General features: G+C 37.4%; 1 protein-coding gene across 1 annotated transcript; it reads left to right on the plus strand.

The window, feature by feature from the left end:
- Positions 1–8,858: 8,858 nt before the first annotated feature.
- LOC114147374 (metabotropic glutamate receptor 7-like) lies at positions 8,859–118,930 on the plus strand. Its single transcript, XM_028021876.1, has 10 exons — positions 8,859–10,317; positions 55,642–55,858; positions 71,628–71,763; positions 72,399–72,553; positions 75,241–75,378; positions 78,464–78,664; positions 90,473–90,612; positions 99,145–100,080; positions 110,455–110,707; positions 116,454–118,930. The coding sequence occupies exons 1-10, from the start codon at positions 9,829–9,831 to the stop codon at positions 116,501–116,503; spliced, it is 2,715 nt and encodes a 904-aa protein (XP_027877677.1). The 5' UTR covers positions 8,859–9,828; the 3' UTR covers positions 116,504–118,930.
- The last annotated feature ends 2,966 nt before the right edge of the window (positions 118,931–121,896 follow it).

Consider the following 121,896-nt stretch of genomic DNA (forward strand, 5'->3'; position numbering starts at 1 on the left):
TGTGACCACAACACAAGGATTTATTAGTAGTTATTAGTTTTCTGTCACTCAGAAGTTGTTTCATGGAGTTTTAGTAACAAATGGGTCATCCTCTCACAGTTATAGGCTTCCTTGTTGAAAGTTTGATGAGAAGATCAATGTCAAATATTCATGCTTAACACTGAAAGCTAAATTAAAGCTTTTTCTCAGAACCTTCCACTTTTCTTATTTGATCCCCTCCAGTAAAGCTTCAGCAGAGAATACAGACACCAATCAATGTCAGGCTTAGACGGTTTAGCTTTAACCCTTTCCTCCTATGATGATTTATCAAACATTCCAAATTATTCCGGCTGAAAAATGTTTAACACATCTCAGACTGTGTAATTAACACACAGGAATGGGGTTTGTTCATGTATTTGCAGAGAAATGGCCCCAACCGAAGCAGTTATCCTTCAGGAAAATCCAATAAATGTGTCCTTCAGCTGGCAGAAGCCGGTTCGTCGCTGCATGTTTATTAACTCCTTGGCTGAGGTGGCTTACATAATTACTAGAAATATAAAAATCCTCAGGTTTCACTATACCACTCAGAGGAACTGTTTCCTTGTTGATTTTGCTGCAACAAATAATAATAAAAAAAAATGTTTTGACTAAAAAAAAATATTCTCATTATTATTTATACACCTTTGTACGCTATCAAATTGGGTCTTTCTGTAGTGAATCGCCACCTACCCAGAAACACCATTCTCTTATTCTGGTAATAAGCTAATGTAAAGATGTTTTTATAGGTTATGGTTGCCTGGCAACCTTGCCTTATTAGGTCTCTAGAAAGCTTCTTCACACAGAAAGACATTGCCCTGAACCCAAAATACCTATAGCTCGCTGTCTTTACACTTTGTTAATGATGGTCAATAATTAGTCTGAATTATTAATTCAGTTTTTTTTTCTTCTCTGAACTCTGCCAGGTGCTAAAATGCTCAGAGGTCTGAATGTACTGCATGGATTAGAGTAAATAACACCTTTCTACTCTTATGAACTACTCAAATCACTATTGTTCTACACCTACACCTATTCATTCATACCTGAAGTTGTATGCAACTTTTCATTCCTTGTATTGCCCAATATTGCTTGTGATATGTGAAGGGGGGAAAGCTGACACTCAAATCTTTTCAATTTTTAGGCAACAACTCTTTTAAACTATGCTTCAAAGCTTAGAGTCTTATGTACTGTATGCAGTGCTGTGGAGGAAAAAGTGAGAATAGACACAATAATCCCATTATAGAGAATTACTAAAGGTGAAACCTCCTATAAGCAGAACCTAACTATAAGACAAAGACATCTGAATGAGAGAACGTTAGCCTGAGGGCCTGAGCACCTATAGTCTCAGAACAAATGTCTTAGTGTCTTGGATCATTAAAAAGGACACATAAAAAATTTTTAAAGAGATGTTTGCTCAGCACTCCACTGCAAAAACACTGAGTAGGAAAAAACAAGACCCAAAGCCTGAAAGACTTGCATCAGTCTTTAACTGTGCTAATTGGGGGAGGTATTGTAACTCCTGCATAAGGCTTTTCTGCTTCACCTATTCCACAGATCAACGCTCCAAACACCACATGTCCAGCTGTTATGGCCCTTGGCATTATTTAGTTGAGAAGTGTATTTGGAATATAGGACATTTTTACCCATATTTACTCTAAAGAAGTGTTGAAAAGTTAGGTTTAACTGATCTGATCACATCTTTTGATGTGATCAGAAATCTTCCCTTACAGCCATAACAACTTTTCAAAGACATTTAGGCATCAATAAACATCTTTATGTCATGATTCTTTTACCTTTCACTTCTCAGCCGTGTTTACGTGCTCTTTCGATGTAAGGCAAAGTTCAAAGTCTTCTTTATGTCTTCTCAGTAACATTTTGCCTGAGGGGAGTAGGGCTTTTCAAACAAGTTGGACTTGGAGGGTTGCAGGAAAAGCGTAACAAAATCCCCACATGACCTTTCAAATAATGTGTCATTTTGATAAATGTGAAAGTAGAGGATTTTTAAAAAATGCATTGCAGAATGTCGTAATGCAAATCTACTGGAGTCAGATTTTGACACCTGCAAATAGCATGCTCTAGGAGTGCAGGGGGCACTGTTGAAGACCTTTTTTTTTTTTTCTCCAAAGAGTTTTTGTATTTTTTCCACAGTAGGCAGACAGGAAGGAGGTTAAGGAGACGGGGGAAGACATGCGGTAAAGGTCGTCGGGACCGGGAGTCGAACCCGCGACGTCTGCGTCGAGGACTAAGGCCTCCAAACGTGGGGCGTGCTAACCCCCTGCGCCACCACAGCACGCCCCTGACCTTCTTTAACTGTGTGGTGATATCAGTCAATTTCTTGTGTTTTCTTTTAGAGCAGCAGCTTATCAACAACTGAGAGGAAGCAGATAAACTCATGATGAAGGTCAACTCTGTCGTGGGACATGAAACTGCTGCATTCCTTTAGAGCTCCTTAAGTGACTGACTGCTGCATCCTAAGTGCACATAGAAGCGATATTGCAGATCCTTCCTGTAAGGAGCTGCGGCACTTTATAGCCATGATTGCGCTCAACGAGATCATTTTATGTTCTTGTTGAGCACAATTATATACTTGCTCTTTGAACAGTTTTGTTCAATACTTATAAGTAGTTTTTGTATGCAGAAATAAACAGGCATATGTAGTAATTTTTTAAAAATTATACAACTCAGTGGCACATTTCCTTGAATCTATTTTATTTTTTAGTAACTACACTGCATTTTCTCACACATTTAATTTATCCTTAATGTACAGTCTTTCTTACTTTCTGTGTATATTTTTACCTTGGTGTTAATCTACTTGCTTTGACTTGTCTGTCACTTTGCTGCAAGTAAGTCTCAATTTCCCCACTAAGGGATGTTGTAGAAAAAAAATAATTGCCAAGCAGTGTCAGGTGAAAATCAATTGGAAGATTATTGAAAGATTGGAAGGTTATCCAGCTTTCCTGTCACATTTCTATATGCCTCTGGGCAAGACACTTAACCCCAAGATGCCAACTAATCTGGGTATTGGTGTACCAATGTGTGTTTGTGAGGGTGAAAGTGAGGAAAAGCACTTTGATGATCAGTATGACTGGAAAGTTGCAATAGAAATTCAGTAATTTTTTCTTATCTGTAACAAGTAGATTTCAGTTGATTAATGGGATTTTTTTTCTTCTAAAATTTTAGTAGACTGTTAGATTTTTCAAGTTGATTCAATAAAAATAGATCCGTTCATTAATCAAATAAATTTTACTGACACGTTAAATCAATTTACATCTTGATGATCAATAAAATTGAGTTTTTAATCTTCACTACATGGCTCTACTGCTTATGTTGTTCACATTTCACTAACAAGACAGTAAGTAACTTGATTGAACACTAAAATTTACTTCTAGAAGAAACAAAACTCCATTTGGAGAAATGATGAACGTAAAATGATTTGTTTCATGACATAACAATGGTGAATGCAAGTTACCTAATGACCAACTAATAGAAGCAAGGTAACAGTACCGGAGAGATTTTCACAGGACCAGAATCCTTTATAAGAACTAAAAGATTCATAGCTGACTTGAAAATGTGCTACTCCACCTGCCAAAAGGTGTGTTGGTGGCAATCATTCATTTTATTACAGAATGGCTATTTCCGATGGAAATATATTTATTTATTCAAGCCTGCACGGTTTTTATAGATTACCTTCTTCTTTTCTCCCTTCACCCAGGACCATCATATAATCCCCACCTACACAGAAACAAGCCTAAGGAGGGGCTGCAGTGAGTCATTCACCAAGACTTGGGATAAAGTCTCCTCTATCACACCGAATCGGGAAAATACAAAAGATGCAAGAAAAAAAAAAATCCCAGCAGCAGAAACCACCCCTAATTAGCAGCCACATGGGGAAAGGTGTTTGCTTTCACAGTTAAATTTGTGGTTAGAGTCCTTCTGGCTAACCAACATGGCTGCACCTACTTATTATGTGTGTCCTGTGAAGCATGAAGTTAGTCATCAGTCCAAACAGCCAGCCACCTAGAAAGGGTATCTGGAACATTCCAAGACTGTGTGAGTGGGAGTTCAGCACCTTTGGTTCCTTTGCTGTCACATCTCATACCTCTGATCATTATTACTGCCACCCTGGCTCCCAGCCTGAAGCTGGCACTTGTGATATCTGTGATAAAGAAGCAGTTATGGCTGTCTCGGAGCCAACATTTTTCTTTGAATTTCCCATTTTAAGCCCCTGCATGTTCGTAAGGTGTCATATTTGTATAAACTATTATCTATGCAGGCCGCGTGGCCTTTAACTCATGACTTTCAAAGGTAAGAGGAAAAATATTTCCCCGATTACCCTGCTGTGCACTGCCGTTATGTATTCCAGTGGTCACTTGTCCATTATCTGTATATCTTTCACATTTCACAGTGTGAATGGGCACTCGGCTCAGAGAGACAGCTTTACAGAGACATAATTAGAAGGGAGAAGCTATGACAGATGGATTACAGTTGTAACTGAGAGTGTGGAGAGTCTATCGTCCTCACTGCAAAGCACCTGCTTTGTCTTCAGCATAAACAGCAGACGAGGTAGGAATTTGTCTTCTCATGCAGAATGCCTGTAGAATTACAATATAACCCCCCCCCCTTTACTCCTCGCCAGCCGTGACGCTGCTCACATTGATAAAGAAAAAAACTTGTATGATTTTATTATTCCGTAGCAGATGGTAGAAAGAAAGACACGAGGTCTTGTCTGCTCGGTGACCTTCATGTTGCTAATCTAACACTGCCCCTACATTGATCCAGCGTTAACCCCTTTGCCCGAACAGAATATGCATGACTCTGAGCAGGCTGGTGGCCCCTGCATGCTTTCGAACAAATCACCCCGACATGCAATTACCGCCTGCTCCAGAGTTATTTCTTTCCCGGTCATATGGCCACCCTTTCATCTGGCTCTGGAAATTAAACAGGTTTCCGGGTTAATTAATTTGACAGACAGAGCCCATTGTGCCAAGTGTCAGCCCAAAAGAAAACCTTATTGCCTCTTGTCCTGATGGTTGACTTTTTTATTGTTCTTTGATTCGTGCTTCTTTAATGGATCACGCAGTGGCAGCCCGGTAATTGATTTAAAAAAGACAGCATCGAGCACACATTTTAGCGAACGCTTCAAACAAAAGCTCTGTCTGCTTTCTAAGAGCCTATAATTTATCTGGCGGGCTGCGTTTCAGTGTTTCCACCTTCAGCATCTGCAAATCTTGAGTGTGTTTTTGTTGTTTGGTCAGCTGTGTGAAAATAAACCTCCTGCAGGATTCGTCCTCACACTTCCCTGAGACCTGCCTCCCTGTCCTTCTGCATGAGGTGAAATTGAATTTATCTGAATATCTGCGAGCACACGCATGACACACTGTCTACACAAAAGTGAGGTGGGAGAGTGTTAGAAGATCCAAACCGAAGTGTAATCTCAGTCTAAATCACGCAGTCTCCCAGGGGGAAAAGCCCTTCTTCCCAGGGTTAGTCAGTGAATTAAATCATGGTGAGGGCCCCATTTTTCAAAAGTAACCTTTCCGTTGACAGAATAAGTGGGAGTCGGCCTCTTACTGCACAGTCTGAGGAGTGAAATTAGTGTCGTGCATTGCGACGCCGTTCTCTCAGGGTGTCATTTGTGGAATCTGTTGCTGCATTTATTCTGCCCTGCCTGTCTCTATCATCGTGCTCGCGATGGAGGTGGCCATCTGCCTCACTCCTCGATTATATCCCTGATTCCTCCCTTCAGCGTTCTTCTTCTGAGCAGTTCCCACACCTTTAATGTATTTCTGATCTCACGAATGTGCACAAAATCTACATCCAAAAGCACCTTATCATGCCTGAGGCTGCACATGCACGATTAGCCTGTTGAAAAATATCCATGTACCAAGTGTGGCTAATGGAGATAAATACACTACTTGGCAGGATTAGTCTTGAATTAGTCTCTATTCAATTGGATTAATTAGAAAATGTGTCCATTCAGGGCTAGTTGTGTCATCAGGACAAGTTTCAGTTACAGCAACATTACTTGTTCTAATCTTTTAATTAAACAAAACAAAACAAACAAAAAAACTAATGAAACAAACATTTTCATAAAGAGGGATTCTATGCCTTGTAATCATTTTTGTGATACACCAATTCATAGTGACCGCTTTTAACCTGACCTAAATTCCCAGTCTGTAGAGAATTAAAAAGATGGAACCCAGAGCAAATGTGAATATAATGTAATGTTGATAGCAGCAGATCAGACAGGCAACAAGGTTCATCACTTGATGAAATGCCTACTTTGGAAGGTCAGGAGTTTAAGCCGCCTTTTCTAAGTGCAGAATTGCAAAGTCTGTTGGTCTTTCATTTTCTGGAACCTAATTAAACCCTTTAGAAAATGAATACATCTATATTTCCTATATTAACTGGGCATTATGTGCAGCTCAAACAAGAATGAACAAAATCTGTAAATATTTTAACTTCATATACAGTGGTATGTAAAAACATTCTTACATGTACATGCATAAAGTAGCATATAATTGGGAAATGTTAGAAGAGTTTTCAAAAATATTCACATAAAAATATGGAAAGTGTATTATTCTAATAATCAGTTTATATTTTTTAAAACATTTTGTTTATCATATTATGGAATTTAATTCTAGTTCTCATTTTTTTTCAAAAGTGTCCAATTATTTATAACTGTGTTATATACTTCTTAATCAATCTTTTTACAATGATACTGATGTCATGTTTTAACACCTGCCGCCTTGTAAATATATCTCTGTGTTGTAGCTGGTTTAAAAGCGGTCAGTTACTAAAGTTACTTGGAACTGAAAGCTTAAACATAACTATTGCACTTACCAAGTATATAATTAGCACTTTCTCACGTAACCCACTGAGCATGTACTCATTAGCAGAGCCTAACATTGATTATTGTTGCCATTCTGCATATTAGATTTACTTTGAGTAGCAAGAAGAAAGTACCTTTTTTAATTATTGCTTCAAATTGCCAAGTGAGTCCCTGGCTAATGCAAATTATCATAATCTGCTTTTGGTAAAACAACCATCTGTGCAATTAAATAGTTTGTTGATGGCAGTGTTCTGTCAGTGGGATGCGAGGCTTCCTTGCTCCTGGAGGTGTGGTTTGTTATTATCAGTGAGTGTGCCAACACCATGATGCATGTGTGCACAGAGGATAAGAAAAGTCTAAATGCCTCTGTTGAAATGCCAGGTTTTGGTGGTGAAAAAAATGATCACATGATAACTTATTTAGAACTTTCTCCTTTTTATCCTGTACAATTCAACCAAAAAACAAACAATTCTACTACAAGGGAAAATGTCAGGTATGGACACATACCCGGAAACCTATCCATCCATTCATCCGTCCATTCATCCGTGCATCTGCCCATCCGCTTATCTTTGCAGGGTCACCAAGGGGCTGATATGTCCAGAAGACATCCATCACAGTGTAACACAGAGACACACTGCCAAACATCATACCCACATTGTCATTTGGCGGTGGAAGCAGAATGGTCTGGGATTATATCCACAATGAAATACAAGTTAAAACATTAATCTTTGATAAAAAAAAAATAAAAAAAACCTTCAAGTTTTTGCTAGTGAAGATTAATTTTAGTTTTCAGCAAAACATTGAGTCCAAGTATACCCCCAAATCAACAAAAGAATAAATACATGAGAAAAAAAAAAGCTTGGAAGGGAGTAGCCTGGCCATTACCTTCCTGTGGAATACCACTTGAAAAGAAAAAAAAAAATCGGGCTTCCATCACAGTCTGTGCTTTCTCCCCTTGACTCGAATTGTCTCTGGTCGATTTTTGACCAGGCCAATCAGCGAACACAAGGTGAAGTTGTGACCAATGACATTGATTTTCTGCGATGTTTTAAAATTGTAGTCTGACTGGAGTTTTAACAATGGCAGTGGCGGAAGTAAACAAAGCCATTCAGTTCGCATTGGCCATGCTACCAAATATTAAATTAACTTCAACTTTGTTCAGCTTGGAACTTCTCCATTTGCAGTGGAGAATGGTTGTTTCCAGCGCGGGCAATCTCTGGTAAGTTTCTTACTGTTTGTCTTGGGCAAACTGTACCAACTGAATAAAATTTAAAACCTCAACACAGTCCATGCCTCGGTGAAGCAATCATTTCTCAACAGCTGAGAGTACAGACCCTGTGAACGAGCAATGTGTAGTACAAGGAACTGGTTTTTACCAGGCTAGGAATGGGCTAGAGTTCAAAACTAAACCCAAACCTGAAAAAAAACTGGTTAAGCACTTACAAATAAGTAGGATGCTCATTAAAAACCTTATAAAGATGCTGAATATGTTTTTAAAAAGTACCTTTATTGATTTCTCTTTGTTTTCAAGTTGGACTGTACAAAATGTTTGCCTCATTAAAGGTGAAAACTTTGTTAAAATGATACACAATGGTCTCGTTTTTTACACCACAAAAAAAAAAACAAAAAAAAAAAAACACTGGCATTTGAACAGAGGCTTGTAGAGTTTTTATCTCCACTGGGTGCATGTGTGTATTGGAGGGGTGTAGGTTGCAGAGGAGAGTCTTCAGAAGAAGGGTTGCCTAAGAGACCAGCCTGGAACCCCTCTTTCTCCTTCCTCCCTGTTTTAAAGGTGCATCAGTAATTAATCCAAAACTATTTCAGGAAAGGCACGTTCCTGTGAGTGGGGTGAAGCCCTTCATAAAACCTGCCGCTTCTCTGTGTTTTCTTAATGCCACCAATCTCGATTCCAAGCCTGCCATTGTCAACATCAAAAGAAAGGAAATGCTGAGTTTTTTTTTTCCCCCAGTGTGTGAGTGTGTGTGTGTGGGGGGGCTGCGTGTCTGTTTTTGAGGGAGCCTACACAGCGAAGCAGTGAGAGCCACTCGCGTTTTTTTCCTCATTATTTAAGCGTATATGCGATTTCTTTTCGTCGCCTTTCCCTTCTTAAGAGTCTGGAGACAACTTCCTGGAAACCTTGCTGTGTAGTGGTGCCAGTCCCCCTTCCTTCTCCCCCCCTCCTCCCCCACTGCCAGCTGAGTGACGTCTCGCATGGAGAGGAAAAAGGGGGGAGCTGAAAACTCGGCGCGCACACTGAAACCTCTCATTCATTTCGTCCTTAAATGCGACCGGTTGCAGAGACGGGGGGAAAAAAACAGCCTCGGATTTAATTAGCTGGGTTCTCTCAGTCCTCTGCTTAGTGATCGCTCATTTGCGCGGGTATTAATCTTTCTCTCTTTTTTGTCTTACTGTCTCTCTCTCGCTCTATCCAGTGCTCTCCCTTTCTTGCTCTCTCTGGAGGCTGTGGAGATGATTATGCACCCATGGGAGACAGACACCACAGCCGAGCCAAGCTTCCGTGCGCTTCCGTGGAGTTGTTATGGCCGGGAAGAATGTCACCCACTTCTGCCGGTGCACAAATTTCATTTTGAGCGCAGATTTTGAGAGATAATCACTGCCCCCCTTTTTTTCCCCACGGAATTTGCTTGAATTGCGATTGTTGAGGTATTTCAGATTTGAGCAGAGCGCGACTTGCCTGCGTTTCCAACAGCCAGTTAATCTTCGGAGTGTGATCACTGATACTGTCCGTCTAATGGATGGGGGGAGCTGAATTACTGTCGGGGTCTTCACTATTCAACAAGCTGCGCTGCTCGCTCCTCCTGGCTGCACAGCGATGGGCGCAGTTTGCCTGAGCCTTTCATTCCGTCTCGCTTCTTCGGCCCAGCTTGTTGAATCTCCACCTTGGTGACTAAAATGGAGATTTTCTAACAAACTTCAAAAATCATCATCAGTCGACTCCATCTTTCCTACAAAAGTTGAGCATGGCGCGTCCGGGTCTTTGCGTCTGGAGACTGTTTTGGCTCCTGAGCGCCTTGGCGGATTTTGCACTGCTCCAGGAGACCTACGCGCCACACTCCATACGGACACGGGGGCACTTGACCCTCGGCGGACTCTTCCCGGTGCACTCCAGGGGACCCGACGGCACGCCGTGCGGGGACCTGAAAAAGGAGAACGGCATCCAGCGCTTGGAGGCCATGATGTATGCGCTGGACCAGATCAACCAGGACGAGCAACTCTTACCCAACATCACCCTTGGCGCACGGGTGCTTGACACTTGCTCGAGGGATACGTACGCTCTGGAGCAGTCCTTAACTTTTGTGCAAGCCCTCATCACAAAGGACACTTCAGACGTGAGGTGCACGAACGGGGAGCCGCCGGTGTTCGTCAAGCCCGAGAAAGTGGTGGGAGTGATCGGAGCCTCGGCGAGCTCGGTGTCGATTATGGTTGCCAACATCCTACGCCTGTTTCAGGCAAGTCTCTGAGCAAGTTTATTTATTTATTTTTCTTGTGTGTGGCTTTCATGTTTTTATTATTTATTTCCCACTACTGTGAACAATCCCCTGGCATTTGTGCGCTTCAGGGGGGACAGAGGAAGTGGTGCGCCTACTCTTTCCCTATCTGAGAAGATTAAATAATAATAAAAAAGTGGATATACTTCCCCTGCATAAGTTTTCATTCATATTCTGATCGCGAATTCTGTCCACTTTATAAGTCGTGGGGATTCTAGAAGGGCAGGTGGTGTGAGTTTGGGGGGCTTTCCAAACCACTACACTGTGTGGATGCGACAGCTGAGTGTGCTGTTGCATGTCCCCGGTGGTGCTGAAAGAACAGCTCCCGTCTGTTCCAGTCTCACTCCAGAGTCTGGATGAGTGGGCATTGACAGCCTGACACAATCACACCCAAACTCAACTACCCCCCTCCTGAGAATAACAGGCCTATTTCATGTGATTGCACATGATTATAGGAGCCTCTTGTACAACAAGACTGCAGGCGGTTCTTTTTAGATATATATATATATATATATATATATATACTGTATATATATATATAAAAATTGTTTTAAAACTCAAAGACTAGATTACAGTTGAGTTGGCCTGCTTTTATCTCCACACGGCCTCGCTTTCAAACTGTTTTCAGCCTTATTGAACTAGATGACTGCAAGTCAAAGAGACTGAATGTTTTATCTTTTTAAAAAGGTGTTTGTGGTCACATCTCCTTATCTTGCTTACAGTCAGCTGCTGGTGCTGCATTCAAACAGGAAGCAGCAGCAGCAGGGCACCAATACGCCAAATTAAATATTTAAAGCACAGCTCCATGGTAAAATAACTAATTGCTTGAAACACAACATAGCTACTCTTGCAAGTGTGCAGAGTTGTGAGCAGTCTTTCCTGTGTGCATGGGGACAGTAGAGCAGGAGCTGGAGTGTTTGTGCTAATGATTTGCGGTTGCAGATTGCAACTCGCAGACTTGTCGTGCAGTGTTTTGTTTCAGTTCAATTAGACAGAGCATTGGCCTGACAGTAAGTATCAGTTAAACTGCAACTGGAAGACCATCAACATACTTAACAAGCTTTTAGCTCTTCCATATTTTTCCTTTTTACATGCGCATACAGAAAGCGCCACAAACATAATACTTAAACATAATTTATTTATTTATCGGCTATTTTGTGGGTTTTGAGGCTCAAGTGGCTGGACAGATGGACTCCACCACAGCTTTTAGTCTTGCTGCCACTTCACTTGTTAATATAGCATAGGAAATTTCCATGATAGTAGTTTGGTTAAAAAAAAAAACTAAAAAAAAAATACACACACACATTCAGTCGTTATTCTAACTTTATTTATTTAATGTATTGATGAGTGTTTGGTTGTTCTGTGCACATCAAATTTCTGCTCATTAATCTCTATGCAAGATCTGCAAAACAGATCACTCTCCAGTTCCCTTCAGTCTCTCCTCCTCCCACCAGTCGGACCCGCATGTCTGCGAGCGTCAAGGTGTCAGAGTATAGGTGTAGTTCATGCGCAATGTGGCTCTGAAGCTCGGCTGTCGTAATCAAGCTTGAGGAATCTTTGGAGTGACAGCAGTTGTCATGCAGCTTCATCCATCACTCCGTGCAATCCCCTTGCTTCCCCGAAACTGTTTCCAGAGAGCGAGACTTAATCATCATGCCAAAATTGCCACACCTGAACGATGAGAAATTAAGCATTCCTTTGAAAATATTCACCTTAGCATTACCCTGTTTTTAATAATTTAATGTACTAGCTGGAACTGGTAGAAATGCAACTTTCGGTGCAAGCCTATGTCGCAACTCAGTGCCTTGACAAACTATTTACACACCTTAAATATTCTTAGACTTTGACATTCTACAATCAATGTTTCTGTTTTGATTTTATGATGTCGACAAAGAAAGTTATTTAAAGTTATGAAAATGTAAATCTTGGTTGTAATTGATCAGTGCTTGTTTGCTGTATCCCCTTCATGACTTTTGACCAACAGCAAATTGAACTACTTATGCGTTTTTTAGACAGTGGATTTGTTTATGCCATTTTCTGTGAAGATCTTCTCATCTGTCAGTTTAGGTGGTCATGTCTTTTTGGTTTGCACTTTTGCCATACCTTTCCTGTTTTTGGATGGTGGAATTAACAATGAAACAGCTTGAAGTTTGAAGTTGACATCAAAAATGTTAAATATATTACTGGATATGAATCTTTTTGCATAGCTATAGTGATCAAATAAGAACTCCAGTCCCATTTCCCCTTCATTGTCTTTTGGAATTTGACAGGTTTCTGAACAAAATACAAATGTCCTCATCCCAAGCTGTAATTCATGAGCTATGAACAGATACATCCCCTTGCCCCCAAAAAACATTGATTTATTGAGAGAAAAGCTTTTTAGGTAAAATGTTTCACAGCAGCTAAGTCTAGATGCCGAAGCAGAGTGAGTACTCCTGAAGCCTAATGTCTGAAGTTGCCCTCCTAGCCTACTTACCTCATTGTTCTCTCTGAATATCAATAGGTCATTTGGTGTCTCACTCCTGTGATAAATGAATCATCAGGGAAGCTAAATAATGATCGCAGATTTTATTGCCAGATTCCAAATATCATGGCCCGTCTATTCAAGACATGAGTGGCTGCTGAACTGTTAATGCTGGGAAATTGACATGAGGGATAGATTTTTCTGAGGACCCAGGAGGGTTGATCAATACTGTTGCCATGGTGATGCCGATTTGCTGCTAAGATGTTTTTATTTCTGTGCCTTTCATGCTGCGTTGGAAATGAGAAGCAACAATGCCACACGAGGAAAAGAAATCAATCTGCAGAACTCAGGAATTGTTATCAGCAGCTATGATGTTTTGCACCTTTTCGGAAAAAAAGAAAATCGCCCATTCCCTTGTTTTCTGCTCTCGATCATAAGGAGAAGAAGGATGACAACGCAGTTCAAAGAACGAGGCAACTTTTGTCCATTTGTAAGTTTTAGCCTCTTGAATGAATCATAAAATAGATTTTTATCAAGATGACATTTAACATCAGGGAGTGCGGTCTGCTGTTCAGCATTGCATCTTTTCTGCTGAAGGCTGAGGGAAAAACCTTGTATTGAATCCAGGTGAACTCCGTCTTGTCCTCCTGTCAGGGGAAGCAGCCCCCTTAGAATAGCTGTCTAAGTGAGGCATTGATGTCCTCTGCTCTCATAGCACTGACAGGCTCCAGTCGGCTCTCCTTTTTCACAGAATCATCGCTGTGACTGATTTGAAGGAGATGGAAGACTTGCAGTGTGATCCATTCAGCTGACAGTGGAGGAGATGGACACCAGAGGAATAAGAAGGGCTCATTGTGTGCGGGGGTGCGTGTGTGTGTGTGTGTGTGTGTGAGTGACACTACAAGCTCCAAATATGACACTAAATACCAGAGGTTAAGTAAATCGGGTTTTCTGTGGACTTTTGCTTAAGGCAATTAGTCACAACCCTGCTATAATATTCAGCCAGATGATAAATGATAAAAAAACGCAGATGGTGTCAAATATGCAGGATTATGAGTAGGTAATCATGCATAAGTAGGCACATACTTATCGTGCAGAGCCTTGCAAAAAGCACATTTTCACATGTTGTCACCTTACAGCCAAAAGCTACTATGCTAAGATATGTTGTGTAATGTACTGTCATTTTATGTACCAGAGCAACACATTGCAGTCTAAAGCATGAAGTGAAAGGCGAAGGATATCTGTTTTTTGAAAAGTTTAACAAATGAAGGTTGGAATTAGGGTGAACATATGTATTCAGCCCTCCCGAGTCAATATATGTAATTTTAAAAAGCCACATTTTGGAGACTGATTTTTTTTTGTTCGGTCTGATTGCACACCCACAGCATAATGCTGCCATCATCATGTTTCACATTTGCAATGGAGTATTCAGAGTGTATGTGGTGTAACCTTTCCACTGTGCATAAAGTCTCATCTGACCAGATCAAGAAAATGTTTTTGGTCTCCTCTAGTCTGTGGAACATTTCAAACTGAAAATCATTAGGCTATCAATAATAATTGGATTTTTTTTTTTTTACTAGTTTTTCATGCAGATTTGTAAAGTGCATGACTAACTGTTATCCTGTTGGCAAAATCTTTTATCCACGTTGTGAATCTCAGCAGCTCCTGTGGAGTTACCAAAGACCCGTAGGCTTCCTCTCTGATTAATGCTTTCCTTGTCCTGGCTGTTTTCTCATGTGGATGGCCATGTTTCAGGCAGTTTTGTAGTTATGTTTAAAGCTTGGGATTTTTTTATAGCCTAACAATGTTCTAAGCTTCTCCACTGCTTTATCTCTTACCTGTCTGGAGTGTTCTTTCAAAATACACACCGATGGACTACATATCACTTGGTAACCTTCTGAGCATAGTTGGTTGCATTGAATTTTACTTGGCTTTATTTAGGGATACTGGATTAATAGAAGCTGAATATAAATGTACACCAAGTGTTTAAAAAATCACAAATACCTTTTTTGTCAGTATATCAAACAAAATCTCAATGAAACACATTGTACATTGCAGTTTTAATGCGACAGAGTGCGAAAAAGTTTTGAAAGACCTATACATGCTCACAAACTAATAAAATCGCTGAAGGACAGAAGACAAAAGGGTCCTGTGGACATTTAATAAACCAAATCACTGATTTCAGCTTTTGTGTTTTCTCTCCATATTTCCTAATGGGCTGCTTCTCGTGCCATTAAACACAGACTTGCCCGAGTACAGTTTAACTTTTACAACGCTGTAAAATATTGAAAGTAAAAGGAATTTTTTCTATTCACATTATTGTATATACCATTCAGTAGAAAAGTCTGTTGCCTTGCTATTGTGCACATGTCCCTGTGGGATATAAAGAAGTGGAACTGCAAATGTTTCTAACACTATTAGCTGGAACATACAAGAAATATTGTTTGGATATTTTTAAAAGCTCCCATAAGAAAATTCTGCACAAACTACCCTGTGGACTGATATTAAAGCCGTGTTGGGATATGAATGACTACAATAAGCTACCAAACAGGGCCAATCATGGCCAGGCACTCATTAACAGGGTGGTTTATTCAAGAAAATTAAAACATGAATCAAACTGTTCAGCCCATCTGTAGGGCAGAACAGTCAGATAAATAATGTATTGAGTTACATTTCTGGCTTCTTAAGGTCATAAAGTCCTCATGGTTATGAGAAGCAAATTATTCTTCATAGCATTTTAAAATAATCCTTTAACTTAGGTTCTTTTATATATCCAGCACACTTCTTTTATTTGCAGCAAAGAGCTACTCTGTTTAGTGCTCAGTTCAAGTCAAATATAGGTAAATGTTGCGTCAAAAAGCAATAAGTGAACACAAGAACAAGCAGGTGATTTTGTGTTTCAGTATTAAAGCTTCAACTCTTTTTAGGTGAGACAGAAAAAAGTTTAAACCTTGATACATTCTTGTATGAACACAGTTGTTAAAACCTGTGACACTATATCAGGTAAGACAACTAGGGTTCTATACTTTAACTATACTTTAAGGAATGAAATTAAAATAAATTTTATTCCAGAAGTACATATTTACTTTAGAAAATTTGCTTTTGAAAAATCTGACTGTTAATTTAGGTAGCTTTATTCACTAGTAAAAAATACTGCATAAATAATGCTACAGAAATAAATGGTTTTTTATAAAGTCACTGCTGTCATCAGATCTTTTAGCTCTTTGTCGGTCATTACTTTTGATAATCTAATTCTTCCTAAAGGTCAAAACTTAAGTTTGTAATTGCCCTTTTTCTGCCTCTACATCTCTCTGGATCCTTCTGTTCGCCCACTTTTCCTGTGTTGTTTCGGATCATTAACCTGTTGATAAATCCAGTGAAGAGTTATTTTCAGTAGTCTGGCAGAGCCCAACCATACATCTATTAAAATACCGCAGTATTTCAGAGAGTGAATAATGCAATACACTCTAACAACTTTCCTAGGGTTTTTGGAAGAAAATAGATCCACAGCATTTTTCCCTTCATACGCCACAGAGTTATAAAAGGTCTCTGACCTCATATTCATCCATGCACATCTACCTGTAGTCTTGTTTGACTAATAGTGAACATGGTTTTAAATCAAAGACCCTGTACCATTTAACATTTTGTGTTTGTTATGAAGACTTGGTCATCCCAAGATACAACTGTTTGCTGGAGCTCTGGAGTGTTTACATTTTTTTTTTTACCTTCTTTATCTTCCTGCTCACTGGTTTGAACCGTTAAAGATTGCTCTGATTGTAAGTGTAGATAGGGAATTATTTGTTCTTACCATTTCCTAACTCACAAGGATCAACACACATCTGTCTTATCTACATGACACGTTTTCCTGTCTTGCTATTGTAAAGAGAAGCTTAATTGAATTGCCCTCTATGTCACACTGCATTCACAGCCCCTAAAAAACAAACAGGAAAGAATTACAAAATAAAAGTTACCACTAACAGACTAGGCTAGATAGCTAGATAGACAGATTCATAATTCATCAGTTAGACAGGTGGTTTTATGCAGGTCCTGTTGACTTCATGTTCATAATAAATTAATATTTAACTTTTCCAAAATCTAAGATTTACCCATTAACCGGGTTAAACAGCTTCTATAGCTGCTCGATCTTGTTCAGCATGGTTGCATGGGGGTGGTGTGGCGGTTTAGTGGTTGCCAGTCCATCACAAAACACAACACTGCATAACACGTCAGTAATTTATGCATGCCATTTCATGCAAAGTGTTGTTTAGGAGACATTGCCTTCTTATTTATCTTGTACTCCTTTCAGAATTATTGGAAAATATAAGCAAACATATAACAAGCATTTGAATAGAAATCAGTGGGCCGTGTCATACAAAGTTGATATTTTAGGACACTATTACCTTCAGTTCAGTGACTCCTTCTACTGGTTATAATTTGAACCCTTTAGGTATTTTGACCAAAATAAACTTGAATTGTCAAAGAGGAGTTGACTCATACTCTGAAGTAAGTAATAAGGACGCCATGAGAAGTAGAGTTGCAAGTATGCTAACAATGGCATTCTATAAGATGACAGTAACACGCCTTTTGTTTGGAACTTAACGCTTAAACGCTTGTACTTTTGCAGCTCGATGTCCATGCAGTCATGGTGAGCTGCACAACATCAGCTCCTTCCCTCCCCCTTTCGTCCCTGGAATTACTTGTGTTCTTCAAGCATGCAGTTATACAAACAGGAAAACAAACAATCAATACTTACTTAAGGAAAGGTCACTACCACCTGCTCCTTCAAATTGGCTGGTGTATCGGTGAGTATTGCTGTTTTCTGAGGGCAGAGTTCAAACACATTGAACTTTTGAAGAAGTCAGCGAGGCGAGAACGGTTTATGTCCCGAAGCAAAAGCATTCTGGCTTAGAGGGTGAAATGCTCGAGGATGACTAGAGGACGCAGGTGAAAGACTTTTCTTTAGGAATATTTATTTGGATGCTAGGACACAAACACACTGCCTCAAGAACATTCTTGCATTTTATCACATTACAAACAAAAGCATTGATATATTTCATGAACCAAAGCAAAACAGCACCTTGTTTTCTAGAGTATTTACAAGTCTAAATCTGAAAATGGCCACATGCATTTATACTTGTCCACATACTCTGATACCCCTTCATAAAATCCAGTTATCACCTTATTAGTAAATATTATCTCTGTAATTTTATTTTCAACATAACTCAACTGTTCTATGTGGCCCTCAGAGGTTTGGTAGTGAAAAATGTCATATTTTGTAAGACATACATTAGCCAATCCCAACAGTTAATTTTATGTTTAAATTATATTTGGGAGTTTGAATTTTAGTGTTTCCTTAAGGAAAATCCAATGATAAAAAGTTGCAGCTATATATAGACTTATATGGACATATAGGCGAACAGCCTGAGCTGCTTGTGCAGTGTTAATAAAATGAATAAATTCAGCTGCTGTTAGACAAGTTGTCATTGCTGTTGACACAAAGCTGTTGGGTCAGCCGCCTGCTAAGATGAATTTGTGAACAAGTAATATTAATGTTATTCCCTATGGCCAGGGGGGGGCAGGGTTAGCTTTATTATGCAGCAAAGTAATAGCTTCCTATATGAAAAATATATTCTCTAACAAAAGAGAATACATTTGTATTCTGGTCTTCATTTTTTTTTTAACACAGGAGCTTGTTTATTGCTCTTTTGTGTGATTTTCAGCTAATAAATGCGGTTTTGCTGTCTTTAATAAGTACCATGCCTGACTTCTACATCAGTTCAGGGTTTTGGTTGGATAATCTCAACAATTCGACTCTCTAAAGGGTCATACTCTTTATTGTGCTGCATTTGAGATCACAACAAATGCTGCTATAAACTCACATTGAGGTCACAGCCCAACCACTCGGGACCGATCGTCTCAGTCGCTGTAAAATGTGACAAGAATATAGGAGTATCAGACTTCGTTGGAAGTTTTGTGCAGCTTTTTTTTTCTCTACTGAGCAGAAGGAGCCAGAGGAGAGGAAACCCCATTACGTCGGATCCTCTTACGGGGATGAGTGGAAAGGCACAAGGAGGTCTCTGCTTGCTGCTGCTTCTCCTCTCACTCATTCCTCTGAAAAGTAAAACTTGATTTGAAAACTTGGTTCTGCAGAAAGCCATCCAGTGTGGAGTGAAAGGCACCACCGCGGAGTCCATTGTAGTCCGTTCAAAAAGCATCATCTGTGACCTGCGCAACATTCAGTGCAGAGCATCGGTTTCAAAGCCTCTCATCTGTTGTGGGTTTATCTTCTGCATGACTAAATAACATCCAACTCTGTTTCTCAGCTCTTATGTAAGTACAAAAGGTCTGTAGAGATGAGTAAGAAGTTTGCCTTCTAAATATGATCTTCTCCTGGGTTTTTTTTTTTTTTTTTTTTTTTACAAGCACTTATCTCGTAGTCCCACAAATCTGCGTAAATGAGTCAAGTAAATTTGCTAAAAGGCTGCTTTTAGTGCTGCCTTTCAGTGTGTCTGGAGCTTCAAAACGCAACATTGAGTTTCCTTTCCTGTGCTTTGTTCTCTATTTCATCACTCTGAACACTTTCCACATCCACCTCTGAAATCACAAGGCACACTAGAAATTATACTGCACTTAAGACTAATATGGTGGATTTACTTGTCACAGAGAATTCCCTCTTGGGACATGAAAGAGAAAAGGCCACAAAGGTATGAAGAAAAGAGAAACACACGAGAATGTTTACCACATTTCTAAACAATATAAAAACCTTGAATGAAAAGTTTCAGACACACTTACGTCATGGGGTAAATATTCAGTCACACAAAAGTGGCTAAAGGAAGTGATGGGGGTAAATAAGTGAAATTAATTAATTTAAAATAAAAAAAATTAAAAATTTTTGCAACAGTATCCTGGAGCTTAAAAACAGGCCTGGTGTTTTTCATCAGTCAAACTTGTGTAAAGCATGATTGTTTTTAAAAAAAGACAGTTAGGTCTGGGCATACACTGCACAGTCACTGTTTTCAGCACCAACTTGAACTATACGACTATATTGCAGGGTTCAATAATTCACAGCTCACGAATCATGTCCTCACACCCTACGACCTGATGCTTGGATGTGACCTGACTGCTCACACTGTCCGTGCGTTCATCAAACGTAACCTTGAATTCACAGTTACAAAGAAGAAAAATAAAAATCTGGAAGTGAGGAGATGCCTGCCTGAGAATAAACGAATGCTCAACAAAAGCAAACATGCTTCCTTGGCACCCCTTGCCATTGTGTGCGGAGAAACTTCAACTTTAACGTCATTACAGTTAGCTACATTCCTTTACTGCAGTTAAGTGTTTGAAAACATCTTGCTGTATGCTAATTTGAGGGAGATGAGGGAATTTTAAAGTAAATATGGAAGGATAAATGCTTTGGGGGAAAAAAAACTTACTTATTTTTATGCATCTTTGAAGACTTCTGAAGTTCATAAATTCCAGTATTCAAATTTCTGCCTGTCCTTTTTGCTGACACGTGTACTTTTAGTCAAGCAACATTTAATAATAATAATATATCATATTAGGACTGGCGACCAGAATTTCAAACAGACTTGATTTTCATGCAGCCGAATGATTGCTGATTGGGAGCTGGTCGTGAGGTGTTAATCGCTTCTCGTTACACTCTGTAATTCACAATGCATGACAAATACTTTGGCTGAGGCTCCACCAGATAGCAAAAAGAAAGTCGTCTGCTACCGAGCCAAATGTCACATAGTGTATACCCAGCTTAAAGCTAAGTACTAAATACATGAATAATTCAGGGGTATCCAGACAATTTTACAATGTAGAGGTAGGACAACTGTTGGTAACTTTTGTGTCTAAAATTGAGTAATTTCTAGCTCCAAGCTAAAGTATCCCTAAAGCTTGAGTAGTTTCACATATTCACAGATTTCTGTGCAAATAAAAACCTCAAAATTTGCCTTGTATATTTATTCAGTCCCTCCTTACTCCGATACCTTTGAATGAAATCCAGTAAAAAAAAAATTTCAGGAGAAATCATCTAGTTAATGAATAGATTTCATCCGTGTGTCACTAAAAACTTTACTCTTGAGTTGAAACTATACTTTAAGTTGAAAAACTTGCTTGACTAAAAGTAAGCAGTATTTTATTAAAAATACTCAAGAACTGAGCAGCTGATGTCATGTTATCAGAAGAAAAAAAAAATACAAGTATGTGAAAATTCTGGAATTTTTAAATTACATCTTCATGAAATAACAAATGGGACACATTTCTCTATCTCATTCTTTTAGAAAAAAAAATAACTTTTGAAACCAATACAGTAACATATCTTAGTAACAAGAAACATGTATAAAGAGTCACTCACATGAGTCCCAAATGAAACGTCTTGGCCTACATGTACAATGTGTCAGAATTGTAAAGAAAGAAAGCTAAGTTTGCCACAAGCTATGTCACCCTGAACATCCATCCATCCATCCATCCATTTTCTGTTCACCCTTGTCCCTAATGGGGTCGGGAGGGTTGCTGGTGCCCATCTCCAGCTACGTTCCAGGCGGGAGGCGGGGTTCACCCTGGACAGGTCGCCAGTCTGTCGCATCCCAACACTATGATGAAATATGCTGGTGGCAGCATTATGCGATGAAACAGAAATGTGTCATTAACAGGATTTGAGACTGGGGGTGAGGTTTACCTCCCATCAGGATAATAAGTCTACACATACAGCTAGTACTAGGATGAAATGGTTAGATCAAGGCGTGCTATGTATTAGCACGGCACAGTTTTAGACTTCAACTTGACAAACTTGCCGCTGTATTCACTGCAAGTGAATATAAAAGGGTGGTTATATAAAGTATCAACATATGCATAATTTCCTTCCATATCACAAATTTGAAATGTGTAGGCTTGATGGCGAACTAATTAAAATACCACATCTCCACATACCACATGGCCTCATTAAAATACCATCAAGTTTGTGGTAGTAATGTCACTTAGTTTTGGAAGATACTGTAGGTATGTTCATAAGTTCATTGTCTGAATCTCTGCATCCCTCTGTACTAAACGAGGGAAAATAAATCTGGGAAGAGAAAGGTGAATGTGCTAAAAGCAGTTATTCATTCATGTTTTTAACCATGTGGTTTATTTGGGGGGAGTTGTTTCTTTCAGCGCTGTTCCTTCCAAGAGGAAAAATGCTGTTATCCTATCAGCCATGTAACATAAAAATATAAAATACAAGCAAAGCTTCTGGCTAAAATTGCAAAGTTCATTGAATTTGGTAATTAACTTCACGTTCATATGCTTAAAGTGTACTGCAATTTTCAGTCAACAAGTCCAACAAAGCATTTTCCTGCACTTGAAGGTGAAACTGATTGAAATGTAACCACAGATTTTTATTCTCTCATCAGCTCTCAGCTGAACACAACGGAGAGTCTAAATGTTCATCTGGATTTAGGCTTGCTGTCTATTGAGCTTTTTTTTTTCTCATGTCAAGACGCAACGGGACGCAGGTTGTCACAATAATTAACAGATGTTCAGCTTGATTGACTTGGCAATCGAACATTCAAGCTGACTTAAAAATCTAATTTTTGCCAGGGACCTGAATGCAGCAGAGCTAAGCCATGTTACAAGTCTTTAGTGCATTGGGATTGCTGAGGGAGGATGACATGATATTATGTTTGTCAGATAGGTGATTAACTACGGAAGAGGATTAGGGCCACTGAAAAAAAATAATTCTGACTTTTTTTGTGATGAGAGAAAAGTCTGAATTATTTTTTTTCTTAGTTACCCTAATTCTCTTCCATAGATTGACAATAGAAAAAAAGAGCTGTCATGAATTGCGGCGTGAGGTGGTGACAATAATGCAATGAACCCAGGTTGTAGATTAAAAATTATGAATTAGTAAACCAAAAAACACACTAATCCAGGCAGCACAGATGAGCTCACACTGGTAGCAACTGGTAACATCAAAGCAACACAACAGAACTGACAGACTGGTACGACAGCTTAGACTAGGACCCAACGAGGAACAAGGAACACAGGTGGGGTTAAATACACAGAGGGTAATCACAGAACAAGACACACCTGGGAACAATCAAGGGTAGACAGGACAACATGGAGACTCAAGACACAGAAAAACTCAAATCAACACAGAGAAAACCCAATCCTGACGAGAGCTATGAGATGCTACAAAAAAGAAACAGAATTTTGCTACTGGGGTTCATGTGAAACTCAAAAATAAGTTAAAAATATGTTAAATTGCAATTATACCACAATTTATGTTTGATTATAAAATTATTGCAAGAAAATGGCAAATGATTTGAATTATTTCATACAACAGATATTACAAGAACTGGTTCTGTATAAACATGCAAACCTTGAATTCAGCAAATTATTGAAAATAGTTTTTACAGAAAATTATAATTCATTTATTTTGAAAGAAAAATTGGAAACCATCTGATTGTATCTGGTATATCTATGTCATATTCAGAAATCTCCTTTTTTAAGACATTTATCGAGCAGCATATTGTTTGTTTTTGCTACCATCTCGTGTGCATATTTAGCAAATAAAGCTGTTAAAATAAATATTTTAAAAAAATGTTTAAAGAATCAAACAGCATAACTTTCTTTGTTATAGCACTAAGACCATTATGTAATTACTGTTGTCTGAGGGAGTTCATAAATGAAGGCTTATACTTGTAAACATATAAAACATCACTAATAGCAGCTTCCAGTGTAAAGAGTAAATTATGTTGTATTAGCAACTGATAAAGTGTTCAGTAAACATAAAAGGTCTAAAGCCCCTGAAAAAAAAAGAAATAGTTTGTTGCCTATGTGTGCGAAAGTGATGTTTGAGACAAAAACAACACTGTACCTCCACACCTCCCCCCTATAAAGGAGACATCAAAATCAGGAAAATAATGGCTTTACCAGATGAAGATTAAAGCTCAGAATACACTGAGCCATTTTAATAGCAATAAATGATGGTAGGTAGGAAGACATTCACAAGGTTTGTCTACATAATCAAATGACTTTCTACTTGGTACAAAATAATACGCGAGTCTTATAGGAATGCAAACATCTCCACTTGACTTTTTAACTACTGACATAATATTGGTTGAAGACAACAGTATAAACTGTGTAATCTATCAAGACACAATTGGGATGAAAGTCACAGCATTTGAACTGCAGGGGATGATTGACTGCGGCCATTTTCACTACTGTCCACCCTGAGGAGATTGTGAGATATTTATCCAAAAGTCAGTCATAGAAAAAAAACTGCCATGGAATCGCAGATGTCATTAGGATTCAACCACCCAGGACTGAGAATGTCTGCGCCAACTTTCATGGTTGTCAGGCTCAAAACCTCCATTGTCTCCATTACAGCCATGCTCATGTAGGAAAGCTAATGCAACAATACACTTAAGATGGTAAACTCTGTGTGGCATGTCTCACACATGAAATGAAGAGAAGGGGCAACTCTCACATAGATGTCTTGCTGTCCCTTGAGCTTTATGGCACGAGGCTCTGCCTCTACTTTAGGCTGATATGAGAACTAATGTAGGCATGAAGAGCAGCAAGAATGAGACAGAGACATGGCTGCGAGAGCTGCAAGAGAGTGAAACAAACTTACATTGTTCCTTCTGTTTGAGTGATTTTATATATTCTCAGTTTTCTCTGGTGGTTTCGAGTCATGCAAATATAAAGGCATCAGTTTGATGTTTCTCCCTTTTTCTGACTTGTACCAGTATTCGTATGTGTATCTACTGCCAACTACAAATATGGTTACAGCTTAATTAGCTACATCTTGTTTTGAAATTAATGTTTTTAGGGGTTTAGATTTGAATCCATGCCACTATAGAATGTTTATAAAATATGATGTAAGTGTAAAAATTATACAACTACGTACTGAAGCTGTCATATAAATGTGAGGGGAAAAGAAATACAGTTTCACTATAAAATGTAGTAACAAAAAATAAGAGTAATTGTTCAAAATGGTACTCTAGTGCTGCCCTACCAAAAGTAGTTTATATGATTAGTTACTCTTTGAAAGAAATGATAGATGGTTAATAAAATAGGAGAAAACAAATTAGACCAAACAAGTTCATGTTCCCCCCAAAAAATTGTGCTTGTGTGTGTCGTTCCACCACGTTGGGGTTCACTGTGCTTCATTTCTCAGAATATATAATAAACCGCCACCGGGACTCATTGTTGGTCCCTGTGTTGTGTTATTGCAGCAGGGCTTCAAGGCGCATCAGAACATTTTCAAACAACAGGCAGTAATATATAACCAATATATCAGCCAGTACAATGCGGGCCATGTACACGGAGGCTAAATTATTAAAGTGCAGCATGGGCCTCGGGTAGTTAAGCTAAAATACCTGTTGATTTTGCATTTGAAAATGAAAGAGCGCAACTTCAGAGTTTTATTAGCTTCAATTTCATTTTCTGTGAATTTCCCTCGAGAAAATGCTCGGCGAATGTTATTTTTTTCTTCCGTTTCTCTCTGGGAGGGTCGTGTGTGAGTGCAGTTAAGAGTTTTTGTGTCTTGTCTTTTAAGCTTGAAAAACTATTGTATGCCTCAACTGCCAGAGCATAGGCAAAAAAAAGAAAAGAAAAGAAAAATCAGCTGACAGGATTTCTGTGTTCAGATACAAATCCCATGGGATTTCAAGTGCTCTCTGAGAACAGCAGCATTCTGAATGTTGCATTGATTCCTAGGAAATCCTCAATCACAATTGACATTTTGCAAATTAGACAACCTCAGTCCTTTCACATAAGGTTGCTTAAACTGCCATTGACTGAGGGCCAAAAGCTATTGATGGCACAATATAATGTTTTTTAACTGCCTTATCGGTACCAAAGCACTCACATGTCGGCCCTAACAAGGCCAGGAAGATCGATGGAAGGTTGTTCATCAATGGATTTTGCACAGAGCAGTCACTCACCTTCTACCCGGTGGTTGAAAGCCAATCAGATTTGATACTTGCCTGCAAATTTCTGCAGTTGTCTGTAAGGCAAACTCAGCAATCTTGCATCATTCAGTCAAAAACTGTTTCACTGCAATACCACCCCTGAAAACAATTATTTAAAAAAATATATTATACAGTACCTTCAACTAGAAAAGGTGTGGAAATAAAGTCTTATATCATTGCAGTTGCATAATTTCACACTCCACACGCAAGAATGAGCACTGGAGGTTTTCTTTTTTTCTCTCTTAACGTCTTCGTCAAGCTGCAGTCTGTGGCTTACCTTCTGTAAACACTTGGTCCATGCCTGCACTAAATAAAAACATACTTAGAAGACGCTGTCCACTCCTATTACTTTCCTGTTGAAAACATTAGAGAAAACTCACATGTTGTACTCAAGTCAAATCTCCAGTTTTTATTGTGTACGTCTCTGTTTTGCGACTTCAGTTTGACTCAAGTTTCAGTCCTGGACTTGAGACTATGTCTCTGTTGTGGTAGCAAGCCACGTTTGCCATAGCTCTGGTTGTTTTAAACTTATTGATTAATGCTGTGACTGTAGATTTGAGTAGTTTTAGATTAGTTACTATATTCTGCAAATTATTGTCCTGAATAATGAAGATCAACACACATTTTTTGGATTTGGATGGTGTTCTCTTGTCTTTATGCTTTAGATTGTGACTAATAGAAGTGGACCTTTGTGTCTCGTGTTAACTATGCCCTGGAAATCAGGAAATATTGGTCACTAGATAAAAATTTCTTAACATTCTGATCAATAATCGAAGCATACAATATAATAATACTTAGGTTAGAACTATTGTATGGAAATTGTCAGGAGTCCACCAATGATTTTGTTCAAAGCAATTATTCCCAAAAGTAGGTCTATTTTTTTTCCTTCCACGGTATAAATGGTTAAGAAATGACTAATGTCTTATTATCGAAGCTTGTTCGTGTTTCGAGCCAGAACAATAATTAAAAAACTTTACAGCAACTGGAACTGGGACAAAAAAGGCTGAATGAGGACCCAAGTTCAGCCTGCCACGGAGGAGGATGGAAGAGGAGTTAAAAATATCCTTGAACCTTGCTGCTGCAATTTTTCTTTAATATTAGTGTGCTGGAATAAAAGAGGAATTCATCTGAAATTTGCTTATATTTACCAGGGGTTCTTGTAAATGTGGAGGCCACTTGATTTAAGTAGGCTAGCAATGTTTAGTTTAGAATTAACTTTTTTAGATTGATAGAAATAACATTTTTAGATTGATTGCAAAATACTAAAACAGACTCGGAGTACAAAGTAAATATGGGTTTTTTAGCAAATTACTGTGTATCACTATGTAAATCTAAAAACTCAGCTTTCCTAATTTTAACAAAAAAATTAACTTTAACTGACAAGCATAAATTTTGTCTCTTGAAGCATCAAATTAATTATTGTGAGACGTGAACAGCTGGTGTAAAATAAAAGACTTTCAGGACAAGCCTTAGAGACTGTATGTGAAAGACGGGATGTAATTGTCTGCACAGAGGATGTGAGCAGTAGCAGGCTGATTTGTTCAGCTCCTCAGGTGTTACACATCTGGCTTGCAGACAGTCGTTATTGACGGCGCGTTCCTCTCCTCCTTGCTTTAAATCTAACCACTAAAACTAAAAGCTCACACTGACGTAATCATGCACATGTAATTTGTTCACATTTGGTGTCTTCAGAGCTTGGTGTTAAAAATTAATACCCGAAAGGAGCAGCAACATAATCTTAACTTCCTCTTTGACTTTGACAATTATTGTATTATACTTGTGTGAATAGTGTGCAGTCAGATGACACTGACTCAGGTTTTTCTTTTTAATCAGCCTTTCAGTGGTTTGAAAGTGGCTTCAGCTGACATGATCCCTTTAATGGGCTGTTTTTTTAATTAAACTCATTTCATGGTCTGACAATAGAAAAGAAAATGTGAATAAGAGCAGCTTTATAGGCAGTTATACTGTTACTTAAAGCATATGAGAGCACAGAGACGAGAGGAAAAGCAAATAGATGCACAAAGCTGAATAGAAACCTGATATGAAGATTAGGCTGATTGACAAATGGAGTCATACCTATATAATTTAGGCCTATAAACAGTTTCTTCTTAATTTACTTTATTAAATGTGATATTTAGGTTTGAAAGCTTATATAGACAGGTGATCTGTATATAAGAACATCTTAAATCTGTGACAAAACAGTTTTTGTGCCCTCGTTATACAGAGTCGGGATTCACAGTCAGTATTTTTGTTCATTTATTTGTCAGGGACCTTACACAAGAACATTAATCTCATAAGAGAACAGATGTGTTGGATCAGATTAATCCGCTGGCTTATTTCCATCTGTGGTCCCATATCAGGTAAACAAAATACTCAGGAAATACATACACATGTAAAACAACGATAATAATTTAGCAAAAGACAAAAGGACACACTGCCAATCATGTTCCTACAATCAAGACAGGAAATTTATTTTATGTGGTTGATGTCTGTTTTCTGATTTTGTGAGAAATTAGATAGTGTGTTTAAAGAACTACCTATAGCTGTGCAGTAATACTTTTTGTGTTCATGTAACAACAGTATACTGAACAATCACATATTCATAGTTCAATTTTTGAACATTTTTTATATGTGTATTTTTCTGAGGAACGTTGCAACAGGGGAAGATGCAATATCATACAGCAGCCAATCCAGGAGGGCTGTTTATTTTTCTTGGTGGTGATTGGCTGTTTCCCCAAGAGAAGAAATAAGGAATACTATAGATCAATGGTACTTATGCTTTTTCAGCATGATACTTTAAAAATTACAAAGTCAAAATGATTTACCTGCTACAAAAATGCAAGACATATTTGAACATAAATATGTCTTGCATATTTCTAAATATGCAAGACATATTCCTTTATATGTTTCATTCCATATGAAAATGACATGTTTATGTCTTGTGTGATTTGTGACGGAGTGAGAATTGCCATGAATGCTTATTTCTTCTTCAGGTGACCAGAGTGGATCCCCACCTATTCGTGGTTCAGTATTTGCGCATTCACCTATTCATAGAGCATCTAAAATATTCAAAAAGAAATGCAGCTTGAGAAGCTAAAATACCTTTGTCCAATGCCACTTGACAGAATATTGACCGGCCTTTGCAAGGGAAACAATCCAGGAGCACAATTGATTTTCTTTGAGGCTTTTTGGCTGAGAGAAATAGCAGCAGGACTTAAAATAAGTAATATTATAGATGTTAGCCTCTATGTCATGCTAGTTACTAGGTCACATTTTGGAGTGTTTGAACTATCAAAACAGGCAGTTATAATTGCTTTTAGAGAAAATATCAAGTATTCATGGATAGTTCTGAACCTCCTAAATACTGGGAGTCCACTGTATAGCAAATATTGCTGCTCCTTATCTAATTTGAACATTTTGTTTGGAAAATCTTCAATTATTCTATGAGATTATGAATGTATTTATGCTAGCCTTACAGAGTCAGAGTACCATAAAGTACAATAAAAAAAGAATAATGTGGGTCTACACAAGTTAAACCACTGCATTTATTTTTCTTGAGGCATCTGCAATATTTAGACAAAAGCTGGAGCAGGGCTAAGATTCTGTAGTTGTGAACTTGTGACTGGGGTGATTGTGGTAACAGCAAGGATTTGAGGGATTTCTCAGAGGAGTTTGCATGCATCAACGTGACGCTTTCCTAAATTCCAAAATACGTCTGTGTGTTTGTGCTTGAAGGCTCATTAATTGTCTCCTTTCATTGCTGTACAGCTAGACGCGCATCTCACCTGAGATGATCCTTTCTGAAGTTTGACTTGAATGCATTTTAAGAAACCAAAGTGAATAAAAGTATGAAGAATCACAGGGTTCTCAAATCTTTTTCTGCTGGTGATAGATATACACTGGCAGGTTTACCACAGAGGCGTTGACACTTTTTTCTCCCACTCACACTATATTGTAGTGTAAATGCTTCATGTTCACATAATCCTTTGCTTTATTCAGCAAAGGATTTATTGAGAATTTTGCATTCTCAAAAAAGGTTTAGCATTTTTGAGAATGCAACTGAGAAATCTTCTATTCATGATTCAGATTCTCATTTACACATTGGGCTACGGATTGATGTTTGAAAGTACTCGCAAATGTTGAATCTCTCCTACATGTTCAGCTTTAAAGAATCAATGAGCCCTTGTTTTCATTTTGTGTAAATGTTCGTGGCATAGGCTTTGGGGCTGCTTCACTCATTTGACAGATTGTATTATTAGCAAAGTTTGGATTCACTTGAAACGTTTTTTTTTTGCAAAAGGTGTCTGTTTCTGCTCTTGTCGAAAACAAAAGATAAGCCTTCACTGGTGATGTGTGACAGTTCTATTGTACATCACTGGGCCTCTTCCCGTTTCGCCTGGTTAACTTGTCTGAGGGTAATTGTCTGATCTGGTGTCTGTTCCACATCTTTGATTCAGGCCCTGAGCTGCATGGTAGCGTGCAGTGCGCCTTTTTACACTTTGTCTCTCTGCGAGTGGAAGTTATGTGAAATACGTGTCACAAAAAAAGCATTCTACATAAATCTTTCTTGCTCCATTAGTCAAGACGCTGGCTTTTATGAATCATGATGTGAGTTTAAATGGGAGTCTATGTATACAGAATAGCCGTGTCTCGAAGACTGTGTCCACTTCTTCCAGAGTTGGCAGGTTGTTCGGTGCAACACTGGAAAATGCTTTTTGTGCTCACTGAGTGGGCAATTGTTCATTGTTCTGGCTTGGCTGTGGTGCTATGGTGTTGCTGACACGACTCCAAGGTCAAATGTCCTCAGTGATGCACTACACCTGCAGATGTGAGAAGAAAAGGTGTGTGTGGGCTGCAAGGGCAAAAGTGAACAGAAGATGCTTTTTAGCAGTGCATGGGAGATGGCACAGGAAGCCAAGTTTATTGTAGCACCATTCATACACAGGGAATTCAGTGGTTCACAGAAGAAATATCAAGAAAGAAAGATTTAATAATTTGCACACTACAAAATAAGAAAATGCTGATCTAATAAAATAAACCAATATGCTTTACTTTTTTAATAAAGCCACTGTAAACAACAATTTGTTGGAGGCAGTGCATTGCTATGGCAGTCACAAGTACGTTTTCAGTCCTGATTTGAGCAAGCCAAAAATGTTCTGCTCGTCTCAGGTTTTCAGGGAGTTGGTTACATTGATAGAGAGTTTATATACATCTCTAGTGAACTAAGAAGTCCACATAATCCACACAAGATAAGCAACTTTGGGCAAAAACCTTTCAGTGGCTAATAGATCAATAAAAACAATTTAGAACCCAGGCTCTTAGAAATAAATGTGGAAGAATCTCATACTCAGAATTATAGTATACCGTTCTGACGTGGACAGTATCAATTCTGAAAATATTGCTACTTTAAACTTCCACAGAATCAAATCAAATTTGCCATGAAAAACATTAATACCAGTTCACAATAACACAAGCGGATCCAACTAAGCAGATATTTAAAGATTTAAGTTAGACTTTCCATTTAGAGTTTCTTAATTTTAGAGAAGTTCAGTGACTCAGTGTTGATGCTAACTTATAAATGTCCTTTAACTTACAGTTTCCATAACTAAGGGAAAGTGAGAATTTTTGATAAATATCTACTATGGAAAATTTGTCATTTTTAACGAAACCCTATTTTATTTGTAATGATTAACATTTTAAAAACTTGTCTATTTTCCAGACATTAGCTCTGTACTGACTTGTTCAGCAGGACTATTTACTTTATAAGTGAAATGTTGAATTCAGACCTGATGCTGTCTTTATTCATGTGATTTACACCAGGAGTCTTTTGGGTGACAATTTAAAGTTTTTTTCTGTAGTAGACATTTAGTAGTTCAAAAAGTAACTAAATAATAATAAAAAATATACAATTACTAATAAAAACCAATTTACTCAAGATGAGAGCCATTATTTAAATCACTCTATGGTCTCTAGGTGCCATAACAACCAGCATTTCTTGTGAATTAATGTTAATTGCAAAGAGAGTGTGAATCCCTGCTTCACTTTGTTGCCGGTTATTAATTTCACTCATTCACTTGCTGTATCTAAAATTAAATGAGTCACTAGTACAGTGTTTTCAAAAGTTCAAGCTTTTCATCATTTCAAATTCTTCCTCATCTTTTATCTACTGATGTATTTAGTTAAATAATGAGTTTGCTGATCACTATTTTGTAATCAGTTTAATTAAAACTGGTGTGAAGAATGTTGCTTTTATTCATTTTTTTCATAATTATACATTCTTAAGAAAATATCTGGCACACTTAATTATCAGACAGCTTATTATTTCTAATTGGGAACAGAGCTGCTGCAAATGGTGGTAAGATTATGCTTGCATAAATATACACCTACACCAATGCTTGGTTGAAGGAAGCTTTGATTGAATTCCAGCAGTTAGTTTTCTTGGTTACATGTCCAACATCTAGTAAATATGATTAGTCTAAGTAAAGGAGAATGATTTTCCTGAGATTTGCTCCTTTGCATTCTTTAACTAAAGCCACACAGACCTTAAACCTTAAATTCTACAAAATATTCAAAGAGACAATCAAAACTTTTTATTATAGAGCACATATCAGTTAATTAATATTGGTGTTAAATGCAGCAAAACATGATGTGTGCAAAATTAAATGTTTCTTAAATCAATTTGTGGTGATGAAAAAAAAACAAAAAAACAGTGTAATTCCTGAAAATAATTAGTAAGATACAACTCAAAGTAAGTCACCATTTTAAATGACACAGGAAAGTACAACTTTATAAAAAACAGTTGGCTGCAATGTAACATGCTAATTTAATATCTACAGGGAACATTACGGTCATGAAATGATTCAAAACAAACCACAAAATGTAACAGTTGTCTTGGGGAGAAATATTTATTTTTCACTAAAATGCACCTGAATGAATTTGAAGCCTGGATTTAATAAGAAACGAAAACAAAACATCCAAAAAAGGGTGATTAAAATCAGAGTATTCAAATGTCAGCCACATTAGTCTAACACAAGTATTCTGCTTGGTCCCAAAACGTGGAAACTTTAAATGTTTGTAGAACATTTAGACAAACTATTTTCTTCATATTTGAAGTTGCTAAATGACTTGTTGGTAATTGACCAGGCATGTAAAGTCATGGTTGATGGCCAATATTTTCAAAACAGCAAATATCAACTTACTTTAATCCAGTAACTTGTTCATGTTACATGGAAGAAATGACATCTATAAAAATTCATTTGAAATTCAATGTTTTAGAAACATCCATCCATTTTCTGTACACCCTTGTCCCTAGCGGGGTTGGGAGGGCTGCTGGTGCCTATTTCCAGAGAATGTTTCGGGTGAGAAGCAGGGTCACCCTAGACAGGTTCCCAGTCTGTCGCAGGGCAACACAGAGACATACAGGACTGTGGGAGGAAGCCAGAGTACCCGGCGAGAACCCACGCATGCACAGGGAGAACATACAAACTCCATTCAGAAAGACCGCAGGCTGGGAATCAAACCCAGGACTGTCTTGCTGCAAAGCAACGGTTCTACCAATTGCGCCACTCTGCAGCCCAGTTTTAGAAACATTTATGTGAATTATCTAATTTGTTTGTGTGTTAGAACTACAAAGTCCGGCATATTTTATTAGGATTTTATTGGAATCACCACAAAGTAAAAGTGACAAAGAAGGAAAACAATTTGTGATATACTTATTTTATTTATTTTTTTTGGTAATATAGCAGTTTCTCAATCTTTTGAACTCTGCACTTAACTTTCAGTGTTTCTACAAAGCAATGATTCAGGGTTATACATTTATAGCACACTTTACAGATTTCTTAAATATTTTGACAACGATTTATTATTTTCCTTCTACTTCACAATCATGCTTTGATCCATCACTTAGAATCTTATGAAGTATACTGAAGCTTTGCTCTATTTCACTGCTATCCACAGCATAATGTACATATTACAGTAAAAAAAAGGAGGTTTCAAGAGACTTTTTTCACCCGACTCACCTTGACCTTCCAATGTATCAGAATGAATCAGTATTTTACATCGTAAACTCCTAGCATCAACTCACTGGCTCGTAAGATGAAGCAATATTGGGTTTCTGTCATCCTACTCAAAATGAAAGCATGGAGCCATGGCCCGACTCCCATCAGAATATTTAGTTCCTTGTAAGTCAGATGCAACCTGACATCCTGAGGCAGTTCTGGCTGTCCCCCTTATGACAGAAAAGGAAAGGTGACTGGGCTTTTGCCACTGGGAACCAGACTGCTGGAGGGAAGAAACTTTACTTCATTGACCTGAATTGTTCTTTGTAGAATGTGTACTTTCACGATAAAGGATACTTCATGTGAGGGATAGATGAGTTTCAGGTGAAGCAGACTCTGACGGCGGCTTTAAAGGGGGTGATATTTGTTCATAAAGGCAGAGTAGAAGGTCATTGTGCATGCATCACTAAAACAAAGGGTAATAACTTCCCTTAGTTGGCAATAAAACTCTTCAACTTGAACTCAGTATTGTCTGAAGCAGCTTTGCATTATCTTTACTCCTCAGTTTTGTGACTATTTAATTGGTTTGCTGATTCAGCCTTATGTTTTTTTTTTAATTTATTTATTTATTGTTTTTCCCTTTTCAATAATTTTAAACTATTACTAGGTTCACTGATAGTAATGATTTATGCAGTTTTGGCCAGAAATTTACAAACAATCATAATGGTCATGAATTTCATTAACAGAGGCCGTTTGGTGATTTATTTGAGCCATTCTGATGAAATGGTTATGAGACATACAAAGCTGAAATATGTGCATACACCCCAAATGATATTTACCTAAATGTCTCTTACAAAGTTGCACTTCGTAAGAGACGAAGTTAGTTTAGAAGTTAGACGAAGTTAGTTAGTTTGCTAGCCGATCACGACACCAAACTCGCCTCTTTGAAAGAAAAATTAAGTTTCTGGAATAATTCTGGCCTCAAATTATTACACAATATTTTGACCAAACCACCAGAAAACCAACAAATCAATTAAGTCCTGATAAGAATATTGGCAAAACTCCAGACAGATTTGTGACAAAAGTTTATTGATGTCAGCAAAATGTATGTGGTTTCACAGCAATATGCCAAGGTATATTGGACTAATATTAGTAGCAGTGTTTGTATTTTTCAATTAGAGAAATCCAAAATCAATTCAAGCTTTTGAATTGCAGTCGTTGTCTTGGTACTTAACCTCAAAAAATTTATTCTTCAAATAGATAATTAAAAACTAATTTGTTGTGACATTCATGAGAGGAAACCTTTCTCCAGCACTGTATACTCCACTCTGAGCAGCAGTTTAAGAAGCTCATTCTTCTTGTATTTTTTCAGCACAAAATACTAGCTCTGCATAAATTGTACTGCATAAATTGTACAGTACATTGAAACTGTGTTCATTTATCACAGCACATTTCCTACCGAAAAGAAATACTGCAGCATCAATGCACAATGTTTTGGTGAAGAAAAAAAATTTACCGCAGGGATTTCATCAGTTTTAGTGCCCTAAATAATCATGTGTGGGACATTTTGCAGAAAATTTGATTCATCTACACATTTACACCTTCACTGAATCACAGCTCAGGGTCTGATGGTTGCCTGGATGCATGCTACGAATGCAGGTGCTCACGGTAACATAAAATAATGTCGGATAGAGATTCAAGGCTGCACAGCACGCCATGCCGAAATAGTAGAGCTGCCTAATGCGCCTAATGCTCTGCTCTCATTCCTAACCCGTACATACTGTACGTCTCAAGTGCATGGCATCAGACACACTAACAGAAGGAATGGGATATCTGTGAAATTTCCCACTGCTGAGATGAGTCTGTAATTACATGGCCCCTGCTAAATAATTCTTTGTGAGGAGCCGAAAGGAAAGATAAAATTGAGGAGGCTCGCCCGCATTGTCTGCACTATTAGGAGAGAAATGGGCCTCTGGATGAGATTCTGTCTAGTCTGAAGAGAGAGCTGCACAGGGAGACCAAAGATAGTACAGTCATAGTCATTGGGATGCAGGTCAGGGTGCTGCAGGTGCACGGCTGACAATGAATGTGTCAAACCAAGCTCGATCCAGGTGTAGCTATAGAAAAAAATGTGCCGTACTTGCTCTTTGATAAATAATATGTCACCAGCATATTAGGGCTGGACAGGGTGAGACTCAGAGGAGTGAGGTAAAGATATAGCGTATGTTCCCAAACATGTGCATATACTTTGCCTTTTATGTATTTTTCTTCTCTTTCCAAGCACACAAAAATATATAGATTTCACTGTTGTTTTATTATTTCACATGCTTTTCCCTCCAGCGCTAAAATAATGTTGTTATGCAGGCTATAAAGATCACAAGGCTACGCAGTCCAGTACGCTTTGCGGACAAGAAAAATCAATACAGCTGGTTGTAATGTGAGATCCTGCAAATTTCAAGGAACACATTTGATAACACTTAGTCATAAACCTGCAGGGTATGTTGTAACCTTGCAGAGCTGAGTGTCTGTCACACCTGAAGAGCGCGCAGAGCGTATTCACGGTTATCTGCTGCTCTGCTGAACCACAGCGTTCAATGAACAAGCCATGCTTTGTGTGAGGGCTAATTCAAAAGAAGCTTTATGAAATCATTTAAAGAAGCACTGTGGCTTTACACAATAGTGCTCATGATTGACACCATAAAAGCTCTACTGTTATTTCAGCTTTAAACGCATGATCCTTAAGTCAGTGGGCTCCATTTGTGTTGTGTTTTTGTCACTGAAACACCTTTTACACTACACTACATAAATGCTGGGCCTGTCCTCAGTGCATGCTCTCCTCTGATGAAGCTTGGAGAGCTATTTGGCGTTGGGAAACAATTTGAAATACCAATAGAGCTGAAATAGCAGTCTGTTTACCAGATGGAAAGATGGAGGTCGGTCAGGTTCCCTTTTGTGAGCTATCCACACTTTCCTCCCACGCTCAGCTTTACTCCACTGTGTGGCTCTCCTGGTCAAATATCTGACTTGTGAGTCATACCTTGCCTCTGTACCCATGGAGAAGCCTGCTGGTTGTCTTAAAATACACTCTGACAGGGCAGCCATGCAAGAGCTTCCAGGGCCGACGTGGAGCACTGGAGCCGCCCAGGGGACCGGCATGGAGTGAGCGGCAGAGACGGAGGGTGAGGGATTCGGTTGGGAAAAACGACGAGTGGGCTGAAAGAGGGAGACGGTAGAAGGTTAGATAAAAGATTATAAAAGCCTAACGTTTGTGTCATGTAACACTGAGGGTAGCTCAGCAGTGTAGGCAACTCAGAAATGGATTGGTGTGATATTCGCATCAAGAAGATTCTGCAACAATAAACATCCAGAGCACCTGAACAAAAATTGAAAAATAAAATGTCAGGATAAAGGTGGAGAGAGGTGCTGCAGAAGGTAGCATTGCTGATTAAAGAAGGGAGAAAACAGGAGCTTGACTCCTGTTTTTTGTTTATTCTTCAAAAACCAAATTAAATAAAGTTATTTATGACTCTGGTTTTTTGCTTTCAAGGGCAGAAATGCTAAACAAGCTGTTTAAATAATGACAAGTGTTGCAAAACAGTTCTTGAATTTTTCACATTTTAAGACGTTACCACCACTAATTTTGTTGTATTATATTGGAATTCTATGTGATCGATAAAACACAACACACATACTTGTGTCTCATTGCTTTTTAAGACCAGATTTGTTGCAGGTGCAAGTGTTTTGGTATATACCGGTACATCTAAAGCAGGGGTGTCAAAGTCCAGTCCTCAAGGGGCGGTGTCCTGCAACGTTTAGATGTGCCTCTGCTGCACCACACCTGAATAGAATAATTAGGTCATTAGCAAGGCTTTGGAGAACTGATTTGCACAAGGAGGAGGTAATTAAGTCATTTCATTCCAGCGTTTTGTACCTGTGGAACATCTAAAAACTGCAGGACAGCGGCCCTTGAGGACTGGAGTTTGACACCTGTGATCTAAAGCTTTGCACATCTGAACAATGATTTTTTGGCCACCTTTCTTTTAGACAGACTGTTGTAAAAATGAATTTTAAAGTCCAACCAGAGATTGTCAATAGGACCAATTTAAAAATATGCTTTTAATCAAAAATATTCTGTTGTAGGTTTGACTAAATGTCTTAAGGTCATTTCCTGCTTGAAGGCAAGATCTTCCCATTTTCAAGTGTTATATTGTGGCTTATAGTTGAAAAAGTGAAATGAGGATGCGGCAAAATCAATCATATTTAATCATTAGAGTGATATTTATTTTTCTTAAGATTTGTTGTGGGCTAAAAAAGAATGTTTGCTTTCAGTTTGTTTTTTCAAGTGACGTGCATATACTATGCACCCATTATTGGAAGTAGGGGTGGGCATTTACAATTTATTGTGAAAAATAAGAATTTGGATGTGTTGTCATGATAAATTCCAATTATTAAGCTAGTAGAAGTAACAGGCTGTTGGGAAGAGCCAGTGGTTCATTGCAATAAAATGTGAAAATGTTAGCTCTCTCTGTGTTTTCAGCCAAAAATGTGATTAAGAGGAAAACAATGGAGTGAAAGAAAAGCTGAGCTGACTGATTATTGAGAAAATTCAGTGATTTTGTGACTTTTGATCAGATTTTCAGCGAGAATATTTGCATTCAGTCCTATTATGAAAACAACCCATAGAGCTGACATGCTAATAGGATAAGCAATTACCATGTTAGGAAGTTTTCTTTTAAACACTTGTCTATTTGTTGCAAATATGACTTCCGTGGTTGATGTCAATTAAAAAGAAGTAATGTTTTTTGTAATGCATTTAATGTTAGGAAATATGGTGCTAAATTAATGAAAAAACTATAAAAGAGGCCTTTTAGAGCTCTACATTACATGCAGTTATGATTACAAAATGCACAGAGAAAGGAGTTAGTGACTGGAATAGGGCAATTTTCAGCCTAATTAGCCATGAACCGTGCCCAGCTGGTTTGAAAATGTAAAATATGATCTTTTTCCAGGCAGTAGCAATGCACACTCACGCACTACCAGGTCACCGACAACAACACTGTTTGGCAGGGATGCTGTCTCTGAGTCAAGAAGACTTCGCTACTTAATGTATTAGTTAATTGTTTAAAATTAAACCAGATGTAAGAAAAATATGTTAAAAAGCCATTAAAAAGGCACTTATATTTTGTAAAACATGTAGAGACAAGTTTGTTGATCATTCAGTCTGGGACAATGAACAATGTGAGAAGAAGGAAGGCTTAACTTATCAGCATATTCTCTTTTTACCTGAACATGGTGCCTGTGGACATGTTGGTAGGCTTTTCTAAATGTGCCAGTTATTGTAAAGATCTTTAAGCAAATACACACAGAGAACTTTAGTCGTGTTAGCCAAATGACCTGAGCTAATTGTTCGGCAGCTCATCAGACTCTCGAAGTCTGCACCTGGTGTTTGTTCTCCAGTTGCTTGCTTGGTTGTTATGTGACTAGCTGCAACCTCCCCTCTAAAACTGCTTTTTGTTTGTTATTGCAGTTTTGCAGATTTTTTATGATGACATAAAATAAACAAAGTCAGAATATCACTTCTGCTAACCACAATAAACCAACGCTTAATGTTGATGCTCTGTTTCAAGAGGACTTTTTAAAAAATCAACCAAATATTCTGTAAAATAATATATTTAGGTATTTGTATACAAAAAATCTAATTATTGGATATGTGAGCTTATACATCATAAGTGTAACCCACAATTAGCAAACGACTTTTATTTTTGCGGGCCCACTTCCTGTGTTGCCCGAACGCTGCTAACTTATTTAAAGCCACGCCTCCAGTGCGCAGTAAAAGATCCTCACCTGTTCCACTGTGATTGTGGCTTGCTGTTGGCGTCTTCCTTAGGAATTCCTCAAAAAAATCTTTGAACATATTGATTTGATTGCTGGGTGAGTTTATTTGTTAACAGTGTTATTTGTTCTATGTGGTACTTCTGCTCAATTGCTCATTGGAGCGTTGTTTTATTAGAATCACTGGCATTGTTTACCTGGACCGTCACCAGGATTCTGTTAGTGCTGATTGTGGCTCAGTACGCCCCACTCTCTTCAAAAAGGTAACTTGTTGCTGAAGTTTGTGCGTATTCTGACACCTTTACATTGATGCCGAGGCACTGAAGTTTAAACTAAAATTGATCAGAACAGAATGTAGCTACACTTAAATTGATATTGCGCAGTATATTTATTTATTTATTTATTTATTTATTTTTCTTCCCTCACTCTGCTTGAGTATTTGACAATTAATTTATTTTATTTTTCTTGATTGATATTTTGGAAGTGCACTTTAACTTTAGTACTTTAAGTTTAAATTGATTAGTTGAAATATGATAGTTTTGTTTTATTTAAATTATGGTTAGTTTAACCTGATTGAAATGTCTGTTTAATTATTAGGAATCTAATTATTGCATTTGCATTTAGTATGCATAAACTAGATGTTTAAATTTAATAATTATTTCCTTTGTATTATATTTGTTTCTGATAAAACACTTAATGGGTTTTCTGACCTTTTAGGTCGGGTTTTTTTTTTCCACCTGTCGGATCAGATCCTCATCTGGATCGAAAGATGGCGAGCTAGGAATGGACTATGGACTTTATGATTTGGACAATCAATTTATTCTGAGTCAATTCTCATGTGTCTCATTGTGTTATTGTAATTGTATGTTTTTTTATTCAAATCACTTAATATATATTCACCAAAACTAAAAGCACTGCCTCCTGTGTTTTTTCACACCTCAGGCTCCTTAAAAGGCCACTCTTCCGATGCTGCTTATGTAGCCGCAGTTAGCTGCCTAGCCCATAACTGTTACATAAGCATTCAAATAATCTGTGCTGATTTTTTTTTTTGTCTCAAGGCATTCTATTTTCTAACGCTGTTGATGATGATAATAATATCTTGTGCTGTCATGGTCAAGATCTTTCTGCTTATTAAAGGGGGCCGTTACAGTTCAACTAGTTGGTTTTCATTCTGACCACAATCTAACCGAGATAGCTGTTTTTTCCTTTGCATTTGTCTTTACAGCCATCCCCCAATCTCTGAGGAATGCAACTCAATACCTATTTCTAATATATATTAAAAAAATGCAGCTTAGGAATCTGTAGTACGTGGGCGTAATAATGCTTGACATGCTACTGGATGGCGTTTGCAAGGTAGCTAATTTAGGAGTACCCTTTATTTTCCTTGATGCTGATTATTTGTACCCACCAAGATAATCAGTTCAAGACGGTGCCAAGCCGGTTTCCACTGTGTGTATTTATGCACATTGAGGTATTTGGTGTTTAAACTATTAAAATAACAGTGTTAACCCCTGCAAATACAAGGTGTCCACTGTATTTTGTAATTACAACTTTTCCTATGATTCAAAAATTTAACTCCTAAACAGTTGTAATTGTCATAAAGTCAAAATTACAAACCTTATACTGGTGTTGTTTGATATTTGTCTTAATGCTTGTTCACAGGAAAGTTGTTTTTTTTTTTTTATATACAAAACTTGAAAAGTTTGCCAACACACCTACTGGAGGGTTAGAAAGAATATTTTAACAGTCTTTTCATTTCTTTTAAAATTATTCTTAAAAATAATTTTGAATAAACAAAAATTGGTGCCAACCCATCTAAAAAACAGAGATAAGAAATCAATTACCAAATTCTTATGGATGTCACTGTTACTAACATATAAGTCTGCGCAGGCAGACTGTACTATCATATGTTTACATGTCTTTTTCTGCTTGAAGTTATTTAAGAAGGGGTCGCAGTCCATCTCTTTGTTAGACGTCTGAAGCACAAAGGCAGGTGATGTGGATGCCTGAATGCAGCCTGCATTGATGGTGATGGACCACGAACAGACAATGAGTTGAGCCAAGAAACGATGATTAACGTTTCCCCGTTTCAGCATTACAATTACCCAAAGCTCATGTCTGGCACCTGCCATCTATAGTGTGGATCAAAGTTAGGATTGCTGAGGGTAATCGCCTGGCCTGCTCTTGAATGTATCTGAGCTGACAGAATCGATGGAGGGAAAACACAGGGGTCTGTTATAGGGGACACTGCCTTATTGATTTACCAGCACAAAGTGCTGTGGCCGGTCTGAATAAAAATCTGCTGCTGAACTCTGAAGACGGCTGAAGGAAAAAGAGAGCGGTAATCTGCTTACTGACATTAATTGAGAATTTCAACCTGAGTGTTTAAGAGGAGAGATGACTAAGCGAGGTTGTGTAAAGGTTAAGATGTGTTCACAGTTAGTTGGAATGCCAGGTGAAGTTAATTAGAGAGCCATGGCCTTTTGGAGGGATTCTCATATTTAGCAGTGCGCAAGAGCCACAGGCAGCTCTAAATAAAGGTGAGAGACAGTAATGTTTGTGCTTTAACTGTGCCGTTCTGCTAATGTGAAGGTGATGATCTAGATGAGCTCAGAGCAAGTTTTGCACATTCAGCAGGATCTGTTCTCTCTCATTTGCCCCACGTAAAAATAAACGTCACCAGAGGAGCAGCGTGGAGCATATGGCAGAGCACAGCTCTCAGTCAGAATAACGGCAACCATCTATCCTTCTAGTCATCGGAGAAAAGAGAAAAGCTGTGGCTGTATGCTCAGTGTTGTGAAAAAAGCCTCTGCCTCCTTTCACATTTGTTTAATTTTGGCTTTTTTGCTACATCTAAATTTTTCAGATCAAAACAATGTTAATATCAGCTCTTTATCATGGGCAAGTAAAGAAACTGTGTTAACTTAAATCATCATCACACATTTGCATTAACTGGCAACAGGTCTTTAACATTTCTGTAGGAAAAGAGGAGTTTTGACCCAATCATCTTTGCAGAACTAGTTTTAATTCAACCACCCTGGAGAGTATTGTGGTTTTAATGGTCTGTTAAAGGCAAGCCTCTCTAAAACCAGCGTTATGCATCATTGACTTGATGGCACACTTTGGATCATTGTCTAGCTGCATAACCCAAGTGTACGTCAGCTTAAAGTCACAAACTGATGACAGGATATTCTCCTTCAGGATTTTATGCTAAAGAACAGAATTCAGGGTTAGATGTTTTCTGGTTTCTTTTGTTACTGCCTGGATAAGTTAGTGATATGCTCTAGGAGTAATTTTGGTAGATCTTCCTTTCATAGGAAGGTTGACCATTGCTTCTTGTTTTCTCTATTTGTAGATAGTGGCTCTCAATGTAGTTTGATGCAAATCTACAATCAGAAAATGACAGATCAATGTTTTCCCATCTGTTCTTGATTAATTGTAGCTCAATGTCTTCCGTTTTGAGACTTTTTATCCTACTTCACTGTCAGAGGAGTTTGTTTTAAGTGATTTCTAGATTCTATGGTTGTGTTGCCGGCCAGTGAAATGAATCGAATCTTGATTATGTTATTCATAATAAACATTTGAAATGAAAATAAGAAATCTGACAAAAAAGAAAACCAACAAAAATCTGTAAGAGTTGCAAAGACTTTTTTCATGGCACTATGCATAACATCTTTTAAATTTAACATCTTGGAATAAAGAAAACACTGATATGAGTGGACAGCATCATTGTCAAAATTTGTGCACTGAAAACCGGATGATGTCTTGGTTTCTGTCCAAGCCCCCAAAAGGGGACCCTTAGAAACATGACTCCAAATGAGCTGTGACTGGCAGGGTAGAAATGTTTCCCATGAAAGGCCGTAACTGGAGCGAGGGCAGCCAGGCAGTTTCTTCTTGCAGGAATCCCCGCACCTCTATTTGCTGCATGATTAGCTTCTAAGTATATCTTGACATCAGTCAGCTCCACTTGGCCGTTCGCAACATTTCGCCTCCTTGATGGGCGGAAATGACAGCAGGTTCTGACAGATTCAACTATAACCCCGTGCTGTTTGTGGCTGAACACCAGAACGAAGACTCAGAGCACCATCACAATGGCACACAAAATCACACACTGTAGGCATGACCCCACGAACTGACTATGGAGTTAGTTTGAAAGCAATTCTGGACACCCCAGCTAGGAAGAAATAAACATTTGCTTTGAAAAATATGCCTCTTTTCAGGAGATTTATTCAGAACTCTGCTGGCTGGCCTGGTAAAACACCAACAGTTGATATTCCATAAAAAAAGAGTAATATGGTTCTAAAAACAGGCCTATAAAGATACTGGGTAGCTATCAAATTTTACAACATTTCTGCTAAATCAAGGCTCTGTTGCATAGTTTGCATCAGACAGACATGGCTTTGTATCCAAACAGCAAAGCCATTTGTTAGTAGAGCAGAGGTAATGACTGTGTCCCTACATGCCACCTCGGGCTGAGCTTTGGTAATCTCTCTTTACCAGAGCGTGGCATAGCCAACACACCCGAGGAGGCAGGAAGGCAGGGTGGGGGGAAAATGACAGCTACCCCTCCCTCTCTCTCTGTCACTTTCTCCCCCTCTCTTCCTGTCCATCTGCGTCTCTCATTCTCACTCAGATTTTTCTTTTGTGAACGCTGTGTTTCATCAGTGTGCCCTCACGCAACCTGTGACTTTCGGCTTCTCTCCTCTGTTCCCCACCCATCTGTGGGTCTCATTCCCATCCGATTCTCTTCTGATGGGAAGGGCTGACGCTCGTCTCCCTCCGTTTCACTGCTTCCTTCCTTGTCATCTGTCTGTGCTCTGACACGCCCACACAGATGATCAGCAGACAATTACTGCCCAGAGAAGTCCTGAAGATGCCAATATCCCCCACGTCCCCCAAACCCAGACAATCTGCCCTTAGTTATTTGAGCCAATTTAAGCCAACGTTTTTCCACAGTTTTTTTTCTCCACATTTCTCCCTGTTTCTAATTAGAGCTGCACAATATATCGAATTGCAATTGTCGTGGCACTATCCTTGAGTGCAATATTGCAATCACAAAGAACAGCTTTGATGCAATATTTGTTAGGGTATTATATTTCAAGTGCTAGTTCAAGTGCTACAGTGATACAGGTTCAGAATAAATATGTATATACAATAGATCATTGAAAAACGTACTAATTTTACTAATTCATTTTAAAAAGGAAAAGTCATATATACACTTGAGGTTTTAATTTCTGTTTCTTTTGCTGGTTATGGCCTACAGCTTATGAATTTCAGAATTGTTCCATTGAGGCCTATAAAATCATGGGGGATGGCTACTTACTTGATAGTTAACAACCATTTGCATTCTCCACCTGGAGAGAAATCCACAAAGCATGTTAATGGAGAAGGAAAAATGTGGTACAAAAAGAGGAACAAGGATAATCACAGCATTGATCGGATTGCATAACAAAACCCATTCAATAGTTTGTGGAAGATTCACAAGGCAGTGAGAACAGCTGGAAGAGCATCCACATACAGATGCATCCAGGACATGAGCTAAAACTGCAGCATTCCTTGGGCTAAGTTTCCCTTCGACCAGAGTCAATATCAGAAGCATCTTACCTGTACTACAGAGAAAAGGGACTGACAGAACTTGATAGGCCAAAGTCCACTTTTTTGGTCAAAGTAATTTCTGTATTTTATTTGGAAATCAACAATTCATAATTCCATAATGCTTGAGGTTCAGTGTTTCCAAAGTCGGTGATGATGTGAGGAGCCATGTCATCTGTAGGTCCAATGTGTTTTATCAACACCAAAGTGAGTGCAGCCATCTACTGGGATGTTTTAGAACACTTCATGCTTTTCCCTATTGATAAGTTTTCATTGTCCAGCAGTATTTTCTGTCACTGCAGAAAGTACCAATAAATGTTTTATTGATGATGGCATTACAGTGCTTGCCTGGCCAGCAAAGTCACCTGATCTAAACTTATTGTAGCATATATTGTAGCATATGTGGCATTTCTCATCTTGTCTTGAGAAAGATGAGAAATGCCACAGTCAACCATTCATATGAGCTAAAGATCACTATCAAATCAATCTGAGCTTCCATAACCTCCCAGCAGAATCAAAGGCAAAACACTTCCATGCCACACTGCATTGATTCAGTAATTGATGCAAAATGTTTCCCAACCAAGTGCTGAGCACATGAGCATGGACATGCTTTTCAGTAGGACATAATTTTCAACTAAATTCATTGTTATTTGTCTTATGTAATGTTCGTATCTACTGACAATCAGAATTTGGGATCTTCATTAGTTATAAGCTTTAATAACCAAAATGAACAAACATAAACACCAGACATACTTTACTTTAGGTCAAACCACATAGTGCAATACGATATCACTGGTCAATCTATCCGCCAAATTCTTATATTTTTTTTGTGTTGTATTTATATTTACTTATATTCTTATATTCTTATTCCTTGCATAATTTAAGGTTTTTCTTGCATAATTTAAGGTTTTGGTTACTCACATTTGGTGTGTACCTTAGTATTTAATTTGTATTTTGTATTCTTTTGCACTTTTGCTTACTGTGTGTTATCTTTGTTTTTTGCCTGGAAGCTGCTGGTAACTTCAATTTCCTGAGGGAGTCTTCCCAAAGGATCAATAAAGTACAAGTCTAAGTCTAAGTCTAAGTCTCTGCAGCCAGAAAACTGTATCAACGTCATATTAACGTTTTTTAAAACATTATCGAAATAAGTTTACTTTTATTGATGTTCTACTTTATTAAGATACCTCTCATATATTTAGACTAACATGAATTCCTACACAAACAGGTGTGGCCCTTGTATATAAATGTCTGTTAAATTGTATCAAATGTGGGATAATTATTGACAATAATTCAGAGAATACTTTCTGGATGAAAGATCCCAGGAAATGGAAACCTTTCAGAAACACAGCAGCAGGAAGGGAAGCTTACTCAATGAAAAGTAAAGGATAGTTTGAGCATGACAAATATCAGATGTTTTCCCATAATTGTCATATCCCATACAGAACTCTTTACTTCTGTTATTTCTCTGCATTGATTTCTTTTTTCCTTCATCCATGTTTGTTTTCTCTGTTAGTTCAGTTATTTTTATCTGATCAGTCTTGTCATGTTTTACAGTACGAAACATAACAGATTAATTTCTTCCCCTGTTTGTCCTCCCTTGCTGCCTTGTGTCAGGCTATCATTTACTCCCCTTCCCCAGCTGCTAGTCATTTACCTCATTAAGCCTCCCTTCTTGGCTCTATTGGTTCCTCTCTCTTCCTCCTCAGTCCACCTCTGGAGTCTCATCTCACACCTGCAACCTGTTAGCTAATCAGCCCATTTCTTCGGTTCCAGTGTTCTCCCTCAAAGTATTTATACCCTTCTCCTGTTCACACTCCTTGCTGTTTTCTCCTGCTAATTCCTGTCACAGTCTGGTTAATTCCCTAACAATATTCTGCTTGCTTTTGTTCTGCTCTGGTTCCCTGCTACCCTGTAATTTTTGTAAGTTTTCAGCTTCATCTTTTTTAGTTAAACAACATTCACTATGATCCACAATCCCAGCTCCTGTCTGCATTATTTGTTGGTGACATTATTTGTCACCAACATAATGCATTTGTCACCAACAAATGCATTATGAAAATCATAGCACATCATCTGACTTGTTTTCATAGTAACTGTGGGTATATCTGAAGATAACATCCTGCTTCCCTTTTTTTCCCCAAAACAAACTAATTTACATAGTTTATTTTGGCTGGCAGCAACTAGTTTTTACAAAACAGCAGGAAACTGAATGCTACGTTATGTCAAGAAAATTGAGTCATGCTATAAAAAGCCAACATAGTAATTTTGAGATCAGGCTCACATAATTTTGAAAACGTGATGGGAGTCATACTGTAAACAGATTTAGCTTGACTTTTTCCTCACCATGAAAGACCTGAGAAGATCCCTGCAGGACCAAAGACAGATCTATCCCTCACTTTGTTCTACTATCACTCATGAGCAAGACAAGATGGCTGAACCCCTCTCTTTGACAAAAACAGAAGGGAGTTTGCCCACCTTGACCACAGCTACACCTGATCTAAGTCAGTTAGAGGAGCTGACTTAGATCAGAGAAAGGCCAAACTGCTCCTCCTAAATCTTGATTTCTGCAATCCTTCAGTAAAAGCAGCCATTGAACAACTGTTCTTTTGTTGATACAAAGACACTAACTTTTATATTAGCATATTGATGTATGGGTTAGGGTTAGACATAATGTTACAATTTAACGTTATCTAAGTATGGCAATACTGTAAATGCAGCAGTCGATTCTGCTTTGATGCATTCTGTTTAGAGAATCTGTAGAATTTCTGTGGATGGATATATTTTATCTGACTTAAAAAATAAACAGATTAATGGCAGAACATAGTTGTGTATTGGCAATGGGATCATAGCAAGTGACTCTCAGTTCCACAGCATGTGATTTATAACTCTCAATGTAGACACTCCTCCAAACATAAGGTGTCGCTGGAGAGAAAATCATAGGTTGTCATTTGGATTGTTGGTTTTCGTAGGCGCCCTATGCACTGGCTGTCAATCCTAAATCTGCTGTCTTGGGTTTTTGTCCTGACCCAGGCTATACTTCATGCCTTTATTTTCTCTGTGTGACACCCTGATTCATCTAGAATCTGTGAAATAAAAATTTATATGCACCTGTATCACCGTCGCAACACTTTTAAAATGACAAAATTCACAATTATGGCATAAAATGATTGTTTTTGTTACCCTATGACTAGCCAGCCTAGTGCAACATACTATCGTTCTCAATGCTGACAGCTTCTGCAACCAGAAGCAACAAAAGAAAATAGGGAAGCACTTCATTTCAGTCTTATCACTTGCACAAATTATTTTGAAACATTGATAGGAAATCTATTCGCTTCGGTTTATGCTTCCTTCATTATCAGCCTCTCTAAATCATTTAAATTAGCTGCTAACAGGTGCATATTTTGCTGATGGGTTTAACAATTAGTTGTGCAGCTGTGTAAAAAACAGCATTAAAAAGCTAAACTTTGCCATGCCTTATCTACCAAGAAAAAACAATCAGGCTCAGCTCATTCTTATATAATTCACTTAACTGTCAGAGAGAGAGGAAAGGAGAGAGAGGTGTGGATAAGTCAGATTCTAATCAGTTCAGTTAGTCAGCGTCTCCATGTATGATTAATTCAGCAGGTTTAATCCTCAGCATTTTCTCTATCACAATTGTTCTACCTGGAGGTCAAATTGATAATTAAAAAAAAGAACAGAACAGAAAAATAAAATTAATGTTTGCACTGCAAAATAAAGAGTGCAGATTCCTGGGGAATAGGGCATGGAGAAATCGCATTAACAGGGCACAGGCCTAGGACAAAGTAAGAAGACATTCCTTTCTTAATCGTTTCCCTGCAGCAAAAAGCTCCTGAGAGACAAATGTTCATGCAGCTTTGTGTCGCAGCTGTGGCTGAGGTAGGATGTGATACAACAAAACTTTAACACCTTTTAACTTCACTGTAGTACAACGGCAGGGCTGATAGATAGATCCCAAGCACATGTTCCGAATATGTGCTTCGCATTTCTGAAGGATACAGTCTTTTTAAATTCAAATCACTTCTGCTGTTGCGGCACTCTGCCGTCGTCCATCTTTGACCCAGTATGTGTAATCTACGCAGGGCTGAAGGGATTTGACTTGTTTTGCATTTTCACTTGTAAATTTGCTTGTTTGCAGCACTACTAATTGCTGTTTGCTGATTTTTATTTTGATTTTTTTTTCAGATTTTTTTTTTTTCTTTTCATCTTCTGTGACATGAAACTCAGTGAGTGATCTTGACCTCATTGTCCGCTTCTCAGTTTGTCAGCTTTGTGCAATTGACCCCTTTTCGGTTGTGGGTCAAAGCTATAACTCCCACTCTGTGAATTGAAGCAATCCCATCAGCATGTCACTGTCCTCATTCCAGTGTTTCTCCTGTGTCCAGCTGCTTTTGGTCTCTCTAACAGAAATGGATGGCATTCATACAGTGCTCAGATTAGACTCAAAGACAGGGTGCTGTGCCAGGTTGAAGAGAAAATGATCTCTTTGCTAGTATGTCCTCCGATCCAATAGAAGGTGACCATTTTTAACCCTGAAAGTAATGTAAAAGACACTGCTAACATGCGGGTAAAGGCGCCTATGTCAGATGAGATGAAATTCATTTTTTGAGCCTCCAAACATTTTGGGCAGAACACAAATTCTACATGTTATGTTGAATACAGCATCCATACAGTGAAACATGATGTTGGTACTATCATGCTGGATGGATTTCATAAGCAGAGACAAGGCAGCTGGCCAAATGTGATTAGAAGAAGAATACAGCTGAAAGTATAATCATGAAGAAAAAACTTGTCAGGAACTGCAAATTAGCCTCCAGCAAGTGTCCATCTTCCATACCAGGATTCTTCAACCTGTACAATCCACAAAGCCATCTCTGCCCTCAGAGTAGCTAAATATAACTCAGTTAGAGCCACAAATGTCACATGACCCTTTCAGAAAAATCTAACTTCTAATTTTTGATGAATATCTTCCATGGAAAATTAGTTGTCATTTGTGAAGAATCAACATTTTATTTCTAATTCCATGTTTTTAAATCAAGAAAACAAAACATTTGGCAAAAAGAGGATGCATGTGATGTTGGAAAATTTTGTAAATAAAAACTTTTCAACCTACAAGGAAAATATAAAAAAAAAGTGACTGACTTTTTACCACTATTCTCTTGTTGAAATTCAATGTTACTTTTCCATGAAAAAAAAGTAAAGCAGTTTAAAAACAGTTTGTAATTATATCTATGTTTAAAAATATCTGTGACTTCTGTGTTATTTTCAGCCTGAGTAATTAAGAGCCACTGTGGGAGGTTCAAAGAGCTACTTGTGGCTCTGGGGCTGCAGGTTGTAGACGGTTGTCTGAGAAGAACAGTCAGAGCTACAGTGAAATGGTTTAGATTGAAACATTGTCCTGTTTTAAAATGTCGAAGCCTAAACCTGATTTAGAACTGGCAAGACTTGAAAATATGTTCAACATATACAGCAATAAGATTGATCATTCTCTTTTTTTCATGAAATGATGAGTGAAAATGTCAGTCTCTTGTTGTGGAAGAAACAGCCCAAAAAACTTGCAGGTGCAGTTTAAACACAAAGTTGCAACTCTTGCAAAGTGTTGAGATGAAGTAGCTTATTCTGTATATTTATAGGAGGAGTTTTGCCTGGAAGGTTCTGACTGTATGCAGAAATCGATTTAAAACCAAAAAACATTGTGATTGTTTTAACAATATTTTGTATTGTCACTTTAATCAGTGTCGCAACAAATGCCATTGAAGAATAACTCCATGTTTTCTACCCCTACAAAACAATGCCCTGCAGGCATTAACAAGGCAGACATTGTAAAATCTAAAGTCTATGTTGATATTACATCTGAAACAGACCAATCCCAGTTTTACAAAGAGTAGATGAGCATAAAAATGAATTTAAAAATAAAGCTTAAAACTGAACAAAAGAAGAATCTAAAATAGGTAAAGGATAATGAACTGAACAGAACTGAACAGGAGGATGTGAGGCTAAGGGTGTCATTTTATGTCATTGTTTACATTAACTAGTATTTTGTTATGGATCTAAAAATATCCAGGTTCTCAATAAAGAGATACCAGAAGAGGAGTAAAACATTTGCACTTTGGAGTGGCATTTGGGAGTGTGGCTGCAGGATTCGTGATTAGTAGTAACATTTTTATGCAACTGTTCATCCATGTAATATGGTCTTACTGTGGAGTAGTTTGCAAGTGAGAAAAGCATGAGGCAGTTATTCACCTTTGAGAGAATATGTTCTGTATTTTACAAAGGTTAAGATGGCTGTTTTGCTGACTTGTGTTATTGAGATTGAGAATTTACTGGTCCCAGACTTTTCACTGGGATTCTTTGTATCGAGAAAATTTCATCCGAAATGACTGCATGACTGAAAGATTCTTCAGATTTTTTGAGACCACAAACAACTACTTGATCCAGATATTTTCAAGTGAAATAAGATTTTCTTTTTTTTTTTTTTTTTTTTGCTATCTGGGTCAAAAGATCTAACAGAACCAACATGGAACCAGCAGAAGAAATATTATGAGCACTGAATCAATGATGAAAAGAAACGAGGTCTGTTCTTGTGTATAAACTGAGATTTTTGTTTTCTTTTTAATCCAGCCTTAATTTCACACAAAATAAAATGGAAAAAAGAATGACTTAACTTTCCCTCAGAGATTTCCCATTTTTTTGGTGCGACACCCCCTGGTGGTGACGTTTATTTAGTGTTTTGTCGGATTTTTATATCCCTGGTTGGATGTTTAGCTAAATTAATGAAATTCAATGAGGTGTTACAAAGTTTGAGTATGTATGGCATACATCAATTAATATATCCCCCTCTATGTTTCCAGTGATACCAAGACATCACCCAAAATGTTATGATAATGCTGATTAAAAACAAAAAGCTGGAGTTTTATGCCATAATTTTTCCAGCCATTGAGACCATTCTGTTAATTTGTATAGCTTCAGAAAGTAGCTTCAGTAATTTTCTAGTGGGGCTCTTAACACAGACTAATTAAAGTACATGAGGGTTGGTTACCTGTGACGACTGATTTATTCTTTAACTGACTACCTTTTCCTAAGAGTGCCAATTGTACTGTGAGGATTGGTAATGATACATGTATCATTGCAGCCCTGCTTATTGGAAGTTGAAATCAGGTAGAATAGAAACGAAATTATGCATATGCACTGCCAGCTGAGCTTTGGTCAAGGATGTCAAGTTTATAAGAGTAAAGGCATTTTTATAATTGCAGGTGTGGCAGACTTTCATCTGAAATTGTTTTGATGGATGAGCAGTTAATTGTTATGGCTGTGATCTACTTCTTTCATGTCTGCATGAGTTTGTTTTTCTTGCTTGAAATTTAATGGACATTGATGTTTTTTTTTCCCCAGGTGGAACTTTGTCTCTTCAGGAAATATGCGTGTTTATCATTTCAACAATCACTCACAGCCGTGCGGCTTTTCCGAGTTTTAATCATCAGTGTGAAAGTTTCTGATTAATAATGCTGCGCAGTTGCAATTTTACACTTGATGGTGAGGCCTGCTCAAAGCGAAGGCGAGTCATGCGCTCCATAATAGCAACAAATTTTATGGCTGTCAATCCAATAAGGGACTAGGGTCTTGGAAGAGCACCTGCACACTATTAACAGGACAGGACATTAGGAAAAGTGACGACCATGCACTATTTTTTCACAGCTTCACTGAAAGAAGCGATTTTATATCCACTTGAGACTCATTTATTAACGTGGATGCCCACTAAACTAAACTGTAAGAGTTTGGTTGGCAAAAGAAATCTAATTATCCTGCTCATCCGAGGGATCAAATAGATCACATGAACTTGGTAACATCTGAAAATTTCCATGCAGTATGAAGGCTATGCAAATGGGCTCTGAACCAGTGGAGCAGGAACAAAACACCTTTTCTTAAAAATAACTATATATATGTACAGTACAGACCAAAAGTTTGGACACACCTTTCTAATTCAATGGGTTTTCTTTATTTTCATGACTATTTATAAGGCAAGAAATCCCACTTATTAACCTGACAGGGCACACCTATGAAGTGAAAACCATTTCAGGTGACTACCTCTTGAAGCTCATCAAGAAAATGCAGAGCAAAGCAGTAATCACAGCAAAAGGTTGCTACTTTGAAGAAACTAGAATATAAGGGGTATTTTCAGTTGTTTTACACTTTTTTGTTTAGTGCATATTTCCACATGTGTTATTCATAGTTTTGATGTCTTCAGTGTGAATCTACAATGTCAATAGTCGTGAAAATAAAGGAAACTCATTGAATTAAAAGGTGTGTCCAAACTTTTGGTCTGTACTGTATGTATATTATGCAATATACATTATATACATAGTGTTATTTTACAACATGTCTCTTCTCTGTATGAGCATAAGTGAGGTAAGTAGCAGAGGTGTAAAACTGAATTTTCCGCTCTTAACACAGATTAAGGTCTCATCAGGGGGTAACTCTGATGGAGCACTTAACTGTTCTGTGCTGCCAGTTCATAAAAAGTAATGCAAAGACATTTCCTGCTCATACAGTTGCATCTGAAATTATACATCCCTCATTGCAAATTGGATTTATTGGCAACATTTACAAAATAACCACAGCTTGCAACAAATTGACCTATTGATGTAGTGCATTACAACTAATGTTACAAGTGATTTCTACATGTTCTACATGTACAGTACACGAACACAAAATGGCCGTTTTAGTGACTACTGCAGTGAACTGATTCAGGACAAACATCTTTAGTACTTAGTAAAGTGCCCTTTTGCTTTTATGGCCTGCTGCAAATGGGATTCTTACCCAGGCAGACACCAGCTTCTGGCAGTGTTTCTGATGAATCCTGAACCAGTCCTTATGGGCAAAGGATTCCAGTTCATGAATAGGCTTTAGTATCCTTACTGTAACTTCCTACTTTTTGAATCCCACCAGGGATTTTCAATACAGTTCAAGAAAGGCAACTGTGCTGGCAATTGTAGAATATTCAAGGACTTCTTTTGAAATCCAGCCATGGGGCACTTTCAGATATACTGAAGATCATTTTCCTGTTTGAAGGTCCACTGATCCCCAAACTCCAGCTTCTGCAAAGGCAGCATGACATTTCCTCCCAGCATAGTTGACAGAATCCATTTCGCCCTCTTCATGCTGTGGGCTTCTGGTGCCAGAGAAAGCACAGCAGTCCCAAAGGATCACTGAGCCACCACCATGCATTACTGTTGGCGAGGGGTGTCCCTTTTAGCGTATGGTTCACTTGTCCTCCTCCTGACAGCAAATGCTTAAAAACACAGAAGAGAAACCCAAAAAGATTTGTACAGTTGTGAGCAACTTGGAGCCGACCTGCCCCCATGTATTTGGATAAGTTGTGTTGCACATCAGAGACTTTAAACATTTGCACTTTGCAGCAGTCTTTAAGTTGAAGACAATCTTGTGATATCTTTGTTGAAACATTCATCTTTTGCTGTGTGCAGAAATATTGGCAGTGGCTGTTTGAATTATTTTAGGTGCAACTGTAAAGTCATTCAAAAAATAGGATATGCGTAGCGTCAGATTAAATGTACATTTTGGAAACTGAGTGTAATGTTAAACATATTTTTTTGTTCTGCCCACATTTATATATACTTTTTTTGTCTGTAATATTCTCATTTTGAATGTAATGTTTTTATTAATAACAATAATTAACAGTCACAAAAGGATTGAAAACAAGAGTCTGTAGTTAATCTATATGTGTTTCACCGAGTGAAAACAAACTCTGAAAGGTTGGATGTTTTTTCAGTTATTTTGTTAATGTGACTCTCCTGCCCTCCACCATTCTGTTTGTTTTGTCTGCATGCATGGGTGTTTCCAGAATGGTTAAAAAAGATGTAAATAATATCTACTTATTTATTGGTTTTACCTTGAAGATGTTCTTACCTATCCATACAGCCAAAAGTTTAGTTCTCCTGCTTCCAATTTATGTCCCCAAAAGCAGCTTTGTAATTGGCATTCAGAGTGAATCAGCATTCTTATCTAACTCTCTCCAAGAAAGTCTGTTGCGCTGCACAGTTTCTTTAGCCTTTAAGTATATAGCTGACCCTGGCTGCATCTGTAAAATGAGGCAGTGTGCATTGTGGAACTGGAAGTGGAAAATACTTTTTCGTTCAACTGTGGGGATTTCCATGAGTGGTGAGCTGAGGTTATGGAGTATATAAATATCTGACTAAAAATACTAATCTGAGAATGCTTTAATAAAATGGGAAATAGTGCTGGCGCAGTACACCGCACAACAAACAGAAAGCAATTTTACACACAACCTTTGAAGAATGTGATTTCTCAGAGCAAGGACCATAGCAACTGCGGTGACGCTGCATCAGAGCAGCGAAATCACATCTAACAACCTTCCCCACCTGCTTATCTCGTCCTCTAGATCCCTCAAATCAGCTACGCGTCAACAGCACCGGAGCTGAGCGATGACAGGCGTTACGACTTCTTCTCACGTGTGGTTCCTCCAGACTCGTTCCAGGCCCAGGCCATGGTTGACATCATCCAAGCCTTAAACTGGACCTATGTCTCCACTGTTGCTTCAGAAGGCAGCTATGGGGAGAAGGGAGTGGAAGCTTTCACCCAGCTCTCCAAGGAAGCAGGTAAGCAATAGGCACTGCAGAAAATGAAATACTTATTCAGAAAATTTATTTTTTTGTTTTAAAAGTACATTTGCACTTTACTGACTCAGACTGAGGTTCCTGTTGGTCGTAAAATCTGTTTTGGGTGCATGAATTATTGATCTGTTTAGCTTCTGAGTGAGTTGTAGAGTGTTACTGGAAATGTAGATGGAGAAACATGTGGTACAGAAAATCTCTGTAATGAGAATTTCCCGTACTCATTTTACACTTTTTTCCCCCCCAAAATGAAGATACAGATGAGAAATGGAAGAGAGGAGGCAGAACAGTAAATGCTGGCTGATGGGAGTGTTTAGCTTTAAATTCTTCTTTCATGCTTCATTCGAAAACGTACATTGCCACATTTATTGGTGTCGCTGGTAAACATGTCTAGAAAACCTTAACATAAATGAATCTTTCATCACAATAACATAGTCTCACACTAATAGACAGAAAAAACAACATTTAGTTTAAGTACATTCACTGAAAGGCTAAAATATAAGAAATGATCAGAAATCAAGGTTTAAGTGTTGGTACCCCTACAACTGAAATATTTTTTTAAAGGAAAAAGATTTTTATTTCCAAAAACATACTCTAACAGAAACTATAAGCTTTAGTCAGATGAGACTTAAATTTAGGACATGCCATTAAAAAGTAGAGGCTATGTAGATAAAGCATATCCCACTGCTAAGCATTATGGGGGTTCTTTGATGCTCTTGTTCTTTCCGCAGCCTTGAGAAGCTTGCTGGAGCCCATGACAATAAAATCCCTTTTAAATTTGAGGAGATTTAACTTAAAAATCTGATGGACTCTATCAAAAATTGAAAATTGGATTTCCGCAGAACAATGACCCCAAACAGATAACCTACTGAACCCAGTAACAGATCATCAGACACAAAATCAGCAATTTTTCATGGCCATCTCAATGCTAGACTTGAACTGAAGCTCAACAGTTTTGTGCAGTGTAAAGTCATGACCGCGATCTCCACTTGTTTTCATCTGGTTCACTAAAGAGCCACACTGCTGCTTTAAAGCAGGCCATGACACTTAGACAAAATATTAGAAATGTATGTAAAAAGTTATAATATCAACATGTTGTTATGCATGTAAATAAGTACTGAGGTTTATCAAGAAATCAAGTGTTTATCATCTCCTGAAAAGAAAAAAAAAAATAGGCTCATGTAGTCACTTGATGCAGACATCAGTCACTCAGACGGTTTTGTTTATGTTTTTAATCTGTTTAATTTCCCTGTTAACTTTCTGTGTAAACCCTTCATTGGGTATCATCTCTAGGTGCCGTTCTAGAGCTTGTAGCCATCCCCAGGCCCCTCTGCGCAGTAAAGCAGTTCCCAGATCAGACTGTGTGGCGTTGTTTGGGGACATCAAATGTGCACTGTTAATTTGTAATTGTTTTTTTTTAAAGCAGACTTAATATAGTCACTCAACTTATCCTCACATTAGACAGTTTTCAATGTCCTATTCAGTAGTTATTACTCCGGATTCAACAATATAAAATAATTAATATATTACTAATTTGCAGTGACTTGCTGTGAACCTGTGCATGAAAACAGAATCATGCTGGCAGTCAATCATAAGAAAGAGCTTTTTCTTTTAGAAAAATGCATTAAACATGATCAAAAAGCCTTTAAACATTTGTTTCACTTGTCTAAATTTGCAGTAGAACAATAATAGAGATTTTCTAAGAGAAAATTATCCTGTTTGAGACTGAACAAGTTTATTGTTATGTTTAAAGAGGTTTGGAAGATAAGTGATTTGTATTCAGACGTTCACGTGTTTTTGTTCGGAAAGCAACCTGACAACTGTGCACACGCTCGACTCACCTGTTTTTTCCAAGCCGGTGTTGCCGACGGCATGTAGTTATGTCAGTCAACAGTTACTGCTATCGGCAGAATAAATTCTGCTTATACAGTTCGATGGGTCAGCTGGCTTCATCAAATCATATGGTTCAGAGGTCTTCAGACTGGAGTCTGCAGAGACTCTCCACAGTGGCTGCTGCAGTTTGTGTGCAACATGAAGCCAAAGATGCCTCATTACAAAGTATTGGATGATTAACCAAACATGTCCGGCGATGCTTTCTCTCACCTGCATGTCTGTGGATCCCAGTCTAATTCTTGCACATTTGCTAGGAGCAAGCTCTGTCTCTCTCTCTTTTTTTTTTAGTAGACCAACGTGAACAACCCTCAAAAATATGGAAAGCTAATGATATCTCACAGGCCCCCGATCAGAGGTCCAGCATGCATGAATATTTTATCTGTGTGCATTCATGTCCGGCGTGATCACTCACTAAAACTTTAAGAAGCTGTTTGCGGCTGTGTAATTTGCATCGACAGAGGGAGAGAGCATGGTGAAGGAAGACGGACACGAAGAAGGCAGTGTTGTAGCAAATTAGGAAAAGTCCGGATTGAAGGCTTGTTTTGTCTCAGTTCCTCTCACGTCCTGAAATAAACGCAGCTTCCATCAGCTGGGCTTCTCAGACACATTGCTGCTAATGTTTCATTCTTTCTTATGCAAAGACCAGTAAACAGAGCGATATAATTATGATTCCCAAACAACAACACAAGAGGTATGGCATTATGACTATGTTTTGCACTCCTCCTGCTAAAGCTCCAGCCGCCACATTATTTTGTATTCATACACAAATGAGAATTAGATGCTCTAAAGGAACATTTTCAGTACCCTAGGATTTATCTTTAATAAACACATTAACTATATAATAGGACAACAGTCACAGGATTCATTCAGTGGCAGGGGATATGCATTTGAAATGACTGAAATGGACTGAAGTGAATAAAAAAAAGCCATCTTTGTTATTATGGGAAGACAGCGCATTTATTTCAACATTTCTGTTGTAAATAAATGTAGAAGATAGAGCAGCATTGTTTGGTTGACACTACAGCATCCTTGCAAGCTCATCCGTAAGGCCCTGAGACATTTCTGCGCGGCTGCCCCGTTCTCTTGCGTCCAAATGTCAGATGCATTAGTAGGATTCTCGCTTCACCACTTCAAGGAGAACCATCTCGTGTACTAATGCAATATGGGTGCCCATTACCCCAAGCTGAGACTAGAGTGATGGTCAGCCTGTATTGATCTTTTCCATTTTTTCCCCTCCTTTTTATTTTATTTTTTCTCCACTGTCTCTTCTCACATTGTGCACCTTCCATCTGGCTCCAGGTGAATCTGGCAGAGATAAATCTTGTTTGTACTTTTCTGTGTCTGTCTGGATTCAGGCCAGAGCGATGGAGTTCAGTTTTTCCCATCAGGTACAAAAAATAAAAAAAAATAAAAAAAATAGCCTGCATTTGAGGAAAACCTCCCACAAAGTACAACTGTGGAATTGATTGCAGAACCTTGCCAACACTAAGCCTTTCTCAGATCTCTCCTTAACAATGACGAGAAAGGGATCTGCCTGAAAACATATTAGGCTCATATGCAGCAGTGGAGGGGAGAGGTATGACACATCTGGAAAATAGACCGCGATCCTTGGGCTGGGCCCTTCTGACATTGACGTGTCCCAGGCCATCAGTGGAAAAGGCAAGCAGAATATGAAAGGGCACCGAGATGTAGAACGTGAATATAGGCTGCATGTCAGCCCAATTTGATGTGCTCCCAAGTGTTCAGGCAGGCAGACCGGAGGGATTAAGTCTGCAGTTTGACTGTCGAGGTGATAAATATAATTGCAGCATTATGGACACCTTGGAGGTTCTGGTTTGGAGGGTACTAGTGAGTAGGCGGGAAAGCTGGATAGCTGAAACCATCAACTGCTCCTAATTTAAAGGGATTTGTATATTACCAAGCGAAATGGGAGTGCCGGGTCTCTCATCCTGCGGTGCATTTTTAGATCCGAGGGCACTGAAGATGAATAATTGAAGAAGTTAATGCGGTACATGACCTGTGGCAATCTGATAAGCTGAGAACTTCCAGGAGTCCAGTGAAATTAGCAATGATCATTATTGAAATTCTTTTTGACATATTAATCTAATTCAGAGCAAAGGTCACAGGTTCATACTGTGCTTTGTTTTGTTAGCCTTTGTATTACCAGGAGTAAGTGAATAATGAGCAGCTATTACTGTCACAAGTTAGCATCACATCCATCTGCTGCAGGGAGAAATTCAACATTTAGAGTAACTGCATATAAATGTGTAAATAATCTCACTTTCTGCTCTTGCTTTCTTGGCAGACTTTAAATGACAGTTAAAACATACTGCCAATCAAAATATTTATTACAAGGAATAAGTATGTGAGTTGATGATAAACTAGTTTGAGAAGAGGAACTATTAGTTTAGGTCTAAATTAGGACAAGAATACGACCTCCACTGTTTAATTAATTAATTAGTTTATTTAACAGAGGTGCAGTAAATATTGTTTTACATAATAAATATAATACAAAGCAGATATTCCTTTGCTAGGCTTTTGAGAACACAAACATGAAGTTTAGATAAAACAGTGTATACAAAACATCACAGTAACTAAAAATCAAAGTTAAATTGCGTTATTATGCATAAACCTTTTTTTTTATATATATAAATCCTCACAAATCAGTTGGAAGAGGCAATCGATGAGTGAAGTTTATTACATTACAAGATGTCCAAGATCTGAATTTTAAGGTTGATTTGGGAGAAGTGGAAGAATTGATATTTCAAGTCAACATCGTTATTACTTGGCAGGACTGGGTTGCAATTTTTTCAATTAAAATAAAGTTTACAGAATGAAAAACATCATTTATTATTGATTAACAAATATCTACTAAGTACTGATTAATTAAGAAAATACATGATGTAACTCTTAGACTAAAAAACAACACTAAAACTAAACAATTCACTCTCCCCTTATTTTGGATAGTTTCTTTGAAGAAAGTCAACAGATTAAACATCTACAAACCTTTAAGAGTCATTTTTATTTATTGAGGTGGAAATTTAAACAAATATATTTCCAGTCTTAACAACTATAGTTGGACATTTATTGTATCATTGTTAATGTAAAAAAATTATTTCTGAGATTTAAGGATTCCATGTGACAATGACAAATTTGTAATGTTTGAAATGTTCAAAAGCTGACTACATTTTTTCTTATATTTTCTTTACCCTTTGTTCCAAGAGAGCATCAATAAATTTCAATAAATTCAAAAATATGGTTAAATACAGTTATGGTGTGTAGTTTAGGGCAAAAAATGCACTTATTTATGAAACTGGTGTCTCGATGAAGCCAAATTCAAAATGGGAATATTTTTCCAGAGCAGTATTTGGGTTTGTGGGCCAACAATTGCTGTGCCATGCTGTCACAGCCATACAGTAACCCAGAAAAAAAACATAAAAGAAGTGACAAATAGTTGCTCATCATTATCATAATAGCACCACAAACTATCATGATGAAAATCTAAGTCTGTACTGCCCATCCCTAATCAGAACCACCTTGGCATCATCTGACTTCACAAGCACCATGAGTTTCAACAGAACATAACAGTTTTCCTTACCTAGTCTGATAGGTGCTTGGGGGATGGCTAATGCAGTTTGCTGGGTCTTGGCCCCTGTCCACCCACGTCCCACATTGTGCCCTGGGCCCATGTATGCTCCGTTGGTGCGGTTTCTCTCCACATTGATGAACTGTAGGGGCTGTTTGTGTGCGTGGTGGAAGTAACTCTCTCCTCTGTGACCACCTCCACATTTTGACTTTAGAAAACTTCTCACTTCACTTGTGTGGATATATTTCTACAGAAACATGCAGACACAACACAAATGCACCTTTACGCAATGTACACACAGCAAAGCACAACATAGACTGGGGTTTTCTGTTACAATTACTGCTTTTATAGTTCAAATCTGTACAGATATTAGGGGTGTAGTGGTACATGCATTCCCACCCAATTTTGTCTTTTTTTGTGGAAAGAAAGTACATAATTTTATGTTCTGCAAATCAATTTATAGTGGCACCAAAACAGAGCAGAGTATAACAGTCTTTTCTGTTAACGTAAAAATATATTGACATTTAGTCATTACATTCTTGAAAATAATTCACCTTTGTGTGGCCTTGTAATAGCATTTAGTTCCTGTTTGGAATTTTTCATCCTTTTGTGCTATGAAAAAACTCCTACTTTGAAGATCCACATTCATCTGTGGGGTTTATGAATGTTGTATAATAATTGGATCTCTGCTTTTCAAGGAAAAAGATCTAGGACAGTCCCTTCCACAAGCATCTTCTGAATTTTTAACTTCCTTTCATTTTTATTATTCTTTAATTAAAGTCATCTTTAAAGTTCACTTTTTAAAATGGGCTCTATAAGGACAGAGGATAATTTTCCTATATTTATAATTATTTTTTCATTTACCTCTTTAAAGCACTTTTATATATCACCATGCCCACATTTATAATTCAGACTCTTGAGTCCAATCTTCTATTAATCAAAACAAAAATGATTAATTTGGCTAAAGCAGCGATTTGCCATCTTTGGCTGCCCTGGTTACTCTTCATAACCCTGATCCAAAGTAATAAAGAACTGGGGAGAGTTTCTATATACAACGTTAATTAAAATAAATATTTTTGAAATATTTTTCTATCTTTCCATGTTACATTTGAGATTAATTTATACAGTAGAATGGCACTAATAATACAAATAATCCCAAGGCATTCCCAGGCCAGCTGAGAAATATAGGTTCTCCAGTGTGACTTGACATGTGCAACATTTGTCAGAACAATAGTGGCTCTTACAAAGTTTATGGAGTAAATCCATAAAGGATCATTTGAAGTAAAAGTGTGAAAATGTGTACATGTGAGTTAGCAAATTTTGTAAATTTCTAAACCTTTTCTTAAGTGATAGATTTTTGTTTATTATTTTTGGCCTCCAATGGCTTTACCAAAGTCTTATCTTTAACACAGAAGTGAAATATATGTATAAATTGGTAGTCAGTTCAATTAAAGACCTAAATGAATTGCACTATATTGCTTACTGAAAGTAATATCTCCCATCCCACCTGGTATTACAGGGCTTTATTTCAACAATGTACAATTTCACTCTATTTTCTCTTTTTTACACTGCAAGAAAACATTTTTTATAAGATGGTGGATATGGAGCATACCAACCACACACACATATACAAAATTACACAACAAATTTCTACCCCAGGTAAAGACTTATATCCTATCTATACAACAGAATAATAAAATTGTTTGTGGCCACAGCATATCAATTTATAACTTTTATGCAGCATAATAAAAAATATCCTGACCACACAATCTAATGTAATGTCTGTTATAAAAGCCGATAATTACAAATGCATAAAGTTGTTGAACATTTTCTATATAGAAGCAGAAAGCAGGCTGGATGACTTCACCAACTGGATCATGCACAGCATTACCTAAGACGAACTATAAACCAATTTTAGTGATCTTTTAATGGCTGTTCTGTGAATACAGAGACATTGTTGTATCACATGGTCTTCATTGGCTTAGATAACTCATTCTGAATGATGTAGAACCTCATAAGTGAGAGGGGAAAAAAAAGACTGGGTTTTCAAACTTTCTTTACTGGAGATTTCAATACAAATAGCAACATTGCAGAAGAATAATTTTCTTTTAAGAGAAAAAACCTCCAGCAGAACCAGGTTCAGTATAAATAAAATGAAAGCTAGGGCTTAATTTCTACTGGTGAGGAGGAGATGAGCAGCATCTAGCAGAGTGGTATGGGTTCATTTGCCTCAAAACATAAGAGGAGTTTCAAGAGTCTAGTTTTTCTAGAAGCTGCATCTTTTAAAACCTTGAAGTTTGTATTTGGTTTGCTATTAAACCTGATAACCATCACGTTGCTCTACGTTGGTTGCTTCTAGGTTTATGTAAAGTTAAGAGGTGTAAATTCACTCCAAGTCCGCCTTATGGGAAGACCCGAACTATGACTAACAAAAGCAAAAAGCAACTTTTCTGTATGAGCTGTACTGTATGATTGGGGATTTTACATTTGCATTGTAAACCAGATATAAGATCAATGCAAAAAAATTATTGTTGTGTGTTTTCCTCACAACAATATTGACATCAGTTGCACAAAAAACAGAATAGACTCAAAACTCCCTAAGCACATAGTTACCAGCTTGTAGAGCCTTTATTTCCCACACAAGCTCAGACTTGCACACAGCAGAATTTGGATCGCTTTGGGGGCACGGGCTTAGATGGCCTGGTTTATGAAACAAAACAGAAACATTGACTCAAAGTCAAACTTTTCAAAAGTCATTTAAGGGTACACAGTACCTTGCAAAAGTATTTCTACCCTTTCATCCTGTTTGTGTTTGCCACTTTACAACTGCAAACATCAATACACTAATGAAGGATTTTGAATAATAGAAACACAGAAGTATGAATTGCAAGGAAAAGAATATGTGATTTTCTTTGTCTCTTTACAAATAAAGTGAAAATTGATGTGTGAATTTGTGTTCAGTCCCTGCAGTTTAAGTTGCAACATGTTCAGGCAATGCTTCTACGAGAGACGGCGACTCTAGTTTGAGACTCTGACTCAAGTTACACCTAAGTTGCAATAATGAAAAATTTTAGACTTGTTCCTTGAACTGAATCCTGTTTTAAGTGACTGCATTATTTAGGATAATAAATAAACATAACTTACCTCAGAGTCCCTCCGTTAAGCTAACTGCTATATTTCAAGTCCTCGTCTGGCTAAAAATATTTAAATAAAAACAATATAAAGTAGACTTTTGCAGTTTCTTGGATGCCGGCTTAAATAATTATTTATAAATATTAGAAGTTTGAAATGTAATCATAAAATTTTTGTGAGATGATTTAGGCCTACAGATAAGCATTACAGGTTTGGATTCCCAGCCTACAGCAATGCAGGGGTAGACTTGACATAGATGTGTATTTGATAAGAAATAGTTTTTTTTTTTTTGGATAGATCTTGTTTTCTTGTTCATCAGACTTGCAAAAATGACTTGTAAACATTTTTGGCTTCTACTAGCTCTGCACGAGTAGACACAAAGATCTCTGCACCTTCCTCTTTGAAAAACAGCTCAGTTTGTGTCAGACTGGAAGGAGAAAGTGTGTGGAGATTGATTTTCAAGTGCAGTGACAGATTCTCTTGATTTAGGTCTGGAATTTAACTTTAGCCATACCACCAAAGTAATATTTTGATTTAAAACACAATTTCCTTCTTTATTGTCATTGTACAAAACTTGATAGATGGAAGTAAAAAAAGAAAGAAAAGAATGAATGTGTAATCATAAATACACATGTCACATACACACATAAAGAACACACAAATACACCCCATCTTACATCAATTTTATATTTGTAGATATTATATAAAGAGTATGCAAATGATACAGCTATAAAGGGCCTATCCATATTGAACATCCAAGTACAACTTTCACATTAAAATGCCAGTTCTTAGAAATCAATTGTATAAATTAAAGGTTTAATTACATTATCAGAATAGTCAAACTCTATTATGTTAGCTAGACAAACTTGAAAAGGTGTTAATATTCACAATCTGTACTCCTTAACTATACTTCCCATCAAATATATTTTATTTCACAACTTTGAGCCTAATATTTATAGATACTGTTTGTTTTCTAAGATTGTGTCCTTTTGAGAAGGTTGAATATGTGGCAAATCTGTGTTATAAAGAAAATTTGAATCAGTGTGGAAGTTCACATTGTTTTCTGCCTGGAAGTTTAGAAAGGTTTAAAGGCTTAGCGATTGCATTGGCACCGTAAAAATGTACTTTGAGAGCAATTATGCATAGACAGATGTAGCAAAAAATAAATAAACATCAGTGCACCTGTCCAGGACAGATCTAGATTAGATTTACCTCTTGTTGAATAGCACAAGCAATATATGCAGCCGGAACAGACACACTACTTGATTTGTTCAACATAGCATTTTTAGTGGAGAATATGGAATAAAGAGAATATTAAATAAAAGACATTGCAGTACTCTCATATAGTTGCACAGCAGCTACAGAATTGGCTGTAACATTACTAGGCAACCAATAGTTTAATCTGCCAACTATTTTTTGAAGAATGCTTTGTTATCCTGACCCATTAACACTAAGAACATGATAATTAATATATTATAAATGTATTATGTGAAATATATTTAACAATAAGAGTGAAGATGAAAAGCATCACGTTGTCTTTTCTAACTACTTTAAATAGGGACACAGTGTTCCCATTTCTTTCAGAGGCAGCCCACAGAAACTCGGTGTGTGTGTCTTCACATAAATTGAAATCAAAGTGAAATTGTTTGCTGTTTTGGACAACGAGGATATAAACTACATTTTAATATACATGTATTTTCTCATGTACAGGAGGAAATACTGCCATCCCAACCATTCAATAGGTAAACTTGCAAGCTACTCTAGCAACATCACTGCCATTTCAGCTGAAAAACACAATATTGAAGTTAACCTTTGTTTTATAGCTTCCAACTTTAATGTTAAATTAGTAAAGGGAGTTATTTAAGGAGCTACAAATCACATGCTAACCTTTTTAGCTCAAAGGACATGTTGGAAAGATGTTCTCAGATGGCTGCTCATCTGAGAACATTTTCAGAGTCCCAACAATCACTCTTTGGGACTCTGAAAATGGATTCATTATCATTCACTTAGATCTGTAGGTAGGTTCAATTTTCAAAATCTAAATTCTTTATTAAGAATTTAGATTTTAATCTTTAGATTTTAAGCACTTAAGCACTTCTAACTCTGAATGGACTTCAAGTTGATAAAAACAAAGAAAGGTGTATGAAGAATACAACCATACCGTGATCACCAAGTGCTAGGGGTTTCAAATCGCTTTAACACATAACATGTCTGACGTGTTATGTGTTAAATATATTAAAATATTTAATCACATATTTTTAAGTCCAATTTTTCTTGCTGTTGATTTTCGATAAAATATGGTGTATAGAATCAGTGTGGAAGCGACAGTTCACATTGTTTTCACAAAATTTGGTTTATACTTGGAGAACTTGGATATGAAATTTGATCAGTACAAGATGCATGTTAGTAACATGACAGTGAGAATCTAGTTTACTGTTAATATTTGTGTGACAAAACAAGACATTCTTTAAGCATTAGAAAAAGTTAGGGTGCACATGATCATAAATAAAATAAGAAACTATGCACACCAGGGATGTTTTGTGAAAGAGCAGTTCCAAGACAAGTGAACCATAGATTTCACAAAATGTACATTTCCTATTATTGCCTGCTTTTTTTCTCTGAAGGTAGTGTTTAGTTGGGTAGAACTGCTACTCAAAAATAACTTTTGTGGCCAAACATTTCCCCAGCAGATATTTTCCATAAACCAGACCAGTATGATTGAAGAAACGGACAAAAAGCTACTTTTTGTCTGCTTTAATAGCAAATAGGTATTGGCAAGTTCAGTATCAGAAACCTGATGGGGCAAAAGTTGGGTTCTTTTTCCTCTTACACTTTTGAAAATGGAGAGCAGTCCTCTGGAAATTGTTACAATTTGTTTCATTCTGTGATTTTTCTTTGTTTGTGAATTGTCAAAGCAGCATCACTTTCATCCGCTAGCGCTTTAGGCGATTTTCTAATGTTTTCTAACAAATCTCAGAGGTATCAGAGTAAAAAGGGCTGAATCACAATTGTCTGTAGGAAGATGTACGGTTGCCTGAAGTAAACATTAACCAGAATACAAACTGAACTCGTTTGATGACACTTGTACACCCATAGATAATAGGAAAGCAGCAAGAAAAATGTTCAAGACACCGCTCAAAGAAAAAAAAAACCTAAACAAATGAGGAATAAGGAATCAAATATTTAGGATAGTTTTTTTTCTACAATCTGTGACATACCAGTGCCTTCTAACTCTGAACGGATTATTGTTCCAAAAACAAAAAGTCAGGTTTGCAGGGTTTTTTTTTAGTTTCTTTGTTCTCTTTTGAGATAAAGTGAGGCAAAAATGATAATGGAAAGTCTACACAGTGCATGTAATGTTAAATTTATAAAAGAGACAAACATTTTAAAAATGACATATTGTTTTAAATACAGGCCTTTAAAGTATCTTAGGACCAGGGGTTCTTGTGTACTTGGCTTTTCTGACACACTATTATCTCAAAGAGCCTGACATTTCACTGCCTCGCATCGGACATCAGCAACCAGAACAGGCCCGCAGAACTCCTTTAAATCTATTCTCTGAGATGAAGACTCTTTCAAGTCCATTTCCATTCCAGCGACAGCAGAAGGCAGCCCGACATACTGCGCAGCACTCTGAAACTACTGACACTACCCTTGCATTTTCATCATGGTAGCCTCCTTGCCTCTCTCTGCTCGACCATCTGACTGACTGACAGATGAGGTATTCCGCAGGTATTCAATAATTTACCCCCTTTTGCACAACCGTCAGCCCACAACCGCCGGGGTAGTTTTAAGCTCACAGCACATTTCTCAGTGAAGATGGGCTTTGCTCCAAGTGCTTTTTATCTTCATCAGTGGCTTGGGTGGTCTCTATATTAACTGTTGTGACCTGCAATCTGTCTTTGTTCAAGATCTTGCAACTCTTTACACGATTCAGCCGGGTTTGGTGAGGATGTGTTATAACAGGACCGCAATTCAAATAGATAATATTTACAGTGTCTTGTAAAAGTATCCATACCCGTTGAACTTCTCACATATTTCACTTTAACACCTGCTCCTTTTCGAGCAAATTGTGTAAAATTGCATATCAGTTGGCATGAGTATTTGTCTTATTTTTATTTCTGCTTTTACTTTTTTATTGGCTGATCAAAATAAATAAATAAAATAAAAATAAAAAAAACACAAACTTTCAACGTAAAAGCAGGGATTTTATGCGATGGCACAAGATAGCAATTCATGATTGTGAAGTTTGAACAACAATGTGCTTTTAACAAAATTCTTTGCTAATAAAAAGTGTGGCCTTCATGTACATTCATCTCCTTTACAGCTAAATGAAATCCACTTCCACTAAATCCACTAAATAAACGTCTGAAGGCAATCTGAACTCCCTCCAGAAGTTATATAATTTGTAAATTTCTAGCTGTGTGTAATTTAATCCCAGGTGCGCTATAAAGACCTTAGTAGTTTGCTAGATAACTACAAACAGACTACAGAAGACCAAAGTCCACAGCAGACATGTTATGAATGTCATGTCTGCTGTGTTTCAAAAAATGTAAAGTTTTATGGAGGGTTTGGTCCTACTACCATATCCTTAATGTTCAAGCTTCAATTTTCTTCGAGTTGTTAAAGCTTAGAGCATCTCATAGAAAACTGTCAAAGAACAGTTTTCTATGAAACTTCAAAGCCACTAAAAGTAACTTTCAGGGAGAGCATCAGAGAAGGAACCGAGTTTACTCTGGATGAGCTGCAGAGACCCACAGCTCAGGTTAGTTAATCTGCCATCAATTAAATGTAATCCAGCTCCTGTTATTAGCTTTTTATTTTTCATTAACATAGAAAGTAATCCTACATCAGTTCTTCTGTTTCTTTTTGTGCGGCAGCCACTCACAATGACCCAGAATTTGCTGGAGGGCTCGTCCTGTTAGTGGGGAGGTTTACCTCTCCACTGTCACTACTTGCATGTTCATCCACCTTGCTAATGATCTCACATTTCCCACGATAGAAGAGATGGCTTGAACTTCCTCCTTTTCTCTCTCCCCTTTGCTCCTGCTCAAAACCCACAATGCCTCATTTTCAACTCCTTTGGGATTTGTGGCTTGAAGTTGTGGCATCATTTCAGCTTTTGCAATGTTAATCAGCTGCTCCTGTTGTAAACCACCTTGTTGCTATGGTTACATCATAACAAATGAGCAAAGTATAAAAAGTGTTCGCAAAAATCCATCCAGCTGCACATCCAAAACCAGAGAGAACCAACATGTAAAAAAGCAATTTTTCCCACCAGAAACACAGGAACAAAAGTAAAAAATAAAAAAAGGAAAATATGAATGAAAATAACAGATACTCCAACATGCTTCCACATTGTAGCTGAAACTTAAGTGAAAGCAATTTATCATAGGGTAAAATTACAAATCCATACCACATCTTTCAGATTTCTATTTTAAAAGTCATTTTTAGACCAGGTATTATTTTACTTCAACTTCACAGCTATTGGGTCGGTCTATCAATAAAACAAACTGGAATTTGTGGCTATAGTGAGATGAAATAGAAAATGTAACAGATGTAATCATATTTGCAAAGCAATTTTCTTTTTGTATGTAGTACTTGTGAATGAATCCTACAAACAGAAAACAATCAGCCCAGAAATGGAAGTCGCGGCTTAATTCTTTGCATGGCTCAGAAAACAGAAACCTGGAAGTGCAGTCTCATATAGTGTGCACTCTGGCTTGAATTATCTGAACTCTCTGAGCTGAAACAGAGCCTTAGTGTTCATCCTCGGAGACTTTCAGCTTGGCCTTCCCTGCACAAATGACACAGAGCACATTTTCCTCATAACAAGTTACCACAAACCCTTAAGCAACGCCATAGCCACTGGCGGGAGATCCATTTTATGTTCAGTCTATTCCAGCTGGATAACAGCAGCCATCTGAGAAGCCTTTTGACACTTGCTGTGTCTTTTCTTACATCAAAAGAAAAAAAAAAAACACAACTTTGCTTGCTGATGCTAGAAAAAACACACATCTAAGAAAAGGTTCAACAGTTATCATTTTGTTTTCTCCTGCCTTAAGAAATGCCACAGAATAATCGTGACTGTGGATGTTTGATCTGCCAGCTAAAAGCTGTTTATATCAAAGTAATGAGCCTGAGGAGAGTGGCAATTAGGAGATCCCTTCCATATTCCTGTCTATTCAGGGAAACTCAAACTGAGAGGTTATTGGGTAGACTATTAAAATGCTTGAGTGGGAGAAATTTAATTGGTTTGGGTAAAGCTTTGCTGTTGACTCGGGACGAGCTGCTGCTTCAGTGTAGGCCTGCAGTAGTTAGTACATCCTTCTGTACAGGTTATCATATTATTTGTTTATCTCCAGCGCTCAAAAGGTTAGCTCGTCCTCCACATCTATAATTACCACATCACACGGGAACAGAACACAGTTTCAGGTTATTTTTGTGAAAGAGAGGATTTCACTCCTCTACCCAATAATGAGCTGTTGAGCGTCGCGACATCTGATGATCTGCTTAAATCAAAACGTGGAAATATGTACCGTGTTGAGAGCGGCGTGTGGCAATCAGCTCTCTCCATCCTGTACAAGCTCATCAGCGGTGACCTGTCTGAGAGTGATTTATCGTCTGTATTAATATCCTCTTTGTTTGCTATTGCCAGCTGGGCTATCTGATCGGTTCAGGTTTCAGTAAGAGATGTTTGATAATGACGTAAAATGAAAATTCAATGTCGAGCTGGTGTTTTCTTCTCAAATCCATAATATTAAATCTGTAGCTTTGCGTCCCAGTGGGTGTGGATTATTGGATTTGTAATAGCCGATGTGTTTGTTACTGTCTCTGTCTGTGAAATGATGCTGGCGCTCAGCAGGAAGGTTCACCATACATTAAGTGTTCGACTGCAGGCTGATGTGGTTTGGAGATCGTTGCCAAAATGTAAATGTATACACTGTAAGGATGTTGTTTAGACTCCGTAGAAGGCAGAGCAGCTTTATCAAAGTCCTTCTGTGTTTAGACTTGTTTTTCTTTCCATTTGGGAGAGATTTCCATGAAAAAGCCGCAGCTATTGTGACCTGAAGCTTTGAGAAACTGTGCACGAAGAGAATCCCAGGAGCCTACTCATTTGTACCTTCTTTCCCCATTCTAAAGGTGGAATCTGCATTGCCCAATCTTTGAAAATTCCCCACAACCCCAAGACGGAGGATTACGACAAAATCATCCAACAATTGCTGGAAACCCACAACGCACGGGCAATCATCATCTTCGCCAGTGAAGAAGACATACGGTGAGGAGCGCAGCGGCACAATCTGGAGTCATGCGTGTTTCTTGTGGCGTGCCGCTGAGTCGCCACGTTGGGGTGTTTTAATCTCTGAGCAGCAGGTTCTAAAAAAAGAGAAAGAAAGGAAAAAAGGCTAGAAGTGCAGTTTTAACAAGAGCATACTGCGTCTGGCTGCACAAACATACCTGCTACAAGACAAACATGGCTCAGAGGGGAAGCAGGGAATTCAGGTCGGAACAAAGCAGAGGAGATATTGTTTCATTTACAATAGCCCCTGAGTAATGTTTATATGTTGAAGCTCAGAATCAAACCTTTAACACATGTAAATTCTGAATAAAGAATCCAGAGGTGAAGTGCGAATGAAGAAAATAAGCGTGTCTGCCTGCAGACATATGCTGTGTTATTTAAATGTTACCATCTCTGCTATCCCCAGAACACATGCTGCAAAATAAGAACAGTAATAACTTTCTTTTGGCTTGTGCTCTAATGAGAAAAACCCCATCAGAGGCCTTTTATGTCCAAAGAGCTGCTTAAGGCTAGCTGTGTGCCTCAGTTTGATAAACACGAGATTGCACACCTTTCTTTCTCTCTTTATCTCTCCCTCTTTTTTTCTGCTAACAACCATATGGATGTTCTTGCAGAGGAGTTCTCAATGCCACCAAGAGGGCCAACCAGGTGGGCCATTTCCTGTGGATTGGATCAGACAGCTGGGGTTCCAAGAGCAGCCCGATCCACCAGCTGGAGGACGTAGCAGTGGGAGCAGTCACAATTCTGCCCAAACGCTCCTCCATTGAAGGTATCTGTATCAGGAACACCACAGGCTGCAATCTATGATTTTTAAATCTATGCCTTTCAAATATTTCCTTTGGGTTATATCTCTAACCCAAAAATATGCAAAATAGACATAATATGATGCATTATACATATAAAACTTGGTATTTACATATACTGTGTAAAAAGACATTTATTTTTCTCACTGCCTGACATGAAAACATCAGAATTATTTTTTTAGTTTTAAGAAAATCAGAGTGAGCAACATATTTATGGTGCATATGTAACATGAAACAGACCTGCAGTTTTTTCTAGAAATCAAGAGCGCACATGGGTGGCATTAAGGTTCTGCAAAGCTTTTTAGGTCATAAAATTGTTTCTGCATTTAAAAAAAAAATCTGCCCTGCTGCAGTTTGTGATATCACATTCACTAAACGGAGGCACAATTTAAGTAGGCACTGTATACTGCATAATACAGTACATGTTGTATTATGCAGCATATAATGGTGTGAGTGGTTGTATTTTACCACTCAACCATATTAACTGGAGATTCACTTATAGAACAGATTTATTTAACTTATTTTCTTTGAAGAATTAAAGAAAACTCATCTGATCCCCTTTAAAAAAAAGAGCTTTTTTTCCTCTTTTGAGTGTTTTAGGCTCCTCCTAATACCTCCTTGAGGTAATGCCACCCTGGGTTGTGTGTCATATTGCCCATATCTGAAATCACCACAACTAGTCCACCAGAGCTAGTTGCCTTTTCTTGCACCTTTAACCTACAACTTTGGTCATACAAGCATTTGACAAAAGTCTCTTTGACCCTTTTCTTACAAAAAATATAAGAGTTGAGTTAAAGTGAAGTAATTTTCAATGTATTTGATGGGCTCTTTGAATGTTTCTGTTTGTGGTTGTTTTGTATAAAAGCGTAGCCAATTTAATAAAAAAAAGGTTTTTGTTCATATTTTCTTTCATGCTCCAATGTTTTCATTTCTTATGCATTTACCTTACTGTTGCAAAACCCACTGGATCTATCCAGGTGTTTTTGGCTTATATAGCAGATCCATTTTGAAAAACTTATTTATCAGACATTTAGATTCAGTCAACTTATTTCAAGTTGATAAAACTCAAAGACTCAAAGGCAAGTTATTTAGAGTTCTGTTTCTCTCCTTTTGGTTATATTATACGAATATCACTTTTACCTTCCAGCGGTAATATTAAAAGATCTATTACTAATTTAAAGATTGTGTGAAGACATTGTTAACAGCTAACAAACAAAGACACGGATAATATTGAAAATCAGATGAGACTAATTTGTGTGCGTCACTCTTAGCAGCCACAGTAAACAGCCATCTTTTCTCAGTAAAAAAAAACACTGATCCGTACAGCTGTGAAAACAATACATTCTTGATAATTTAAGTTGAATGTCGAGGGACTAAAAAACATTCTAGATTAACATTTTTTTTTACTGACCTCCACAGATTCTGCTGCATATGTAATAATGCTTAAGTAGGCAATTTGTTAATATATATATATGTATATATGTCCCAATAACTCTTGACAGTCCTCAGAGAAAAATTATAACCTTGATGGGTTTGGAGTGATAAGACTAAAAACCACTTTGGATAAGAGGAGCTCTCCTTTTTATATTTAACCATAAAACCAGATAATTTAAATGGCTTAGTGTGAGGGACTGATTTTACTTTCTTAAAAAGCAACATTGGTGATGGATTTAGACTGTCAAAACAGGTGCATGATAGAAGTCTGTAAAAGCTTTAATTTCTATTTTTTTTCTATCATATTCTTAACAGTTTTTTTTTTGTGGTTTTTTTTGTGGACTAAATTTCTACCCACATGCAAAATGAAGCAAATGAGGATACTGTAGATCTGCATTTTCAGGGATTATGCAAAATTCAAAGCTTAAATGGAACATTCCCAGCCTGTTCTATCTATTTTAAGCTCTGGTCTGTGTCACTGTCCATACAGACACTCGTAATCATAAAAGAAAGCCTAATTTTTATGAAGCATTTGGTCATTAGGAGACGTCTAGCCAAATGCAAAATGAGAAAATGTTCACTGTGTAGGCATGGAAGACATTAGCTATCCACCATGCATCATTGATGGACTGTTGAAATTAACATCAGGAGAATCATTTAGCTTCAGTGAACCATTTCCACCTTTTCCACCAGCTGGTTTGACTGGATAAGAGTGAAATTCAGATTACTTTTTACTCTGAAAATTGTTGGTTGAGCAGTTAAAGAATAAAGAACAATGGCAACAAAAAACACACTGTAGCACATTTAGCCGTGAGGTGTGCTGAATATTTTTGCTGAACAAGGTTGGGCGTAATTTCACAAAAAACTGTCTGTTAAAGAAAATTTTACAAAGTAGGAAAACCTGTTCAGCACCTTCAAGCTTCAGGCAACAGGCTGAGGCACTACTTAGAAAGTTTGCGTTATTTATAATGCATCCTGTTTCTTAATTAATGTAATTTCCTAGATGAAAGTTGTGATTAAAGTTCTATGGGGCTTCAGCGGAAAAGGATCCGCCATGGTCAAAATTTGATGAGGAAGTGCTTGCAAGGGCTTTTTCCAACACCTAGCGGCGAGCTGTGCACCCCTGCTACCACCACAGTTTTTACTTTATTTCCTCCAGGTCAGAATTGGCTGATAATTGGTCCGGAACTGAGCCTTTCTTCTCTTTCCTCTATTCCAGGATTTGATGAATACTTTACTGGCCTCACCCTGGAGAACAATCGCAGGAATGTGTGGTTTGCGGAGTTTTGGGAGGAAAACTTTGACTGCCGGCTGCTCAGTGCTTCCAAAAGAGAGGACAGCAGCCGCAAATGTACAGGTACATGTGTTTAATGGCATGGAGTAATTAGGGAAATGAATCTGGGTTGGCATAAAGACTACGAGCAAATTCAACATTAGAAACCACAGACACTGGGGGCTGTTGTGGTTTGATTTTGATCATCTTGTCTAAGACCAGGTGTTGATACCCTGCGTGTGCTGGACAGTTAAGTTGTATGATTAGAATAATTAATGCTCTACATGTATTTGTCACACTGCTGTAGCAGACCATCTGCTCCTGGGTTTCATATCTCTCTGTTCCCCCTTAACCTTGACATCTCAGCACACACGGAGCCAGAGTATATTTTATTTAAAGCTGAAATTACAGGAGAATCTTCCCAAATCTGAATAAATTCCCTTCACAAAACCTGCTCCTGCAGTCTCTTTGGGTTTTATTAATGATAGTGTTGTTTCCAGTGGTGATGCATTCTCATGTTACCTAAACTGCACCTGCCAACAGTGTGACAGGCATTTCACTGCATGAATTATCTGCGTGGATGACGGCCGGCAATGTGGGATGCTGTATTAATCTTCCCTCCATACCTGATGACGGCAATAGCGCCTTGACACAAATTACAGTTTGCTGAAGGATTTTGTTTCCTTTAAAATCTCTTGTATGGTGTCTTTCATCATGTGTCAAAGACAATAGATGCTTTTCCACTTGCTGAACTCTGAGATGCCTTCTTGCAAAATGACAGTGAAACACTTTTCAATTTTTTTCCATAGATTGCTCTGAACACAGATGCACAAATGCAGAAATAGGTACTACTTTTTTAACCCGCACCCAAGCTGAAATGCATGCTTTTTAATAAACCAAGACCTCATCAAAAAGTTGACATATTTCACAGATTAATTTAAAAAATATAACTTTTTTTTATTATATACAGTTTGATACACAAAGCATTATATTTCAATTGGTTTTTTTTAAAATATTAATTTCAAGGAATTTGTATGAGCTTTTGGAATCACACATACATTCAAATTACTTTACATTATAGCTACATTCCCACATTGATGTGCAGATTGGTAAATCAGCTTCTGGTTATAAGAAAACTACTCTTCTCACCGAGCCGCAGTTGGCCACTAATGAAAACCTGAAGTAACTTAGAAAATTTCAACATTACATATTTGCCTACTAAGAAGTATGCCAATGTACTGTACAGTATGCTCTCAATTATTGGCTGGGGCTCCTTTTGTGAGCAGGCTTTGGCTCGGGTTGCTTTAACAATGACCTTCAGCTGATCTGTTTTGTTGGGCCTGGTGTCCTTCCTCTTCCTCTTGAAAACCTACTGTCGAAAACAGCGTCTTCAGAAAGTTTATCAGCAAGGGAACGCATGAAGTACTCATGGATGTCTTGTTAGATGCTAACTTTTGACTTGGGGATATAGTGGACCAACAGCAGCGAATGACATGACTCCCCAAATTCCCACTTACTGTTAAAATTTTACTCTGGACCTCAATCAAGAGGGATACAGCTCCTCTCTACTGCTCCTCGAAACCCTGGGACCTTGATTTCCAAATGAGATTTGTAAAAAGTACTGTAATCTGAAAACAGGACTTTGGTTTACTGTCCAATAGCCCCAGGCTTTTTAGCCCATGAAGGATGCTCCTCTGGCTCCAGACTGGCCTAACACAGAGAAAGCAATAGTTGTAGCCCATATCCTTAGGATATGGGCTACAACCCATATCAAAACCTACAACCTAAGGTTTAAGAACCGTAGGTTCTTAAAGTACTGACTATGTAGTCCATACTTTATGAGTCTCCAAGCAAACTCTTGACGGAGGTTTGCTGCACAACCAACTCAAAGGCTACACTTATCCTTATTGCTTGTGTGGCTTTTTCCTTCCACTTAATTTTCTATGCAATTCTTGTGAACTAAGAGGTTTTTTTTTTATCAATTACCTTCTGTGGCTTATCTTTCTTCTGGAAGGTACAGATGGCTTTCTGCTAGACAGTTATAGTCAGAACTCTTCATCATGACCATATAATATTTTTCATTTTCCAAGGCACTGAATTTTGAGTAAGGTCTGAGTTTAATCTCTGTAATCTGTGCGGCTCAGTTTTTGTATATGTATCAAGGAAATAAATCAACTTTCTTAGCATATTCTCATTTATTGAAAGAAACCAGTAATCCAGAATATGAAAACTCTAGCAAGAGGGATTTTCATTCGAGGTCTGTTCACTGAACTCCTTATGTGAAGCTTAGAAAAATCAAAAAGGTTATGTGTGGGCTGAGATGTATGTTAAGATCTGAAAAAATGTACTGAAATGTCAGCGCAGATTCCTTTCAAGCTCATTTCTTTTCAAAAAAGTCTCCCACATTACTCTGTTTTTCTTATTAGCATGATTACTGAGCTCCTGCGGACAGCTACCACTGAGAAAATAATCTTTTTTATATTCTATTTTCTTGATGATGCATTCTTTTGGTAAGTGGGAGCTTGAAAATCATAATTACAATGATGATAATAACGATCACCATAAAATGTAATGGGGGTAGTTTTGTTACTATAATTTTTAGGCAGCCTTTGAAAACCAGATCTTACCCCCTGGAAAGTTCAACTTGCAACAAAAAACAAGAGGAGAGGTTGTGCATTAGATATTCAAAAAGCGTTCCAGCAGAATAAGGCAAAACCTTTACAGCAGCCCATAGTGAAAGGGCAGCGTGCGGCCAGGAGGATATAACGGAGCAGGAAACTAGTGTAGCAGAGTCTGTAACTAAAGTTCATGGTGATCTTCATCTCCTTTCAGATGGGACAAATGAGCTTCATTGTTGCCTGCCTATTACTTTGAAGCACATCCCAGTAATTCAGTCTGACTCTGCTGAATTTTTTCACAAACACTTTTTTCCCCTCACAGCTCTGCTTTAGAGCTGATATATCCCACTGGGGAATTAAACACGTCTTCTTATTTCCTATAACACATTGTCCCCTTTAGCTTGTAATTCCCTCAGAATCTAAACTGAACAAACAGCAGCAAATAGTTAATGAGGAGCTGGATAAAAACAGAAGCTGTCAGAGCTGATAGAATGTAAAGTTTAACAGCTTCTCGATGCATTCGGCTGAAAGCCGGCGTTTTCTTCCCACAGGCCAGGAGCGGATTGGGATCGACTCCAAGTATGAGCAGGAAGGGAAGGTGCAGTTTGTGATTGACGCTGTGTATGCTATGGCCCACGCTCTGCACAACATGCACAGAGACTTATGTCCCAATCATCCTGGCGTCTGTCCACAAATGGAGTCCACAGATGGGAAGATGCTGCTCAAGTACATACGCAACGCCAGCTTCAACGGTGAGTGACAAATTGTAAAAGTTTACTCATCAGATGTGCACAAACTATGAGGAAGAACAAAATTCACTTGCTTTTACTTAAGTAATTTAGGTTTTGATGACATTTAAACTGCATGTCCACCATAATAACCAAGTTAAAATAGAAATTTTAGCTACCCAGCTTTTAATATGACCACTGTAATTGAACTTCAGTCTTAAGAAACTTAAAAATATTATCCATCATGGGGTTTTAGGATTTTATGTGATGGACCAAAACAAAGTAGTACATAATTGTGAAAAAGAGAACAGAATAGATTTTTTTTTCTTATTATAATGTAAAAAATATGTGGTGTTTACTGTGATACAACTAAATAAAATCAATTTTTACCAGTTACTGTTAGAGTACATCCAAACAAAAAGCATCATGAAGACCAAGGAAAACATCAGGCAAGTCAAGAATAAAACTTTGGACAAGTTTGAATCAGGGCTTGGTAGAAAACAAAATGTGAAGTTTTTAACACCTCAAAGAGCACTGTTCCATCTGTCATCAGAAAATGGAAAAAAAAATGAAGGGCCCAAAAGCTACAAAGACATGTTCGTTGTCCATCTACCTAAGTTGGCAGGCCAGGCAAGAAGAGCATTTATCAGACTCATAGAGACCCAAGATGACCCTAGAGGAGCTGCAGAGATCCACAGATCAAGGAGTGGAATCACTTGATGACATCTCAGTCATACACTCTACAAATATGGTCTTCATGAAAGGGCGGCAAGACAACTAACAATGCACATTACTATGGAGAAATCTATGCCAAAAGGTGCAGTTGCAGCAAAATGTGGTTTTAAAAAGTATTGAGTCAAGAGGACTGAATACACATGTACTCTACACAATCACTTGGTAGCTATTTTAGTCGATGAAAATTATGGTTGTAATGTGAAAAGAGGTTAAAATGTTTGATGGAAGTAACTTTGAAAGAGACAGTATTTCTAAAAATGGTAATATACTGTTTCATCTGCCATTATATCCTGCACACTTGGCTCATTGCTACATCATCATTCATTTCAGGAGAAACACAAAAGACAAAAGAATGCACATAAGGGCCAGAGCAGTGGGAGATGATAAAAACCAGGACATAAAATTCCACATCCGTCATGTTTTATGTTCAATATGGCATAAAGAACAGTCAAGGCAAAGCAAAGAGAACACTTGCAGACAGTAGTCTACGACATGTTGCTCAAAAAACAATGCTTTTATACAAGCATGAATTTAAATGGCCACATGGTTTGCATGAACATAAAAAAGATTTTAAAAAAACCCAACCCAAAAGAAATCATAAAAATTAAAAAAACAGAATCAGTGACAACATGAGTATCTGAAGCATTCTCAAAGGAGAACATGGACAACATTCACACATAGAGAAATAGTGAACATGAGGAACAGGTGTCCTGATAACAAATTCAGGACAGATGCGACTCAGAGAATGGAAAGCAAAACAGACAAGGAAACAGATGCTATTCAAAAAAAAAACTTGATACAAACAAATAAGCAACCAAAAATAGCATTACTCATAGTCAGCAGAACAAAAAAGTTCTAGAAAACGAAAGAACCGTGACAGCACCCCCTCTCAGGGACGGCTCCCAGATGTCCGGAAAAAGAAAAATGAGTCCAGCCAAAAGTGGATGAAATGAGGTTAATGGGATAAAGAGCCCAACTGGAAACAACGATAAAGAAAAGATAAGTAGTTCAGAGAAGCAGCCCTGGGGCACTCCAGATAAGCAAAGCAGTTCAAAATTCCCTCAGCAACAGGAACATCAGCAGGAGTCAGAATGTGATGATGAATGACAATGATGAAGATGCACACCTAATTTTGTGATAAAGGCAAAACAACTGTAGAGCCAAAGACTGGGAAAAAAGAATTGGATACCATTAGATCCATTCAGCATTGGACCAATTCCTGCATTTACAGAACCAACTGGACTTAACAAAGGCATGGCTGCAGAGCCCTTTAGGAATGAATGTTTTCTGGGAGACAAAATCAGGTCACCTATGGTAGAGATATGCAAAAAGCCTTTAAGTAAAGATCATGTCTATTATAAGTTACTGAATGGCAAACTTATTGCCTCCATAACTATCCCTAATAAATAAATAAATAATATTTTCAACGTATAGATGGCTTTTTTGAGTTAATCTTAACGTATTAATTAATGACATTTGTCCATATTTACAGTCAAAGCAAAAACTTAACAAGTGGAACTGAGACAAACACAGCTGAATGAGAACATGCCACAATCCTTCCTCACCCAGGAGGATTATGAGGGATGTAAAAAAAAATCCCAAGGCTCACTGCTGCAATTAGTAGCATCTTGGGGTCTCCATAACCATCTTGAGACATTATCTACATGCCAAATGCATTTTTAGAGAACCCTTTGAGAAAATATCTTGGAGTTTGGGAAACATTATTGGGAATTACGTGAACATGTGATTTATTGTCAAATGAGAATAAGCCTTCTAACACTGTGATAGAACGGAAACCACTGTTATGCATTCTTAAGCATAGCAAAGGATCTGTGATATCGCAGGACTATTTCTAGTCTAATACCTGTGAAAGCTTTGAGTAATTTGAACACATGTTCTCTATAAAATATAGAGAACTCTATAAAATATAGAGTTCATGTGGCTCTAAATAAACATTGTTTAAATGTTTATTTAAATAAACATTTATGGTTCTCTGCCTGAAAACTGAAAATGGGTCTTCAACAAGTCTTACTGCATGACAATGATCCAAGATCCACAGCAAAATCAAGACAAAAATGGTTCAAAGAACAGAAAATATATCCTCTGTCATGGCCGTGACTGTCACCAGTGCTAACTCCTATAGAAAGCCTGAGGGGTTTGCTGAAGAGAAGAGATCGTATGAGAATGTCATATACTTTGGACAAGAAAGACTGTGAACAGAGAAATGGTCAAAGACCTTTCTCTCTGTGTGCTTCAACTACAGAAAATGTTACAGGAAAAAATGAAGTGCTGACCTACTGGCAAAGGAGAAAAGTACCAACAGCAGTGGTGTAGATAAGCGTGACTTTGGTCTTTTCGTAAAAAAAAAAAAAAATTAAAAAAAATTTAAAAAGTATTTTCATTACTTAATGTAGGACCTTTCCCCCCTTACCATCCATACTTTCAGAGGAGTGGGAATAAAGGAATTTAAATTGTTACAGGAAATGTTGAACAGTGGGGCAATGACCTATACACTACAAAAAGTATTAATAGGCCAGTGGCTCTGTCATCAGTGCATTCTTTTCAAAAGCTCGTTTAATTAGTACTGTTCTGCTTCACAGAAGAAGTATGCAAATAACTTTACCTTAAAGACTTTAAAAGTCTTGGTGGTTGATGATTTGTGCTCAGCATCAAGTGGGATCAACATCATGTTGAGCTTTGACTGTTTGCGTGATGCTTTAGATTGAATTGGGGATGAAAATGAGACATTAACTTGTAGAATCTGGCTGCACAAAATGAAAGTAGTCATAAAATGATTTGAATTTCAACACTTTTCAGTGCAATATTATTCTACTCTGTTAAAGAATGCTATTTTTTTTCACATTTTGATTGGCAATAGGGATGGAGGGCACACAGCTTGAAGGCTGAGGCATTTGCTGCTGGGTTATTGAGGATAGCATTGACCTGGTGACCTGGCGTGGTGTTGGTGAGGTCCAGGGTGGAAAGCTGAGCCAAACTCTTAAACATGCTTGGCTCAACAACTTGACCTGAAAACCTGAGTTAGGCTGAGATTGATAACTTTTTATTAACTGTTCAAACTGTGAGCCGTTGCCCACTGGAGACAGTGGGAGTCACCCCTCATAACGCCACTAGGGATAATGGATGGCAATGGATGGATGCTAGACACAAACATAAAACAAAACACAAATTAATGTTGGGAAAAGGAAACGAACAAAAAAAAAATCCAAGTTAATAGTAGAAAACCTAAAAAACACAACATGATATACAGTCTCATGAGAACGAGACACAATTTAACTTTACATTCACTTTCATTTAAACGTCAAAGAAACATTTTTAGACATTTTGAGCAAAATGTATGTTGGCTGTGCCTTTAGCTGAACTACTACATTATTTAGCCTTGTACAGACAGCATAAAATAGCTCATAATGACAGCTGCTTTAAAATTCAAAAGTGAATAGAAAAGAGGAACCAGCAGGGAGATACGTTTAAAACAAGGGGAACCTTTGTCACTACAAATTTTCCGCTATGTATGTCTGACAGTGATCATTAAAGGGTCCTTTGAAGTACTCTGCATTTTTAGAGAGCTTTCTAAAGACAATTTTGCTGTTTATTAAATTATACATCACTGTAATCTTTTCAGAACGTTTCAACTTAAAGAGATGAACCCAGTTCTTTGTGTCGTCTTTATCAAAATTAACTCTCCGCTGTTTAAAATGTAGGATTTGATTGGCTATATACCAGATATATATTCTTCAGTACATATTTAGGAGCATTCCTCTTTTTGGGGCTAATAGCGCTAAATATTTTTAACCTGGCATTTTTCAGAAATTATACACCCAGCCTGAAAAGTCAACACACATCCAATGACTAAAGAGGGGGAATTAGAAAATTTGATTGCTTGCCTGGTTTGAGAAATGAACAAAATGCTGATATTTTGGTTACAAATGAATAAAACCTTTTTTAATGTGTTTTTGTCATAGTTGGATGTCGTCTCTTGCTTAAAGCAGACGTGTTGGCAGAAGAGAATGAGTCATACTGTTTATCCTGATCCTCTAATTTTTCTGTATCTCCATTAACAATTTAAATGGCATAACTTAAGAAATTTGAGAGACATGGCAATCAGGCTAAGTTTCCATTGTATGTCATTTTTTTCGTCAGAAATAAACAGTTGGAGGAGGTTTTATTCAGTTCAAATATTAATCCGACAGTTATCCCTTTCACTCTGAACTAAAACTGTGCGGGAGCAATCTTAGAGATGAGTCAAAGTGTTCTTATGAAAATCAAATGATTGCACACAATAGAGAACTGTCTTGAAACTGTTATACAACAAAGAAATCTACTTATTGATTTGAAGCCACATTTTTAGGTTTGATTTTTCAGTCTGACTTGTCTGTTTATTTTTTTAGTGTTTACCAGACTATCATAAAATCTGAAAGAGAGGAGAAAATTAGGAACACAATGAATAAATGTTGTTTAAAATTCTATATATTTTGTTGGTAATGAGAGACCAAATTTATTTAATCATTATGACTATGCTCTGAACCTTCACAGGTTTATGTGTTTTGACTCAACAGGAGTTTTGTTGTAGAGAAATTCAATATGTGGTGAATGCAAAAAGACAAGATTGTTTTTTTTGGTTCTAGGGGAAGGTCATATGTTTTATTGTTGGATAACAGTGACAACAGTTTTTAGCGAGTAATTCTTACCTAACAAGGAAAAAAAAATATGACTTAAAAGAACTGAGAACTTGCCTTCAGCACATCATTACAAAAATGTTCCTCCATTATGCCATTATAAGAAGCATTGGAGTGAGAAGTAGTCCGCTTGATAAGCTGAGCACCACCAAGTTCCACCAAGGGTTTACTAATGAAAAATAACAGAAATATGGTTTTCTGTTTAGCCTTCTTGTTACCTGCTGTAAGTCTTGTTCTCTCTTACTCACAGTCTGAATAAACCACAGATCTGTCTCAGCATTTTGTCAAAAATAGGTTTAATTTGAAATCTGTTCTTACATCTCTGTGCTTCCTCTGATTATTTTTTGAACACCTACATAAAACTGAAAATATCCAATGTTCTTGCTTCAACGCCAACTTCCAAACTGTATGGTATTGCAGTCACCCCACCTTTGTAGTGCTTAGTACATGCTGTTTTTTCATTTGAAATAAAACATAATTTTTTTAAGTTTATGTTTAAGCTGGTAATCTACAGATAATATGTAACATACTATTTTAAGCCAATATAGGAACCAATTTTCAGTAAATGTGCCTCACAACAAGAAAGTTTCAGGTTTGAATCTTGGTGGTGGAGGGTGTTCATGTTCTTCCTCTTCCTGTTGGCATGTCAGTAGGACAGAAGATATGTGTGATCAATTGAATTTTTCTTTAATAGTAGTGTGATGGATTGGCAACCAGTGGAATAGGCTACAGCCTTCAAACAACCCTGTACCAGAGAAATTGGTTTGGTTAAGCTATCACTGATTTTTTTCCCCCCCCAATGCATCTTATTCAAAATGCTGGAAGTAATTTCCCACCCTTGCAGCAGTCCATATATACATATAGACAGTGTGGGTCCTTTTCTTTAGATTTCACAATACTGCACTGCTACTTTTACCGCAGTGACCATAAAACAGTGAAACACTGGCTCTTCAGGGGGCTGTTTAAGATTTTACAGGCCACTCTATTTTTCTCCTACACACTTGGAAAATGAGGGTTTGTTTGCAATCTGCAACTTGGCTGTTGCTGAGTATTTCTAAATTCTGTTGCTTTTACATAAATCTGAGAGTTTAATAAATATTTCAATAAATATTGGTATTAATAATCACAAAACTGCCTCCGACAATGTAACTATGTTCTTATGTTTTGAGAAAGATCCACATACAAGTTGATTGTGTACCATGTATTCCTCATTAAGTTTTGCTAACACAATAGTTAAAGTAGAAAATTATCAAATGTCAAACTGTTTCCTGTCATCCCATGTATGTAGGTTATTTAAAAACATTTTAAGTGGATCTAAACATGACAAAACAAAAAGATTTTGCAGAACACCACATCCTGTTATGTCTGCTTTAAGTGCCGTTGTCACTTTTATTTGTGAAAAATTTGCAAATAAGGTGCTGGAATGAAAAAAAAAGCGTTTTACTTTCTTGCGGATTGCTGTAATCTTTCATAGACGTGTTATTTCTGTAGAAAACTGTGATATGCTTCATGTGGAAAAGCTATTTCACTCATGTGGCAGAAATGTTTTGACATGTTCAAAGGCAGGCTGGTTGATGTGGTTATCAAATTGTTTACACTTTAATCATAAATGTGTAGCAAGGCATGGAGGAAAAATATTTCCCTCATGCCCTCCTATACCATTAAAACTAAAGGGCAATACACAAGAGAGAGATAAAAATTTTAACTATTACCTGATGAAAAGAAAATTGATGATTGGTAATTATCCTTCTTTCATTTGCATAATGCCAAACCTCATACAGAGTAGTTGATGCTTTCTCAACCATCTGTACTTGACTATTAGTTATAAGTGTTTGTGAGGACGAAATGAAACATTATCATTCAGAAGCACTTTAATTATCAGTTCTTACATTGCAGGCTAAAAAAAACAAGGATTTTAACCAATCTATTGCAATTGGTGTGTTTTTCTGTGTTAATTGTGAGTGTGGTTCTAGTTTTGTTGCTTCACTGTGCCTTTAAATTTCCCCTCAGGAACACATAACATTTTATTGAATTGAGCTGAATCTGGAGAGAGCCATTAAAAGACAAATATCCTAAGATTTTTCTAGATTTCTTTATCAACCTTAAAAAAATACACTTCTACATTTTGGTTAGCAATTATTAATTGGTTAATGTTTAACTTGCAATTAGTCTCCAATTTAATGCTTTCTTATTTTAACAACCAAACAATAGTGTCTGTGGCTATTTAACAGTGTGGTCAGGATGATCAAGAGTTTGTCATTAGGAACCGGTCATTAACTTACGCCTACTTAACAAAATGTGATCAGTAATTAGTCCCAGTGTTGTTCCTCATCAGATCACATTTAGTTCCTCAGTGTAAGGCAATACAAAAATATGTTGTCAGTGTTTAAGATTCTTAGTCACGTTGTACTTTAATGCAAATTTAAAAACATTTCCTGCAGCTGTTTTATTCCACCGATTCTTCTTCGCTGAAAGCAGAGAGAAGAACAATGATGAGGCTCTTTTCTGTGTTGTAAATCTTTTCCCAGCAGCTTCTGCGAGAGCCTGATTGGACTAACCGGCTCAGTTTAGCTGGTGTTGCCTGCGATGGATGCTACATTCAATCACATGCCAAATTTTTTGTTGTGTTCTTCCAAAGTGGCTACTCGCTTCCCAAATGCTTACCAATGATGACTTCCCAGATGGTTCTGTGTAACAGACCATCTGGTCCAGCAGGTTACGCATTTACGGTGGCAGGCTGGTATATATTAGGGCAGGAGTAGTCGCACTGAAGCATAGTGAAGATGCAAAAACTGTTAAGTGTATTAGTCTATTGATATAGCATGCAAACAATACCTTGTGTTATGTCAGCACTTACTTACTTAGTCTATTTTATAAACTGACTAAGTGCCACATGCCACATGATTCCATAAGGATTTATAAAGAAACATTTTATCCAAATTCGTCATTTATCTAGATTTCATCACACATTAAGTAATCAAGTAATGTGTCTGGCTAATTCGTACAAACAGTCATAAAAAAAACTTGAACTGAAGCCCAACAAGCTGCTTGCCTTTCTCTACCATGGTCGCTATGGCAGCAGTGCAGAGTTCCAGCAGGCGAGAAGACCTATTTTAAGGTGGAACCAAGCAAACTGAACGTAGGCAGTTGCCTGCATTCAGCCCGATATTTGTTGGAGACCCTAAGTGCAGATTCATGCACTGGTTTCAGAGTCAACTGTCCGGTGTCAGAAACAATCTGGACTTGGCTGACTTCTCTGGTTTTTCCTGAAAACATTTACATAAGCGTCACAGCGACACATTCATTTCACCTCAGCCAAAAATAAGCTTTCCTGCAGCTCTCTTCCTGTCTCGATGTTCTAACTCAAACCTTTTTACTCCGCTGGTGCTCCATCAGGCATCTCTCAGTGCCCCTTATTGCATTTAGACGGGAACCATGTGAATTATCTTGTGTATGTGCCCCTGCTAATGTATATTTGAGAGCGAAGGAGTGTAAACCTCCTTAGCTAATCTCCCCACTGTGCTGGAGTCACAGAGCTGAGAAGTGAGAGGCAGAGAAACAAAAAAAAAAACAGGAAAGAATAATGATGCGAGAAAAACACAGCAGTGGATCCCTGGTCCACCCACGCTGCTTTGCACAGCTCAGCAGCAGTGCACTTTTGTCATGTCTTAGTTCACAGCCACATTCAAATGCATAAATCTTTCATCTTAGACGGAGCTTTTGCTAAGAAGTCTGCAAAGACCATTTTGTTCCCCTGAAAATATCAGCTAATAAAAGAAAAGAAATGAATTTCTGGTAGTTTTTTTTTCATGTGCACCCACAGAAACACTACTTAATTATTTGCTCTAAACCTGAGGAGCACCCGGCGTCCAATCATCCGTGACGCTCGGCTGAGTGACAGAGCCGTTCTGAGCTCAATGTAGAATAGTGCTGAGGCAAGGAGTAAGAATGGCAACCCTGGCACCGCTTTTTCTCACAGAAGTCAATACTTTGTCAACATCTTTATACACCGTGTCAACAAGTTTTCTGTCTACATGCTGGAAGCCGAAGTGACAGGAATGTGACTGCCACCCACAGAGCTTTAGCTCGGCTTTCATATCAGCAGCATTCAGAACAGGTATCGTAAGTTCAGTCCAGATGCATATTCTGTGCTGACAAATTGAAACTCACAAATTAGTGATCCACCTTAAGGAGCGGGGTCAGACGGCGCTGTAACTATAATGCTGACATGGAACATACAGAATGTGCTGTCACCTTACATAACCAGAGGCATTTACTGATTGGTGGCTCTGTGTCAACATGGAAATAACCTCTCAATGTTACAATTTCAAATTTGGGTGGAGGTGTGACAACTAAATTATGAGTGGTGGTAATTTGTTGTGACATTTTGGTTGGCATCTTATTTTGCTGTCTTTACCTCATGCTATCTCTGCCTCTCACAGATTACAGTAGACTTTAGCCCTGAAATTGTTGTTGAATATTTAGTGGTCAAATGTCCTTGAGCTAAAAAAAAAAAAAAAGTCTAAAAATGAAGGGTAAGGTGCATTAACCTTCTGTCCAAAAGCCAAACAATCTGCTCTTCAGATAACACCCTGTGTTCCCAAAGTGTTTTGAACATATGCTTGTGGTCCATTCTCTACACTTTTTTATAGCCAGAGCTATTAAAAGTGCCTAATTCCCCTGCCAAGAGTCATTAGACTACCCTGTCCCACTTAAAAGATGGTTGCTCTGTTTGTATCTGTGTGCCAAGGTGAACAGACTTTTTTTTTTCATTTTCACACTGCATTGTGAAACAAATAGAATGACCTTATCAGCAATGCAGAACTCATGGATAAAAGAAAGCACAGATATTTTTATGCTAATGCCATTACGAAAAATGTAATGTTGAATGACGTCACTCGCATGGCATGTTACCTCATGCACTCTCACGAGACTTGTATAATGGCGTAATGTGCATATGCCACGACATATACAAGGACTGAGTAGTTTGGTTTGGCTGAGAAATGAAATAAAAAAACATTTTTTTAACATACAGAACCTGTTAGGTTTTCCACAGTCCTCACTAAACTAATTAATGAAATATTCTGGACTGGGCTGGAGAGAAAGCCAGTGCACACAAGATGGGGAACAGATGGGGACCATATGATGCTTTGGCTGACCTGTTTACCCTCCCAACATCTCCCGTTGTTGACCACAGACTAAAATGCAGACTGAAATGCAATGCTTTTAAACAGTAGAGTTTTGCTTTTATTTAACCTAAAATTGGGGTACATGTTAAAATACATACTAAAACACTCAAAAAATAAATAAATAAACAAATACACCAGAATTTCATAACAGTTTCAGCATAAGTCACTGCTCTGTGAAGTTATGAAATTGTGGTGCATTTATTTTTTCATGTTACACTGGTGTTTAAAACAATAAGCTATAAGATTACAGTAGAGATTATAAAAAAGAGAAAATCAATACATTTGTATCAAGGGCATTTATACATCTGTAACCCCCCTTTTTCAGGTTGTTTCTGATTATCAAAAACATTTTAATATTAGACGAAAGCAACTTCAGTAAAAAGAAATGCAGATTCCAATACTGCATTTCTTTATTGTGCTTTATTTTTAAAGCACTGTAATGTACAGTAAGTTTGAGTACTTACTGTACTCAAACTACAACAACAATTTAACTTCACAAAGTGTTTTTTGAGAGATTTATACTTTCAGCTATTCAGCAAAAATCCATCTTATCACTAGACATACGAAAATTTAAACATTTTCAGAAAGTCACCCAGTCTTTGTGGTTTGCTTGACATTACATCAAACTCCAACCACAAGACTTTAGTGACAATACAAATATTTTGTTTAAAAAAATCCAAGATGCATGAATAAAAAATCTCAAAAGTCATGACCTTCTTTGGAGCTGGAGACAAACATACACAGATTTCTGCTTAGTATAAAACACAAAACCACTAGAGTAGCGTTAACATCTGATGGCCCACGATATTTCATACCAAACAAATGTTGAATGAATCTCAAAGCTCCAAGAGTTTTTTATGTAGAATAAGTGTATACAAATCCAAGCTTTAATTTTTTATGCCACTGAAGTAAAGATGAATTTATTTTAAGGTCTTTTACAAATCTAATAAAAGGTGCCAAACATGGAGAAGGGGCAGAATGCGCAGAGCTGGAAACATGCATTATTTAACCATGGCATGAATGTGACAACTTATTTTTCAGCAGTCGTTGTGCAGCACGAACAAACCTCCTTTGAGGTCACTTTGTAGTTTAAATCAAAAGGTTAAAGTATCTTATGTGCAGTGAGAAGAAATATTGCTTCCTCTGACCTCTGCATGTGATTTTCTTTTTCATTTAGTTTATTTTGCTCCATTCCCTTTTCTTGCCCTGTACAGGTAGTGCCGGCACATCTGTTGTGTTTAACAAGAATGGCGATGCCCCAGGACGCTATGACCTGTTCCAGTTCCAGGTGACCAACTCCTCGGGCCCAGAGTACAAGGTGGTGGGACAGTGGGCGGACACCCTTCAACTCAGGGTATGGTGATTCACAGAGGCTCATAAAGCAGGAGACTGACAAATAGTTTCTAATGTTTCTGCTTAATCAAGACACATAGGCTGCTCATGTAAAAAACTGAAGCATTCAGTTTGACAATATGTGTACACTATTTATATTTCCGACTTTATTTGTAGTCTGTGTGTTCTTAGATTCAGAAAATGAGCAATCCAATAAGAGAGAAAGACATTCTCCAACCTATTTGAATAAATTTACCCAGCAGATAAATGTTTCGGTGATGTAATTTTAGCTGCTGTTGTTTTCTTGACATATGAACCCAGAAATATTAACAGAAATATTTTGGTTCATGTGCTGTCTTGAAATGTGCCAAAGGCCAGGTCCTACAGAGGCCAGACTTTAAAGAAAATGTTTCCATGCATAATTTAATTTTTAATGTTATCTTCAGCTTTTAAGAGAAAAAAAAGGAAGAGGGGAAAGAAACACGATGTGAAACTTGGCCATTTCAAAATTAATGTGTGAAAAGGGATAAAAGGATTTCCGCTGGTTACATTCAGCATGTTATATAAAAGTTCTGATGTGTTTTGACCAAGAAAAGGAATCTTTGGCAAAGACTTCAGCAGGACCTTGATAACAGCGATTGACTCTAAAAAGTAGAAGTAAGGTAACAGTGAGAGGAGGGTTTCATTATACTTTCACTGCATCTGTCAAAAACTGACTGCAAAAGAGTAAAAAAGAAAGGGCCTATTTTCAACAAAGATGCCAGTCCATGCGCTATACGTACAGTTTTTTTTAGGCAGGAGAGTTACTGAAGATGTTGATGTTGTTTGAAATTGAAACCTAAAATACTGCACACACCTTCTATGCTGCTTGTGCAGCTCATTAACTTCCTTCAGACTTTACGGCTCATAGCAGGGTTCTCTGATTCCATTCTGGCAGATGAAATTACACTGCTAGGGTAAAATTGTTTGGAAGCTCAGGAAAAAAACATATTTTTATGTATATAAACTCAAAAACCTTGAAGGTATTGAAGATATTAAAATACAGAATACATTTATTTAACCAATAAACATACCATTGTATAGATTCATGTTTAGAGCTGGAAATAAGATGCTTTTTAAAATGGAAAGTTTGGAATTAAACCCAAATGGGTTGCTGTCACAACAACAAAATCCATTTCCAGTCATTCATTTTTGAATTGAATACACAAGTAGATTTGTTTCAGTTCAAAAAAAATTATTTTAAGATTTTTATATTTGACAGTTAATCTTAATAGCCAACAAGAAATAAATATGTTCTTATGTTTTTTTTTTTCTTTCTTATTAAATGTTTAAGGGATGGTGGCCGGCAAATGTAAACCTACAGAAAAAGGAAAATATGAATGATGAACTCCAAAACATACTAACACAAAATAAGAAATGCAACAGAAAAACGTTGCAAACATAAAAAGCTGCAATGACAGAAATAGCAATAATCAACAAATCAAATGAAAATGAAAAATGCTGCAGTCACAGAGGAAAAAGCTGTAGTAAGCGTCATTTTGCGGCTTTTGGCCACCAAATTCAACTCATCAAACATTCTAATCTTAGATAAAGAGAAAGTTAGAAATATCAGTTTTCCAAATGATAACTTTGTCAAGGAAAACAAGCAATCCAAGCCACCTTGGCTGTATGTAAAAAGCAACTACCCCCAAAATACATTAAGTGACTTCACCACCTGTGGTATAATACCTCTAAAGGGTTTTATCAGTAACTGCCAAAGCACATTTTCATCCACTCGTCTTTGCAGATGGAGCACTTTTTTTTTATTTTTAGCATGGACAGCTTGCTGAAGCTGAAAGTTATAGTAAAATATCTAAATCAGATTTAAGTCCAGATTTGACCAGGCCACTCTGCAACAAGTTTTGTTTTCTGAGCTCTTTTTTGACCTTACATTGAATGGCTTACCAAGGGAGGGCAATAACTTCATCATATATAGCGACGTTGGTTTGGATGGAATTTTATTTCTCCCATTAATAAAAAAAATTAATTAATTAAAAATAGATCTTTTTTTCATATTATGGCATATTATTTTTGTATTATTTAAAAATTTGTTTTGTAATTTGAAAAATTGCAATTTCATATATTTAATTTAAATTCTGTTAAAAATATTTAATTACAAGACATATCATATCATAAACATGTCGTCTCTGCAACATGACCAATCATTGAGTTCAGAGTTTAGAGTTCAGAGTTCAGCGGTCAGGATAATCCTGTTTTTGCTCATGGAAAAACTCAAATTATCTGCAGCAATGATGAAGCAAAACCCAAAAGAAAACTACCAGTTCAAGGTGTCAAAAAACCTTGTTTCTGGCCTCCATGGCAACAGAGCTACTGGTCTCATTACTGTTTCCACATTGTGTGCGTTCAGGAGGTTTTCCCACACACCACCATTCATCGTCCAAATAACAAATGGCACCTCCATAGCCCTTGATAAATGACAGATGATAATCTATTCTGACAGCTCAGAAATAATACATTTGTCACACAGACACATATCACAGACAGACTGCAGATGTGAGTGTGTGTGTGTAAGTGCTGCCTAGGTGTAGGTCAGTAACTGTAATCACTGGCTACATATGGAGGAGGCATTCTGTTGCCTACCTATACATATGTTTTATCCTACGATGAATGCCCCTGTTGTGTCTGCTTCACCTGATAATATTTATTTTAAAGGCACTTTGAGTTCAACAACAGGTGGTGGAAATTAATTACACCATGCTGTGTGTTTATGTCTTAAATCAAGTTCAATTAAAATGTCAGTGATGTTTAAAACATTTTTTTTATTTATTAAATAACAAAATCTATGTTCAAATTCAGTCAGTGATATCTGACGATAGCAAAGCACCTCAACCTGGATATTCTTATTCACAATGAATTGTTTGACTTTTTATTTTGTAAGTTTTTTTCTATATTAATAGGTTAGTTTGATTGCTCTGGAGCTGTTCAGTTAATGATTTTGTGACACATTACAGAACTAATTGTGAATTTTAATCAGCAGGTAATTAAAAATAAATGAACACATCTTCATATTAATCGCCATTAGTTCAATTTATACCTCTGCACAAACCAAGCATTTGTGTTGTTCATGGTAACATTGAAATTATAACCAAATTAGCAGCTGAAGCATGAATGAGAAAATCCTTGGACTTCCAAAACAACTACTTCAGTCAGTGTTAAGCGTTTGTTTGTTCAAGTCTTTTAACAAAGTAATATAATATTAGAGATCATTATCAATCCAGTCAGATTAATCGATTCAAAGTCAACCACATATATTCCAACTCGATTCTAATCATACCGCATGAGAATTTGTAAAAAAGTAAATTTATTTAAAACAATCCAGCCAATGGCAAGGAGGGACTGAATTTGCAAAAATCCCTGATATTTGGCAAGCATAAAGGGAGAGTGGAAAGAAAAGACTCTCTTTTAATGGGAGCAAACCTCTTTCAAAACTGTCTCAGGGTGAGAAATCTTTTATTTTTTTGTTAACAAAAAAGGAATGCGTTAAAAGCAGCAGTAGCTCCTCTAGTGGTTCCATCTTGGGGACAACACAGCTAAATATAGAAGGTCCTATCCAGTTCTAAAATCTATGGGATGAAAGAGGGAGCAAAAACTTTAACCCTAGAGAAGAAATAGGGTGGAACACAGGAAGATCAAACCAAGCATGTTATCTGCAGAAGGAAAGGATTATGATACTCAGCCGATTGCCCCAGGTTCAGATATAACTTATATGAAGCGATGTAAGAGTCAGTGTTTCCATTGAGTAATGTGTGCTATTTCAACTTAGAGGAAACAGTATAGAAATAAGCCACAGAGTATTTTTGAACCAAGTTTCAACTTGGACCCGCTTTGAGAACCAGTGATTTAATTTTTCATCATTTACTAAGCTGTTCATGATACAGCAAACAAGACATCAAACCATTTATCCATCTCTGGCTCTATGCCTCACTTGAGGCAGAGACTGAGTGATGGTCCAGAAGGAGCAATCCACCTGCTTCTGGTTGAAAAACATGGCCTCAGTCTAGAAGAAATGAGATTAGATTGTAACATTTTCTGATCATTAATCTCCAGAATTCTTTTGAACACGTAATAACAAAGATACACAGTAGTTAAGTGCATTGGTATGAAAAGGATTTTTTTACAGGTACAGATTGTGGAAAGATTAAAATTATCATAGAAAACACAAACAACTATTATTTTATTTTAAAAAAAAACACAACCAAAGAAAGATCTCATGAAGAAAGTTAGTGAAACTATAATGCCACTTAAAATCTTTGCCTTACTGTCTGAATGTCTAAGAGCTCTAATCATATTCTTTTCAGTTGTGTCACTACAATTATGAAGAAGCTGACCTTTTGTTTAGTAGAGGTCTGAAAAGGGAAAGAACTGATGTAAATATAAATTTATACTTAAATTTTTTCATTGTACTATCAGACCGTTTTTAAATATCGCCCTCCTGCTTTTTAAATAATTTATGAAATGGCGATAGGCAGCAAGGATTTTGAGCCCTTCTTAAATTCTGACATCGTAAGTGTCAGAAAGCTGAGTAAATTATTTCAGGAAGATTTAAAACTCAGTCAATCTTTTCCCTTTTGACCGTGCATTCCTTAAATTGTTTGAGAGCACATTTTTTTTATAGTTTGACAAACTGTTATTTACATACTTTTTTTCTGGCATTTTGCTGAAAGAATATGAATTGTTATTGTTCAAATTAGAATATAATAGAAATAACCTGCATGTTCCCTCAGCGAGGCAATTCAGGTGTACCAACATCAAGGTGACAGGAAAGCCGAAGAATGTAATCTTATGTTCTCTCTCAGAAATTGTTTGTGCATATCCTTGAAGTGTGAATTTTATTTTCATTTCTTATTATTTTCATGATGAAGATAATTATTTGATTAAAAACTGGACTAAATACTACCACTTGCATAGAAGTAATGAAAAGTCTGACATGTTGAACCTACTTGTTTTCAAACCAAAGATAAGGATACCTTGTTAATTCTAGTCATTTAGTTTTTTTTAATTATAATTCTGCTGAAATGCAACTTTGAGGACCAAAGATTTGCTATTTTCAATTATCCAAGTAATGTGAAAGGAATATTAAGTTAACCCAGAACTTTAGGGAAGACATTTTAAGTTTGTTGGGGTTTTTTGCTAAAGCTACTGATGCAAAGAGGTTTGTTTTCTTGTGTTGTTGTGCAGTTAAATTTAAGCCATAGAAATGCCTCTTTTGTATGCGTCTTATAATCCAATTTACTGAGCATCAGTTAAGTAGGTAGTCAATCGGTGTGCTCCAGGAAACCAATATTGCATTCACAGCTCAATCATATTCATGTCTGCGGTGCTCAAATTTTTTAAAGTAAAAAAAGAATATATTCATCACACTATGGGCAAAACACTGTAGCATGCTCAATTTGATAATAACCTGAGCTGCTGTGAGTTTTCTGGACATGATTACAAATTTTGCAGAATGAACATTGCTACTTTCACAAGAAGCCATGTATATCTCACCAGTGCTACACACTCACCAGAACTTAAATATTGCAGCAATAAAAACAGTATTTAATATCACTCTGCACAATGTAGACCCTTCCCTCACCTTAATGTACCGGATGCTGTGAACTCAAAGCAAAGCTGATAGTATGACCTACTTTCTGGTTGAATTAACTAACAATTATCTGTCAAAACTGATGGGCACTCATAGAACATTGAAATTACTTTCCTAGACAGTCGGGTTTAAAATATGAAAATAAAAAAAGTGAGCAGGACACTGATATCACAGCAAAAGTAATGTGTCCTAAAAACTGCAAATCATTGTAAATTTAATATTACTGATGTGTGCTATTTGGAAGTGTTGAAAAGGAAACACATCATACAAGTGAGTGACTTATCACATAAAGGTCAAAGATTGACAGAAAAATAAATAATTAAAACACAATAAATTTGTATGACTAATTTAAGCTAATTCTTTCATTCATTAAAAATATCATCCACATAAAACTTTCTCAACAGGAGGGATTAATGGGGTGACCTAGTCTGAGATGGTTTATTATTTCTCAGAGCAGAATGTCCAAACCTCACAGTAGAAAATGTTTTGCATTTTGCAAACAAATCACATTTTGTTTTGCAAATATTTAAACAGATCATTGTAGCAATACTCAAGTGTGACCTCAAGTTAATTTTATTAGCATTAAATACTTACATCAGATTAAAGTTTAAACTGTAGGAAGGTACTATAAAGTTTTAGTCAAACAAGACACTGAAATCAGCAGTACAGTAGCCTTCTAATTTCCTAGAGTTGGTCTCAAAGCTCTAACAATAATCATCATCATCAGAATCATTACTGTCAGGCATATCACGGTCCTCTTTAGAAGCTGTAACCATAACAACAGCATATGTACTGTAATTTGTTGTATGTATAAAATTCTTATCTATGATGTTTAACGTATAGTGTAAAATAAATGCTAGCGGTTATTACAATCCCTGTTACTAAATAGATACAAATCTGCAGCATGTGTGTACATTGTCCTATGTGTTTCAAAAATGTACTACCCAAGACTCTCCCACGGCCACCAGTTTGGCAAATGTAGCTAAATTTCTTTTAGCAATCACTGCTACACATTTAGTGTTGATTTCTGAACTGGAACTCTACTTATGAATTGTGGAGTTTCTATTTTACGGCATTAATAGATTATTCAAATAAGTGTTGAATTTAATAGGCATTCACCTTCTCCTCTTCTGACAGTACTACATCTGTGTGCAGATAGACACACATGGTGTCTTCATTACATCAACCGGTTGGTTTTATTTTATTTGTTCACTTATGTTTGTGGACATTTGTGGTTCATATGTCCAAAAAAAGCATCCATTCATTTGTTAATTCATTCATTCATTCATTCATTCATTCATTCATTCATTCATTCATATAGCTCTCATTTAGTGTGACTTCTTTGACAGCATCAACCTCCAACATCTGAGATAAATCAAATGCAGCACCAGAACAATCTTGGTGCATAAGAACAGTAACAATACCACTATATCAGCAGGAGTTTTAAAACTGTGGTGCAATCCAACTTGGACTTTTGCTGTGTGTGTTATGTAATTAAAACAAAAAGGAGTTGTAAAAACCTGGAAAAAAGGCTGTGTAAAGTTGAAATTTCTAGAAGCAAAATGTCAGATTTATTACTCACTGTGACTGTTGTTCATTGAAAAAGAAAATAGAGACTAGATCAATGATTTTTATCTCATTCAATTTTTCACATAACTTCATTCTGTGAACATGTGGTTATAGTGTTTGAATAGTATCAAAAAGTCGGATAAATACACTGTTATGCTAATATGAGTTTGGCTGAAGTCAGCAGCACTTGTTCCTTATTCTCTGTCATCAGCTTTTGTTAAGCTGGAGAGAGTTTTTTATGTTAATTACTGCACTTCTCTTTCAAGAAATTTCTGCAGAAGCAAAGATCAATGTGCTACAATGACTTATTGTTTGTGCTATTGCTCGCTTTTAGCTTCACAACATAGTTAATTTCTTCTCATTTATCTAGCTAATAACTGATGCCAGAATTTCTTGTGAGTAACTCTAAAGGCAGCCTAAGTACCACTGGCGTAACCTTGTACCACAGTATTGAAAATCATGGTTGTATCGATCACGAAGGGATCTGGAGTATTTGTGACACTTTCAGTTAAAAATGTTAAATCAGTCATGTTTCACAAAACCCATGTTAGTGTCAAATGTAAGCAGGTCTCCAGTCTGTTGGAGATCAAGCAATTTATTTTAGTATCATATCTCTTAGTGTTGATGTTAGATTTTTGCTTAATTCTGTTGATGTTCTGATTTGATGTGAAGCTGAGTTAGAGAAGCTTTTATCCTCCTGGTGCTTTTAAAGCCAAAGTTCAGAGCACTTTCAAAATAAATCAAAAGATCTGCACAGAGTGGCATAAATTTTTTAATGCCTTTGCAAAATATGTAAATCCACCTCTGTTGCTTTTTAGTTGGACTTGTATGTTCCAACTACAACGTGATCTTAAATCATAAAACACCTCAAGGCCTTTGTGTTTATGACATTCTAACAGTGTTTGCTGCTAATGTATCCTGCACTTTTCCTTTTCCTGACAAGATTCTGAATAGAAATGGGTATAGTTGAACGGTTGCATTTTACAAAACCAAATCCCATTCTCCTTCCTCCTCATCACGTATTTCATACCTCACCGGGTCTTGTATTAAAGCCTAATGTCTTTTGCATTTCACATTTATTTTTACTTCGCTGAACAAAGGTATTCTCTGTTGCTATGGTGATTTCAATTACTTTCAAGTATTAGGAAAGGCAATCCCCTGAATAAATTGGCAGGAGAGATCTTGTACTGTATTAATCCTTTCTTTTAGCAGTGGGAGGTTAATGTGTTGTGTTTGAGCGGCATATCGATGCCATGTGTCCTGAAAGTTTTAGATACCTTTTTCAATCTCTTGCATATCTCACAGTCACTAACTCCTCATCCTGTGTCACATCTCTCCCAGCTGGAGGAGCTTCAGTGGCCAGATGGGGAGCAGGAGGTGCCCAACTCTGTGTGCAGTTTGCCTTGCAAAACCGGGGAGAGGAAGAAGAAAGTGAAGGGCATGCCATGCTGCTGGATCTGTGAGCTATGTGATGGCTACCAGTACCAGTATGACGAGACCTCCTGCAGATTATGCGCGTACTACATGAGACCCAATTCCAACAGAACAGCGTGCCAGCCCATCCCCATCATAAAGCTGGAGTGGCACTCTCCTTGGGCAATAATCCCCGTCTTTCTGGCCATGCTTGGAATCATCGCCACCATCTTTGTGATGGCGACATTTGTGCGCTACAATGACACCCCCATAGTGCGGGCATCTGGCAGAGAACTGAGCTACGTGCTGCTAACTGGCATCTTCCTCTGTTACATCATCACCTTCCTCATGATCGCCAAGCCTGATGTAGCTGTATGCGCCTTCAGGAGGATCTTCCTGGGCCTTGGCATGTGCATCAGCTACGCGGCCCTCCTCACCAAGACCAACCGGATCTATCGGATCTTTGAGCAGGGCAAGCAGACAGTCACAGCCCCTCGCTTCATCAGCCCAACCTCACAGATTGCCATCACCTCCAGCCTCATCTCTGTGCAGCTTCTAGGGGTTCTGGTGTGGTTTGCCGTTGATCCGCCGAACACAATTGTTGACTACGACGAGCAAAAGACGATAAACCCCATGCTGGCTCGAGGAGTCCTTAAGTGTGACATCACAGACCTGCAAATAATCTGCTCTTTAGGCTACAGCATCTTGTTGATGGTCACCTGCACCATCTACGCTATCAAGACCAGAGATGTACCAGAAGACTTCAATGAAGCCAAACCCATCGGCTTCACCATGTACACTACTTGCATAGTATGGCTGGCTTTCATCCCAATTTTCTTTGGCACAGCCCAGTCAGCGGAGAAGGTAAGTCATTTCTTTCTGTTGTGCTTTCTCACTCTGTCACCATCCGTCCCTTTGTAGCTTTCCCTTCTTTCTTTCACAATTTTTCTTTTGATTTCTGACAGGACTCGTTATGTTGTGTCCAAACATATGAGCATGCACAAGATGAAACAACCTGAAAACACACAAATACACATTTACAGTTGCCTCGCAGAAACATTAATACTGTTTCAACCTTTTCACATCTTGTTGCAGAGCAGTCACTTTAATGTATTTTAGCGCACAAGTGTGTAGTGAAAGAAAGCTTAAAATAAAATCTGCAGTGTGTCACACACACACATTCCACACAGCTGAAGGAATACAAAAGTATAGTAATATTATGATTTAAAATGATATATCATATGAAATAAGACTAAGGTTATGGCAAATACGGCAAAATATTTGAAACACACCCGTGTGACCCGTAGCAACTATGGAGGAACAACATCAACAGCTCAGACTAAAGAATCTGTTAAGGGGATAAATTGTAAATTATTCACTCAACAAATCTGAGCTTTATGATTTGGATGTTAACTTGTGTAAAGAAAGCCTAAAACATATTAGAATTCCCATTAATGATATTTTTCTATTGATCTAGTGACTAATGTTTTGATGTATTGATTATTCTAAAATACATATTTTCCACCAAAAGTTTTCTAAATGTTTTGTTTACATCTAAGAAAATGTAAACAAATATAATAAAGTTTGCATTTTAATTTGGCTCCACTAACAGAACAAAAACAATTAAAGCTAAGTTCTTGTAATTACATATTTACAAAAAAAACAACAACTGTGGGTTTTCAGAGTGCTAAATATTTTAGTGACAGAATGACCTAGACCGATGTTAAATCTGATAATTGATGTTCATAGACACTGTCCATCTATTCTGCTCAAGCTTGAATTTTGTGAAAGAAGAATGGCCCAAAAGTAAAGCTTTTAGACGTTCAAATTTTAGATGTTTTACTAAGTATTAGCTCACAGTGACTGGATACAAATCCAATAAACACATCACATTTTATTTACAAAGAAATTTGACAAAACATGCATATTTTTTCTTCTTTCTTCCAATATACAATGTGTGCATTTCTTTGTTTTACACAATTGTCATGTGACAAAGTGTGAAAAAGGTTCAGTCATATAGATCCTTTGTGGGACACTGTAGATTCTACATGGATGATGACTGCTCTGACCGGTGCAGCAACCCACACTTGATTTTCGACTGTGCGAAGGAGGTCTGTGAATGTGGTGGAGGAGAGGATGTCAAGCACCAAATTCTTGAAGCGCCTGAGGTGCCATTAGCCTACTGCTTAGGCCCAAGGCTCAGCATATACTATTATTGCTTTCATCTGGAGAGACAGACAGGCAAATGGAGGTGGAAGAGGGGGATGATGAGGACCTGGAGGAGAAGGAAAATGTGGAGAATGGGGGTGGAGCTGGGAGGGTGAACACAGTCCGTCTTTTGACAACTGCACTCAACAAAGCATTTGACATAGTGTGCTGCTGGAGTTGATTGAGAGGATGACATTCTGACCTTCTGTGTTAGTCGCTGCTTATCTGGGCTGTGGCTGAGCAGCATACAGATGCATTCATCTGCTTTGACTCGCGTGCCACTTGGCGAAACCCGTAGTTACATGACGGAGCCAAAGGGAAGTTTTCCACCGACAGAATATCAATGCAGATAGGAAAGTGTTACTCCTAACCTTTTGAGAGACACACCGCTCAATATCTTTCCTGCTAAGCTCCCGCATGAGATAGATCAGAAACTGATTTTCCTCATCTCAATTTGCGGCTGATTTCATAGATGAATTACACCCTCAGCAGCGATTAGGAGTTCATTATGTTACTCACGGCAACTAGTGAAGCAGTAATGTGTTTATCTTTCCCCTTTATGCAGTTAACTCTTTCTTCACACGCTGATCACAGCACAGTATCTCTGAGTGCTATGTCTTCAGTGAGTGCCACTGATAATGAGAAGCGCCTTTGCACGTGTTAACAGCCAAACATACTGAGGTCTTAAGGGATTTTGTATGTTCTCGTTTCAATCTACATGTGCTAAAGTTTTCAAAGTGCATTTTTTTTTACATGCCTTTTGTTCAGAAAGTATTCTCTGCTTCATAAGTTCTCAAATTAGCCCTCTTCTTAATTGTGAGAGTAAAGAATTAGTGCAATTAGAGGATAGATTAGATTGATGCTGTATTTGTTAGTGTGTAAACCTGCACAAATTAATGTTGTGCATTTGATGGTGGCCTTGATCTGTAAGTGTCTTGCCTGTGTTGTGTTTTTATGTGCAGATCTGAATCAACACCCACTCAGACATGAGTAATCTCATTCACACCAGGCTGTCTAATATCAAATGATTTATAAAACCCAAAACGCACCATGCCAGCTGCCTCTGACAGCCCCTACTTTTCAACCACTTCTAATTGCCGAACCACTATGTTGTAACCAAAGATCCAACCAACCAGAGGGGTAAATTCACAAAGTATCGCAATGATCTCCGTTTTATTGAATATTTTGTACATGATGCAAATGGCTAACTTCGGCACTGAAGTCACAAAACAGATTACACCAAATAAACAAATGAGCAAATACACCTATCCATTCCAGTAGATGGGAGAAAATTGGACCTTATTTGGACTTAATTGTATTTTTCCTTCAGCAACAAACATTAGTAGACATAAAAGTTATTCAAAAGAAAAAGATAACTATTTTACTTTTATCAGTGCAGGTTCTGACCCATTGAGGTAATTCTCAAAACTGTCAGAAAAACATCTGACCGGAGTAATAATGTCAGAATGGTGTTTATAAATCAATATGCTTCATAATTTATGTCAGTTGAATGATGTATCCTTTTAATGATTCATTTAAAAATAAGAATTATAACTTTTTAATTTTTAGATGTTTTCTTTTCCATGCAATCTGTGTAAAAACAGTCCTTGTCTTGAGAATACTAAAGTACTTTTTCTGTCTTAAACATAAGTTTTTTAATATATAAGTATATTGTTGAAAGCACCCATAAACAGGTTTGTAAACATTTAACACCACCAAATGTATTCATGAATTTTCTCCTGTGCATATTATACTGATGTCCATATTTCACCCACTTTTCCCCTCGCTTTGATTACTTCATTAGCTTTAAACAAAGAGAAATATTTTGAAACGCTTACAAAAGAACACATAGGTTAACGGGTGTACATAAAAATCAGAGTTTGGCGCATCTCTCAGTTCTGAAGTAACAGTTTGGTATGTCTTTATACAGGACTCTTGGGTATTAAGGTGGGTGTTTGAATCTTGACACTATCTATGTTTGCAAACTCTTACCGCGAAGACAGAAATTGTTCCTTGAGTTTCCCTGTTATCACCAATCAAGCTGAAACAGACATTTAAGACTGACTCACAACATTAGATTAAAGCAGCATTATCTACCACATTTAAACCTTTTGGATTCTCTCTTGAAAACAGAAATGGTGACTGACAGACAAATTAATTAATTTGGAAACACTGTCAGAATACTGCAAGTTTTGCATGCATCCTTTCTCCACTGCACCTGAATGAAAAGGATGAGTTACCCCCCTCAGCATATCAGCAAGCTTTGAAAAATCTGAGTCATTAATCATTTATTTGATTCAGGTTTGATGAAGCAGGGATGCATCCAAAAGTTGCACAGCAATGCCATTCAAGACTGGAGTTACAGACCCCAGGACTAAACATTGGCTGGCTAACCAGGCTGACATTGGTATTTACTAGGATTCTGATAGTCATTGAACTTATAGGTCCAATTTTACTTTTTCTTAAATGAGTTTAAACATCATCTTTTTTATCTCGTTTCAAACCTAAAACCTTTATTCTGACCAAACCTGATCTGAATGGTTGTAGATTTCACCTTTTTAAAACACAAAATGTTATTTATTTACGTGCATTTTGACATTAGACTCCTTATAATTTGCCAACCTTAAAACCTTGAGATATGGACTAGTAAGAACTGGACTACACAATTGTACACTAATATATTTTTTTATAACACTGTTGTTTCTGAAAGCTTTACTTCTTTGTGGAAGCAAAGCTCCTGTTTACTTGACTTTTCTCAAAATTAGGACATAAATTAAAAATAAAATTTGTCTAATTATGATGACTGGAAATTGGTTCACAATGACCCATGTCTGAAACTCAATCCAATGAAAGACAGAGTTCAGCCCCTGCCTCTAAAACACATAAACAGTTTTACTTATGGATAACTTGCCTTCAGCCTTTTTGGACCAACTTATGCTCAGTCAGTTACTCTGTGTTTTCAACTGTGAGAGCCACTGCGTTCTTTAGACTTATGTTGTACTTTTTTGACATGCTTTAACTTCTCAAACTTCTCAAAATAAGCATAAATATATTCATTCAAGCCTTTAAAGCTACTGTGTCAAAACAGGATTTAGAAGAGTCGGGTGGTATAATAAATTTTTTTCCCTGAAGCACAGAACCACTCAAATACAAACACCTCCAACAACTCTATTCTATATTCTATATTCTATAAAGTTAATTTGACATGAACACTTTAATACTTCCCTAAAACCGTTTGTATTTCTTCAGCTACGAAGGGCTCACAAAGACAAAATGTGCAGATGAAGATTATTAGAAAGTACTAACTATTCTGAAGAATATATATATATATACATATATATATATATTTGTACTTTCATGCAGTGAGATGAGAGGTGCATCATCTAATTCCCCATTCTCTCTGCAAACAACTGCACTTAAGAGCAGGACTTGACAGTTCCTTCAGAGCTTTGCAGTCTTTCTGTGTGAAATTTCCCTGTCTGTCACTTGATTTATGCATGAAACCATGGGCTAACTGCGAGCTGAAAAGCCAAAAGCTGGTTTAGAGTAATGGAGAGAAAAGTTGTAGGTTTGATTTTAACCTGAGTCCTTATTTATTTATTTAGGACAGGAGAGTGTGACATTGGGTTTTACAGCTGCGAACTCAAATTGTGATGACCACCACAATTTTGTTGCAGCTTTTAGTGTCAAGCTGAAAAGTGGAATGGACAGCAACATTTTATTGATAGACGTTTTAAGAATACAAAAAAAATGTTTTATGTAAAAGTCAGAGGGTACACAAACATTCAGGTGAATCAGTTGGTTTTGCTATGTGACACAACTTGTATACAACCATGCAATGTTGCTGTCTTGCAAAGCGAATGTTAATTTATGTGCTGCATCAGAAAAACTCCCTCCTTCAGAAAGTCAAATTCAAGATCTAAAGTGTTATTTAATTAAACAGTAGCTGCTGTAGTCTCTTTGAGGTAAATTTCAACATGAAAAGGTATTTAGTCATTATCCACACAGAGAGGCTGTGCTTCCTTCCCACGCTGCATGAAACTGATAGCACTTGATCAAACTGATTGATTATCAGGGTTGTTGGTTTGGATGTAATCCTCAGCTTTGCAATCTTGCACTATTCTCATTTCAATAGAATGTCAGCTTTTGGAGGACATTTGCTTCCACAGAGATGGATAGCTTCCTCCTCTGCTGCACCAGTACAAAATCCGTTTTAAAACGGATTTTGTTTTCTCCAAAGCATCGTATTTTAATCAGCATTAAACGTCCTTGAACTTAACGTTCAAGGATTTGATTGACTATCACTGATTATCCGTTTCCTGCCATCTACAATTTTGCCTGATTTAAGTTTTCTTTCCAATAACCTTTCTGCAAAATATACAAATAAACCAGTTTAAACTGGTAATATAATTAAAAAATAAAATTAAACTAATTAAAATTACAAATGTACTACCATTTGATTTATTAGCATATGTCCTTAAATTGTATCTAATAAATAATACACTTAAAATAAACCACTTTAAAATCTTTGCTGTCTTCCTCTTGATACAGTCACATGAGGAAAAAGTAGTAGGTTTAATCTTTCAGTCTGATATTTTTTCAGTAGTAGGTGAGTTGCAGTTGAGCTCCCAATCAATGTAAATTGACAGGATAATGATCACAGACTATGTTCTGATATTGACATCAGTGTACACCAAACTATGTAACAGTTATTAAAAGTTTGCAATGCAAAAGATGATGACTCATGATGATCAAATAATTTAGTGCCAGGCGTTCACTGCTCATTGGCTGGTTCCAGGACAACAATGCTCACAGAAACACCTCTGGTTCTGTGAACTTTAGCTCTGTTTGATCGACATCATCAATATTTGGGAAGTACTCTCTGACGTTGGGCTGTGAATAATATCAATCAATCAATCAAATTTTATTTGTATAGTACATTTCAGCAGCAAGACATTTCTATATAATACCCAATAATACCCAAACGTAATGCAGCCAGGTAACCTGCTTCCTCTCACGTAAGCAGCAAACAGCGGGTGCCTTCTCAACACAGGGCGTGCCAAATCCTCACAGGCTGCTACTGCCAATCCGATCCAGCCAACTGTATTTATAAAGCAGTTTAACAACCATAGTGGACTAAAGTGCTGTTCAGAAAATTAAAAACAAAATAAAAGAGTAAAATACAAGAAGAAATTTAAAAACATAAAAGAGCTATGCAATTACAACAATTAGAAAACAGTATAACAAAAATAAATAAGAACAGTATATTCAGCATCTCCCTGGGGGTGAGGGTGTAAGTGGTACCACAAAAAATAAAAACATCATCTCTGTCCTTTTCTTGTTAAAATTTAAAAAGTTTATAGCCCTTGTTTATAGCTGCAAAAAAGCAATACAAAACTCATTCAGTGTGTAACTGAGTGAAAAAGGCACTTTTTTTATTGTATTATGTCCCTCTTCAAATCCTGCCCCGGGCGACTTTTGTCCATATCAAAAACCACTACTGGAAGCACAAACATAAACTTGAGAGCAAGCAAACCGTTTTCTTTTAACATGATTGTCTAATTTGTAAAAAGCAAAAAAATACATGAAATAAATAAAAAATTAAAGCGGATTAAGTGAACTCTATGTCATTGATATTTACACTGCCTTTCCTTTCTATTAGGTAGTTACTCTGAATTTAAGGCTTGTGATACTTAAATTTTGAGTAGTTTCAAGGTTTTATAAGTCTGGCCCCTTTTGCACTAGTTATTAACTTCAGCCTCTGGGTCCATTCTATCTAAATTACACCAATGAAGACTCAAAGAGCATTATCTAATGGGAGGAAGACATTCACTGCATGTTGTATAACCTTTAATCAGGACCTCTCTTGAAAAATCGTTAACTATCCCTCTCAGGTGACTTACTCAGCTTGTTTTGACTTTTACTGACCTACACCAACAAGTGTTCAGGGAGTTAATATGTCACAATCCCTTAAAGCACTGCTCCTAAAAAACAGAGATGGGGGTGCAAACCCAGGAGAGCCAATTCACACAAAAAGCATTGTCTGCAATATGTGACGGGGCTTTGCAGTACAAAAGCCACCAAGAGTTATTCATGACATGAGCTGGTTTTTAAAAAGTAGGCCACCCAAAACAACCAGAGACATCCAGGTAGCTGAGTGGAGACTGCAAATCCCCTGGATTCATTATTTAAGCATGCTCTGACGGGCCAGAGAGCATCCTAATTGTCGCTTACTGAATCAAGTCGTTATCACTGTGTGCATTTATAGTACTAAACCATACAGAACTAAATTGCCTTTGCAGTGCGTGGGTCCCGGGTGGGTCTAATTATGAGAAACACCCTCATCAGCTTTTTGCAGAGATGGAAGCCGCATGCTTTGTTGCGACTCAATGTTGGCATTTGGTTTGTCAATGAGATGTAAAATTTAAAAGCAGACGTTTGATTCCTGATGAGGACTTTAATAAATCATTACGGTGTCTATAAATAGAGTGTTGCCGAGGATTCATGAAAATGACTTCATGTAATTATTTATGTTAAAGCAAAAGGAATTAATTATGAATGTTCTGTGACAAGCTAAACATTGGAGTGGTAGCTGAGAGGAGGCTATGAATTTGGGTCAAGCTCACAGAAGGAGAGCTAAAAAAAAAAAAAAATCCTGTCTCTGTGATTAGAGACGGTGAGAAAAAAGGATTTGCGCTGGTATGTTTACATGTCTGTGTGTGTCTGTGCTCATGTGTAGCAGTACAAGGGTAAAAGCCCATATTCTCACATTTTTATTTATTTTTTATTTTGCTGCTGTTTAGACATTTTAGCTTGAGTAATGAGAGAAAGCACGCACTTATTGTTCACACTGTTTGGATTTAGTTCGATCACAAACTCAGATCTGATAGGGTCAGCAGTGCAGGTTCTAAGATATCTGCTTGTTTTTAACACGGTTACCTGCTACCAAGCATAAAAAACAAAAACAAGACTATTCTCTGCTTGATAGCTTGTGTATACCCTAAAATTTTACCATAAGTAAAACCAATTTAAAGCTAAGACATTGCATCCTTTCAGCATAAGAGCAACAGAACAGAGTGCACTGTGATATTTATACAGTTATAAATGCATGGTATACCAGGCAGATCACTGCCTCTGAAATTGTTACACAGCCAAGCGGGGAGGCTGTGAAAGGAAACGCGAGAAATTCATTGCACTGGCTTGTTGATGTTAGGCATCTGATGAGGTTTCTTTTCTTTTTTTTTTTAGATTAAAAGACAAAAGCATGCCACACATGTAAATGAGACTAGTGTGATCAAAAAATTATCATTAATGATATGTACCAAAATAGATTGTATGCAAATGGTGACATTTCCCCCCCTCTCTTGCTGATTCAATGAGCATGTTGCCTCTGCAAATACGCGGTGGTGGATAATGTGTTTACAATTGTACGCTCATCCCATTTTCGTTGACTGACGGAGAGGCGGTGTATAAGTGATATCTGCTGCTTTCAAGTGCAGTAGATTAGTGAGGAAGCTCTTGAAACAATAATGCCCTTTTCTGGTGCTATTCCTCCTCCTCTAGGACACTTAAAAGTAAGGAGGGGGATCTCGCATGTCTGCCGATGCAAGGTCTCTATGGGCTCTCTGCAGAATCGACATATTTTAATGAAGCTTAAGTGTAAAATTTGAGATATGGGGCTGCTATGGGTTATGCAATCCCACAACTGCAACTTACCATTGTAAAAACTATCATGTGAGTCTTTTTAAAGAAGGGCTCATGTGAGCATCCCATATCACATAACTGGAAACCTTATAAATAATCTGCTTTTGATTAACTGTGGAGTGTTTTTTCAGGATGCTGCAGTCAGTGTGTTGAAAGCAGCAGAAGAAAACAAATGTTGACCTGCTGTGTACTGCAGAATCAGCTTCCCTAGGTCCGATTTAGCCTTTTATTGTACAGCACAAGAATATTCATTAAAAGGCACCCAGGAGCAAACACTGCTGGCTGAGGAGTGACTGTTGCAAAATAGAACATGGGAAAAGGAAAAGAGTGTGCATCCTGTCAGGAAAGGATCTTTATCTGACAGTGTGATCCATCAATCAAGTCAAAAGGAAACAGAATGATTCGACAGAGGTCATGTAAGGGCATTTTTCATACAGTCATGGCAGTGCTACTGCTATTGGCTTTTAAAGCCCTCTGTCTTCTCAGTCGTGAGTGAGTAGCTGCAGGTCAGGCTTTAATAAAGGCTTCTGCATCTCTACTGTATGCATCACTGCTCCTGTGAGACACACAAATAATAACCATGACAGAGTATACAAAAACAGAACTTTATTACAAGTATAACACTTCTTATATCAAAAATGGTCCCATATTTGCAGGTGCAGATCAATAAATAAGAATATCAAAGTTAATTTATAAGAGTGATCCAATTCAAAATTTAAAGTAATTATAGATTCATTGCACTCAGAGCAATACATTTCAAGTGTTCATTTAGATCATTATTACTTTCAGTCCACAGTTAATTTTGTCAGAAAATTATAACAATATAAGGCTTAGTTGAAGAAAAGGAAAAAATAAATAAATAAAAGAAATGAGGAAAAAAAGATAAAGATGTACACATGTTGTATAAAAAGGTGTAATGAATCTATAAAATATATAAGTTAAATTATTTCAATTGAGTCACTGAAATAAATTGAATTTTCTAATATATTTACATTTATTTTTTTTAAAAATTAGCTTCTACAATTAAGTAAGAAACAATCAATCCAATGAGATTCTTCTTTGCTGCAACCCTGTTCCTCTTCCATGTTTGCACATGAGGTGAACTGAATGCTGTTTTTGAATTTTATCTCTTGAAGATACTCAGGAATGAATCTGCAGATGTGCAGCATCCACTGATGTTTTGTTTTGACATTTTTATGGTTTAGATTTGACACTTCTACCTACCTCAAAGATTAGCCAATCAAAATTCGATTAATGTTACACACTTCACTGAGGAGTAACAGATTCTTTTTTATGTATTCTTCTCTTGTCTGTTGTTCCTTCCAGCTGTACATTCAGACAACCACCCTGACCGTCTCCATGAACCTCAGTGCCTCAGTCGCACTGGGCATGCTCTACATGCCCAAGGTGTACATCATTATCTTCCACCCTGAGCTGAACGTGCAGAAGAGGAAGCGTAGCTTCAAGGCTGTGGTCACCGCTGCCACAATGTCATCCCGTCTGTCTCAGAAACCCAGTGAGAGACCCAACGGCGAGGCTAAGACTGAGCTGTGTGAGAACCCGGCTGCTGACCCCATGAGTGAGTACAAAACATAAATGTCACTCTGTAAAGACTTGGAGACACATAAGTTTATATTTATCTAAAATTTATAACAAAACTTTTTCTAAATGCTTTATACTGCCGCTTGATAAAAGATTGTCACTGTAAAATACTGTTGGGCTGTCAGCTAGTCTGAGATCAGTGAACAATGCTGTGATTGTCTTGCCAGCCTAATGGCTGGGATGCGAACAAGACACAACTAACACACTGTTATTTAGGGGCAGATAGTAAAATACGTCTTACTGCCACCAATGAATGGTGTGAGTATGTAGAAAAAAAGCATAATATGAAAGTTATGAACATTTGATTGATATCAGATATTAATATTGGCATGGCAGGTAACAAACACACACACACACACACACACATATATATATATATATATATATATATATATATATATATATATATATAATATCAGCTTGTGTAATAATAAGCTTATAATAATATCAGCTCATAATATCAGCCCAGTTTTAGTTAAGGGTATTGGCATAGCTATTTTAGTTAAAAATACCAATTTCAGCCAATACCAATGTTAGTTTGATATAATCAAAATAATTTGGACATCTGCTTCACATTATTAATATTGCAGCTTCTTGTTTGTCCTGAAAGAGTTAATGAAGACAGTGATAGCAGGAAATGATACCAAACACAAATCCCCAAGAGTTCAGATCTGAGCTGTAAATATGGATTAGATGCGCATTTGTTTTTCTTTTCTTTTAAATTCTCAAAAAATCTCAGATCTTCTCCATATTTCCTTTTCTTTGCTAAAAAATCCATTCCTCTGATTTAATTGGGTGCTAGAATCATATTCCATATCCTCTGCAGAGAGCCAAGTTATCTTAAATCCTGATAAATGGCAAGACCTTTTGCCCAAGTTCATGACAGCGAGCGTGGGAGAAGATGACGGCCTTGCTCCGAGGAGGATTTAAAAAAAAAACAAGACCCTGTCACTGAAAAATGAGCCAGATAATCTGTTTCTGTTGCTGTGTGTTACTCATGCCAACCTTCAACTGAAACAGTAAGCATGATCCTATTAGCAAAGATAATACTGGGTATTAGTAGGTGAGCAAGGCAGCCTACGTATTCCCTTATTTGGATGGTGCAGCATTTGTTTTGGATGAGAAACAGACAAAAAAAACTAGAAAGAGTTTCAAAGAAAACCAAAAACCTGCATTTCAGACACACTTCGCAGAGGAAGCCGTTTGCTCATTTTTAACTGTCAGGGACGGAGACAGAGAAGATTGACAGCCCATGCAAATCTCACGTCATGACTTTCAAGGCCTCCCTCTCCCACCCGACGCTTCTAATCACGTCAAGCAATCATGGCACCCACAGGTGCGCCGTTCCCTCACCCCCTCTTTGAATTATGCTTCTGAGGTAGCAGATTTTTCAGGGAATTTCTCCAAGCAGTTGTCATACTCATCTGTTATGAGCACAACGTGTTCGGGTGTATCTGTGCAACTGCGAGGGTGCATGTCTCGGTGCAAAGCAGAATGTGCGAGGTGAACACATGTAAGTCAGGGAGCTGGGCGAGTGTGTCAGGGGAGGGAGAACAGATCCCCGCATTTCACACATGTGGCTTATTGACTGGATGGAAACCTTGAACCGAGGGTAAAATCATAACATCTGTTGCTGTAGCACATTAAAAAGTCCCCGAGCAGGACGTGTAACCTCTGGAGAGAAGTCCCAAAAGTGCACAATGTCATCTGTTCTGTGCGTCTCTAACCTTCTGCCTCTGCTGCATGAATATTTCCTCGCCTCGTCCCCCTACCCTGCCCGAACTCTCCTTCTTTTCGCCCTTCTTTTTTAGCAACAGTGGAAGTGACATTTATTAATGGCAAATTTATGTGCATGACCGCCCTGAAACCTGAACTGTGCCTCGACCATCCCAGGAGACTGTCCGTCAATTCCTGTAAACGTCAGAGTGCCAACCACCTTCCCTCCAGCCCCATCAGATGACTCGGAGTGATTTATAGCATTAGCAGTTTTGCAGATTTACATTGGTATTGATAAGGTGTAATATCTTCATGATTACAGCTCTCAGACAGAAGCATTTGCTCTGTAATTCTGTTGAATTGATTCCATGTCGAGCACAATTTTTCCCAATGGGCATGTGTGTCTTTGTGTATGTGCATGCAGGGTGTGTGTGTGTGTGTGTGGAGGCCTTAATTCTTTTTAGATTGAATTTATTCAGCAAGGAATAATGCTGTAATAAAATGGTGTAACAAAAGCCAAAATCATACATAATAGAAGGTGCATGGTGAGACAACATAATAAGCTTTCAAATGTAAAAAAAACTTAATGGGATAGTAAAGGTAAATGAATTAGTCTTGGACCTGTAAACACAGGCCAAAATATCTCCCCCTCCAAAAATCGTCTTGAAGAGTTTTAATGGTAACCAGCGAGAGCCTGTTGTATACTTACTAATGTTTTATTCATCATACTTGCAGGCTGAGACTACAAAATCCAGCTGTAAAGAAATGGTGCGACTTTAATTGTGTAGCTCCTAGGGACTGGTTGCCATAGCAACTTTAACACAGTAGAATGAGAATTAAGAGGAACGTGTGTGATGAAGGTTTACATACTGACTGACCCGCCACAGACACACTTCATTGAACAAGCAGAAACATATTGTGCCTTGCAAAAGTATTTGCACCCCTTGAACTTTCCTGTTTTTTACTGAGATTAGACATCTGTCTCTGTCTCTGTCTCTCTCTCTCTCTCTCTCTCTCTCTCTCTCTCTATATATATATATATATATATATATATATATATATATATATATATATATATATATATATATGTGTATATATATATATATATATATATATATATATATATATATATGTGTATATATATATACAGTATATATACAGTATATATCCATCCATCCATCCATTTTCTGTTCACCCTTTGTCTCTAATGGGGTCGGGAGGGTTGCTGGTGCCTATCTCCAGTTACGTTCCAGGCGAGAGGCGGGGTACACGCTGGACAGGTCGCCAGTCTGTCACAGGGCATATACAGTATATATATGTATATATATATATATATAGAGAGAGAGAGAGAGAGAGAGAGAGAGAGAGAGAGAGAGAGAGAGAGAGAGAGAGAGAGAGAGAGAGAGAGAGAGAGAGAGAGAGAGAGAGATGTTTTTGTTAACTTTTCACATCTGGAGATTGAAAGTTTTGAATATATATATATATATATATATACCCTGTAAATTCTAGACACTAACAGGTACCATAGAATTGCACAAAAATCCGTGAGGGACGATGGAGTCCCTGCTCGAAATTCCGTGAAAGAGGTGTAAGGAGCCTTGTGCCAGAAGCCCATTAAAATGCTGTCTACATCGTTTTAAACTGTGTGATTGTGAGCATGAGTGGGAATAAAAATAGCAATAGGTCTTTTGTTCCATATAACACAGTAGGAGTGTAACCGGTAAACCTTTTATGGATGCAAACTCGACTAAAACCCACCTGTTTAGGATTGTATTTGAAACGTAATCAATTACAAATTTATTGATGGAACTTGACTTAATGTTGTGTTTTGATTGTTGATTCTATGCTGCATTGTGTTTCTGTTTGATATGGTGTAAAGCACTTTGAAATACCTTGCTGCTGAAATGCGCTATACAAATAAAATTTGATTGATTGATTGATTGATTGATTGATATATGTGTGTATATATATATATATATATATATATATATATATATATATATATATATATATATATATATATATATGAAAACTTTTAAAGGTTTTGTATCTTCGCATCGCTGACCTGCTGATTAGATTAACAGTCAATTTCCTCACATGAATAATAGATTCCACACCAGTTTTCTCAAACTTCAGTCTGGGCTCCTGCCCCACATCCCTTTCCCAACACACACACACAATCAAACATCTTCAAGATGCAACAACGGAAGAATAATTTCGATTTATCATTTATTTATTTTAAATATTTTTAAGTTGACGTTTGCCTTTCATAAAAACTAAAAGCCACCTTGATCTTTAACGTCTATTTCCAGGAATTAAATGTCAGCATGTCTTGTAGCAATTGGTTACAGGCTTTTGCTTTTATTCTGACAAGGAGCTGAAGACTACTACATGTACATGTACTGTAAGAAAGACTAAGCTCAAGTGCTATGTTTGATCACTTTGAGTACAGCTTCGCCTCCTTTGACAGTTAAAAACCTTTTGTTGTCAACCTTCTAGAATTTTGTCTTCCATATTAAATCAGCTTGAAGACAGGCGAGTTTATCGCTCCTGAGGAATCTTATGTTCTCTGCATAAATCTAAATGTACAATACTACTTTTAGGTGTAAATGTAGCTGTTACCAATTAATAAAACAGGCAACACATTTTTGTTTGTTGTGGTACAGATTTCAAATAATGAATGTGCTTGTTAATTGCCACTGCGGGTCCTCAGAGTCGGCGCCTTTTGATAAAAATGTACAAAGTAAGAGCTAATTTATAAAATACTTTTAATTGCAGAAACATAACAACTTGTAAAAGGCTGCTGTGTCTGCTTTAGCACTGTTCAATGTTACTAAAGTATTAAATCATTTATTGTGTTAATAATTAATTGTAGAGATCCACCAATGAGAATGGCAAAATAAACATTTACCATTTTCAGGTAAAGGTAATTCTTATTGTCGCATTCTAATGTCTATTTAAAAACTACATTATAAGAAGATATGGCCTTATACACAAATAAACCAAATGGTGGAAGGTCATACAAACACTGGTTACTATTTCCACAATATGGTTGCCTACTCTGATGCTACAGTCTTGATTTAATAAAATCAATACTGCAGTTAAAATTATTTCTTTAGATATCCTTTTTGTAGTGCTAAACTGCCATGGCAAATATAAATGAGCAGTTTCTCCATGTGTTATGTCTGGAGTGTCAAGATAGGACATGATAAAATAAATAAATAAATAAATGAATAAACATCGAAGCACAGCAATTAAATTTTGATAAACTCTTTGACTTAAGATGAAAACAGAGCCAGTAGTTTTAAACATGGTGCTCACAACATTTTGAATGGTAATTGGTCTCCATAAGCTCACCTTCAACTTCTGATGAAAAGTTCCCTCACTGGAGCTGGTTTGGTGCAACAACCTGCAGCTTGTGAATCACTGTTGTACAGCATCAAAGGGGATAGATGAGCTCAAACTGGAAACAATCCATAACCTTAGAATTAACTTTTAGAGAGCACTAATTTCTTAAAAAGGTCACAGTGAGCTTGAATGACCTGAAACAATAAAGCAAAATATGCTTCCACTCTCAAGGGCTGAAACTCAAATTGGTTCTCATTATGAAAGCTATGCAGTAGGACACACAAACACAAACGGCATCTGGGCGCTCAGCCATGTTCTAATACGTTTCCATGGTAATGGAGACTGGGATCACATTGCATGCCCTAGCATTTGTTTGGTGCCCACTTTAGTGTTGTTTGTGATTTCTATCACTAGTTAACATCTGAAAATAGCAGCTGAATCTTTCCATGCAGGGAGTGCACACTGAAATGATATGCTAGTCCAGAAAATATTGCAACTGATTGCACACAGCTGGTGATAGGAATTCACTGCACAGCATAAAGAGTTCGCCAAAGTGAATGATGCCTGTTTACTATTGCGAGCGCCATTCCTTTCTGCTTTTTGTTTCGTGTGAGAACATCTCAAAGTAAATCTATTTTTTTATGTTCTTCATTTCGCAGGTCAAGCCACAAAGAAAACTTATGTGAGCTACAACAACCTCAGGATCTGATCTGCTTAGAAACACTTTGTCCTCTGTTTGTGATCAGGAAAAAAAAAGCAAGAAAAGCTGTAGGATCCGAGAAAGAAAGACAGACAGAGAGCGCAGGCATCCCAGCACCACCTGCGGTACCTATGCACTCCAGGACTGTGGATAGCATCCAACCTTCATTCTGACATGATGCATGAGTCCTAACAGATACGAACAGAGCGGTGGGCCTGTGTGACTGTGTCGGCCCCTCAGAACCAAACCACAGGTTGTAAACTTGTGATGTGGCCCTCTTCTCTTTGTCTGACGGAGAACGCATTGCCTGCTGAAAAATGGGGTCACTGTGAAAGAGGACAAACGCATAAAAATGGACCGTTGATCTGCTTCAAGAAATTTTCTTTTGAAATGTCATTAAAGCCATATTCTCTTGGGGTTTCCATTATCTGATTTCTGTTTTGTATTGTTTAAGTGATTTTCTTCTGTGCCTCTTTTTTCTCTTGGAGTTGATTTAATTACCTTGAACAGCGATCTCTGCCACACACAGCATTTTGATTTATCAACTTCAACTCAACTCAGTCCCAGATGATTTTTACCGAGTGATGGGCATTGTGAGTATATTTTTTTTGTAAATATTTGAGAGTATTTTCATGTTTGAAGAGCACAGAAATAGATATCCAGTCTTTGTTCAGTTGGATTTGGATGGTAACTAAAAAGCACCACAAAGTGTCCACTTTGCATGTGCCAATGTATGTCTGTTCTATTTGATGTAAACTAAACAAACAAAAAAAATCATAAGAAAAATAAATTCAGAAAATGATGATGAGCTTCTGCATCCTTCTGCATTTTTTTTTATCTTTACCAGATGTGAATTTTGTTAGATTTTGGAATATGGCTTTAAAGTGTAACTGGAAGCATGTTTGTTTTACATAGTTTTGTACTGGGTTTATTTTGCCTAATTAAAGTGTGGGAAACAGTCACATCGGAGCAATCATGCAAGTATGTTGTGATGTCTGTCCAATTACCAACATGTAATAAAATCATTTTGTTATTGTTTATACAATCATACTGGACAGCATCATAATCTTTTTTATGCATGTGCATAGTAGAGTCCCCCTGGACTTACTCTGCTGTGTGTTTTAGCTGGACATCTTGCAAAATGGTTTAAACTAGGGAATGGATAAGTACAAGCAGGAGCTGTGGTGTTTGTTTCTGAAAGGTGATGGATATTCTACATGCTGCTTGGCAGTCTCAGCTCACAGTGGGACATATTAGTGAGCTCACTGAGCAGAAACGAAACCTGATGAGAAGAGGTTCTCCAGCACAATCTTTTTACCCATATTGTCTTCTTGCATCTTCATCTGTCTTTATCAAATGTTCTTCTTTAAGGTATCACCACCAATCACCCATGGTGACTTGAAAACCCCTCAATCTTTTTCCAGATTTTGTCATATCAGACACAAACTCTGTATTTGTTTTTTGGGACATTATGTGATAGACCAACAAGTACAAATCTGTGAAGTGGAAGGAAAGTGATTCATGGTTTTCACGATGTTTTGCAAGAAAAAAACTCAGAAAAAAGCAATCTCCTGGATGCAATTCCACCTGCAAGTCTTTTTTTGTTTCATGTCACTTTAACATTGTCTATTCTTTTAAATACAGCAATTCCATCCATATTTTGCTAATACATACTTATTTTTGATTAAAACTGACTGGCTTCCATGCTCCTGCATCCCCTCAGCATTATGCTACCACCACTATGTTTGGGGATGCTGTTTTCAGTATTTTTTTGCCAATCATAACATTTTGCTTGTCAGCCAGAGAGTTATGGTCTCCTTTGACCAATACATGCTTTTCTCAGTGTTTTCCATTTCCTGTGTCAAACAGCAAATTGAGTTTTGAAGGTTTTCTGTCAACATCAGAACTATTAGCTGCATCGATGGATGTTGCTCCTCCACAGTTATAATGTGCTATGTGGTCATGTTTCTAAATAAACCTCTGCTTGCATGTCAGTTCTGGGGGGACAGTCGTGGGTTTTCAGTTTGTGCCATACATTTTCCATTTTCAACAAATGGATTGAAATTTTGCTCTGTGAAATTTTATAAAATACCAGGATAAATCTTTTATTTTCTACTCTTTTAAACTCCTCTGCAATTGTATCCCTGATACAATTGCATCTTGTCCTTGGTCTTTATGTTGCATTTTGGTCCCTTGTGTTCTCTGAGGCCTTCACTTAACAGATGGATTTATTCTGAGATTAAGCTACACACAGGTGGATTGTATTATTTACTAATTAGATGAACATCTTGGAAACCATATATCCTCTCCCTCCTATTTCCCAGTTATACATTATACTTTATGTCGCTTTATCACATAAAATCCCAATAACATACATTGGTAACTGTGATTGTAACATGAATAACTGTGGAAAATATAAAAGCATCTGACTACTTTTGCAAGTTGCAGTGTGTGAAGTAAGTATGCTCCATGTCTTAACAGGGCGTCATACACTTTATACACATTAACCACGTATTTTTTACCTGCTTGTGCCTCCTAGCAGTATGTTGGAATTTTCAATATTGATCATGTATAAATATGCCACGATTGAAACACTTCCGTTTATTCAGCTTCTGTACATCCCCTTGAGGCTGTTACGCAGGCACATGAAATATGACCAAATGATTGTGACTCCTTTATTGTGTGTTTGTGAGACTCAAAGAGAGAGAACAAGTGAGGAGGAGGGAAGGAACATTATCCGTACCCACACGGGTTTTCTGTTGTTTCTCTTTCCATTTGTCTGGCATCTCTCGAAGCTCCTGAGGGACCAGATGGTCTTCACTTCTCATGCACACAGTCTGTCATTTTTTGTTGCACACAGCCAAGAAAAATCCCACTTATACCCAATTAAGACTAGCCTCTCCCCTGGCAAATTAATTGCCTGTGTCAGAGTCTGTGTGCAAGTAATCAGTGGGGGCTGAGCAGAGTTTAGATTTGCAGCTCAGCAAAAAGAACAGAACTGCTAAACAGCTCAAGCAATGGCTCTTGGAATGTGGGTATGAAACAAAAACAGAGGAATATTAGAAAGGCTGATCCAAGAACGGTTTTCATCCACCTAAAATAAAATGAAGCATGGACTCCGTCAGCCCCAGTCTCGCAAGGCTCCTACGTAATAGTCCACCTGCTCAGTATGCACCTGCTCTGTAGGCAGCAGTTTCCTGGGCGAATCAAATGGGAAATACATCAAAGGAAGGAAGCTAATCACAGGACGGAGAGCAAGCAGGAGAACTTATGTTTTTAACTGACAGTCTTTCTTTCGCAACTATTATCTCTGATTATGTGGCCACGGTAAACCAATTTATCACCTAATGGCTGTGCTAGAGCCTCAAGTAATACCTATAAATAAAAAAATGACTTTAGTGTTCCCATTTTATTTGAAAAATCAAAGAAAAACTGTTCTCAAAACATCAAGCATAAGGTCATTATGAAGACTCGTTATTTACTTACTGAGTAACGGCGTCGGAGAATAAACAATCTAAAAGATCTTTAGAAAATGTATGGGAAAGATTTTGGGTGTTTAAGAATTTGGCAGAATTCATTTTAACATGAAATTAATCATGAGTAACAAATACAGCACCTCCCACACGTTTTTGCAACTCTGGTAAGGATGGATAAAGGATTTAAAATAAACCTGTCTTTTTTTACAATTTGATCATTCCGCTTTGAAACATTAAAAAATCAAGCCTTTAGTTTAAGTAATTTGTTTAACAAGATAACTGGTGCTACTTATTAGTAAGCCTGCTGCTCACATTTGGCACCAACCCCTTTTAAAGATCCATTTTTAAGCAAAGAGGCCTTATTCTTCTCCCACATTTCCTGTGATACAAGATTACAGAGAAAGGAACTTATAACCATTCCTTTTTCCACTCTCAAGATCATCCAGAGTCCACTCTTATACCATGTCTTCATGTCACTCCACAGATCTTCCTCTGGATTTAGGCCTGAGAGCAAAGGTGGAAGTAATGAAATGGTTGATTGTGTCCGGTGAAACATTTCTGTGTAAACTTGACCCGATGATGAGACCCCCGAGATGACTCAACTTTTGTTTTCAAGTGGAGTGTTGGTTTGTGATGAAAAATCAGATAGAATCCAGAAATTGTAGAGCTCTGAATTTTTTTCTTTATGCAGTGCTTCAAACATTTCATTCCAGTTCACAGCATAACATGCATTCAAACAGGAGGGAGAGTCTCCCTCTGTTCTAAACCACCTGGCTTCTAAAGCATTGGCTCCTAAAAGAGACTAATTAAGAGGCGGAGACAACATTTACATTTCCAAATAGGAAAAACATTTGTACTAAACTCTATTCATTGAAAAATATTTACAGAATTATTATCATACAATTTCACAACTAAAACAAAAACAATCTGGGCCCAAACAAAATCCAAAAAGCATCTCCCCTCCCTCTCAAACCATGGATTTTCCCAGTGAGGCTGATTGAAAACGCCAGGTCCTTGTCAGCACTGCTCATGAGCGCGCTTCCATGGCAACACATGACCAGGTGACCTCAAAGAGAAGAGAGAATGATTAAAACAAAATATTAAATAAAGCAAGTTACTTCCTCCAAATCAAAACAATACATTTACCAGATAAATTAGAATATAGGAAGTACAAAAAACAGCACCTGTTAGGGAGGGGGTAAATCCCTCACATGGAGTCACAGGTTTTTTCTATTTAAAATCTCCTGTTAAGTTTTATTTTTATTTTTTGCAAGTTTGCAAGACCCACATATGGAGAATTAACTTCCGTTAATAGTGGGCATGTAGCACTTTTCCACACATTCTTCCTTTATTTAAAATAACTTTGTAAACAAACAACCATTGTCTTGTGAGATTGGATTCTTTTGCAATCCCTTCTTCCAGGCTAGCAAAGATATCTGAAATTTTAATTTTGACTACAAAGAATTGATTGGTAGATACCTGACCTGTAATGTATGTTCAACCTACTAAATTACTTAAACTTTTACATTTCTTAGACATCTTTCTGTATTTTAAGATATATTGAAATATATGTTTTAGTATTATTTGAAATATATTTAAGATAAATTTAGACTCTTATTTTGACTAAGAGGAAAGCTAATATCATTGTAATACCTTAAAAAGTATTGTGGGCAATTCCGTGGTTTAATTATATGTTAGCATGGTCTGCCATATTTCTACTGCATTTGATGTGAACAATAGGTTTTACTGACCCTTTTAAAATGTAAGCCGCCTTGCCGAAAAGTTTTTGCTCTTAAGCGCTGTCTACTTACGCAACTGTCACAAGTGTCCTCACTGTCAAAAGAATTACAGGACTGCATGACCTAATTTTGATGACAAGGTGACACTGCTGCTCTGAGGAAGGCACATTTCAACGTGTGTCTCATG

Source organism: Xiphophorus couchianus, chromosome 1 (assembly GCF_001444195.1).
Source record: "Xiphophorus couchianus chromosome 1, X_couchianus-1.0, whole genome shotgun sequence".
NCBI lineage: Eukaryota > Metazoa > Chordata > Actinopteri > Cyprinodontiformes > Poeciliidae > Xiphophorus > Xiphophorus couchianus.

Coding starts and splice junctions, on each gene's coding strand:
- LOC114147374 (XM_028021876.1), top strand. CDS start 9,829: ATGGCGCGTCCGGGTCTTTGCGTCTGGAGACTGTTTTGGCTCCTGAGC. Junction 100,081..110,454: donor CAGCCCAGTCAGCGGAGAAG/GTAAGTCATTTC, acceptor TGTTCCTTCCAG/CTGTACATTCAGACAACCAC. Junction 110,708..116,453: donor CCCGGCTGCTGACCCCATGA/GTGAGTACAAAA, acceptor TTCATTTCGCAG/GTCAAGCCACAAAGAAAACT.